The sequence below is a fragment of the Bubalus bubalis genome, chromosome 11 (genome assembly GCF_019923935.1).
Source record: "Bubalus bubalis isolate 160015118507 breed Murrah chromosome 11, NDDB_SH_1, whole genome shotgun sequence".
In the NCBI taxonomy this organism is placed as follows: Eukaryota; Metazoa; Chordata; class Mammalia; order Artiodactyla; family Bovidae; genus Bubalus; species Bubalus bubalis.
In genome coordinates this window covers 17175478-17288010 of record NC_059167.1, presented here as the reverse complement: position 1 = coordinate 17288010, position 112533 = coordinate 17175478, and the positions used below count along the sequence as shown (strand labels likewise).

The window sequence follows — 112533 nt, the reverse complement described above, 5'->3', positions numbered from 1 at the left end:
TAAGCCCCTGCGCCACAACTATTGAACCTGTGCTCTGGAGCCCAGGAACCACAACTACTGAGCCCTCGAGCCACAACCACTGAAGCCCACAGACCCGAGAGCCCAAGCTCAGCAACAAGAGAAGCCACCACAATGAGAAGCGCACATACAACTGGAGAGTAGACCCCTCTTGCTGCAAAGAGAGGACAGCCTGCACAGCAACAGAAATCCAGTACAGTAAAAACATAAATTATTGAAGCCTCACGTGTGATCAGAGGCTCATACTAGAAAGTAACATTTTTTTGAAAAGATCACTATGGGTTGAGCTATGCAACCTTGCTTTGCCTGGGTCCCACAGAACATCTGAACCAAATGATGGGAACACTAGGGTAAATGATAAATAAGCATTTGTTCTTTTAGCCACTGAGATTTGGGTTGGTTTTTTGTTTGTTGTTTTTTACTCCAGCATAACTTAGCCTACACCAACTGATAAAGCACATGTTGAAAAGTCTGGGGTAGAACAGTTGGAAAAGAAAAAGAAAGGCATTCAAATTGGAAAAGAAGAAGTAAAATTATCTCACTTTACACGACATGATCTTATTGGTAGAAAACCCTAAAGAAACCATTTGTAAAATGTGTTAACAACTAATTAATGATTTCAGCAAAGTTTCAGGATGCAAAATCAACATGGAAAAATCAGTTGCATTTCAGTACACTAGCAAAGACCAATCCAAAAAAAAAAGAAGAATCAAAGAAAGAATGAAACTAAGGAAACAATCCAATTTGCTATAACATCAAAAAGAATAAAATACCTAGGAGTAAACCTAACTAAGGGGGTGAAAGGCTTGTACACTGAAAATTACAAAATATTGCTAAAAGAAATCAGAGAAGATACAAAGGAATGGGAAGACTCAATAGCAATAAAATGTCCATACCACCCAGAGCAATTCAATGCAATCTTAAAAAAAATCCCAATGACATTTGTTGGCAGAAACAGAAAGGAAAAAAATGCTAAAACTGATATGGAATCTCAAGGGATCCCAAACCGCCAAAACAATCTTGGAAAAGGAGAACAAACTTGGAGGCCTCAGGCTTACTGATTTCAAAACATACTACAAAGCCAAGAAGTAATCAAGACAGTTTTGTACTGACATAAAGACAGATATATAGACCAATGGAGCAATAAAGAGCCCAGAAATAAACCCACACACATGCAGCCATCCCTCCATATTAGCAGGAGATTAGTTCCAGGACCCCTCAGACGCCCAAATCTGTGGATGCTCAAGTCCCTTATATAAACGGGTGATCTGTGTACAACCTACACACATCTTCCTGTATACTTCAGATCATCTCTAGATTACTTATAATACCTAATGCAACATAAATGCTATGTAAATAGTTGTCAGTTCAGTTCAGTCACTCAGTCGTATCTGACTCTGTGACTCCATGGACTGCAGCACATGAGGCTTCTCTGTTCACGGTTGTCAGTGCTTGGCAAATTCAAATTTTACTTACTGAAATTTTCTGGGACTTTTTTCTCCCAAATATTTTTATCCCCGATTATTTGAATCCATAGGTACAATACCTTCAGATGTGGAGGGCTGACCATATTGCCAGGTGATACTCCACAAGGGTACCAAGACCACACATGGGAAGAGGACAGTCTCTTCAACAGATGGTATTCAGAAAACTGAATAACCACATGGAAAAGAATGAATTTAGACTCTTACCTTATGCTCAACACAAAAATTAACTCAAAGTGGATTAAAGATCTACACTATAAAACTAGAAGACATAGGGAAAACACTTCAGAAAATTGGATTTAACAATGATTTATTGGATGTGACACCAAAAGTATAGACGGCAAAAGCAAAACTAGATAAATGGGGCTACATCAAACTTAAAAAAGTTTTTGTATATCGAAACGAAGAGAGTGAAAAGCAATCTATGGAAATGGATAAAATATGTGGAAATCATATATCTGATTAGGGATTAATACCCAGAATTTATAAGGAACTCCCATTACTCAACAACAATAAAAAACAACCTGATTTTTAAAATGGATAAAAGGCTTGAACAGACCATTCTCTGAAGATACACATATAGCCAACAAGCACATGAACAAGATGCTTGACGTCATTGATCATGAGAGAAATGCAAATCAAAACCACAAAGAGGTATTATATATCCCATTAGGATAGTCACTGTCAAAAGAACAGAAAGGGATCAAACTTTGGTGAGGACATGGCCAACATCTTATTAACTGGAACACTTTGCACTAGAAATGTAAAATGGTACAGCTGCTATGGGAAATAGTAGTTTTTCCAAAAAAAGTATAGAATTACTGTATGATTTGGTAGTCTTGCTTCCCTGGTGCCTCAGAGGTTAAAGCGCCTGCCTCCAATGCAGGAGACCTGGGTTTGATCCCTGGGTCGGGAAGATCCCCTGGAGAAGGAAATGGTAACCCACTCCAATATTCTTGCCTGGAGAATCCCATGGACAGAGAAGCCTGGTAGGCTACCGTCCACAGGGTCACAAAGAGTCGGACACGACTGAGCGACTTCACTTTCACTTTCACTTTGGCGATCTTACTTCTGTGTGTGTGCAATAGAATTCAAAGCAGAATCTCAGAGAGAGATGTGCACACCTATGTTCATTGCAGCATTATCACAATAACGAAGAAGTGGAAGCAACTGAAATATCCACTTAAAAATTATAAAGATGGCAAATGTAATGTGATACAACTTTTACTACAATAACAAAAAAATCATAAGATCAAAGCAATGCTCAGTGAGAAAAGAAAGTTTAATGATCAAATGAAGTCACATGCCCATTAAGAACTGTTTCTTTGTTTGCTACGGTCCTGTGGGACTCATGGACCCAAGCCCTGCTGGCTTTCAGAGCTAGGTGTTTTAGGGACCCATCCCAGGGAATTGTTTAAAAGTTGGCGTACTAGATGTGGATCCAAACCCTTCACTCCTCAGGCAGAAGCTGGGAGTTGGGGGTTCCTCTCAACTATATGGCACTGGGCTGAGAGTGAGATTTATGGTAGAGTGTATCCCAGCCTTTCCTACTCATTTTGAGGTATTATCTACTCAGTGTGCAGAAGTCACTGGGCTAGTTTCTGGATTTTTCTCAGAGGGAATTGCTCTGTGTGTGGTTGTACATTCTGTGTGTCCAAGGAAGGAAGGAAGTTCAGGAGCCTTCTATCACTCTCTTTGTCCCTCTTCATAATAAAGAAAATTTTTAATTATAGAAAAATGCAAGGAAATACTCAAAAACTAATGGGGACTTGCCAAAAGAAATAGGAACCAGCTTGAAAAGGCTCATGCTGGCCAAATTCAAGACAATTTAAGGATCAAAATAATGATAGTAGTGGATTATCATGACTATTTTTAATTTTATTGATATATATTTGATGTATAACCTTGTATAAATGTAAGGTGTATGATACATTGATTTTTAATAAGGAATCCACGTGTCCATAAGATACTAGAATAAATAAAGAAAATGGAAGAGATAGAGGAGTTTTTTTGAATAGGAATTTTACAACTAATAAATGTAGAAGGGATGATAGAAATATAAAATAATTTACAATCACCACTATTATAATTGATTCAGGCAAGAATCATCAGTGGATGCCAGAACCACTAGTGAAAAACTGTAGGGAACAAGGTATTTTCAGATCTTCAAAGTATTACCCCATAGATTATTATAGGAAACTTTACAATAGAGAAATTTGACAAACACTTCTTTACCCAAATGATCAAACTTGATATCATTACTGATGGGACAAATTGATATAATGTACATCATGATGTGAGGTACAGAAGGATACATTAATTATGTGTATTTCCACACCCAAGTTAAAAAAAGAAACCTAACTGTGAGGAAACTGTGAAACCCAAAATTGAGGTACATTCTGTCAAACAGTTGGCTTGGAGTCTTAAAAAATGTCAGTGTCATGAAAGAAAAAAAAAAAGGCTAGAGAACGGTTTTATATTAAAAGGACTAAGTAGGCATGACAACTAAATGCAGTGTGTGATCCTTGATTACAGTCTGAATTTAATAAGAAACTGTAAAGGATATTATTGGGACAATTAAGGAAATTTAAATAATGGGCTGATTGTTAGATAATGTAATTGCATTTGTGTTAAATTTCTTTAGCATGAATATTATGTTGGGGCTTCCCAGGTGGCACTAGTGGTAAAGAACCCGCCTGCCAGTGCAGGAGATGCAAGAGCTGTGGGTTTGCTCCCTGGGTCAGGAAGGTACCCTGGAGAAGGGAATAGCAACCCTCTCCAGTATTCTTGCCTGTAGAATTTCGTGAGTGCTTAGTCACTAAGTCGTGACTCTTTGCAACCCCATGAACTGTGGCCTGCCAAGTTCCTCTGTCCATGGAATTCTCCATGCAAGAATACTGGATTGGGTAGCCTATCCCTTCTCCATGTGATCCTCCCAATCCAAGGATCGAACACAGGTCCCTGCATTGCAGGTGGATTCTTTCCTGTCTGAGCCACCAGGGAAGCCCTGTGGTAATTGCATGTGAGGATAGCCTCCATCCTAGGAAATACACTGAACGTTTAGCTGTGAAGGGTCACAATATCTTCAAGTAACTGTTTAATGGTTTGGGGAAAAGCAGATAGATAGATGAAAGAGGGAGGGAGAGACAGAATGCAGTGAAACATCAACAAATGTTATGCCTAGATGAAGGGTATAGGGTGCTTTTTTTTTTTGGCTGTACCTTGAAGCTTGCAGGCTCTTAGTTCCCTGGCCATGGATCAAACTTGTGACCTCGTAGTGGAAGCGTGGAGTCCTAACCACTGGATTACCAGAGAGTTACCGTATTTACTTATTCTGACAAGTTTTCCACAGGGTTGGCATTTTTGAAAATAAAAAATTTGGTGAAAAAAATAAGTGAAAAATATAGTAGAGAGAAAAAGATAATTGACAAAGTAGGGTCAAGAGATGGGATCTAGAGCATAAAGGCCAGGATTAACTTGGGACAGAAGAGCCACTCTGAAACTAGAGGCTAGGAGGCAGGAAAAATTAGTGTGTGTGAGAAGAAGTAGGAGTTTGTGCCTACTGATCTCAACTTTCTCCACTATGTGATGTTGAAAACATCACGTTGATCATGTTGATCTCAACTCTGTGATGTTGAAAACATGGCCACTTATTGAGGGACAAAGCTTGGGGTAGTGGTGAAGGATTGAAATAGCCATGCGGTAAATGAGAGATGCCAATGACGCATAAATGGCAAAGTAATGTTGAATACCCAGGCAGAACTGCAGAACCTGGATTAGTAGTGGTGCCAACTGTGTGTTTTGTAGTTTCCACAGACGTATTTAACAAAATCCTTCTGGATGGGTGGAATGAACTACTACACTTGAGAGTTTACAGGGCAAGCATGACAGTAGAAAAAAGAGTTGAGGATGCATGCAAGAGAGGTTGAATGGATATAACACAGGTTCCAGAATTGACAGGGGGCTTCCCTGGGGGCTCAGTGGTAAAGAGTCTGCCTGCCAGTGAGGGAGACATGGGTTCGATCCCTGGTCAGGGAGGATCCCACATGCGGCTGAGCATCTAAGCCAGTGCACCACAACTGTTGAGCCTGTGCTCCAGAGCCCAGGAGTCACAGCTACTGAGCCCACATGCTGCAGCTACCGAAGCCTACACATCCTAGAGCCTGTGCCTGGCAACAAGAGAAGCCACTGCAGCGAGAGGCCTGAGCATCGCCACCAGAGAAGTAGCCCTCGCTCACTGCAACTAGGGAAGGCCCGTGCACAGCAGCGAAGACCCAGCACAGTCAAAGCTAAATAAATTTTAAAATTATTTTTAAAAAAGAATTAATAGGAAAGTGAAACTGTGAGAAGAGTGTTGATTGCGAAAAGGGGAATCAGCCAAGGGACAGGAGGCTCAAGACGGTTGGTGAACAGATATATTAAAAATTAGGAAATGAGAGGGCTATATAAATAAAAGATTGAGATAGGTAATTAGAATATAAGATAGTAGAAGTGGAACTATTCCAGCAAAGATAAGGACTAATCCTGTATTATGGGTACCGATTGTGATAAAGATTTTGAGACTGACATGGTAAAAGAACTTTGAGCCTAAATTGTTCAGTGGGTTATCCATCTGTGTATTGAACAGAAAGCTAGCATGAATAATAAACCTACAGAGCAATCACCTTCAATATTAATTGCCAGATTGGTACTTCATGATGGTGGAACTCTACACCAAGGTCACAGGTGTGGAGCCCTGTACCAAGGTCACACAATAAAAATCTCTGGAACAGACCAAGCCCCATAGCAACTATTGCCATGATCCTTTGGATCTAAACTAGCCCATTTCCTGATCCCATACTATGTAAAATACCCACCCTATTATCCACCTTATAGCATCCTAACTAATCACCTAATGCCACCATTCCAGTAGGAATTTTCTCTGTCTTGAGGCTATAAAAGTCGGCTGCTAGCCTGCAAGAGGGTTTGGCTCTCCCCCTCTAATAAACTTTATTCTCCTCTCACTCTGCCTGGTGTCTGGAAATTCTCTTCCAACCCACACATGGACCACGGCAATAATCAGCAAACTCAACTACTATTAATTGAGCCAAGGGTAGGGCATCTTACCCACAAACATCTAACATAGAGATTGGTGGTTAAGGAAACAGAGACTGTCTTTGGGGAACTTAGATCTCAAGACATGGAGAGTTGAACAGCTATGGCAAGATTAGAAATCGTACATAAACACAAGCAGGGATACACTTGCCACAAGAGTAGCAAGATGGCAAAGTCCTGGGATAAGAAGTGATCAAGAACTTACTAATGCTGAGGGAGTGACAGCTAGGTCTAAGTATCTCTTCTGGATTATGACCTTAAAAGGCAAGCTCCTTAAAGGTATGCACCCCTAACCCATTCTACCTCCCCATGGACTAGAGGCAGATTTGCTGGCAGGAGCCAGAGCAGCCACTTTGAACCCAGACATGGAAGCTTTATGCTGAAGATGACAACTATGGACTGCTTACCTCTGAATTGTTCTATGAGTGAAAATGAACTTTGGTTTAACCTACGGTACTTCAGTTTCTCATTGCTACAGGAGTTTAGACTACTTCTTAATTAATATATTAATATTATACATATTTAAAAATCATTCCTGGTTTACCCTTGCTCAGAAAGCCTGAGTTTATTCTCTCTGAAGATCTTTTTGGTGGTGTTCTTTTTGCATTTGATTGATAATGCTAATATCTTTTTTTTTTTGCCTGGACTTTGAGTCCATTTGCCTGAAAATGGAGGCCCTTCCCCCAGGGGAGTGGGTATTTCTTGCTTTTGTTTGCTCATATCCACTCCTCCTAACTGTACCTAGACTTTTTTTCTTGGGGTATTAACACTTTCCCAAATTGTGTGCAGTTGTATTAGGATTTATATCAGAAAGCCCAATCTTTTCACCATAGAGGCTGAAGAGAGAACTGGAGGCTCCTTCTTCCAGATCCTTCCTTTCACCACCCCCACAGATCTGAGCAGGCATTGAGTTGCTGAACGGGGAAAATAATAGAGTTTAACCTTGTTCTGTACAATATCCAGTGCTTTAATAGGTGGATAGCTCCTGGCTTGGCTTTTTGCTCCTAGGCCTAGTTGTAATGGCCTTCTTGTCTATTCTGTGCCTTCTACAATATCTTTCCAAACACATTTCTTTTAAAGTTTTAGCTGCTGTTATGGACAACATCCAAAGAACTGTAACAGATACAGGTAACAGGCTCTCCTAAACTGTGCAGATCTATTGGAAATGGAGGACTGACCACATGCAATTGAGACTATTTATGAACAGTTATGGGGCTTGCCAGGTGGCACTAGTGGTAAAGAACCTGCCTGTCAAGGTAGGAGACATAAGAGACAGGGGTTCGATCCCTGGGTTGGGAAGATCCCCTGGAGGAGGGCCTGGCAGCCCACTCCAGTATTCTTGCCTGGAGAATCCCACGGACAGAGGACCCTGGCAGGCAAAGAGTCAGACATGACTGAAGCACGCACACATGAACACCTATGGGGTTTTTTTTTAGAATAAAGTGAAAGCATAACATCATGGTTATAAGAAGGGGAAGAAGTACTCGTATTGTCAAGGTTATGTATGACCAGGTTAACCTGAGTATACACACTATCCTTCCCAAGTCTTAAGGGTGCATAGATCCAATAGCAGATAATTTGCTTTTAGATCCTGTTTAGAATAGTACAAACTGCTAAGAGGGTAGCAGGGATTTCTATTCCACAAAATAATATGCAAGTCACTAGCCAATCAGAATACAGCTTCAAACCACTAACCAATCAAATGTTATCTTCTCATCCCAGCCCTCACCCTAGTAACAGCAAGAATGAAACATAAGGAGAGAAGTGCAGCTGGATTATAAACCTAAGCCAGAGAAGACTCGTGTTGATTTTGACAGCCTTGGCAATTAACAGCTGACTTCCTCTAGAATCTCCCACACAGAACCTCCCATGTGATTTGTGCTTTAACTCATCCCTTACTTCATTTTGAATAAGATTATGGTTTTATGGCTCTTTTCAGTTCAGTTCAGTTCAGTCGCTCAGTCGTGTCTGACTCTTTGCGACCTCATGAACCGCTGCACACCAGGCCTCCCTGTTCCTTACCAACTCCCAGAGTCATCCAAACCCATGTCCATCGAGTCGGTGATGCCATTCAACCATCTCATCCTCTTTTCGTCCTCTTCTCCTCCTGCCCTCAATCTTTCCCAGCATCAGGGTCTTTTCCAATGAGTCAGCTCTTCGCATCAGGTGGCTGAAGTATTGCAGCTTCAGCTTCAACATCAGTCCTTACAACGAACACCCAGGACTGATCTCCTTTAGGATGGACTGGTTGGATCTCCTTGCAGTCCAAGGGACTCTCAAGAGTCTTCTCCAACACCACAGTGCAAAAGCATCAATTCTTTGGTGCTCAGCTTCCTTTATAGTCCAACTCTCACATCCATACATGACCACTGAAAAACTGTAGCCTTGACTAGACGGACCTTTGTTGGCAAAGTAATGTCTCTGCTTTTGAATATGCTGTCTAGGTTGGTCGTTAACTTTCCTTCCAAGGAGTAAGCGTCTTTTAATTGCATGGCTGCAGTCACCATCTGCAGTGACTTTGGAGCTCCAAAAAATCAAGTCTGTCACTATTTCCACTGTTTCCCCATCTATTTGCCATGAAGTGATGGGACCAGATGCCATGATCTTAGTTTTCTGAATGTTGAGCTTTAAGCCAACTTTTTCACTCTCCTCTTTCACTTTCATCAAGAGGCTCTTTAGTTCTTCTTCACTTTCTGCCATAAGGGTGGTGTCACCTGCATATCTGAGGTTACTGATATTTCTCCCAGCAATCTTGATTCCAGCTTGTGCTTCCTCCAGCCCAGTGTTTCTTATGATGTACTCTGCATATAAGCTAAATAAGCAGGGTGACAATATACAGCCTTGATGTACTCCTTTTCCTATTTGGAACCAGTCTGTTGTTCCATGTCCAGTTGTAACTGTTGCTTCCTGACCTGCATATAGGTTTCTCAAGAGGCAGGTCAGGTGGTCTGGTATTCCCATCTCTTTCAGAATTTTCCACAATTTATTTTGATCCACACAGTCAAAGGCTTTGGCATAGTCAATAAAGCAGAAATAGATGTTTTTCTGGAACTCTCTTGCTTTTTTCGATGATCCAGCAGATGTTGGCAATATGGGTCTTTAGGTTTTGTATGTAGATTAGAAAAATGAGTCTCTAAAAAACGGGCTTGGGGTTGGATTGCAGGAGGCTATGGGTCAATCTCTGGGTCAGGAAGATCCCCTGGAGAAGGAAATAGCAACCCACTCCAACATTCTTGCCTGAAAAATCCCCTGGACAGAGGAGCCTGGCGGGCTACAGCCCATGGGGTCATAAGAGTTGGACACGACCTAGCAACTAAACCACCACCACCACGTTTTTATTGTTCTTTACTCTTTGCATTCTAGATTAGTAAAACTAGTCTCTAAAAAATGGGCTTGAGGTAGGTCATATAATGTGAAATCAATGTTATTAAAACATCATGAGAAGAGTATCACACAAACAATGAGGCTTCCTTTAAAGAATTTTCTGGAGACAGGAGTTCTGTATAATGAAGATTGCTGTGACTTCTGAAAATTAATTGCGCAAGCTACAAGACTGGAATGGCCAACTGTATGTTAGTTCCCCCAGAGTAAGAATGTAGGGGATAAGATTTCCTTTAGCATCTAGAACAATGCTGAAATTTATCTCAAAACAATGAGGTTGAAATGTGGAAGGACCTGTTTTAAACATCAGTGCTGTTTCCCCTTGTGGAAGAGATGAAAGACCCCTGTTGAGGGAGGGGTTCTGGATAGATGGCCTGACCAAGAATCTACCATGCCAGGTAGGAAAGGAAAAGGCCAAGAGAAAGGTTTCCACCTTTCGCCATCTAATCTCATCTTTCTCAGTTTACCACTATCATCACTTTTCTTCTCCTTCCCACTCTTTTAAAAACTTAAAACTTGTGAGGTATAAAACACACAATCAGAAAGCGGCAAAGGATAAATTTACAGCTCAGTAAGTTTTAACAAGGAAATATTTGCATAATTACCACTTGGTTCAAGAATTAGAACATTGTTAGCCCTTTAAAGCCCTACCTATGGGACTTCCCTGGCAGTCCAGTGGTTACCTTCCAATGCTTCCAATGCAGGGGACGTGGGTTTGATCCCTGGTTGGGGAACAAGATCCCATAAGTCACCCTGCAACTGGAGAAGCCCACATACTGCAACAAAAAGATTCTGCATGCAGCAAGGAAGATCCCACCTGCTGACCCTAAAACCAGATACAGCCAAATAAATAAGTAAATATTAAATACAAAATAAAAAACCCTACTTGTGACCCATCCCAGTCACTAACATTATCCTTCTCCCCAAAGGCACTATCTTCACTTCAACATTACGATTTCATTTTGCCTATTTTTGAACAATCTGTAAAGTCAATTTTACAGTAAATATTCTTTGGAACTTCTGTCTTTCACAGTCTTCCTGGAGGTACATTATTGAATTATACAAACAGTGAAGTGTTCAAATAAAAAATAGTATAGATGAATTGCTCATAAACCCAGCCTAGATATGCAACCAGCACCCAGATGAAGAATCAGCATCAGCAAGTCCCTTTCTGCCCCCTTCAGTCACTGTCCCTCCACTGTCCTAAATTCCAACACTATATATCAGTTTTACCTATTTTTGAATGTATATATGTGCAAACATACAGTATATATTCTTTTCTGTCTAGCTGCTTTTGCTCAACATTGTGAGATTCATCTGAGTTTGTTTCATGTAGTTTTGGATCATTCTTTCTTTGGTGTTTTGTATTTCCTTGTAAAATATACAAATTTGATTATCTATTCTAGTGCAGGTGGACATTTGTGTTGCTCTCCAGTTTTCAGTCATTACAAGTAGTGTTTGCTGCATTTCTGTTGGTTATATGCTTTGTTGGAGTGGGATTCCCAGGTCATAGGCTCTGGGGCTGCTCAGCTTTACTAGATAGTGCCACAGTATTTCAGAGTGGTCATCCCAATTTACACTCCCACCGGCTGTGTTTGTTCCACCTGTTCCATCCCTTGGCTTGCAGCTGCATGACTCCATTTCTGCCTTCAGCATCACATGGCATTCTCTCTGTGTGCTGTCTTCAAATGGTCATCTTATAAGGAGACTAGTCACATTGGATAGGGGCCCATCCTACTCCTGTATGACCTCATCTTAACAAACAACACCTGGGACCACCCTATGTCCAAATGAAGTCACATTCTGAGGTGCTGGGGGTGAGGACCTAAAAATCTTTTAGGGGTGGCGGAGGAGGAACAAAATTCAACATCTGTTTTTGATCTCAGTGGGAAAACTTTCAATTTTTCAGTATTGTGATGTCTGCTGTAGTTTTCTTAGTAAGTACTCTGTGTATAAGATCAAGAAGGTTTCCTTTTATTTCTGACTTGCAAATCTTTTTAAAAATTAAAAGTGGATGGGACTTCCCTGGTGGTTCAGTGGCTAAGATACCGTGCTCCCCATGCAGGGGGCCTGCGTTCCATCTCTGATCAGGGAATTAGATCCCACATGCCACAACCAAAGATCCTGCACGCCGCACCTATTACCTGACGCAGCCAAATTTATTAATTAAGGAAGTAAACAATTAAAAAAAAATCATAAACGGAGAACTTCTCTGGTGGTTCAGTGGTTAAGAATCTTCCTGCCAATACAGGGGACACTGATTTGGTCCCTAGTCAGGGAAGATCCCACAGGCAGTGGGGCAACTAAGCCTGTGTGACACAACTGTGCAGACGTCTGCATGCCTAGAGTTCGGGCTCCACAACAAGAGAAGATGTCGCAAGGAGAAGCCTGTGCATGGCAACTAGAGTAGCCCCTGCTTGCAACTAGAGAAAGCCTGAACACAGTGGGCCCCAAGGCAGCCCCCACCTGCCAAAAAAAAATGGATACTGAAATTTATCACATTCTTTTTCTGCATCTAATGAGATGATTTTCTCATTAATCATAAAAATCTTTCTCCTTAAGCCCGTTCTATAGGAAATTACATTTATTTCTATAGTTTTCAAGGAGAATTTCAATTGAAAATATTAAAATTACAAGTAAGTGGGTTTCTGAGTTGGGTAATGTTCTGCCTCTTGATCTGAACACAAGAGTGATTGGTTTGTGAAAATTCACTTAGCTGTATGTATGATTTGCAATTTTAGGTATGCACTTTATATTTCAATAAAAATTAAAAGGCACACAACTAAATTTCTATTTGAGAATGAAAAACTCTTCTGAAGGATACTTAGTTGCCCCACTTTCTACTCACATTCCCCTCCTAAGAGAGGTGAAGATCTGGGTTGCTGGGATAGAAGCAATGTCAAATCTTTAAGTGATGCAGAACTGACACGTTGACACAGTTAACAAGTCTCATAGTTTTTTGTTTTGTTTTTCAGAATTCAGGGTGTATCAGTTTTGTTTTTCAGCGATTCATTCAAGCCAAAGGAGTTCCTGTTTAGTCTTACATGAGACTGGATTATTTTCTAAATCCAATCTAGTCCTCTCTGGACAGTCTTGTTATCTGGCATTTACTCTCTTCCCCTTGGCTGATATTCTCCAACGTAAATTTTTCTGCATTGAATTATTCTAAAGAATTCCCTTTCTCCGCTTTTACAATACCTGCAGGAATTGGTGAAGATTTACATTCCGTCTTCAAAATACATCTTCACAGATTTGTTCCCAATTGGATTTTTTTGTTAGAACTGACTGAAGCCTATTCACTTAATTTGAGAACTGACATCTTTATACTTTTTCTTCTTTTCATTCAGAACCATGGTAAACATCTCCATTATTTCAAGTCTAATTTTATTCCACTCGGATATGATTCGCTACGGTTCTGTAGTTTCCTTCACATAGATTCTACATATTTCTTTTTAGTGTTAGTCCTACCTGCTTCACAGGTTTTTTTTTTAATTGTTGTTGTTGCGATCGTTGCTATTGTGAATGGAACCTATTTTTTTTTTTTTTTCCTCCATTCAAAAATGAACCCGCAGAGCGATAGGATCTCTACCACCGTTTTCAGCGATGAGACTCTATGGTTCTACGGGAACCTTCTACTCGCCCCGACATTATCCTAACCGGAAGAAAGATGGCAACCGAGAGTCGCTGAGGACGGGGCCGCTCTATCTCGCCTTTGTTCTCCGATCTGTGGCCACTGCGCAGGCGTAGTCGCGCTCGTACGGTACCCCAACCTTCCCGGTCGCGGGCCCAGCTCGGTAGCGCCGGCGCACTGGCGCGCTCCGTTTACACGCTCCGGGGCCTGTAGGCGCCGCGAGTTCCGGCTGTCGCCGCCGCCGCCGCCGCAGCTCCTGGAGGGTCGGTTGCGACGAGTAACGGCGCCGGGACGAGCGCCGCGCCCTTCTTCTCCCGATATGTACCCGAATTGGGGCCGCTATGGCGGGAGCAGCCACTACCCGCCGCCGCCGCCGGTCCCGCCGCCGCCTCCGGTGGCGCTTCCTGAGGCCTCGCCGGGGCCCGGGTACTCGAGCTCGACGACTCCCGCCGCCCCCTCCTCCTCCGGCTTCATGAGCTTCCGCGAGCAGCACTTGGCTCAGCTCCAGCAGTTGCAGCAGATGCATCAGAAGCAGATGCAGTGTGTGCTGCAGCCCCATCACCTCCCGCCGCCCCCGCTGCCGCCCCCACCGGGGATGCCGGGGGGCGGCTACGGGGACTGGCAGCCGCCGCCGCCGCCGATGCCCCCGCCGCCAGGGCCGGCCCTCAGCTATCAGAAGCAGCAGCAGTACAAACATCAGATGCTCCACCACCAACGAGACGGGCCTCCTGGTTTGGTTCCCATGGAGCTGGATTCCCCCCCGGAGTCGCCCCCGGTGCCGCCGGGGTCCTACATGCCTCCGTCTCAGTCCTACCTGCCCCCGCCTCAGCCGCCGCCCTCGTACTACCCTCCGGCCTCATCTCAGCCCTACCTGCCCCCCGCCCAGCCGTCCCCTTCCCAGTCCCCACCGTCCCAGTCCTACCTGGCGCCCACCCCGTCCTACTCCTCCTCCTCGTCCTCCTCGCAGTCCTATATGAGCCATTCGCAGTCCTATCTGCCCTCTTCTCAGGCATCTCCTTCCCGCCCTTCCCAAGGCCATTCTAAACCCCAGCTGCTGGCTCCGCCACCACCGTCCGCCCCTCCTGGGAATAAGACAACTGTCCAGCAAGAACCTTTGGAGAGCGGGGCCAAGAACAAGAGCGCTGAACAGCAGCAAGCTGCCCCTGAGCCAGACCCATCTACGATGACTCCACAGGTAAGAAAGCTCCTGCCCAGAGCTGACTCTTACCTAGAGGGCCCTAAATGAGCTGGCCCTGAAGGCTCTACCTACTGCTTGACCTGATTCCCTCCCCCTCCCCCAACAATAACGAGCAAATTTACACTCCAAAGGATTTCACAAAAGTCAGGGATCTGACACCCCAGCTTTATAATCCGCTAAACGTGGATTATTAGAAGAACAGTGTTTGAGGATGTTTCTAGACACCAGAGTAGTTGGGTGGATCAAGAGTTAGTTCCCAGATAACATTCTTTGATTTCCTTTAACCAGCCTTTTAGGTTTTGTTGCTGTTGCAATGGGCCTTTCTTCCCCCTCCCCCCGCACCCACAATTGTAACTTAAAATTGTATTTGAGAGGCAGCGTAAAAAAAAAAAAAAGCTTCTCCTCAAAGGGCTGACACTTGAAATGAATATAAATCTTATGACCAGTTAGCTCCTTTAAAAGAAAGTTAAGGGCCACTAATAGCTGTCAATTTGCTGAGTTAATCTCAGCAAATGAAGGATGGAAATCTTGATCTAATCAGGAACGTCCTGTTTATAGATATATTTGCCATACCTAGGGAAGTCTACGTATATGACCTTTTTGGGAGTCTGTTGGTCATTTCAGGAATTGACCCCATACATCCCTTTTCTCACATCACTTAAAGGTAGTTTTAAGACATGACCAATTTGCTGCATTGCATTATTGTTACCATTTACTCCAGAGTAACAGCCTTGGAATTTGGCCAAGCTGTAAAAAAAAAAAAAAAAAAAAAAATTTCATGCCATCTCTCCATTCATGAGAGAGCCCTTCTCAACTTCTGTTTGAAGTGATGCTTCCATGTCAAAGATTGATAGAGTAGCAGTAATAAATGAATTCATTTCTTAGGAAAGAAGATGAAGTGGAAGAAATCATTTGTTTTGATTTCTTAAAATAGACACTTTTAGCAATTCCTAATCTACCTAGCTTCTCTAATGAAAAGAGAATCTTTTAATCTACAAACTCAGATTTGCATATTAAAAGATTTCCAAAAGATGGGAATGCAGTATTCTAATTTTACAGTGGTTTGGCATTAGAAATTAAGAAAAGAAATGAGTTGTTTTAAGTAAGTAATATGTTGTGCTTGGCTCATCATCAGGAGAAAACAGCTGAGATGCTGGGGTAAAACAGTAGAGTGAGGGATTCTGTTAGCTTACACCAAATTGGTACCAACACGGCAGCCTGGAGGGCTGCCGTCTGTGGGTTCGCACAGAGTCGGACGCGACTGAAGCGACTTAGCAGCAGCAGCATCATGTTATTTCCTCAGATTCCTCTATTGTAGACAGAACTTCTCCCCCTTTACCACCCCTCTCTGAAATTTCCAGGGTTTTTTTGTTGTTATTGTTGTTGCCAAACATTCTCAGAGTTAGTCCAAGCCAAAATATGACATTTATATTCTCATCTCTACTAGACTTTCTGGCCTTTTAAAGAGACAAATGAATTGGGGGTTTTTTGGTAGTGGTGGGGGCAGATCAAGCCAGTCCTTAATATAAACATGAACACTGCTTTTCTGCTTTTGTACCCTTGTCTATGGTGAACATCTTCAGTGCTTTGACTATTCAGTGCCTCAAATACTTTGATGACAGCCAGAAAGAAAGTGGTGGAAGATGAGACTTGAGAGGTGTGAATGGGTCAGAACAAGAAGGCCCTTGCTAAGCCTCTTAAGGTGTTTTTTTTTTTTTTCTTAAACTTCTGTCTAGAATTTGTCCCAACTTCCTCAACCCTCTGATATCAGGCTGTCTATGAAGCCATGCCTCAGCTTACCCATGTGCTTTGGTTCTGTTCTGTTTAGATTATAAGTCCCTTGCAGAAAGAAACTGTCTCACCTTTTTTTTTTTAATTTTTATTTTTGATTGAAGAATTGCTTTATAATGTTGTGTTGGTTTCTGCCATACAGTAATGTGAATCAGCCATAAGGATGCATATGTCCCCTCCCTCCTGAAATTCCCTCCCATCCCGCACCCCAACCCACCCTTTTAGGTTGTTACAGAGCACTGGGTTGAGCTTCCTGTGTTATACGGTAACTTACCACTAGCTATCTGTTTTACATATGATAATATGTATATGATAAAGAGTGCTACTCTCTCAATTCGTCCCACCCCCTCCTTCCCCCTCTGTGTCCAAAAGTCTCTTCTCTGTGTTCACCTTTTTATCCCCTGTAGCACCTAGGACAGTGCCTTGCAAACTGGCGGCTTTCCACAAAGATGTATTGAATAAGATACAAGAGTTGTCATGTTCTAGACTTAGGATACTTTGGTTTATTAGATAATACACATTTTCTTCATGACAGTGCCAATCCCTGACAATTAACCCTTCTTTGTTGATTCATATTTTGTTTTTGGAGTATGTCATTAAAATTTTTTTGATGATGAAATATTTTAAATATGCACAAAAATAGAGAAAATAGTATGATCCTCCCCCCGCATTACCCATCACTCAGATTCAACAAGTATCAAGATTTTGCCATGTATGCTTTACCTAGGCCTTTATTGTAGTTCTTGCTGAAATATTTTCACATGACCCTTAGATCTCACGTCATTTCATTCCTGCACTCTTAATTAATTGACGTCTTTTTTTTTAAAGGACTTTCTTCTAAGGTAAACATACATTATAACACCTGACAAAATTAACAGGTTTCTATGTATCATCTAATACTTGACCTATTTACATTTCCCCTATTGTCTCATCATACTAATCAAGATAATTCCTTGATGTTTTCCATGTTAAAATTCCCAGCTGGACTCAATAGTGTTTTGAGGGCTTGTTCAGATCGGGCTTCAGCTGAGGCGTTTTTGGGCAGGGTAATTTTGTTGTAGCGCTGTACTGTGTGTTGCGGGATGTTTAGCAGCCTCTCCCTGCTAGATGCCTTAACAGCACCTGGTTGTGAAAACCAAAAATAGTTCTAGACCTTGCCAAATGTCCTGGGGGCAAAATCACTCTCCCTTAAGAACACTTGATTTAGGTCAGTCTCTCTGATTCTTTTTCTGCTCCTGCCATTGATCTTGATGAAAAATCTATGTTTGTTGTCCTTGAGAACGTCCCACGTTGTGAATTTGTCTGTTGTCTGATGGTGGTGTTTGGTTTGTTCCTCTCTCCCATGTGTTTTGTAAACTAGACGTTAACCATGAAACCCTCTTAGGTTTAAGTTCACCTTTTGGCAAGGGGACTTTGTAACCTAGGGAGCGAGGTGTACTTCTTTGGCATCCCATCAGGAGGCACTCAGTACCCGATTATCCTGTAGTGGTGCCAAGATTGCTCAGGGGGTGACAGTCCGGTTCCTCCGCTGTAAAGCTTTCCATAAATACCGCATCTAATGTTTCATTTAGTGGTTCATCGATTGATGGTCTTTGAGTAAATCATTTCTTAGTTAGAGGTCACAATGTGGTGATTTTTTTCTGCCATTTCTTCTACATTTACCGTCAGGCATGTCATAAAGAAAAACTTTATCACTCATAAACTAGGGCTATTTGATTGGAAATGCAGTTAGCATATAAAGGATAAATGCTTGATAGTCTTCCATTTAATTTCTAGTTTTCATCGTAAAGTGTTGTTGATTTAATGGAATATGATTTTTGAAGAATTAACTTTTCTCTGAGTTTAAAGGACTGGCTAACTAAAATGCATACTGGTCTTTTATTTTTTCATGAACTGTAATTTATTTTTTTATTCTCAAAACTTAAGTAAAGTTGTTGACTTTGATTAGCGTTTTTAGTCATTATTTAATATTCAAATATTTGTTAACAACTGTGTACCAGGAACTGTGCTTAGTACTGGAGCGATGAGATGGTGATCAAAATAGGCAAGGTACCTGCTCTCATTGGATTTGTTCCAATGGGAAGAAAAGACATTTAAAAAGTAATTAAGAGAAGTGTAAAGCGCTATAAAATAGAAAATATCACTAGACTATGCCATAGGAATAGGAAAAGGTGAGCTTTTTTAAGTTCACCATTATAGTCACAGTGCCTTGCTCAGGATCTAACACATAGTAGATGAATAATAAATATTTTTCAAATGATTGAATATAGCCGGGAGCGCTAACCTCATTGAAGTGATCTCCCTTTGCAAGTAGTAGTTAAATGAAATCTGAAGAAGGGGTAGGAAATGACCAGATAGGAGTTCAAAGAATAAAGTTCAGTAAGGTTGACTGAAGGTTAAGGTGAGACTTCGTCTTAAGGGTAGTAGGAAGCCATTGAAGGGTTTTATATAGGCTGTTGTGCCAGATTGGCCTGTTGAATGTTCATTCTGCTTTGGGGAGAGTGGAGTCGAAAAGAGCAAGAGTGATCTAGAGAGTGATCCAGGCAGGAGTTAACAGTGGCTTGGACTTGGATGGTGATGGAGAAGATGAAAAGAAGTGGAAAGACTGGAGAAATATTTCGGTGCTAGAATCCAATTGGAGATTGAGTAGTAGTGGAGAGGGTGGCATCAGGGATGCTTCCTGGGTTTCTGAGATAGGAAACTGGGTGGATAATGGTTCCATATACTAATAGCCTACAGGAGAGGGAACAGCAGGTCTGGGGATGAAAGGAAAATGATGAGTTTAAGTTTTAGATTTACTGAGTTTAAGATCTTGAGATAAAAGATTCCAAATGGAGATGTCCAGTTGGAAGTAAGGTATGGGTTTGGATTCTAGAAGCCAGATCTGAGGGACATGATGGACTTGTGAGTCATCAGCATAAAAATGATATTTGAAGGCACAGAAATGGATGAGGTCTCCTGAGGAGTGTGTATAGAGTAAGAATCAAGTTTAAAGGACATTGAGCCTAGCCCTGCAGAACCACAGTATCTAAGGGAACGACTAGGAAGAGAGGCCAAATAAGTAGATGGAAAATCAGGACAGCGAAGTGCCACAGAAGTGCGAGGAAGACTGTTTCTAGGAGAGAGTGGTCAGCTGTGTCACTGCTGAGAGGTCAAGCAAGATGAAGACCGTGAGTTATCTTTTGCATTTACTGACATGTAGATTATTGTTAACCTTGGCAGGAGCAGTTTCATAGTGACTGAAGCCATATTGCATTGATTTGAGGAGTGATGGAAGGTGAGGAAATGGGGATGGTGAGTATAGACAACTCTTTCAAGAAGTTTGACTGAAGGAGAGAGAGAATGTGGGCAGGGGCTGGAGGAAGAGGAAAATAAAGGAGTTTTTGGTTTTTTCCTTAAAATGGGATGAAGATTATCTGGTGACCTTAATTCCTGGAATAGACTGTGAACTTTAAAAATACTGAAAATAAATATATTTTAAGTAAATTTTTTAAATGGAAATCCATTTCATCATTTTACCGAGTCTCCTTTCCCTAAACCACTTGCTTTAGGAGTTGGCATTGAATATTTAGTGTTACAGGCATTTATCCTAATCAACCTGGATAGGAAAGGCAACCTTTCAGAATTAATCTTTAAAGCATCACATATATATACACATATATTCGTTCATTCATTCTCTGTCTCTCTGTTCCTCCTTCTTTATATTTCCCTACTTGGAGAATCACTCAGTACCTAGTTCCTTACTATACTGGTAGCAAGTAGTCAGTAAGTATTTGCTGGATTAATTAGCATCTTTTTGGTAATGGTATTTGTGGTGAATACCTCCTTACTTTTTAACTCCATTCAGTCTCTTTTTGAATGTGACATGTACTGTGTTTGTCCTCTACAAATGACCTAACATCCTATATGAAATGGAGTTGTCTGATACAATGAGATATTCAGAAGAACTGGCTACTATTTCAGCTTCTATCAAGTCCAGGCACGTTTTTATTCATTTCTAAAATAGAGATAAAGCAGCCTTCTCTGAGATCACTGAGGACATTTCTGAATGATTTCATCATCATTCATTTGTAGAGCTTTAAAGATGTGCCAGAACCTCATCCTAGGATTGAATTAGAACTGGGTTCTGTTTATTGGGTTCATATTAAATGGAAATAGACCTGCAGTGCATGCTGTCTGTAAACCAACAAGTACTTGAGCTCCTAACAAGGTTCTTAACCTTAGACTAGGTCTAAGACAAAGATAGAAAGCATGAAAATAAGGTTGGTGCAGATTGATAAAGAATCTAGATCTGAAGAATCTTCTTATCTATAGCCACTGGCTTCTAGTTTTATGAAAGATGGTTTGCATCTTTGTGTCTTTTGATAATGCTTTCAAAACAACTTTGAAAAGGGAAACTTTTAACTTCTACTTGAAAGAGTTTATCAGTTTTTTAAAGCTAAAAGACAAGCCTGTTTTTCAGTATTTTCATAGAATAATGGAAGAGAGTTGAAAATGTTTTAATACCACATTATTGTTGACTGTCATGGCAGTGTTTTGTTTTGTTTTTTTTTCCGATGTTGGATAGTAAAAGTAATTACATTCCAGGAGCTGATGATTATGTGTATGATAATCAAAAAGAAAAAAATCTAGTTGTGACCCAGACTTCAAGATGGAGTTAGTGAGATGGCATTTATTCTTCCTAATGGATTGCAGCAAGTTTCAGGTCATAGAAATTAATAGCCTAGAAGAGAAGTCTTTAGCTGATCAGCAGTCACTTACTGACGTTCTACTGTGTGCTCCAGCAGTGTGCTTAAGCACCAGGTAGGATATGAGGAAAGCATGAGACGTATCTCTCTGAAGAAAATTACATTCTGTGAATGAAAAAACAGATAACAAAACAGTATGTTTAGTGAGAAAAGAATATAATGTATGTTTACATGTGGAAAATTAGAGAGGATATACAATAAAATAGTAACAATATAGGAAATTCTGGCTATCCAAAGATAATGAATCCCAGTGAATTCAAGTAAAATGAATCTGTTTAACACAGAACCAAAAGTTTATTGTAAAAAGGAAAAAAAAAGCCTTGATTTGGGACACAATCTTGAAAAATAAAGCTCAAAAATTGTAAAGAATAGCCGAGTCTTAGAGTTTATAAAGAACAAAGTTTAGATCAGGTTTCTGTACTATAATTTTTGTGACAAAATTGTATAACAACACTATACTGTCATCATTTATTTTGTTTTTGGCTATGTTGAAAAAATATTTTAGGGATTTATGCATTTTTCCAGGGACTGTTTTTCAGCCTTGGATATTCATGTCATCCTCTTTTGCAGTTCCTGTTATAAGAATTCTTTTTGGTTGTTAACTGGTAATGCTTTTGCTCCATCCTCCCCTATCGTTAATGAGGTCTGAAGTTCTCCAATATCACTTTCATAAACTCCTGCATCTTTATAATTGTAATAGAAATATATGCTGTTGTTAATTATAGAAGTATATAGGGCAGTTCATTAGTGAATATTTTAGTGTTATGACAGCTTTTTTTCCGCCTTATACAACCTTGTAACTATGGGGACTTATATAACACTGGGAAAATGAAGATCCTGTAGTTATTTCTGAGTGGTGAGTTTTTAAAGTTGATTTTGATTATTGTTTGTTTACTTATTTGTAGTTGAGTCTCTTTATATGAGGTATTTTATGTTTTATTAAGTTTTCAAGAATACTGAATTAGTGAAATCTGAACCATTGCTCCTAGTTGGGAAATATGGGGTTAGGTGTCTGTGGGCCTTTGGTCACTTTGGTTGATTGTATCAACCAGTCAGTACATAACTTTGTTTCATATGTGTTTCTGTTTAGACACCTTGTTTAATGGATACTGTTGATTCATGAACATTGAATAAACTGTTCAATAAGGGGTATGCTTTTTAAACAGAAAAATCCTCAACAAAAAGTACAGAAATATGAAAAATGTGGCTTTAAAGAGACCTTGAAAAGAACACTCATTCACAGTTTAAGAGCTAAACAAAAAGGCCAAGCATGGCCATTTTCTGCTTCGGTTGGGAACATGCAGTTCAGGTAACTCAAATTTTTTGCCCATCTCTGAGTGTCCACAAGTGACTATGAAAGTTCCCTGAGTGTTGATTTTGGAGTTAGAGATAAATTTTAGCAAATAGGCAAATTCACAAATACAGAATCCATGAATAATGAGGATAGACTGTATCTTCTAATTTTTTTCCACATTAAACTTATTATTGTGGTTTTTAGAAAGTGAAAGCACAAAATAAGCATACAGAAAATCAAATTACAGTAATATTTGGAAGACAGAGTGAAACTTTTAAAATATATAGAAAGCATTCTGAAACAGTATATTTTCATTTATGCATGTATCCCTTGGTATGGCAAGATTAATGATAACAGGGCTTCCCTGGTCGTTCAGTGGTAAAGAATCTGGCTGCCAGTGTAGGGGACACAACTTCAATCCCTGGTCTAGGTAGATCCCATGTGTCACGGAACAGCTAAGCCCATGTGCCACAGCTGTTGAGACTGTGCTCTAGAGCCCTGGAGCTGTAACTACTGAGCCTGTGTGCTTCAACTATAGGGCCTGTGCTCCACAACCAGAGAGGTCATCACAGAGAGAGGCCCATGCACTGCAACTAGAGAAAAGCCTGCTTAGCAACACAGACCCAGCATAGCCAAAAATAAATAAATACAATTAAAAGATTTATGATACAGCAGGGGTTTAAAAGAGGGAAGGACAATGCAAAAGAGAAGACCAAGAAAGGAGGTAGGACTATTTGGTTATATTCGTTAATTATGAGACCACTATGGATAAAACTGAACAAACTAAAAGGCAAGTTAAAAACAAGTAGCTGTGAATACTAGAAGGATTTACTCTGGTCATTTTTGAGAAAGACTGCTTTCACCTCCAAAAGCATGTTTTGTTTTGTTTTTTTCTTAATGACAGTAGAAAAGTATATTGAACTAATATGTATGAGTTAACTTCAGTTCAGTTGCTCAGTCGTGTCTGACTCTCTGTGACCCCCTGAACCACAGCACGCCAGGCCTCCCTGTCCATCACCAACTCCTGGAGTTTACCCAAACTCACGTCCATTGAGTCGGTGATGCCATCCAACCATCTCATCCTCTATCATCCCCTTCTCCTGGTTTAACTTAATTATATATATTTGGGGGGGGGGATGGAAAGATCTTGTTTATTTGCTTTTTTCAGTTCAGCTTTGCCTTTTATTATGTAGAAGTACGTGAACACAGACACAGATGTAGCTCTCTGTCAAAACCAAATTGCAGATATATAGGATTGTCAATTAAAATTCTTAAAAAAAAAATGGTTTCTGTTGTAGGAACAGCAGCAGTATTGGTATCGACAGCACCTGCTTAGTTTGCAGCAGAGGACAAAAGTGCATTTGCCGGGACACAAAAAGGGTCCTGTTGTAGCAAAGGATGCAGCTGAGCCAGTGAAAGAAGAAGTTACTGTACCTGCCACCAGCCAAGTACCAGAACCCTCTGCATCTGAGGAGCCCCCATTACCACCCACTAATGAAGATGCAGCACCTCCTCTCCCACCTGAGGAGCCCCAGGTAACCATGAAATTAATTACTTGGTATTTTTAAATTATTCAGCTTTTTTTCTGACTCATATATATATATATATATGTGTGTGTGTGTATATATATATATGTATATATATACCTTTGTTTTAAATGGATATATTTTTTCATTTTTAAGTGCATATAAAATTTCCTTTGTGGAATAATCAGATGTATGCCTCAAGGGATTTAGAAAAGAACCTTTTTTTCATGGTTTAAGTGAAGAATTAGACACTCTTCTGAATTGAGTATCTCTAAGCACTAAAGGGATGCCAGGGTGGATGTTTTCATGTTGATGGCACAGGGCAATAATTTAAGAGATTCAGCTTTATTGTCAAACTGCCTGGGCTGTAGTCCAGGCACTGGTACTTACTGGTGGTGACTCTGAGCAAGTTAGTTCACCATTCTATGCTTCAATATCCTCATCTAAAAAATGGGCATATTTAAATTGTAGCTTTCTTATAGAGCCATTGAAGCATTAAATGTGATAATCCTTGAAGCTTAACCTACTGGCTGGCACATGGAAAGTCCTCAGATTGGTCCAAAGGTCATTGTTCTCCCAAGAGCCTTATGTAGAAACATTAATGAAACATAATGATTACACTGTAGTCAGCTGGTGAAAAGTGACTTAACGGTGAAAAAGAGGTTTCTCATATAGTGGAAAGGACACTAACTGTGGATTACTTTCTGCTGGGGAAATGGTTATCCTATTGAGGAACAGTGAGGTGATTATTACAGCAAAGACTGTGGGATTTGTAAATTCCTTTGTGTTAGTATTCATGATCACAGGATAAGACATTAAGATTTTAACACAACTAAGTATTTTATCTAAAGATAGAATAGCTTTTCTCAGCCAGAGTTGCAGGGATTCTGGACTTGATGATACCATACTGCTGCTGCTGCTAAGTTGCTTCAGTCGTGTCCGACTCGGTCATAGACCGCAGCCCACCAGGCTCCCCCATCCCTGGGATTCTCCAGGCAAGAACACCGGAGTGGGTTGCCATTTCCTTCTCCAGTGCATGAAAGTGAAGTCGCTTAGTCGTGTCTGAGTCTTCAAGACCCCATGGACTGTAGCCTACCAGGCTCCTCCGTCCATGGGATTTTCCAGGCAAGAGTACTGGAGTGGGTTGCCATTGCCTTCTCCTGATACCATACTATTATAGCATAATACTTTATTGCATATTCATGTTTCTTGTTTATGACTTAGAATAAAGCTGTTTATGGTTAGAATAAAGCATACCCCCCTCCTTTCACCTTCAGTCTGAGGACCCGGAAGAAGATGCCAGGTTGAAGCAGTTGCAGGCTGCAGCCGCACACTGGCAGCAGCACCAGCAGCATCGAGTTGGCTTCCAGTACCAGGGAATAATGCAGAAGCACACTCAGCTCCAGCAGATCCTGCAGCAGTACCAACAGGTTATACAGCATCCGCCACACATCCAGGTGAGAGCTTCCCTCACGGACATGTGGAAAGTTGTCCCGGATGTTTAAGGGATTTGTTTCTCATGAAAGAGATTTAAATGTGATGAAGGAAAAGTATCAGATGTTCCCCCTGGAGTGCCCAAGTAGTTATTTGTCACATTTGTCACCTGTGGATTTTAAAAGATAACACACTACTGTCTGTAAAATAGGTAAACACTAAGGACTTAGTGTAGAGCACAGGAATTATATTCACTATCTCTTTTGAAAAAGAGTGTGTGTGTATGTGTGTGTATAGCCGAGCACCTGATATACAATATCATTAATTAACTATACTTCAGTTTAAAAAAACACAGGGAATTCCCTGGCGGTCCAGTGGTTAGGACTCTGAGCTTTCACTGCTGAGAGTGTAGATTCAATTCCTGGTCAGGTAACTAAGGTCCTGCAAGCTGTGCAGACTGCCTCCCCCCTCTCAAAAAAAGAGAAAAGAACCAGAACTTCCTATGTTGCTTCAAGTTAACCTGTGTTTTGCCTAAAAAATATGACAAGCAAAAATCTACTGACAAGATCAAGGCAACCACCCCAGAAAGCCTGTGCAAATACACCACAAAAGATGAAGTGACTTAGATCCTTGTATGTCTTGTATCTTTGAGGTATAAACTTACGTCTATAACAGATCATTTTCAGTAATAATATTAAAATGATCCATATGTAATATTAAAAACTGCTGAGATAGGTGTTTGCTTTAGTGATTAGTTGATTTTTTTTAAGCATATCCTTTTATTTTTTTTTAATTGATTTATTTTTGGCTGTGCCTGGTCTTTGTTGCTGCATAGGCTTTCTCTAGTTGCAGAGGACGGAGGCTGCTCTAGCTGCGATGCGTGGGCTTCTCACTGCGGTGGCTTCTCCTGTTGCAGAGCACAGGCTCTAGGCACATGGGTTTCAGTAGCTGTGGCACGTGGGCTTTGTTGTGGGCATGTGGGATCTTCCCCAACCAGGGATCAAGCTCGGGTCCCCTGCATTGTCAGGCAGATTTCTTACCCACTGCGCCACCAAGGATGTCCAGTTGATTTTTTTTTTTGACTCGGTGATAACTTACATAATTAAGTTAAGAGGAGAAAGGCAAATGGTCATTGTTGAAGGGATTTAACAAGCATATCCTTAGCCTTCCTTAGTCTTGTGGTCCAAGTTCCTAAGGCTTCAAATGCCCTTGACTCCTTGATATTTCAGCTTAAAATTACTTCCCTTCTGTGAATGTCTTAACAGTCATTTGCATGCCTCTGTTTGTAGACCATGTCCGTAGACGTGCAGCTGCGGCACTACGAGATGCAGCAGCAGCAGTTCCAACACCTCTACCAAGAATGGGAGCGGGAGTTTCAGCTGTGGGAGGAGCAGCTCCACTCCTACCCTCACAAAGATCAGCTCCAGGAGTATGAGAAGCAGTGGAAAACGTGGCAGGGACACATGAAAGCCACTCAGACCTATCTCCAGGACAAAGTCAGCGCCCTTCAGAACGTGAAGAACCAGTACATGGGGAACATGTCCATGCCACCCCCATTTGTCCCCTATTCTCAGATGCCTCCGCCCCCGCCAACGATGCCCCCACCGGTATTGCCACCGTCGCTGCCACCGCCGGTGATGCCCCCGGCCCTGCCGTCAGTCCCACCACCTGGCATGCCCCCACCCGTGATGCCACCGTCTCTGCCGAGCTCTGTGCCCCCGCCAGTGATGCCTCCGTCTCTCTCTTCCGCGGGGCCGCCGCCCGTCCTCCCCCCACCTTCCCTGTCCTCGGCAGGGCCGCCGCCCGTGCTTCCACCACCTTCTCTGGCTTCGACCGCCCCTCCCCCTGTCATGCCCCTCGCCCCACTCTCTTCGGCCACACCTCCTCCAGGCATCCCTCCCCCCGGAGTTCCCCAGGGGATGCCTCCTCCCTTGACAGCGGCCCCAGTTCCACCTGCCTCCAGCTCCCAGAACTCACAAGTTCCCGAGAAACCTCGACCAGCACTGCTGCCCACCCCTGTGTCTTTTGGTTCAGCCCCACCCTCGGTTTACCACCCTCCACTGCAGTCAGCCCTTGGCCCATCAGACCAAGTGAATTCCAAAGCTCCTCTGAGCAAGTCTACTCTGCCGTACAGTTCGTTCTCATCCGAGCAAGGACTTGGGGAGTCCTCAGCTGCTCCATCTCAGCCACTCGCCACAGTCAAGGATATGCCAGGGAGGTCAGGTGGACTGCTTCCAGATCCTCCTAGAAGCAGTTACTTGGAAGGTCCAAGAGGCCCAAGGTAGGTCTGCCTTTTTATTTGGGGAGGGGGTGGGAAGGGGTGGGGGGTGGATGGTGGCTGTTTTGCTGCTGTAGGTTGAGTAGGCTTTTACATTCCTTTTGTACTTTTATATATATTCCTGATTTACGATGCATAAATGTTAGTATTATTCACTCATTAGACATGGCATAATGAAATCTGGAAATGGCAACATACCCCCTTTCCTTGATGTCACTGCTTTTATCCTATGTGTAGAGATTTTATTCCAGGATGAATGTGGTGGTTTTAAAGTAATGCTTACCAATTTCTTTGTGACTTTGACTTTCAGCTTCAAAATCATTATTTATTTATTGATCTTTTTTACTCTTTGTTGATTTGACAAAAAACTGGATTGGTGACTTCTTTTTGTGAGATGATCTGCTAGCTGTTAGAGATAAAAATGAATAAGTATCTAGTGAAATAGGCAGTGAAATTTAAGGGTAAACAGGACTTTTATCCATTTGTTCAGCAAATATTTATTAAGTTTCTGCTCTGTGCTTCTAGCAGTGAATATAACATAACAGATAAAATCCCTGCCCCCATGGAACTTTTATCCTTTATATTTTCCTCTATTTAGGAGATGTTTTTCTCCTGTCTGAACCACATTTTTATTTAGAAAAGCACAAAAAATATTTACCAATAGTTTCTAAATTTTTTCTTTTACCTTTTAAAAGGGCTTAAATTTATTTTTCCGAATTTGTAGAAATATTTTTCCCTAAAGTTGGCCTAAATGATGATTTTCTTATAGAAAAACATTTTCAATCAGAATTTTTTCCAGTTGGAAATTGTACTGGAAATATATACTCCTTACACAAAATTTAGACAGAATAGGAAAGTATTGAAAAAAGTAAATGTCACCTAATTCTACCATCTGGAGATAATTTTTAAAACATATGTTATAAAAAATTGAATCATACTAAGTAATATTATTTTGTAACTTGATTTTTCACTTATCAGTATTGATTAGTTTTCCCATCTCAGTGTCGATGGATCTACATTACCAAAATTAAATATTTGAAAACAAAATATGTCTTTTATTTATTCCCCAAGTTTATATTCAGAAACCAAAACTCCATCCAAAAATGAAAGCTAATTAGAGGGAATTGACATGAGTACCAGAAGTCTTCTCAGAAGTGTTACATGTATTATCCCATGGAGTCTTCTTGATAGCTTGTGAACTTGACAGGTTTATCCCTACCTTTACGCTTTATAAACTAGGGGTGGAGAGGATTGGGTATCTTGCTCAGGATCATAAAGTGGGGGAGGTGAACCTGCATGCAACAGTGGGGGCTGAGATCAGAGGGTCCCAAGAGCAAGAGCGCTAGTTAAGCACTGTGTTTAATGCTGTGATTCAATGATGTTCATCCTGTCAGTAATTAGAAGTGCATTTGTAGTCTTGGCTTATTTGGCACGTGTTTCATCTTGATTTGAATTCCCGCTTAACTCCTGGATTGAGAGCATTACCTTTTAGATCTGGTAACTGACTTGCTGTGTGACATTCTTGTAACCTATGTTGTTCCTATACAACATAGGTTTCCTGCTCCCTTTCTTTCTGGCATAATAATGTTTTCTCTCTTCTGCCTACCAAAATCTTGATTTTGTAAATTTAGGACCTATTTTAAGTTTTTTCTTGCCTTAAGGTACGGTTAATAATTTCAGCGCTAGGAGGATCTTAGCAATTATCCAGTGCAGTTTGTTGCATTTTAGTTTGTCATCCTGGGTCTTGCACATGTTACCTAATTTGTTCTTCTCCGTCATCTTACGAAGTAAATGGGTAAAGGGAGCTGAGATTTGGAGAGGTTACAGATAAATTGCCCTGGATGTCATAGCAAATAAATGGTTGAGGTGGGGTTAGAATCCAAGGCTTTCTGATCCACTCTGAAGCCCTTTGCTCTTGCTGTGACAAGCAGTTGATGATGTTCAGCGTTGCCACTGCAATAAGCAGCACTGCCCTGTACAGTTTTCTAGAAACTGTATTTCTTACATTGAGTATCAATATGTTACCTTGACTTCTACATGTTGATTCTAGATCTGCCTGTGTGGTGCAGTACATAATGAATTATCCTGTTCTTCTTCAATGTGTACCTACCGTTGTTTAAAGACCATCCTCTTGTCTCCGTCCACCGGCCTTAACCGTTCTGCCCTGCCATCACATAAGCTGAAGTTCTGTTCTTTTCACACTAACATGGGTTCTAGCCTTCTGCTATAATGTTCATGGTGCCTAGCTTTCTCCTGCTTTATTGTTTATGGTCCTTTGAAGAGCTTTTGGTTTGTCAATCTGCTTCAGAATGAACACTTTGATGGAGCAGACCATAGGCCTGTTACTAACTTTGACATAAAGAATGTACTTATATAGCTGAACATACTGCTTTTTATCGGGGGGGGGGGGGGTGGCTTCAGTCAACATGGTGTTGACTCGTGTTGAGCGTAATATCAGTTTGGCCTCCTAGGTCTTTTTCATCTTACTGTTATTCTTACTATTTCATCTTTCTGTTATTAAACATCTTACTGTTTCATCTTACTGTTCTCTCTCACCCTGAACTTGTGCAGTTTTTTGTCTTTTTTTCTTTTTCTAAGACTTTATATTTTATCTAGTTAGGTTTGGGCCTGCATTCCAGTCTGCTCAAATCTTGGTGAATGGAGGTTACATTGCTTTTAGGTATGAGAACCCTTTCCCAGCTTTTTTCCACCTGCAGCTTTGATAAGAATGGCATTTTTTGTCCCTGAATTAGATGCTGCTCACATTTTTTACCTTAATCCTGCTCACAGTTTTCTGAAAAATCTGGATTTAGACTGCTTTCTAAAAACTGAAGGTTTACAAGAAGTCAAGTAACATAACTGCATTATATGTAAATAGCATACCACATTGTTGAGCATCTGAGGCAACTTTTTGAAACTGTATATATGTGTATGTATCACTGAATTCACCAAGTCTTGTAGAAGACTACCCCTGCTCCAGTAAACTGTCATGTTAGTGGATGTTGGTTTCCAAGAGTCTTTTAGTTTCAATAATAAAACTTTTTTATTGAAGAGTAACATACAGAGATATACACAATCATAAGTGTATACCTTAGTAAATTTTCATGAATAGCTAGGCCTATGTTGCTGCTGCTGCTGCTAAGTCGCTTCAGTCATGTCCGAGTCTGTGTGACCCCGTAGACGGCAGCCCACTAGGCTCCCCGGTCCCTGGGATTCTCCAGGCAAGAACACTGGAGCGGGTTGCCATTTCCTTCTCCAATGCATGAAAGTGAAAAGTGAAAGTGAAGTCGCTCAGTCGTGTCCGGCTCTGTGCGACCCCATAGACGGCAGCCCACTAGGCTCCTCCGTCCATGGGATTTTCCAGGCAAGAGTACTGGAGTGGGGTGCCATTGCCTTCTCTGAGGCCCATGTTATCACTACTCAAATTAAGAAATAGAAATTAATAGTGTCTGATGCAGTCTCAAAAACGACAGAATGATCTCTGTTCGTTTCCAAGGCAAATCATTCAATATCACAGTAATCCAAGTCTGCCTCAACCAGTAATGCTGAAGAAGCTGAAGTTGAATAGTTCTGTGAAGACCTACAAGACCTTCTAGAACTAACACCCAAAAAAGATGTCCTTTTCATTATAGGGGACTGGAATGCAAAAGTAGGAAGTCAAGAAACACCGGGAGTAACAGGCAAATTTGGCCTTGGAGTAAAGAATAAAGCAGGGCAAAGGCTAATAGAGTTTTGCCAAGAGAACGCACTGGTCATAGCAAACACTCCTTACAACAACACAAGAGAAGACTCTACACCTGGACATCACCAGATGGTCAATACCAAAATCAGATTGATTGTATTGTTTGCAGCCAAAGATGGAGAAGCTCTATACAGTCAGCAAAAACAAGAGCTGATTGTGATTCAGATCATGAACTCCTTATTGCCAAATTCAGACTGAAATTGAAGAAAGTAGGGAAAACCACTAGACTATTCAGGTATGACCTAAATCACATCCCTTACGATTATACAGTGGAGTGAGAAATAGATTCAAGGGATTAGATCTGATAGACAGAGTGCCTGAAGGACTATGGATTGAGGTCTGTGACATTGTACAGGAGACAGGGATCAAGACCAACCCCAGGAAAAAGAAATGCCCAAAAGCAAAATGGCTGTCTGAGGAGGCCTTACAAATAGCTGTGAAAAGAAGAGAAACAAAAAGCAAAGGAGAAAAGGAAAGCTATACCCCTTTGAATGCAAGTTCCAAAGAATAGCAAGGAGAGATAAGAAAGCCTTCCTCAGTGATCAGTGCAGAGAAATAGAGGAAAACAATAGAATGGGAAAGACTAGAGATCTCCTCAAGAAAATTCAAAAGACGAAGATCATGGCATCTGGTCCCATCACTTCATGGGAAATAGATGGAGAAACAGTGGAAACAGTGTCAGACTTTATTTTTGGGGGCTCCAAAATCACTGCAGATGGTGACTGCAGCCATGAAATTAAAAGACGCTTACTCCTTGGAAGAAAAGTTATGACCAACCTAGATAGCATATTGAAAAGCAGAGACATTACTTTACCAACAAAGGTCCGTCTAGTTAAGGCTATGGTTTTTCCAGTGGTCATGTATGGATGTGAGAGTTGGACTGTGAAGAAAGCTGAGCGCCGAAGAATTGATGCTTTTGAACTGTGGTGTTGGAGAAGACTCTTGAGAGTCCCTTGGACTGCAGGGAGATCCAACCAGTCCATTCTGAAGGAGATCAGCCCTGGGATTTCTTTGGAAGGAATGATGCTAAAGCTGAAACTCCAATACTTAGTCCACCTCATGCGAAGAGTTGACTCATTGGAAAAGACTCTGATGCTGGGAGGGATTAGGGGCAGGAGGAGAAGGGGACGACAGAGGATGAGATGGCTGGATGGCATCACTGACTCAATGGACGTGAGTCTGGGTGAACGGGAGTTGGTGATGGACAGGGAGGCCTGGTGTGCTGCAATTCATGGGCTCGCAAAGAATCAAACACGACTGAGCGACTCGACTGAACTGAACTGAAGGGAACTTTTCATGCAAAGATGGGCTCAATAGAAGACAGAAATGGTATGGACCTAACAAAAGCAGAAGATATTAAGAAGAGGTGGCGAGAATACTCAGAACTATACAAAAAAGATCTTCACAACCCAGATAATCACAATGGTATGATCACTCACCTAGAGCCAGACATCCTGGAATGCAAAGTCAAGTGGGTCTTAGGAAGCATCACTGCTAACAAAGCTAGTGGAGGTGATGGAATTCCAGGTGAGCTGTTTCAAATCCTAACAAATGATGCTGTGAAAGTGCTGCACTCAATATGCCAGCAAATTTGGTAAATTCAGCAGTGGCCACAGAACTGGAAAAGATCAGTTTTCATTCCAATCCCAAAGAAAGGCAATGCCAAAGAATGCTCAAACTACTGCACAATTGCACTCATCTCACACACTAGTAAAGCTGAAAATTCCCCAACCCAGGCTTTAACAGTATGTGAACCGTGAACTTCCAGATGTTCAAGCTGGTTTTAGAAAAGGCAGAGGAACCAGAGGTCAAATTGCCAACATCTGCTGGATCATGGAAAAAGCAAGAGAGTTCCAGAAAAACATCTATTTCTGCTTTATTGACTATGCCAAAGCCTTTGACTGTGTGGATCACAATAAACTGTGGAAAATTCTGAAAGAGATGGGAATACCAGACCACCTGACCTGCCTCTTGAGAAACCTGTATGCAGGTCAGGAAGCAACAGTTAGAACTGGACATGGAACAACAGACTGGTTCTAAATAGGAAAAGGAGTATGTCAAGGCTGTATATTGCCACCCTGCTTATTTAACTTATATGCAGAGTACATCATGAGAAACACTAGGCTGGATGAAGCGTAAGCTGGAATCAAGATTGCTGGGAGAAATATCAATAACCTCAGATATGCAGATGACACCACCCTTATGGCAGAAAGCAAAGAAGAACTAAAGAGCCTCTTGATGAAAATGAAAGAGGAGAGTGAAAAAGTTGGCTTAAAGCTCAACATTCAGAAACTAAGATCATGGCATCTGGTCCCATCACGTCATGGCAGATAGATGGGGAAACAGTGGAAACAGTGACAGACTTGATTTTTTGGAGCTCCAAAGTCACTGCAGATGGTGACTGCATCCATGAAATTAAAAGGTGCTTACTCCTTGGAAGAAAAATTATGACCCACCTAGATAGCATATTGAAAAGCAGAGACATTAGTTTGCCAACAAAGGTCCGTCTAGTCAAGGCTATGGTTTTTCCAGTGGTCATGTATGGATGTGAGAGTTGGGCTGTAAAGAAAGCTGAGCACTGAAGAATTGATGCTTTTGAACTGTGGTGTTGGAGAAGACTCTTGAGATTCCCTTCGACTGCAAGGAGGTCATACCAGTCTATCCTAAAGGAAATCAGTCCTGAATATTTATTGGAAGGACTGATGCTGAAGCTGAAACTCCAGTAGTTTGGCCACATGATGTGAAGTAACTCATTTGAAAAGACCCTGATGCAGGGAAAGATTGAAGGCAGGAGGAGAAGGGGACGACAGAGGATGAGATGGTTGGGTGGCATCACTGACTCAGTGGACATGAGTTTAAGTAAACTCCCAGGAGTTGTTGATGGACAGGGAAGCCTGGCGTGCTGCGTCCATGGGGTTGCAAAGAGTTGGACACGACTGAGCGTCTGAACTGAGCTGAGAAGTCTTGCTCATGCCCCTTCCCATTTTTCCTTATCCCAAGGTAACCACTATACCAACTTTTACGTGATAGGTTATTTTTGCCTATTTCTGAAATTTGTATTTTGGTAAATGGACTCATGCTATATGTACTCATTTAAGTCTGGCGTCTTTTACGTGACATTTTATTATTGTGAGATTCATTAGTGTTGTTCATTCTCATTCCTATACAGTATTTTATTGTATGAATATACCACAATCTGTTTATCCATTCCAATTTGATGGTCATTTAAGTTTTTTGGCATAACACTGCATTGTTTCTTTGGTGCTATATATGTCCCTTTAGATATGCACATGTGTATGTGTGCATGTGTGTTTGTACTTAATTTTGTTTAGATGTATACACCAAGGATTAGAATTGCTTTGTCATAGGAGTATGAATAATATTGTACTTTGATAAATATGGTCAGTTTTCCAAAGTGGTTGTGTCAGTTTATACTCTCATCATCAGTGTTTCTGTACTGCAATTTTTTTATCCCCTCATCAACACTTGGCATTAATGAACTTTTAAATTTTAGCAATCTTGGTGGGTGTTTAGTGATACTGTAATATGGATTTAATTTATATTTCCCTGATGACGAATGAAATTGACTTCTATTTGATTATCATTCAGTTGGATTTCCTCTTTTGTGAAATGCTGGTTCAAGTCTTTTTCCTGTTTTTCTGTTGGGTTATGTTTTTTTTCTTACTGGCTTGTAGGAGTTCTTAGTATAGACTAGATATCAGTTCTTTGTATATCCTGTGTCTAAATTGTCTTGACTATTTCTCACTCAGCAGCACTTTTTGCATTCTTATCCTTCAGGATACTAGAAAACTATTAGTCTTCACTATTCCATCTAGATGGTCCAGTGGAACTTTTTTATTTTTTTTAATTTAAAAATAACTTTATAAATAACATACAGAAGTACGAATAAAGGGATAAGTAAAACAACTTACTAGAAGTTTTAATGAAACTTTAAAAGAATAAAAATCTTTGCATCAAGTAAATTTTGGCACAGAAACATTATAGAAGATGAAATAATTGTGTCATGTATTCTTTGAGCAAAGCAAAATGGTCTAGGTTCTTGCCAAAGATACATGAGGAAGTCTTTCTGTTTAATAGCTGGATGACAATGTCATATTTCCTTTCTGTCCTTAGAAATATATTGTTCACATCCTCTCTCGAGTTTGAGAATATTTATCTAGAATATTGTCATCCAAGGACTCTTTAGAGATTCGCTTGTATGATTAATTTCACGTTTTTATTAGAACCTAGAGTATAGCTGCCTGCATTTATCTTTACTTCATCTAATAATTTTGACACAACTTTCTCTGACACTTTTCTTTGTCAGGATATGAAAATTTCTCAATTCTCAATTGTGCTCAATGAAGCCTAAAAGCAAACTGCATTATTTGGGCGATCCAGGAGGGGCAACAGCTCATGTCACAGTTCTGTCGTTTCTTTGCTGTCTTCATATTCTAACCTTTAGCGTAGTTGGGGGTAAGTGATATGTAATGATGAATAATAATGAATTCTAGGATAAGAAAATCACAAAATATTTCATTATATAGAAAAAAAAGTCACTGAAGATCCCATAATGTCTTAGATTTATGAAAGAATTCAATGAACCTATATGGTAATTGCAAGATAGTTCTGTTTTTCAAAAGGTGAATTTTGTCTCTTTTCTTAGGAAGGCCTGTAAAAGATAAAGTCATGAACTATCAGTCCTTAAAAACAACTGTTTAAAAAAAATTTAAAAACTAAAATTGGATCCAGTGAGCTGAAATGAACCCTAGGAGTTAATGATATCTTTTGATTAATAGATATTCTTGGTTTTTAAATTTAGTAGTCTAATTTACTGATCTTTTCTTTGTGATTTGTGCTTTTTCATGTCCTGTTTAAGAAATCTTTGCTTACTCCAAGGTCATAAATAATGTTATTGTATTTTGTCTTTTGTCTTTTATTGTTTTACCTTTTATTTTAAAATCAACAATCCATATAGAATTGGTTTGTTTTTTTTTTTTTTGGTTAACGTATGGTATGAGACAGGGTATAAAGTTCATTGTTTTCCATGTGGCTATCAAGTTGACTCCAGTACCATCTACTGAAAAAAAAAGCATCCTTTTCTTGCTACTTGGCAGTGTCTCCTTCATCATAAGTGAATATATGTGTGGATTTGTCTGTGGACTCTCTCTCTCTTGGGTTTGTTTGTCCTTCCACCAGTGTCGTATAGTTTTAATTTCTATAGCTTCATAATGAATCCTGCTATCTCTTAGTGTAAGTTCTCCAGTTCTGTGTTTCTAGATCAGGGGCGACCAAACTGTTTCTGTAAAGGGCTGGATGATAAATGTTTTTAGGTTCTGTGGGCCATATTTAGTGTCTTTCAAACATTTTTCTTTGCTCCTTTCTTTAGCCTATAAAATGTTTTTAAAATTACTGTTAACTGAGTTTGACCCATGGGCCGTAGCTTGCTGACCCCTGATCTAGATTATCTATTCTTGTTCCTTTCTATTTCCCCTATAATGTAAGCAGCTTGTCAGTTAAAAAAAAAAAAAAAAACTGGTGGAATTTTGATGAACATCGTATAGATTCTATTGATGATATTGAGGAAGAACTGACATTTTTATAATATCAAGGTTTCAGATCAGTTTTACCCACTTGTTAGTTTTAGGATTGGAATTATGACCTCTTCCATTCTGTAACTGTTAGCAAGGGGCTACTAATACCGTACTTCTTCTTAATTCTTCCGTTTTCATGGCTGTTTCTGTTTATAATGATTACTTCTCTTTGGAATTTTGATTTTAAGATCTTAGTTATACATATTAGAAAATGGCATTTGATGTGAAAACCAAAAGGGCAGGCATTTGATTCCAGAATTTAGCATTTTGTGATTACCATGATCTGATGTGAGTGTGTTTATATAAATATTGTGATAGTCAGACATTATTACCTTGTTTAAGGGTATTTATATTTCTATATCCCTCTTAAGTTTTTGTACCCAATTTGGATTATATTTTTTGTATCGTATTTTGATTTTGTTCCTAGTTCTAATGGTCTCATGCCTAGTTTTAGGATTTTCTTTAATGTTTACAGTAAATATTTAATGACATAGAGAGATACTTACAAATGAAGCTAAGAGGAAAAAAAACAGGATTAAATTTATCTTTTGGAAGTTTCTGAAATACCTAACTATACAAGCAAAACTTTTCAAAATGTTTAAGCACCAGATATTTGTCTGGTTTTCATTCCATCTGGCCAGTGCGCACTGCATGTGCTTTGTGTGATTGTATTGAGGGGATGTATGCCATGTTTGTACTTTATTTCCAGTACATTTTTATGTGTCAAAAAGGTCATAGTATTTCATTGTGTTGATGTGAAGATGGCTTATTTTTGTACATATGTTTAACATGAGTAACTTTTAATATATTTGTTCCAAGGGCCGAAAAGTTCTTTACTTTTATAAATCAAAAAGGTTTTGATAGTTTGACATTTTGTAACATCCTTGAACTTTGAAAAATTGGTTGCCATTTGTATGTGGTGTTGAAAGTATATTTCAGTTGGATTAACATATTTCTGACCGCCAAAATAAAAATCAAATGATGTTGCTTGGCTGCTGGTCAGCAATTTAATGTGAAAGCAAAACACCCTCCCCTTTCATGGACACTGTATTATATATGCAGGCGTGAGGTTTACACAAGTGATTTCATTACCTTTTACAGCTTTTCTGCCTTGTTCATTTCTTTATTTTCACACCTTTTAGTGCTTCCTGCTTCCTTTATCCTTTCCTCTGGCCTTTGCACATGCTCTGCTCTCTGTTCTTAATCCCTTTTATGTCATCTTTTGCTTTATCGATTCCTATTTTTCCTGCCCTGGGGATGGGACTTCTACAGTTAATGTGTTGAGAACCTTCAGTGAGTCAGACATTGGGAATACTTCGGTGAACAAGACCAGCGTGCCCCACATTTATCAAATTCTGTTCTGATTGCTGATTTACTTGTCTCATTCTTCTTACGGACTCTGAACTGCTTGCGGTTAGGTATCAATTTATTTACAGCAGTAACACAATACTTGAAAATTAGTAGGTGTTCAATAAATGTTGCATATGCCAAATATCTCAGTTATGGGTAAAATTCTCAGGGCATTCACAGTTTAGTTAGAAAATAGTTTATTCATTCTGAAGTTGATTATAATACTACCTAACATATTAAAGAATGTTCTTATACTGATTTGTGTATTGTGTATAGTCTTCTCTTACAACTGATAGGAGCTAATAATTCCTGAATTGAATACAGAACAGATGATTTTACACATCTTTAATGGCCTAACGTGTTATTCTAGGCACTTTAATAAATCGATGAATGTAACTTCAAGAAAAGGAACCAGATCATCACAAAGCCTGAAATGGCATACTTTTTTCCTTCATAAATATATGGTCTCTATCCTTAGCATTGAGACATACTGTTTTTTTGGCTGGGCCATGCAGCTTGAGGGATATTAGTTCCCCAACCAGGGAACAAAGTGGAAGCATGGCATCCTAACCTGGACTTCCTGTGGTGTACCTTTGATAAGCAGTTGGTCAGCTCCTTTCCCCTTTGTCCAGCAATAGCTGTGTCAAGCCTTCATTATTTTGCATAGACATTCTGTGCTAATGCTGCCTTCTCTGTGTCAGCAAACATTATTTCTCTTTGTATCCTTAATCTTTCTCCTTGCTCCAGAGAATCAAGGCTTTCAGGCCCAGTGAAATTTACTTCTCTGCCTTACCACTACTTAAGTTGCCATCCTCATAGTTCTTGTGGTCTCAGAAGAAGCCCTTTTCCTGGTTAAAGCTAACACTCTTTGTGTGTCTGTTAAATACATTGTTAATCAAAATGATACATACATATGATTTTTTTAAAAATCAAGAGAAACAACTGCCCACTGCTCCAAACCACTCTCAATGTGTTTCCTAAGGACAGCTTCTAATTCTTCAGCTGTTTCTTTTGGTAATTACCTTATAGTACTAAAGAATGTGCTGTTCCTTTTGTCATTTATATTTTATACATTTTAGATACTACTTATTTACTTCCTGTTCTGATAGGTAAAATTTAGTTCTTCTACTATTCTGTAACCCCATTTGCCCAATGATATTTATATCATTATTTTAAAATAAATCAGTAAGTAATGTTGTTCATAGTGATAAGCAGTATACTGTGATTACATTTTCTTTAGTGTAGTAACCTTTTTTTTTTTTAGAATTTCCAGTTGCTGTTCTTCTTGCAACATCTTTAAATAATCCTCTTAACTCCAGTGCCCAAAGCGACATCTTTTTCTCTTGAGCTCTCTCTCCCAAATTCATGCATCCTCTTGCTTTTACCTGGGTTGGTTGGCTGCTCTGAAGATCTGTCATATGGCTATTATTCTGTCATTTCCTTTGACTCTTATTCTAGATTGGATTCACAGTTTGTTGAGTCTCATGGCTTTCTGTTTGTGGTGTAGTGCCTCTTTTTCCTGGAGTGCTTGTTCAATTAACTAAAAAATTGTGGGTTGAAAGTAAGTTCCCTGAACTCTTGTATGCCTGAAAATGTTTGAATCTAACCTCACACTTGATTAATAATTTGAATATATAATTTGAGGTTGAATATATTTTATTATAATTTATTTAAACTAAAAAACAAAAGAAAATAAAAAGTTTACCCATTTCTCCCACCTCCCACACCCCACCTTTGGCAACTATCAATGTGTTCTCTGTATCTAAGAGCTTGGTTTTTTAATTAATTAAATTTTTTTCTAAGATTCCACGTCTAAGAGAGGTCATATGGTATGCCTTTCTCTGACTTATTTAACTTAGCATAATTCCCTGGTGGTCCATTTATATTGTCACAAATGGCAAGATTTCATTCTTGTAACATTCCATCTAATGTATATGCTACATCTTCTTTGTCCATTCATTCATCAGTGGACACATAAGTTGTTCCCATATCTCGGCTATTTTAAGTAATGCCACAGTGAACATGGCGGAGGGGCTGAGGGGCATGTGTCTTTTTGAATTAGTTTTTTCGTTTTCTTCTCCAGTAAATACCCAGAAATGGAATTGCTGGGTCATATGATAATTCTACTTTTAGTTTTTCAAAGAGCCTCCATACTGTTTACCATAGTAGCTACACCAGTTCACATTCCCACCAGTAGTCACAAGAGTTCCCTTTTCTCTGTATCCTTACCAATGCATGTTATTTCTAGTCTTTTTGACAATAGCCTTTCTAACAAGTGTGAAGTAGCATCTCATTGTGGTTTTGATTTGCATTTCCGTTATTGGTGTAGGGCATCTTTTCATGTATCTCTTGGCCATCTGTATGTCTGCTTTGGAAAAATGTCTGTTTAGATCTTCTGCTCATTTTAAAATCAGGTTGTTGCATATTTTGCTATTGAGTTATATGAGTTCTTTCTGTATTTTGGAATTAGCCCTTTATCAGATACATGAACTCACTCAGTCATGTCTGACTCTTCGTGATTCCATGAACTGTAGTCTGTCAGGCTCCTCTATCCATGGAATTTCCCAGGCAAGAATACTGGAGTGGGTTGTCATTTCCTTCTCTAGGGGATCTTCCGGACCAGGGGATCGAACCCAAATCTCCCACTTTGCAAGCCGACTCTTTACCAGCTGAGCCACCAGGGAAGCCCATCAGATACATGATTTGCAAATATTTTTTACCATTCAGTAGGCTGTCTTTTCATTTTAGTGATGTGCTTCACTGAGCAGAAGCTTTTTAGTTTGATGCAGTCCTACTTATTGATGTAGGCCTGCTTTCGTTTCTTTGCTTTTGATGTTTAGAATCAAAAAATCATTGCCAAGACCTGTGTCAAGGAGCCTACTGCCTTTTGTTTCTTCTAGAAGTTTCATGATTTCAGGTCTTACACTTTCATCCATTTTGAGTTAATTTTTGTGTATGATATACAGTAGTAGTCCAGTTTCATTCTTTTGCATGTGGCTGTCTGTTCTCAATAACATTTATTTAAGAGACTATCCTATCTCCATTGTATATTCTTGGCTCCTTTGTCATGAATTAGGTGACTGCATGCTCCTGGGTTTGTTTTTGGGTGCTCTCTTCTGTTCCATTGATATGTATGTTTGTTTTTGTACCAGTGCCATAGTATTTAATAGTTTCCAGTTCAGTTCAGTCGCTCAGTTGTGTCCGACTCTTTGTGACCCCATGGACTGCAGCACGCCAGGCCTCCCTGGCATCACCAACTCCTGGAGTTTACTTAAACTCTTGTCCATTGAAATTGAACATAATTTAGGATCAGTGTTTAGGGTCAGCAAGCATTCTCTTTTCTTCTGTTACCTAGTATAACTGTTGTGCTGTTCTGATTCATTTCCTTTTTAGATGGTTTCTCCCTACTACTAGAAAATTTTTATTTAATCTTCATTATTTTAATATTTTATAGTGGTTTGTATTTGTTCAGTATTATTTACTGGATACTTAGTGAACCAGGCCCTTTCCATCTGGAAATTAGAGTCTAACTCTGGGAAATTTCTTTGTCCTATTTCTTCATTTATTTCTTTATTTTTTCTCTTGTTTTCTGTTTTTCTTTTTCTGGAACCCCTGATTTGTAGGATTTTTGAACCTGCTATATTTCTTTCTGTTCTCTCTCATTTTGTTAAACTTTCTGAGATACTTCTGGTCCTTTTATTGCCTTTTTTATTTTGAGAATTAAATAATTTCTATAGTTCTGCTTCTGATCCTTTTTTATATATAGCAAATTGTTCTTGATTTACTGATACTATAAAGAATTCTCTCTGAGGATACTAACTTGAGAGTTGTTTATTTTTAAGTTCTCTTCTGCTTTTTTGCATTATTGCTCTTTCTTCCAGATCCATATTCTCTTCCTTTCATTTTGGAGGCATTCCTCAAATATATTGTGATCTTTAGTTGTCCATTTATACTTGAGAGGAAGACAGTGAAACTGATGGGGCGCTGTTTATGCGTGTGGAGGGGGGCTCATCAATTGTCCGACTTTGCTGTAGGAGGCCAGAGGATTGTCTGCTAATGCTAGGGGACCCTCAAATTCAGGCATTTAGAGACAGTTCAAGCCCAGGGAATGGCTGATCGATGATTTAGAATATGGATTTTAATTTACATCATTTTAGCCCCAGGTCTTACCTAGTCTTTTCCCCAGCATCCCTGGCATCTGAGAATCCTGACCTCCTCTGGGTTTCTGTGGACAAGCCAGACCCATTTTGATTGTATCCTCCTCTGCTCCCAGCAGTCTAAACTGCAGCTTCTTCTTGCTCCATGTGTTACCACTCATGTTTGTTCTTTGTCGTCTAGAGTTTAAAAACAAAATTCTCATCTGCTGGCTGCCCCTTCTCTTTGTTTATAGTGAGTTGATGCATTTTTAAATTCCTTGTGATGATTCTGTGTCAGCTTGACTGGGCTGAAGTACATTTCCCAGAGTTCTCTTGCTTCTGTGTTTCTGGTTAGGGTGGGTCACAGGGTGGGGGGGATTTTGTATCTAACAGGAAATATTTATCCCTGGACAACCAAAAACCTTCTAACCATTTTCCCAGAAAAGATTATAAAGTCTCTGTTTTTTTTTTTTTGTTTTGGGGGAAATCAACTTTGTTCTCCCTAGCTGGCTCACATCCCCTCTTTGATAGTCTGTGACTGAAATTCTGAGATATAAAGTTAGCTAGTACTAAAACATCTTATGTTAGATGATAAGGAAGAAGAATCAGTCAGAAATATCTGACTAATAAATATGTATATATTTAAACATTTCATAGCAAATGTTGAGGAAGAACTACTCTACACACCCATGATTTCTGCAACTGGTCATGTAATTTCAGTTGGTGTTTATAACTACCTTCTTTCTCTACTTAATCCATATTCTCTTTGCTCTCAGCGAGTACCTCAGCTTGTCCAGGTTCCTTGCCTGATGAAGTGTCCCAAACTTTCATTCTTGAAAGGTCTAAGGTATTCTCAGCCCTGCCTGGATTGAGTAATTGTAGTTTTGTCTTGACTTTAGTCATAGGACATGGAAGGCAGTAAGGAGTGTCCTGGAGGATCTCCTCCATTCCAGACATACCCTCACCCTCATTGTATAAAAAGTACCTAATTTCCCCTTGAAAGACAGTATTACTCACCCCAGCCAGTACAGTAATAACTCCCTTCTTTGCCTGTCGATTCAGAACCCAAAGTGGCCAGATGGCAGTCTGAACTGAAGTTTTAATAGAGTCCTTGTGTCGCCCGATGGAAGCATTCCTCCCTTTGAAACTGAGACTTCCAGATCAGCAAAGCCTAACGTCACAGGGATAGGAAGTAAATATTTTGCTGAAACTGAATTTATTACTCTCATTTATTTCCCTAACTAATGAAAGAAAAACCCTTCTATTTCTCTTTAGAGGCATGAAAGGCATCACTATCACCTCAGCCAGAAACCTTGGAACCATCCTAGTTCTTCCTTTTCCAGTATTTTAAATCGCACCTGTTAGAAAATTTATCAGCTTTACCTTCCTTCACATCTCTCACTTTTATCTCCTCCTTTTCCTCATTCAGTCACCGTCTTAGAACAGACTTCACTTTCACTTACTTAGACTGTAGAGACAGTGTACCATCAACTTTTCCCACTTATCCATCTGCTACTTTTCTGCTGGAGCAATCTTTTAAAAATAAGATACTTAGAGTCTCTGAGTGCTTAAGGTAATTTCTAACTCTTTGTGCAAGCTCAGTCACTTCAATCATGTCTGACTCTGCGACCCCATGGACACTACAGTCCACAGGAATTCTCCCATGGCAAGAATACTGGAGTGGATTGCCATGCTCTCCTCCAGGGGATCTTCCCGCGTGGCTCTTATGTCTCCTGCATTGGCAGGCAGCTTCTTTAGTACCCACGCCACCTGGGAAGCCCTCTAACTCCTTACCCAGCTGAATTAATTCATCTGTTACAACAGAGATCCAAAGTCACACGGTTTTAACAGGTTGGAGGTTTGTTCTCTTTTAGGACTTACGTGGTGACTCTACAGTGTCAAGAATCCAGATTCCTTCTCATTTGTTACTTGACCATCTCTTATTATGTGGTCCATATCTACATGGTTCAGGATGCCCCACCACCGTATCAGAGCCAGCATGAAAAAGAGAATATGAAGAGAAGAATGTGTTCTTCCCTTTAAGTTTACCACTCAGTTCAGTTCAGTCGCTCAGTCGTGTCCGACTCTTTGCGACCCCATGAATTGCAGCACGCCAGGCCTCCCTGTCCATCACCAGCTCCCGGAGTTCACTCAGACTCACATCCATCGAGTCAGTGATGCCATCCAGCCATCTCATCCTTTGTCGTCCCCTTCTCCTCCTGCCCCCAATCCCTCCCAGCATCAGAGTCTTTTCCAGTGAGTCAACTCTTTGCATGAGGTGGCCAAAGTACTAGAGTTTCAGCTTTAGCATCAGTCCTTCCAAAGAAATCCCAGGGCTGATCTCCTTTAGAAGGGACTGGTTGAATCTCCTTGCAGTCCAAGGGACTCTCAAGAGTCTTCTCCAACACCACAGTTCAAAAGCATCAATTCTTCGGTGCTCAGCCTTCTTCACAGTCCAACTCTCACATCCATACATGACCACTGGAAAAATCATTTTCATTGTCAGCTCATTGGGAGCTGCAAGTTCTCCCTGCAAGAGAGTTTGGGAAAGAGAGTCTTTAGTCTGGCTATCCTTATGTCTTGCTAAAAATGGAGAGGTTCAATTACAGTGAGAAAATGGAAATGTGTATTGGAGGAGCACCAGCAGTCTGTGGCGCCGAGGTATACAGGATCTGCTGGGAGTTGACCCTTGCCTGTCCCTTTACCTTGCCTCTCGCTGTGCTGCTATCCCACTCCTTCTTGCCCGGCCGTCCCAGACTTTGTCTCCTCTTTCCTTCAGCCATGCCAAACTGCGCTTCCAAGCATGCTATGCTGGTATGTGTTTCTCTGCTTTTCCTCATAATACTTCCTTAACCTGAGAAATCCTTGCCACCCACTTGCATCAGCTCCAGTATTCTCTGTTAACCTGGTCTCTGAGAATTTGTTTCTCAAGAGTTAACTAAAGCATTTTCTGTTATAGAAAGCCTTTATTGGACAACACCACCTTCACTGTCATAGAGTTGACCATTCTCTCCTCTGTTGTCCTTGTTATATGCAGATAGATGTTAGTCATTGCATCTTTTGGCAATTATTTACACTTAGATTCTTTCTCTTCTGTTGTAAGCCCTTTGAGGACAAAGAATTGTTCTTTGAGGGCAAAGAACATTTTATTCTTGTATCTCTTGGATTTAGCGTAGTACTCGACAGAGGATATATGCTAAATATTTATCAAATGTGCAAGTGGGTCCATAGCGGAATATCTTGGTCCAGATTTTTAAATGTTGGGGCATGCTCTTAAGACATAGCTGGCTGCTGTTTTTTAAACTTTTGTCGGTTAGTCAAGATGATAATGTTAGCTCCAACTATTTATACTCATCCTATGTTAACATTGCTAATTGTTTCATTTTTAGTTTTTAGTTATAATTTAACTCTAAAAATACTCTTAGAATTAGCTATGGGACTTTTTTCCCCCCTGTTTGACATGAATGGACTTTTCTGTCTTTATTAAGGCACAATATTAATCATTGCTTTTTAACAATTCAGTATATCAGTGACTTGCTGCAGGAGATTTGTCCTAAGACCTTCTGAGCTCTGCCACCTTAACATAATGGTTCTAAGATATTGGTATCTCAGGATTTGTTTAATGACTAACAGTCATTTTTGTAAAAAAAAAAAAAAAATTCTAAGGCAAGATTGCCTTAAATATTTTTACATGGAAAAAAATTTTTTTTCTGCTTTACTGTCTTGAGTAATATCTTTTGTTTTACTTGTAGATTTGATGGTCCTCGAAGATTTGAGGATTTAGGGTCAAGGTGTGAAGGACCGAGACCCAAAGGGCCTCGTTTTGAAGGAAATCGCCCTGATGGGCCAAGACCCAGATATGAAGGTCACCCAGCAGAGGGCACTAAAAGCAAATGGGGAATGATTCCCCGGGGGCCAGCATCTCAGTTCTATATTACCCCCAATACATCCCTCAGCCCTCGACAGAGTGGACCACAGTGGAAAGGCCCCAAACCAACTTTTGGACAGCAACATCAGCAGCAACCTAAGTCACAAGCAGAACCAGGAAACAAAGAACCATTAGCAGACACCAGTAGTAACCAGCAGAAGAATTTTAAAATGCAATCAGCTACATTTCCCATTGCTGCAGATGTAAAGGATGGCAAGGCGGCTCAGTCAAATGAGAATCTAAGCGACTCTCAGCAAGAGCCACCTAAAAGCGAAGTCTCGGAAGGGCCCATAGAGCCTTCTGATTGGGACCAGGATTCTCAAAGTATGGAGACTCAAATGGACAAATCCCAAGCTGTTACTCACCCTGTGCCCCTTGCAAATAAAGCTATACCTTCTCAATCTCCTTTTCCCTCAAAAACAGGGGGGATGGAGGGAGGAACAGCAGTAGCAACATCATCATCACTAACTGCAGATAATGATTTTAAACCTTTGGGTATTGGCCTGCCCCATTCAGAAAACAACCAAGATAAAGGGCTACCTCGGCCAGATAACAGAGACAATAGGTTAGAAGGCAATCAAGGCAGCAGCTCAACTTACAGAGGTCCTGGGCAAAGCAGAATGGAAGACACACGGGATAAAGGACTAGTCAGTAGAGATCGAGGCCAGGCAATCAGCCACGGCCCAGGGTTGGTCAAGCAAGAAGACTTTCGTGATAAAATGATGGGTAGAAGAGAAGACAGTCGAGAGAAGATGAGCAGGGGAGAAGGCAGCCGGGACAGAGGGCTGGTGAGGCCGGGAAGCAGTCGGGAGAAAGTGCCAGGTGGTCTGCAAGGCAGCCAGGACAGAGGTAGAGCTGGCAGCCGAGAAAGGGGACCACCCCGGAGGGCTGGCAGTCAGGAGAGAGGACCCCCTCGAAGACCTGGGAGTAGAGAGAGAGTGCCACCCCGGAGAGCTGGGAGCAGGGAGAGGGGACTGCCTCGAGGGCCTGGTGGTCGGGAGAGGGGACTGGGAAGACCAGAATTTGGTCGTGACAGAGGTCCATTTAGACCAGAACCAGGAGACGGTGGGGAAAAAATGTATCCGTATCACCGAGATGAGCCTCCTAGGGCTCCTTGGAACCATGGAGAAGAGAGAGGGCACGAAGAGTTCCCATTAGATGGTAGAAATGCTCCAATGGAACGAGAAAGACTTGATGATTGGGATAGAGAGAGATACTGGAGAGAATGTGAACATGACTATCAAGATGATACTCTAGATCCGTATAACAGAGAGGACAGGTTTTCAGCCCCATCTCGATCTCATGATGGAGATAGACGAGGCCCATGGTGGGATGACTGGGAGAGAGATCAGGATATGGACGAGGACTACAACAGGGAAATGGACAGGGACATGGACAGGGATGTGGACCGCATCGGAAGACCCGTGGATATGTATGATAGAAATTTGGATAATGAGTGGGACAGAGATTATGGGAGACCACTGGATGAACAAGAATCGCAGTTTCGTGAACGAGATATTCCGTCTCTTCCACCTTTACCACCCCTCCCACCTCTCCCACCTATGGATAGATACCGGGATGATAGATGGAGAGAAGAAAGAAACCGAGACCATGGGTATGATCAAGATTTCCGTGATAGGGGTGAGTTGAGGATCCGAGAGTATCCAGAAAGACGAGATATCTGGCGGGAAAAGCGAGATTATATTCCTGACAGAATGGACTGGGAAAGAGAACGATTGTCAGACAGATGGTACCCATCTGATGTGGATAGACATTCCCCCATGGCGGAACATATGCCTTCACATCATTCTTCTGAAATGATGGGGTCGGATGCAAACTTAGACTCTGACCAAGGCCTTGGAGGGGTAATGGTTCTCAGTCAGAGGCAGCATGAAATCATTCTGAAAGCTGCACAAGAACTGAAAATGCTTCGGTAAGTTGACTACTTAAGATCATTTCTTCTAGAACAAGCCACATGCATACTTCTCTTTTTAAAACGATGATGTGATATATTTGAATGGAATCATTTTAAGTTTTTACCACATAACTTTAATTTTAATTTCTAGTCATTGAGTGCTGTTTTAGGGTAGGATGGCTATTTAGGAACTGTGTTAATTATAAACTTATGTCCTGAAAAATGAAAATTTGGTAGCCATTCCTGACTTTTATAGATATGTTGCTGACACGTCATACCTGTGATTATGTCAAGTTCAGACTTCAACTTTCCAGTACTCTGGGTTTCACAGAGCTCATATGTAAAATCCTTTATTCCCCCCTCTTTGTTACTAGATCTGATAGACTTCATATTTACTAATCTTTGGTATAACTTTGGAAAGTGGTGGAAGGATTTATATTTTTCTCTTTTGAAGCTAAGAATGGTTTACCTGCAAGCAGCCTCAGATTTGTCTAACCATTGATTCTTCCTTTTGGGAATGTTTGATCTTTCATTATAACCAGAAGCAGCTATCTCTGCTTGAGGTTGTTACTTGTTTCTATATAATCAAATATTTTCTTTATGAAATGGAGAATAGAATTTAGATTTCTTGACTCACAATCACCTATGTATAGGTATCTACATAACAGTTCCCATTAGTAGCCGTAATAATAAAGGTTAACATTTATTGCACATTTGCTATATACCAGGGACTGTACTAAGTGCTTTGTATGTACTGATTTATGTAATCCTTATACCAACTATATCTTGAGAGAAGAATTTAGGAGTCACTGACAGATTACAATGAGAAATTACTTTTTGAATAATTTCTTATGAATTAGCAAATTTTTGTAAAAATAAATTAATGGTTCGCTTTTTATATATTCCAGTATATTGTTTCTTTCATTTTTCAATTCTGGTCAATATTTGTGGATTATGACAATTAAAATTATAGCTGAAGCTTTATAACTGGGAAAGTATGATGAGGAAAAATACATATAAAATGAAAGATCAGATGCCTCAGGCAACACAACAAATTTCTGTGGTCTACAGAAGATACACTTTTAAGGGATTTAACTTTTCCACATTGCTCATGAAGATGTAGAAAGCATGTTATGGAACACTTAGCTACTACTGTTTTCACTTTTAAATTATGGATATCTTTAACACCTACTCTGTGCTGGCACTGTGCTGATAATTTACTGTGTTATCGTCTCAATCCTCCTATTTCAAACCCTTATCTTAAAGGACTGCAAAGATAAGTAGTAGTATTCTCGTTTCACTAAGACTCGAGAGAGTACCACTTGGCTACTAGAATTGGTAAACCTAGAATTTGAAGTCTGTCCAACTCTAAAGTCTTTTTTGTTTAAGGAGAACACTAAGCTGATTGATGTTACTCAGCTGCCAAGGTTTCTTCCCTTTTTGAAATTTCCTTTTCATCCATTATTGCTTTGTATAGAAATGCTGGATAAAAGTTACTTCATCATTCCTTTTAAAAAGCTCTTTCTAGGCCACATAATTAAACAAAATATGTGAAATGATGGGTAATAATGGTCACAGTTGAATACAAGTCAGCCATATTGTGTCAGGAAAGTCATAATATGAGTTACATAAGGCAGAAAGTAATCTTTTTCTTACACTTGACCCTTTGTGTTCACTTGGGTCATTACACTTTGCAGAATGGTAGGAAGAAAATTGTAAAAGGTCTGAAGAGGTTGTGGTACATGTTGTTATGTGTTGATTGTGGATGTAAGACAAAGTGAAAGGAATTTGACCAGCCATTTAAAGAGAATCTTGAAGAGTTACATAATTACCCTTTAGGAACATGAAGTGTTGTTTTTAAAGGTATAGGCTAACCGTTGTTCTCACCATATACAAGAGGGGCCTTAAACTAAAATGCCCACAAGAACCAGACAGGTAACTAAAATGAGTGAAAGTGGGCCAGTATAACTCTACTGAGTGTGAGGATTGTAGCAAAGCTCTTCATCTAAGGCTGGCAGCCGCTGCTCCACTGAGTGATTGCTGGCATGTGGGAGTGTAGGCCCAGTGTTTCCAGATTGCAAGTTTGAATTTATATTGAAAAGTATGTATTTTTTTGCTTTGTAAATAGTGTCAACTAGCACAGATTTTTTAAATTGATAATGAACGCCAAATTGTAAAAAGCCTTTTTGTGTGTTCATATATATCCAAATACATTTGGCCCACGTGCCACCATTTTTCAACCGCTTATCTAAAGACTACTGAATGAAAAAAAAATCAGCAAGAGATTTTGGTTGGATGAATGAAAAACATGACAAGTAGGTGAGATACTAAAACAGACTAAAGAGGCAGGTTCTAGAATCGATCCTTTCTAGATCTTCAATAACTTATCATTATTTATAGGTTGTAGATGTCTGATAAGTTAGCTCGTAAAGACAAAAAAGTATTACCCTGGAGATGTTTTATGAGTACTCTATAGAGAGTTTGAAACAAGGTGTTTAGTTTCCTTTTTTGTTTTTCGATATTAATTATAGTTACTTAGGAACGGAGAACACATGCCTTAAATACAATGGCAATTTTATTTGTTTACAGAGAACAGAAAGAACAGCTTCAAAAGATGAAAGACTATGGGTCTGAGCCTCAAATGCCTGACCATCTGCCACCCCAGGATTCAAGATTACAGAATACACCTTCAAGACCTGGATTGTATCCGGTACGGGAAAATAATGTACTCAGAAAAATGAAATGGTTCTTTCTTTGTATGTTTGTATGTCGTTTGATTTTTTGTTGTTGTTGTTGTTTTGCAATAAGTATAATTTTCCTCTGTAAAAAATGAAAATTTTGGAAAAGTGAAAAATATTAATGGTAATGAACCTTTAAGAATCTTAGGAGTATGGTCGGAAGTGTGACAGAAATGCTTTCCCCTTACAGTTTAAGTACACCAAGCACATCAGAACTATGTATATGGCTCTGTGTTCAGAAAACTGTAAAATTTTCTTGGTAATCCTTTTCGTTCAGATAGTCCTGTTTTTCATCTGGACTATGCAAGGATTCCCTGTGAGCCCTGCTCATGTGAGCTTCCTAGCCTCCCTACCTGTTCAAACTCCTAGTCCTTAGCTAAGGAAAGGGATAGAACATCATGCCCCAATTCAGGCAGTGAAGTTATGTTAAAGAGTCACGTGATTAAGTTCTCTGCCAGAACCCTTATGGTCCTGTATTTTGATTGTCTGTTTTCTTGTCTGTCTTGCCTTCTGTCTTATTTTGCCTATTCTTCATAAGGATAGGAACTATGTCTTTTATCTTTGTATTTCTTAGCAAACAGTAGAAGCTCTAGATTATAAATCCACATTTCTGCTTTATTTACTTGATAAATCATAAACATTTTAATGTTTTGCTACATGCTTTATATTTTTGATGCATAACAGTTTATTAAAACTATTCTGTTTCTGTTAGACCTTTGTTTCTAATCTTTTACTCTTATTAACGTAATGTTAATGAATGTCTTTATATCAAATTCATAATAGTTTTAGTATTTTTTTATTGAAGTATAGTTGGTTTACAGTGTTGTGTTAATTTCTGCTGTATAGCAAAGTGATTCATATATCTATGTATATCTGTATGTGTATATATATGTGTACACATACATATGTGCATTTTAAGATGTTCTTCCATGCTGTGGTTTGTCTCAGGATATTGACTAGTATCCTCTGAGCTGTGCATTAGTGCCTTGTTGTTTGCCCATTCTGTATATAAGCTCACATCTGCATTCTTTTTTTCTACAAACCACAATGCATTATGCTTCAAATTCTTATTTTAGGTATCTTCTTAAAAGTACTTTTAAATTCCTAAAGTGGGTCCTTTTAATGACTAAAGAACAAGGACATTTTTAATGATTCCTGTAATGTAGTCAACAGCTCTCTGAAGCTGTGTTGTAGCCTTGGAAGCATCAGCTATTTAATATTTTTGGTAGATTGAATAGCTTAATAAAATGTTACAATATGTTTGGTAGTTTTGATAATTAGTGAACATGACTATTTTCCAGTATTTGTTAATTACATTTCTTGTAAAAAAAAAAAAAAATCCTATTTTTGTTATCTATTTGACTCTTCAGGTTTTTCTTATGAATTTATGGTATAGATATTAATCCTTTCTAATGTAAACACTGTAGGGGTGTTTTGCTTTTCACAAATGTATGTGTTGCTATCACTGGGTACTATGAAGAAAACACTTTTTACTTATAGTCCAAAGAGTTCCTAAGATATGCACAACATGTCTGGACAGCTGTGCTCCAGATACAGTAGCTTTGCCATACAAAGGCATTTTCTAACACAGTTTAAAGTGCCGTAATCTAAAATTTATCTTTAGGTAGTAGTCATTTGTCTTTAACTCTAGCCTGTATTGACCTCTTGTTAAATGATATTCCTAACATATTAGCCAAAATGTAATTTTGCTACTCAAAAAGTTTGGTTTTAAAGCCTAGCCTGTGTATGAGTAAATACGTAAGTAATATGCATTATTGACTTTCCAAGGCCTGAAGTAACCATCAGTGTGTTTGTCAATAGAACAAACAAGGCAGAAACATAGAAATAAATGGATTAAGAGTATTCAAATCAGAGATTACTTGCAAAGATTAAAATAAAATTTGACAATTGGGTTTCAGTATTAAGTAGATAGGACCTATCATCCCAGAGATTCTACTATTTCCGTAATACACATTTCAGTTGACATCCGGTGCTTGTCAGAGAGAATACTCAATGTCCGTTTGGTTTCTTTGTTTTGTCATTTCCCGTCACTGATGTCATGTGTTGCCACAGACAGCTATTGTCAACCAGATGAACTGGATAGAAGTGAGGGAGCTAGCTAGAATTTGTTTCTCTCACTGGAAGTTCAGTATTTTTGTGGAGGAGATAGGTCACTAGAGTGGAGAGAGAGTTTATAGCAGAGATTCTTAAACGAAGTGGTGAACATGAGATCGAGGCCAGGCAATCAGCCACGGCCCAGGGTTGGTTTAGCAGGAAGACTTTCATGATAAAATGATGGGTAGAAGAGAAGACAGTCTAGAAAAGATGAGCAGAGGAGAAGGCAGCCGGGACAGAGGGAGGGAGGAGGTGATAGTTTTGAGGGCAGTTTTTTTTGTCCCTTTTTTAAACCAACCTAATTGAGGTATAATTTGCATACATCTAATTTGTCCATTTTTAAGTGTGTAATTCAGTGATATTTAGTAAATTTACTAAGTTGTGCAGCCATCACCATAATCCAGTTGTGTAACATTTTCATCACCCCAGTAAGGTCCCTTGTGCTAGTTTGCAGTTAATCCTCATTCCTACCCCAGGTCCCAGGCGACAGCTAATCTACATTTTCCAAAGTGGCTGCACCATTTTACATTCTAACTGGAAGTCCTAAGTGTCTTCGTGTTTCTTTATATCCTCGCCATCATTTGTTATTGCTGGTTTTATCAATTATAGCCATTCTATTGGGTATGAAATGGTACTTTATTGTGGTTTTAATTTGCATTTCTCTAATGACTAATGATGTTAAGCGTATTTTCATGGGGGTATTGGCCATTCATACATCTTCTTTGGAAAAATATATGTAAATCTTATGGCCATATTTTTTGATTGTCTTTTAAAAGATTTTTATATTCTCAATATAAGTCCTTTATCAGATATGTGATTTGCATATATTCTCTCCCTGATGGTGTATTTTAAAGTACAGAAAGTTTTGAAGTTTGAATAAGTTCAATGGAGTGAGAACCAGGTTTCTACTGATACGTGAACATATGATGGTATGCTCATTCATTGAGCCATTTACCCTCTTCTCCAGCCTCCAGGGTCCTACAGACCACCGCCTCCTATGGGTAAGCCACCAGGATCAATTGTAAGACCGCCTGCCCCACCAGCAAGATCATCTGTTCCTGTGACCAGGCCACCTATCCCAATACCGCCACCGCCACCCCCTCCTCCTCCTCCACCACCGCCGCCTCCAGTGATAAAGCCACAAACTTCAGCTGTGGAACAAGAACGCTGGGATGAAGATTCTTTCTATGGCCTCTGGGATACAAATGATGAGCAGGGACTGAATTCGGAATTTAAATCTGAACCTGCAGCAATTCCATCTGCTCCAGTGTTACCACCCCCACCTGTCCACCCTTCCATCCCTCCTCCTGGCCCAGTGCCTGTGGGTGTGCCACCCATGTCCAGACCACCACCAGTGCAGCAGACTGTTGATTATGGCCATGGCCGAGGTAGGTAAAAATGGCAAACTTGTACTTAGGATTCGAGAGGAATTGTCAGCTTCAACTTTGGCTTCCTTAAGCTTCACTCTTACTGTGTCTTTATCCTTATTTTTGTTTACCAGACATATCCACTAATAAAGTTGAACAGATACCCTATGGAGAAAGAATAACTCTGCGTCCAGATCCACTACCTGAAAGATCAACTTTTGAAACAGGTAGAGGTCCCGGGGAGATCAGTATTTTTAAACCTTTTCGGACCTATTTATCATATGATTTTCCTTTTGGTAAGATTATCTGGGCCCCCCTTTAATATAGCTAAAGGATTCATAAGTTGAATTTAGGGCAGCAGTTTATACTAGTTCTAAATTTAGATTTGTATTTTTCTGCTTTTATTTCAGGAAAAAAGGGATGTAGTTCTTAACTTTAAATTAATTGTTTTTGCAGAGCATGCAGGCCAACGAGATCGTTATGATAGAGACAGAGATCGTGAGCCTTATTTTGATCGTCAAAGCAATGTCATGGCAGATCATCGAGATTTCAAAAGGGATCGGGAGACACACAGAGATCGAGACCGGGATCGTGGTGTTATTGACTATGACCGGGATCGATTTGACAGAGAACGCCGACCTAGAGATGATAGGTATGCCGTGAAAACTATCTTTGCTGGGTGTGCAAATTACCATATACTTAAGTTCAGCCAAAGTCAGTGTAGTTAAGGGAAATTTAGTAAATGATGTATTTTTCTCATGCATGTGTGTGTATAATTTGGAGAGGGAAGAGTACCAATTTTCAGGAGACTCAATTCTTGAGTTTTGCAAGCTTGAATTTCAGAGAGTTAAATGGGAGATGGAGAAAGGAAAGAGTATTGTCAACAGAGTTGTAATCATTGCTTAGTTAATAGGTAGACAATTAATTTTTGCTGTTTGTGAGCTCTGGATGTGTGCATGCAAGGCAGATCTAAATGGAAAAGCAAAATAAAAATATAAATATTGACTATGAATGGTAATTACCCATAGAGAAAATTGGGCATATAATGGTGTTGCATTATAAGAGACCGCCATATGTTTTTTATTTACCAAAGCACTTCCTGTTAAACTTTCTAGGACTCAGTCATATCGAGACAAAAAAGAGCATTCCTCATCCAGAAGAGGAGGGTTTGATAGGCCTTCCTATGATCGCAAGTCTGACCGACCAGCCTATGAAGGACCGTCCATGTTTGGAGGTAGATTAGTGCCTTACTAACTATAAAGATGCTGAGAATTGAAAACTACAGGAGATGCTTTTGATTGTAGCTGTGGGTTTAAACTTTCAGAGTGAAATACTCAGATTTCTCAGAGATGGCAACATTATCACCAAAAAGAGTCATATGAAATAAAATGTAAATCTCCTTTTTTACATTATTAAAGAAATTTTGGAAGACAGAAACAAAATCACTTACAATCCCACCACCTACCTACCATACCACAGCCATTGTAATTTTATATATTTCCTCTCATTCTCTCTTCACATACATATTAATGAAGCTGTAAACAAAGTCTGCATACAGTTTCTTTATTGTGCTTGTTCTCATTGATACTATACTGTATATAATTTTCTGTATGTAAATCTATTATATTAATGGCTCTATGATAGTTCATCAAGTGAATAAGATGTAAGACTCTTATTTTTGAACACTTAGATTGCTTTTAGTTTTTCACTGTTATAAATTAGACTTAAATAAACTAGCAATTCATACCTATTTATGTGAATAAGTTTTCCTAAGCTGGTGACTCATTCTCATATATATTAACATATATATATATTAGGAGGAGTGGAGAGCATTAAAATTTTAAATTATTACTATATAAATAGTAATCTTGTTCAACTGCTGGCATCCTAGGAGAACGAAGAAGTTACCCAGAGGAGCGAATGCCCCTGCCAGCTCCTTCAATAAGCCACCAGCCACCTCCAGCTCCACGGGTTGAGAAGAAACCTGAATCTAAGAATGTGGATGATATTTTGAAACCACCTGGCCGAGAGAGCAGACCTGAGAGAGTGAGTCCTGTGGGGTTGACTAGTTTTATTGCAAATCAGAAGCTGATAAGAGATCTTTTTAGTATCCTGAACAGAACTTCTGTACTTTTCTGTGACATGGTATTTTATTTTTAATTTTTAAAAACTTATTTTATTGTAGTATAGTTGATATGCAAGGTTGTGTTAATTTCTTCTGTATAGCAAAGTGATTCAGTTACATGTATAGATACATATTTTCATATGCTTTTCCATAGTTTAATCACAGGATATTGAACATAGTCCTCTGTGCTATACAATAGGACCTTATTGTTGTCTGCTGCTGCTGCTGCTAAGTCGCTTCAGTCGTGTCCGACTCTGTGCGACTCCATAGACAGCAGCCCACCAGGCTCCCCTGTCCCTGGGATTCTCCAGGCAAGAACACTGGAGTGGGTTGCCATTTCCTTCTCCAATGCATGAAAGTGAAAAGTGAAAGTGAAGCCGCTCAGTCGTGTCTGACTCCTAGCGACCCCATGGACTGCAGCCTACCAGGCTCCTCCGTCCATGGGATTTTCCAGGCAGGAGTACTGGAGTGGGGTGCCATTGCCTTCTCCTAGTCTGTATATAATAGTTTGCATCTGCTAATCCCAAACTTCAATCTGTCCTCCCCCATTCCCCACCTTGGCAACCACAGGTCTGTTCTCTATGTCTGTTTCTGTACTGTAGATAAATTCATTTGTGTCATATTTTTGATTCCACACATAAGTCATATAATGATGGTATTTGTGTCTTTCTCTTTCTGACTTACTTCACTTAGTAATAATCTCTAGGTCCATCCATGGCATTATTTCATGCTTTTTTATAGCTGAGTAGTGTTCCATTGTGTGTGTGTGTCTTCTTTATCCGTTCATCCATCAGTGAACATTTAGGTTGTCTCCATATGTGACATAGTATTAATATCAGATTCAGGGCATCTTGCCATCTCCAAATCATCATTTCTCATAAACTGCCTGTCCTGTAGAATCTAAGAAATTAGAGCTTAATTGTTGGCAAAAAGAAAGTGTTGATTATTCTCTAATTAAAAAAATTTTTTAAGTGTTAAATTATAGAAAATAATTAAGAAGAAATTAATTGCACTTTGAAGAAGGGGAAAGAGGATTTGGTCTTATGGTGTGTGGAATTTAAAGGAAGAATTAGGAGAACTTGATTAGTTTAGACTTACTTTCCTGGTGACCTCCATTTATATATAGAGAGAGATACATAGATATCTATCTGTCTGTCTATCTGTATATCTATATATATACACACACATTCTTACATTTAACCTGTATTGCAAAATAATTAGATTCCATTTAAATAAACTGATACTGGGATTTCTATCAGAGGTTTGACTCCATGTATGTATGTATGTCACTGTTTTAAAGTCTATTTCATCTATTATTGGTATAGTTACTCCAGCTTTCCTGTGGTTGCTGATACCTTTTTCCATCCTTTTAATTTCAATCTGTTTGTGTCTTTTCAGTCTGAGATATGTTCCTTCTAAACAGCATATAGTTTAGATCATGTTTTTTTGCTTCTTAATTGGACTGCTTAAATCCATTCGTGTGTAATGTTGTTACTGATGTAGATGGCTCAAGTGCCCGGTGGTTAGGATTCAATACTTTTGACTGCTGTGGCCCAGGTTCAGTCCCTGGTTGGGGAACTGAGGTCCTGCAAGCCACACAGCAGGGCCATCAAAAAAAAGAAAGATATGGATTGCTTAATTCCATTCCTGGCTTGCTCAGCTGTATTGAAGTACAGTTGGTTTTTGTATATTGATTGTATATTGCTCCACATTGCTGAACTCATTTATTGGTTCTAATAGATTTTTAGTGGATTCCTTGGAAGTTTTCCTGTATGTGAGATGATATAATCTTGCAGATGGAGATGGTTTTACTTCTTACTTTTCAGTCTGGATGCCTCTTTTCTTTTCTTGCGTAGTTGTTCAGTGTTGAATCGATGTGGTGAGAGTGGGCATCCTTGTTTTATTCCTGAACTTAGAAAACTTTCAGTCTTTCACCATTAAGTACTGTGCTAGCTGTCCATTTTCGTTTGATGTCCTTTATCGAGTCAAGGAGGTTCCCTTCCATTTCTAATTTGGTAAATGTTCTTATCATGAAAGGATGTTGGATTTTGTTAAACACTTTCCCTGCATTGGGAATTTTGGGGTTTTATTGTATTGATATATTATTACATTAACAGATTTTAGATATTAATTGGTATCTCTGGGATAAATCCTACTTGATTATGCTGTTTAATTCTTTTTATATGTTGCTGGATTCAATTTGGTAATATTTTGTTGTGAAGTTTTATATCCATATTCATAAGAGATATCAAATTTTCTTGTGACGTCTTTGTCTGGTTTTGGTATCAGACTATATGCTGGTTTGAAATACTGGCCTCATAAAATAAGTTGGAAATTGTTCTTTCTTATTCTATTTTTTTTTTTTTTTCCCTGAAAGTGTGAAGAGTTGGTATTTTTTTAAATGTTTGTTGGAATGCAGTGAGGAAGCCATCTGGGCCTGGGTGTTTCTTGTTGGCAGTTTTTTGACTACTGATTAGGTCTCTTCACTTGTCCTAAGTTTGTCCAGGTTATCTATTCTTCTTGAGACCATTTCAGTAGCTTGTGTCTCTCTTAAGAATTTGTCCATTTTGTCTGAGTTATCTAGTTTGTTGGTATTCGGTTTCATAGTAGTCCTTTATAACCCTTTTAAAATTTTTGTAAGGATGGCACTCATGTCCTCTCTTTTTTTCTGATTCTAGTAATTTGAATCCTATCTCTTTTTTCTTAGTTTAGCTAAAGGTTTGTCAATTTTGTTTTGCTCTTTTCAGAGAACTACCTTTCGGTTCCAGTGATGTTTCTTTAATTTTCTGTTCTCTATTTTAATAACCTCTGCTCTAATATTATTTCCTTCCTTCTTGCTTTATGTTTAGTTTAGTTTGTTTAGTTTGTTAGTACTAAACATTTGTTAGTTGGTTTAGTTTGTTCTTCCATTTTCTTATGTTGTGTCTTCATTTTTGTTAATCTCAAAGTATTTTCTGATTTTTGTTTTGATTTCTTCTTTGATCTATTGGTTATTTAAGAGTATGGTGTTTCATTTTTACATTTTCCCAAACTTTTAAATTTCTTTCCATTGTGGCCAGGGATATGCTTTGTATTATTCCTGTCCTCTCAAATGTGTTAAGGTTTATTTCATGGCCTATGGTATGGTCTCTCCTGGCGAATATTAGGTCATTGTTAACTCTAATATCAATTCATTGTGGAAAAAAAAACAACTAAGTGATTTTTTTTTTTATTTGTGTTTCAGATTGTTGTTATAATGAGAGGATTGCCAGGCAGTGGAAAGACACATGTTGCAAAACTTATTCGAGTGAGTATGGAAAAGTGAAAGCATCACTTGCTTTTGTTAGCCATTTGCCTTCTTAACAAGCAACATGATGTTGACACAGGTATTTCCTGTTTGATCCGCTCTAGTTGGCCCAGGTGGGTGCTGTCTCATTTTGATCTGCTTAGACAGATACTTTTGCCCCAGCTTGATTTGAAACCGCAAGAAGATTGTGTGGTATTTAACCATAAGAAAAAGCTTTGTGCACATTTATTAATTTATTCCATAAATTCTTTTTAACTTTCTTGAATATCTGATACTTAGGATAAGGAGGTAGAATTCGGAGGACCTGCACCCAGAGTTCTAAGCCTGGATGATTACTTCATCACTGAAGTAGAAAAAGAAGAAAAAGATCCAGATTCTGGAAAGAAAGTGAAAAAGAAGGTACACTATATTCCTCTCAGATTACATCCTAATTCATAAATAGTATTGAAAGCATGTTCAGAGAGAAATTATTGACTTTTTTGAACACAAACTTCAGTGCTCAGGTGTGAAGGAAAAGACTACACCTGAGAAAGAAGGAAAGTTGTCTTTATCCAAATGCTAACTAGGGAAGAGATGTAAGGTGATTCCTGCTTTTGCTAACTCTGTATCTCTTTTGTGGGGAATCTTAGGTAATGGAATATGAATATGAAGCTGAGATGGAAGAAACGTACCGTACCAGCATGTTCAAAACTTTCAAAAAGACTCTGGATGATGGCTTTTTCCCTTTCATCATCCTGGACGCCATCAATGACAGAGTTAGACATTTTGACCAGTTTTGGAGTGCAGCAAAAACCAAGGGATTTGAGGTATAGATTTAAAGAACTTTAGAGTATTTTGTGTTATCATGTAAGTCTTGCATTTGTTTGCTTAATCATTATTCATTTCTTCTTAGGTGTATTTGGCTGAAATGAGTGCAGATAACCAGACTTGTGGCAAGAGGAATATTCATGGACGAAAGCTTAAAGAAATAAATAAGGTGATCATTATTATTTTTTTTTTTTTTTAAGAAAACATAGAGGGCATGCATGGTCTCTTGGTCTTTCTTTGAGTAGCTTCCAGAGATAACTTGAGCTCCTGAATCTTCCAATTAGATGGCTGATCACTGGGAAGCTGCACCTCGTCATATGATGCGTCTGGACATTCGTTCTTTGTTGCAGGATGCCGCTATTGAAGAGGTGAGTGTCCTTTGGCTCGAAAGCAGTGCAGAAGCCACCTTTTTCTCCACCATTTTTACTTTGAAAAAATTTTTAATTACAGAAAAGCTGCATGATTAGTATAAGAATACCTGCATGACTTTTCATTGAGATTCACTGATTGTTAACATTTTGTCACATTTTTCTCTATTAGATTTCTTCTGTTTTTTCTTGTTGTTACTGTTACTACTATTCCTATTACTGTGAAACCATTTGAGAGTAAAAATGCAGACCTCATAAACCCTTTATCCCCTAAGTATTTCAGAAGACACCTCCCAAGAGCAAGGGCATTCTCTTACAGAAGTAGAAATCTCAGTTATCAAATTCAAGAAATTTAACATTTGATAAGATCCCATATTGGTGCTGCTGCTGCTAAGTCGCTTCAGTCGTGTCCAACTCTGTGCGACCCCATAGATGGCAGCCCACCAGGCTCCGCCGTCCCTGGGATTCTCCAGACAAGAACACTGGAGTGGGTTGCCATTTCCTTCTCCAGTGTATGAAAGTGAAAAGTGAAAGTGAAGTCGCTCAGTCGTGTCCGACTCTTAGCGACCCCATGGACTGCAGCCCACCAGGCTCCTCCATCCATGGGATTCTCCAGGCAAGAGTACTGGAGTGGGGTGCCATTGCCTTCTCCGAAGATCCCATATTAGGTAATATAAATCTCTTGAATTCTTTCATGTACAGTCCATAGTCATATTTCACCAGTTGTTTCTGTAATGTGCTTTATAGCAGTTTCTTAAAATCCAGGATCCAATCCTTTAATAGAAAAAATAGTTTCTCATCTATGTCACTGTCATGAAAGACAAAGAAATCTTGCAGCATATTGGTCAGTTAACTGTTCTGTTAGCTCCCATCATTGTGGGTTTGTCATGATTAGCTTTAGGTTAAACGTTAGCAGGAATGCTACATAAGTGACGTGTTCTTAGTGCATCATATCAGGAGTCATATGATGTCAACTTATTTTATTATTGTTGATTAAAATGTTGATCACTTGGTTTTGGTGATATCTTCAAAGTTTTCTACACTTTTCTCTTTGTAATAAGTGATCTGTAGGGAGATACTTTGGAACTGTTAATATCCTGTTCCCTGACAGATTTTCACAGATTGATAATTCTTATCTAAATCAATTATTTGTTTAGTAGAAATAAATCTTTATCATGGAAAAGGAGAGCTCTTTCTCTTTTAATCAGTTATATACCTCTGCTTTTTTGACTTCTTCCTGTGAATGAGAGTTATCGATACTCAGTGTTTCCACTGTATTTTTATGTGTTTTTGCCTCCCATGCCACTTGTCAACCCATTTCCTTCTGGCTTCTGTCCCAGCCATTCTCTAGAGACTCTCTCACCAGAGAGTTTCATGACAGTGAACAATTCTCACTTCTGTTGCATAATTTTGCTGCCACATGTGACTGTGTCCACCTTGAAAACATTTTTTCTCGGCTTCTGTGAGTCTGCCCTCTCCTGATTTTCTTCTTGCATCTCAGGTCATGATGCAAGTCTCCTTTCCTGGCTTCTCTTGCTATCCAGTCCTTAAATGTTGGAATTCTTTAGGGCTATATCCCAGGCTCTGCTTTCAGTCTGCACATTCTGTGTAGATAGTCTTTCTGGTACCTTGAATTGCCTCTTATATGCCCTTAATATTAAATTGTAAAGCTTGGAATGAATTTTATCACTATCTTAACAGTAATTATATCTGAGTGGAGAGGTTATGGGTGATTTTTACAATTCTACTATTATTTTTCAAATTTTGTACCAAAAGATATGTATTACTATTACCTTAAAATACCTCAAACCCAACCTATTCAATGTATAATTCATCCAAACCTGTTCCTCTTCTAATAATATCTTATTTAGTAACGAGACCCATCAATCACTAAGTTGCTGAAACCCTGACTCTTTTACTGTCCATTATTTTTGACTCCCTTTATACCGCTGTTTGACTCTCTCCCTCCATGTAGTCAGTCTATACAGTCTATAAATTTTGTCAGTTTTATCTTATAAATACTTCTGTAGTCTATCTACTCTCTATTTGCATTGCTGCTATTCTGGGCCAAGCTCTCATCCTGACTTCTTACTATACCCTTTCTTACATTTTGAGATTTGAATTATACGTGTTTTACGTGATTGAAAAAATACTTACTAAAGGTTTTCAAAAGAAATCCTAGTAATCTATAGCCATTCAAAACAGGTAACCATCAACTTAGATCATTATATTCAACTTCACAGGAAATTATAAAGATAGATATCCCAGGAAAATGAAAGGCAGGAATATCATCTTGTCTGTCAGTTCTGTTTCAAAGTTTAGGGTATTAGAAATTTCCTAGTATGTAACAGTGAGTCTGTGCATCTTGCTCTGGGCAACTGTGCTCATTTCAGATCTCAGTGAGGGACTCAACATTTTCCTGAATGTTAACTCAGCCTATTTTATGTGTGATTATTGTGGTGGTGTAGGTGGAGATGGAAGATTTTGATGCAAATATTGAAGAACAGAAGGATGAAAAGAAAGATACAGAGGAAGAGGAAAGCGAACTGGTAGGAGACAGAACAACCACTTTGAACAAAGTGTCTCTTTATTAAAATTCTTAAGGGTTTAAATTCATCTCTGTGGTCAGATTACTATTGTTGATATGCACCTTAATGGTAAAAGTTTCCAGAATCATCTTCATGGAGACTTTTGGATACTTTTTATTTTTACCCCGACCAAAGGAAAAGAACCCTCTACTGTGTTGTTAACAAGAAAATTTTAAGAATGCTAAGAAACGTACCCTTGTATTCAGTCAACTATTTGTGGGTGGCTCTAGGGGAATATACTTTTTAAGAAAATCAATTACATATGAAAGAGCATTTTTACATTCCAGCAAATACATGGTACAGCCTATCCAACTTATGCATAATTGTCTCTTCCTTGCTCTAAGAGCTCATAACTGAGTTTCTATAAACTGAGGCAGAAGAACTTATTGAATGAGGAGGCAGAGGGTTGCCACTGACTCCCGGATTTGTTCTTCCGCATTTTATCCTATTAAGTGATGGGGAAAATGATTTGACTGTGTAGGCAATGCATTTTGCTTAGGCTAATTAAAGGCTTACGTAAGTGTGAATTCAGAGTTCCCGTGTACCTACTGTAAATGCTTTTGATCACACCTCTGTTGTGATGTCTGCCTTACCCTGTCATTCAAGAGTATGTGACTTCCAGACTTATGTTATTTTCAGTGTTTGCTAATGCGGTACAGAGATTAGCAATGCCTTGAAATAGTGTTGCTTTTTTAATTCAAAATATTATTTGTTTTATTTAATACTTCAGCCCTTGCTAAAGTTGCTTTTCATATTCTTCTGAAAATGTACAAAGTGAGAACCCCGATTCCTCCCCCTAGAGAATACATGCTAAGAAGTGGTTTCATCACCCCATGTGTGTTATAGAGGACTCTGGATAGAAACTGTGTGTTTGCATAGAGATGGTGTCAACCTCTACATTCCTAGATTTCGTATGCGGATTAAAAAATAAGCTTTAAAGTTAATGGCATTTGAGTCTCAGTATGTTTTTTTTTCCTTTAAACAAAGTCTTTTTATTTAATTAGATTGTATTTTAACATACATGATCTAAGGTGTAGGTAGGAAATTCACTTAAAGGTCCACGCTGTCCTGGAATATGGCTAATGACAAGTTTAGTTACTTGCAGCGTGCATACTAGAAAGCCATCATATGAGAAGCCTATAATGTCAGCTCTCTGAAACTCTGTCTTCCTTTGTAGAGATTTCAGTTCAGGATATGGTTCATAACATCTGACTTGCTTAGGTGTAGGTCAAAACTTGGAACTTTTAATTGAATGTACTATTATTTTTCAAAGTGAAACACACTGTAATACAATATTTTTTCACCAGAAACATGGCATTGAAACTTGAGAGCTCTACCCTGCTGAACTCTCTCTTTTATTTCCAAGTAACCTAATGTTTCATAGAGTGAGAAGATGATTTTAAGTTTTAAGGAAGAAAAGGGTAGTTCCAGCAGGGAGAGCTTAACATACTCATTTTACTTAACCTTTATGTTATAAAACTTCTCTTAACCTTTTTTCAAAATGCAGAATCCAGATCTCCTATTGTTGGGTTCTATTCCAGGAGTAAAAGATTCTTGGAAAATTTTAATAAAAGGGTTAAGAGCAAGTCTCTTGTCATTCAGACCATTTTAATGGAATTTTCACTCAACTTTGCTTTCTACTCTGTACTGATTACTACAGCTGTGTGAAATCCATACTTTTCTTGGTCAAGAGACTCCTTTGGGGGGATCATTGGTATGATATTTTGTCTTTTTTAATGCCTCAGTGGACCTTGTAGATATGACTCAGAATTTTAAAATATATTATTCTAGTGACACTTAAGGTTTTTAGATGATTTTTGAGATATAACAGTACAGATTCCATCAGTACCAAACTTTTAGCACCATCATGTCAACCTTTGTCTTTTGTTTGTTATTGAAAATGTATTTGGAAAAGATAATATAATTTATAATCTGAAATACTACCTAATTAGTTGAAGTTGAATTGTTAGTCTGGCTTAAAGACTACAAATGTATAAAACCTGTTGATTTCCTGGAAGATTGATAATGCTCTAGTAAACTCTTACACAGAAGCTGTTGTCATGAACTGTTCAACATACTTTCCAGCTTTACCTGTGTGTCAGTCTATTCTGTGAACTTCAGCATTCCCAATAGTAGAAAGATTCTTAAAAGAAGATGCTGACACCTTTGATGAATCTGTCCTATATAATAAGTCCTAATATTAAAGTTCTGTATGTAAAGATCTAATAGAGAAGAACATAGTCCAAATGAAGTGAAACCTGTTTTACTTCAGTGAATTATATGGAAATTAATTATAAATCAGTGAATTATATGGAAAAGGCATACATTTGCTAGGCAAATAAACTGAAAGGCTTTACTGCATAGTTAAATAGGTACATTGGGAAATTTGCAAATCTTTATAGGACTTTGAAATAAACCACTCAGTTATTTTACAAAATAAGACATAAATTGCCTGTGGAGATTTCTGGTTTTTCATATAATAGAAAAAGTGTAATTTTTAAAAAATATCAGAAATAATCTAGCCTCCAATTGACGAAAAAGTAATACTCTGAAATAGATTCAGTAAAATTAGTCTTTGTAAGATCTAAGTGGTAAATGGATTGAATCATTTTAAAATGAGGTTGAATTTAATAATTGTGTATCTAAAATTACACTGGAATACAAAGTAACTGTCTTGAAGAATACTCCTTGGACCTCATGGCTACTATCACTTAATAATAGCAATTGTATTTAGAAACGACCTGGCTAGGATGATAAGCTCTCTGCTACTCTGAAGGGTAGTATTTAGCATAGTAACCACCATAGTAGTAGCATAGTAACCACCAGACATTCTTACTGTATTTGCTATACAGCTGTTTTTCAGACTACAGTTGTGTGTCCTGAACTGTAGTTGCCTCAAAGCGCCTTCATGATACTATGCTAAAGTGCCTGTCCTCAAATCTGGGTAGTGAAGTTCGTGAATTTGGTAATTCAGTTTCTTCAGAGATAATGAGACTGTTTTCCCTAAGGATATATTTATAAATAGTGAGTGGAAACTGAATCCATTCCCAGTTGTAATGCTTTTCCAATTCAAAAGTGATATGCATGTATGTGTCTCTTTCTAACCCTTCGAGCTTCTCTCTGTGTACGATTTAGGGTTACATTCCGAAAAGCAAATGGGAGATGGACACATCTGAGGCAAAGCTAGGTGGGTATTTCCTTTTTCCTGTTTTTATATGTGATACCTGATGGTAATGGTCATAGATCTTTCTGCTGTAAGAAGAACAAGTTCCCCCAAATCTCTGCTTAAACAAAAATTTTAGGCCTACCTTACTACATCCTCAGTCTGTTTTGCTGACTTTCATTTTATATATTGTGACAGAGTAAATGCAAATATGTGATAAATTTAGTAATAAAATATTGTCACTTCTAAAATCCATTCATTTATATTAATCAGAAATGTTGGTATAGATGAGATTTCTACCTTTATAAAAAAATATTTAACTGCAGTTCAAAATTGAGGTGGATTATGAATATTTTGGATAATAGTGATAGTAAAAATAATAAATATTGAAGTTTAAAAATTAATTAAAAAGCAGTTATTTTCTTTGTATAATAAAAGTTTGTAAGTGGGGGAGGTAGAGATATAATTTAGGTTTTTGAGGAGCCTGGTTTGTAAGTTTCCATTAAAATTTTCCTCCAGCTGGTCTTTAGTGCAGGTTACAAGGTAAACTGGTGAAAATTATTGTCTAAATAAAAAATTGGAGTTGCTTAATGTGAGGTTCTTTGTCAAGTAGAAAATCACATATATCCAATGGATTTTCCACCAGTATTTTATGGTAATATTACATAACTTTTTAAAAAATCTTGCCTAAAGAGAACCATTTAATATGTTGATTAAGATGTATTAGTAAATAATTTAAGCTGGTGATATAAGATTTTTTTATTTTATTTATTTTTTATTTTTTTATAAGATTTTTTAAAAAGCTGGACCATGCTACTGTATGAAGTATGACTGTTGGTCTCTGCATTTCTCTTCTGTAATTATGCTGTAACCCCCAGAGCTGAAGTAACCATAGAAACATACCTTAAATTTATAGAACAAATTTGAATAATTTAGCTGCTTCACTGTTTGGGATATACTATCTGTGTTTCTGACATCAGAGGGCTGCATTTTACACACAGTTGCATAGACTGTGCCTTTTATTGTGCCCAGTTGGTCATGTGAGCCATTGATGTTGACCAGATCTAATGTTAAAAGATAATTCTGTAAACAGTAGTATTACCATATTGTTGGGATAGATGCTTTGTTGCAAAGTCTAGAATTTTCTAGTGTACGGCATGTGAAAATTTTATGTGGTGGTTATTGACATATTCTTCCATTCGTCCTTCCTCTGTGGGAAATCCATTTTAATAATAACCAACTGTCTCCTTCCCTGAACTTTTAAAGCATTCGAAAGTGCTTACATGCAATTAAGTATGTAGGAAAATAATAACAACAAATTAGTTTTAAATAATAATGCTGTAAATATGTTTATTTTAACATTAGTTTAAATCTGAAGTTCTGTACTTATAGAATAACCTATAAGACTGTAAGATCATTTTCCTCTTTCCTGCTTTTCTAAGTAGTGATTATCTTTTGGGGCAAAGAGAAATGGTAATTAAAGAGATATGGGAATTATACAATATTTTAGCTAGGCATATAATCTTCAAGAGGCCTTTGTAATATATTATCTAGGATAATGCTTTTTTTAACTTGAGCCGGTCCACACTCTTACTTTCCTTTCTAATATCTAAAGAGAAAGGAAAATGTAATTTAGTTAACGATGATTATCCAAGATAATATGACATTAATCTTGATATCACTTTCCAGAAAAAATTCTGGCTGGTCTGCTATTTGCTTCTCAGAAAATACATTTAATGCAAATTCAGTCCATTTTAGGTTTTTTTTTTTTTTGGCTGTGAGGCTTGTGGGATCTTAGCCTCCTGACCAGGGATCAAATCTGCACCGCCTGTATTGGGAGGCCAAGTCTCAACCACTGGACTGCCAGAGAAGTCCCACAGATGCAGTCCATTTTAAAGACAATGCCAGAAATAGAGTTGTTAAATAAACCATTTCAGGTAAAGGCACTGAAGATCTAGTAATGAAGCTAGGAAATAAGTTCTTAAATGTTTGCAGTTGGGTTTTTGTTTGTGACAGTGATGTTCCATCTAATGACTCGCCTCTTACACCACCTTGTTATCTTGAGAGCTAAATCATCTGTCGAGGAAGGAGTGTGAGCCTTCCTGAAAGTACTCCTTTGATATTGGTCCATGGAGCCAATTGAGAAGAAGAGCCTAAAGCATGAGGCTCTGTTCTTTTTTGTCACCTTCCTTATCATAACAAATTCAATAGATTTGACTACCAGGTACAACTCTATTTTATCAACATTTCTTAAATATCTCTTGGTAACATGATTATGCTGGGTGGACACGTGGTGGCATGTATTGAGCTAGACAAGCTGAATCTGTAACTGAGAAATTTTGACTTACAGATGAATTGGCCAGTGAGAAAGTATTCACTTACTTGTAATCTTTCAAGCAACTGTTAAATCTTATTGTTGAGTCTTGATCTGTGTTCATTAAGTATAGTATTCAGTTCAGCCTGTGTGTGTGTGTGTGTGTGTGTGTGTGTGTGTGTGTGTGTTAAAGTAGAAGCAGTGTGATTTTAGGAAAATTCAGAACTAGCCTGAGTTGCATCTGGCTTGGCTGTCATGGAATTGTTGAGGACTATCTGTGACCCACTCTCAGGAGCACTTTGCTTCTTTTCCAGCTGGGACACAAGCACCCTAAGGCAAGGGTGGTTGATACATGCCACATCCCATGCTAGGATTCAGCATTCAAGCTGCTTAAATTCCACTGACATGATTTTGGTTTCTCAAACAGTGAAAAACCAAAAGTATACTTGAGACTGTTGTCATCCTAATTTAGGTTTCTTCATATAGCTTACTTTTGCTTTTCTCATCTGAGCGTCATTTGTCTCCGTTTATGAGTTACTGTGTACTGGCCTTCTACATGTCAGGCAGTTTCATCTCTTCCCAGTTGGAATGTAATTATTATTTTGTATAGGCACGTAACCCTTGTGTGTTCACCATGAGCAAATTTTCAGAAATATCATTTATGTTTAGAAAACATATAGATGTATCTAAAATTTTTTTTCTGTTTTGCTATATATAATATACTGTTTTGAAGATGTGGTAAAATTCTATGACATGCAGAGTTGGATATTTAAACTTTCATCTTCATCTTCAAACTTCATCTTTTGAAATTCAAACCTCTGAAAATCATTAGTATGAGTGTATTGGATACCAGTCGTCTTCTGTAACTAACAAATACCCCAGATTCCTTTTCCCTCACCTTATGCCATACATCTGTGTGTTTGAGTTTCCAGGATGCCATGTGGAGGAGGTATGAACCTTTCTTCAGCTCCAAGAAGGAAACTTTAAACTTGTTGTGTACAATAAAATTTCAAATTAAACATTACAAGCAAGGGTGTTCAGACTAGAAATACATACTCTTCTGAACTTCCGTGTTACAAATGTGAAACTCCTGGTGTGTAACTCCTGTCATACACCCAGTGTATGAGGAAGAGTTCTTGTAGTTTTCACACTGTCCTTCTGTAATTGCTGCCTGACCATGTTCTATTCTTGGAATTGAAATATGAAATTTTCCTTTGAAGTATGTAAATGTCGAAGTTGATCTTACTAAGTTTGGAAATCCTTTGACGTTTATTCAATAAGTGTGTTGGAGCGGCTGATACTTTACACTATTCAACTGAGAACAGTTTTACTGTTTGTGGGGCTTCGCTGGCTTTTCTAATACCATATTCTATGTCCCTGTGCAATCAAGGTGTCACCTGTAAGATCTTGTGTAATATGGCCTGTCCTGTACATGTAGGTTAGAGCCCCTTGGTACGGCATGTGATTTACAGAGGAGGTTAGCAGACTGTTTCTGTTGCGCTCATCCATGTTAAAAATTTGCCAAAGTGATATGATAAAAATTTCTTGAGTTTTGTAAAGTGTTGTAGTTTGCCTTGCTGATTTTTCAATAATATTGCTTTTATGGGGGTGGGGCTTAGGAAATAAAAGCTTTGACAAGTATGCAAAATCTTACTGGTTTTTGAGATCTGTATGGTATGCACAATTAGTTGTGTGTGTAACTTTTACATTTGAAGCATAAACTCACCTTGCCTCCTGCTTCCATTGTACTTTTCTTTCACGTTCTGTCTGCCTTGATGCCTAAAAGGTTTCTATTATATGTACTCTTCACCATTTATGGAGTTAAATGGAATGTGGTTATTGTATGTTTCTGAAGTGTGTAGGTTTTCCTTTATTGACCTACTTAATAATAGTATGTTTTTATAACTGTAGATGATCCAAAAGTTTAGTGCTTCAGTGTAGCTTATATATATATATGTACATATATATGTGTGTGTGTGTGTATATATATATATAACTCATAATATTTCACATGCAGAATTCAAGATCACAACTAACAACCAATAAAACAGACTATACACATTTCCATCGTGTGTTCTTGAAGACACCTAAACTCATATCTCATAAATTCTGAATCAGCACTTCCTGTTAATTTAATTGATTAAAGTTTGGGGCCTTTGGAAAGCCTCTCAGATTGAGGATTCAGAAAGAAAATTCAGATCCAGCTACTTTGGCTGACTAGCCCTCAGCCTCAGAATAGTCAGCAGCACTTTAAAGTATAACCAAAGACAGTGGTGATTTGTATGATCAACTTACCTGTAAACATTAACTTACAGCAAATCCTGTCACCAGTGGTCAAAATCCCAAGAAACTGTTCATCTAAAATTTTCCCAAACATTAGCTTGGCTCATTAAGTTCTTATACTACCTGTTTTATGTAACACAATATCACACATGATTGCAGATTGAATGGGTGGTGTTAAGGTTGTGTTAAAGAAACAAAAACAAAAAAGAATGGAAGAAGTTGCTTTTGGAAAAACTCAACGTTGCTTTTCATCAGAACATGAGAGCTGAAGTGTGATTTTAGGTGGGTGGGGAGGATAAGGAGGCCAGTAAACAAGTGTCTTCTCTGGCTCTGCCCATATTTGCTACTTAAACCAGCATAGTAATGTAAAGCTGCCAGTATGAACACCAGATAAAGAGTGGAAATTGCACAGAACTTGATATTATCTCAGCTAAGAAGAGAGTTTGGATCTGCAAGTGGTGCTGCTCTCAGAATTGTGGATGTGCCCTCCGACGGTGTTCCAGCCTTCTTTTCCCTTGTTTGTGTGTCGTGTGCAAACTCACACTCTTCCTTAATGCTGCGGCTCTGTGTTTGTCCCTCAGACAAGTTGGATGGCTTGAGAACTGGCACAAAAAGGAAACGTGACTGGGAGGCTATTGCCAGCAGAATGGAGGACTATCTTCAGCTCCCTGATGATTACGACACTCGTGCTTCTGAGCCTGGGAAGAAGAGGGTAAGAGACCATGAGTGATTACCAACAGCTAGAGGCCCGTGTAGACATCTGGTTTTAGAAAGTTAAAGTCGGATAAATACGAATGCTATTTTTTAGAGTGGTTTGGTTTATACTGCACCAGAGTTGGACACAACTGAAGTGACTTAGCAGCAGCAGCACCATATTACATATTTGCAAAAGAGACCTTACAAATTATTCGATCAAAATGTACAAATAACTTAAATAATGGAGAACAGAGCCTCAAGTGGTTAGCACGTTATCAACCTTAAAGGAGTTTGGAATGGCTGCTTGTGCCATTTTGTCATGGAGCAAAAGAGTCAGGTGTGAAGTAGAGTATTGAAGAGAATCTGTGGAACTTCTTAATGGATCAGATGTAGAGGGTCCAGGATGGATGGGCTCAATGGTGACGTTTCAGGATTCTGGCCATAAGCATTCCATGTATGTGGTGCCATTTACTGAATTAGTGTAAAGTAGGGGAGACATATAAGTTTGAGAGTGAAAACTCAGAAGTTCAGCGAGGTACCAGTGAAGTTAGAAGTGGTAATAGGACTCGGGACTCCAAAATTTAGAAGTTCAGATAGAGGTAACTGTTTTAAGAAGAAAAGAATAGTCCATTGTTAAATGATACAGAGAAGACAGATAAACTGAGAAAAGAGAACTCACCATTGAATTTGGCAACATGGTGATTGTTGATGTCTGGTCAAAAAAAAAAGTCAAGCTTTCTTAGGGAGTTGAGGGGAGAAGCCACTTTCGAGCAGATTTGAAGAATAGGAAATGAGGAAGTGCAGAACAGCAAATGTAGATAAGTTTCTGAAGAAGCTTAGCTATGATAGGGAGCAAAATAATGAAGCCAAGATGTTGAATAGGTCTTCCACACAGATGGCAAATTAAATAAAAGTGATATTTGTATGCATCCTTTAAAACACAATAAAGTAAGAGGTATAACATTGTACATGGTCCACATAAAGCTTTTCCAGCTAGTCTGTCTTGATCTTTCTTTTAAGTATATACAGACCTACCATTCTTTTTAATTTATTTTATTTTTGGCTGTACCGCACAGCAGTTTCCTGCCCAGGGATTGAAACCTGGGCCCTTGGCAGTGAAAGCGCCGAGTCCTAACTACTGGACTGCCAGGGAATTCCCTACCCTTCTTTTTAAATGGCTGCCTAGTGTACCATCATTTGGTTGAATAATCAGTTCTTTATCCATTTCCTTATCAGTGGATGCTTATGCTGTTTTCGTTTCATTGCTAATGTAATACTATAGTGTAAGTTGCATGCGTTTGTCTTGGCAACCTTTTGGCAGTGTATCTCTAGGGTGTATTTTTAGCCTTAAAGCTGCAAACTCATAGAATATGATGTATCATTCTGACAGCTATTATGAGATTGTTTTCCAAAAAGGTTGCGCCTATTTATACACCCACATGTAAGTAAATCCCTGTTTTTTTCACACTTGCACAAGCAGTGTTATTACTGAACTTTTTAACTTTTGACAGTCTGATAGGTGAAAAATGGTATCTCATTTTTCATTTCGCCAAGTAAGAATGAAGTTGTTTATCATTTCTTTATCTTTACACATCATTTCTTTTTTTATAAATTCCCTCAGTACTTTAATAGTAAAAGATGTTTATTGTAAGAGAATGAAAAATGCCACTTCATTACTGTGGATACCATTACAGGGGACTCAAGGTTTCAGATAGTTCAGACAATCCCTGGGCCTGCCCTTGTTTGTGTGTCTTGAGACCTGATTAGTGGCCTTCTATGTCTGGGTGGCCCAGCTGTACCCAGGGACTACATGTCTTAATACCTCTTATTCCAGTTTTAAGGCTGGGGCAACAGAAGCAGAAATAGCTCTTTCTTGGGAATAATAATTTGGTATAACAGTGAATAATCTCAAGTAAGAAATATTTTTCTCTAGTTCATTTTTAGTTAGGTAACTATTACTCTCTTCAGTAGGGAGTGTGTAATCATATATAGTTTACCCTGTAAGCTGAGTGGACAAAAGCATGAGCTGTACACATCCTAGTTCATTAAGTGGCTCCTCTTTTCACTCCTCTCCCTGCCTTCCTTCCTCATTTCAAATTGTTTTTAACATTCAAACCATTTTCCAAAATCAACTTCTTGAGCACAAGGAAATCCTGCAGGTAGCATGGAATGCAGAACTCATTACTCATTCCTTTCCTGGAGTTTCTTGATTTCTATAATCCAGATTTTATAAATATTGGGTAGATTCCTGGGAGTAATTTACACCGAAACACAAAGGTAGTTCTGTAGAATTGATCATACTAGAGTTTTACCAACATGGCTAGGATTTAAAATATAATTTAAAAAATTTTTTTCCACTTGCTTAGTTTTGTACAAAATGACTTTAATTTATGTTTCTTTGATAACTGTAGAAAAGTGAATATTTCCCTATTTTTGTTTGAAAACTCAAACGTTTTAGAGATATTTTTGGTGACAGTGGCTAAAATGTACACACACAAACTTCTGAGTATTGGTCAAGAGTTTTCTTTATTATACCTTTTTTTTTCCTTAACAGCTAAGGTAAATGACAGAAAATTGAGATTGTAAATGTCAATAAAAGTACCTCTCTAGGAAGGTTAGGAGGGACACTTGACATTTCCAAAGCCATTTCTAGTTGCAAGTCATTATTCTGCTCCTTACATTTTTTTGTAATTATTTCATTCCTTTTACAGAATTGTATGTCTGTATGTCAGGTCTGTGCAACTGCAGCCTCTTATATTTTCATTTCAGCTTTAAAATTTGGGGCATTTGTGCTGAAACATATTGCTTTTTTAAAAAATAACTACTTTTCTTCCTAATTCCATATTCTTTATTTTATCTGAGTTTTAAAGACTTAGAATTTAAACTTCAGATTTAAAGTAACTTAGTTTACGCAGGGCAAGATTGATTAGTGTATTTAAATCTGTGCTAAAGATGTACTATGGACTGTTTTCAGTCTGTTTCTTTGTTTGATGGCCACAATTCATCTGTCTGTCCATCCATCCATTCTTCATCCCCCTTAACCATAGTCATCTTTTGCTAAAATACATACCCTTGATCCCAAGGAGAACTGAAGAGAGGGTCCATAAATTTGTCAGAATAAATACATTAGCATTAATGGGCAGAAAGCCCAAAGATCTTGGTATTCAGAAACCCACATTATTTATTAGGCTTTTTATTAAGCCTCATGAAGGAATTTGAGCCATAGGTTTTCTGCCCACAAATAAATCTACCTTAAAAAGTGTCAAGTGTTATCAGTGTTCCCCCACAGCTGTTACTTGTGTGTATTATCTTTAGCCAAGTGGTTGATAAAAACAATTATCAGGGGAAGAAATAAAAAAGAATCCAGTCCTTTGATTACCATTCCTATAGACAGTAATAGGGAGGGTCATTTTACTTCTCAGAGCAGTTACACATTTCCAGGTACAGCGTGGATGAACGTGCTCTGGTTCCCTCTCCTTGTTATAGATCACAATCACAACAAATCACAAGCCATATTTAAAATACAGTCTCTGAAGACTTTGGTACTAGGCAGCTGCAAAGCACAGTTATAAGTATTTTATCTTTTACAGGTTAAATCTGCTTATATTTTTAAAATTATTACTATAATACATACAAATCCATATTTTTAAAATATCAGAATACCAATAGAAAATGTCCCCGATTCATATATTTATAGGGATAATCTTGCCATAAATGATATCAACTGAGTTTGTCTCTTGGTCTCTTTATCTCATCAGTAAAAGTAATGATACCAGGTCCCTGGTTTCTAAGAATAAATTTCAAAATCTTTTATTATGTGGAGATGAGACTCAGTCTTTGATTTAGGATGTTTATGGTCTGTTGGGGAAGGGAGATCTGTCAGTGGATAATTGCAATATAATGTGAAAGTTCAAAACTAGGCAGGTCAAATCTGGAAGTAACTCCAGGGAAGCAATGATTATTTGATTGGCAAAGGACAAGAGGGATAAAGCAGGGTTCATGCTAGGCAGATCAGGTTAGAGCAAAGACATTTTCAGGAAGAGAGTCTAGTTTATGTAGGGTTACAGAGGTGGGAATGACCCAGTGTGCTCTGAGAGCTGAAAGTACTTTTGTAACTGGTGAGCTACAGTCCATGGGGTTGCAAAGAGTCAGACACAGATAGCGACTGAACACACATCTGTTAAGCGTCATAGGTACTGCCCAGAGATGCTGCAGGAGGACAGGGCCAGATCCAGAGGGACCTGTGCACTTGGATTTTATTCTGTAGGTTGGGCGAGGATTTAAAGCTGTGGCAGAGTGGACCAGAGGAAGTGAGAATGAAAGTAGGAAGACTAGGCAGAAGTTAGTGCTTTATTTTTTACTTAAGGTAAAAAATGATGCTGGTGAACGGAAAAGGGGTGATAGGAGGTGGAGGGGACAGGGCTGACTTTTTCAGAAGCTGGTGTGGCTAGGACTTGTGATTGACTAAAGTTTTCTTTCTGTAACTTAAGATGTATGACTGTCTTCAGTTCTCCAGTTAACTTCTAATTTTTTAAACCCCTGGCCTCAAATTAGTTATCTTACCCGTTAAACTATTCAGAAAGCTAAGAGACTCTTTGCATATTTATTTTTTTCTAAAGCCCAGCCTAACACTGTGTTCTTTTTAGGTGAGATGGGCAGACCTGGAAGAAAAGAAGGATGCAGATAGGAAAAGGGCCATAGGTTTTGTGGTCGGACAGACTGATTGGGAGAAGATCACAGATGAAAGTGGTCACCTGGCTGAAAAAGCCCTCAATCGAACCAAATATATATGAAACTTAGTTTTTGAATGGAGTCATTACTCCTCTAAGGTAAGGGTACACGGTCATGTAAATAGCCTACTGTGTGTTGTTTTGAAGAGTCTGAGATAAAGAAGACAGCATGCTTTGCTAAAAATGCTTCTCTTCCTGTATTATTTTCTGGTTCTAAGAGTAAGTATGTGCCAGTTGCCAGCATTTATAGTACAGGGTATTAGAAAAGGAAGCAATTTTCCGCAACCTGGCTTACTTATAAAAATATAAGGCTTAAGATAAGCTTGACTTCTGTAGATGTGGGAAGGAGTGACATGATGAGAGACTGAGGTCTGCTGAGTTTTGTCTGTTCCTTCCTGCCGTGACAGCCTTTTCTTTTCTTTGCAGGTGGTTCGCTTTGAGGTGATCTGAAGCCACGGCCTCATGGAGCTTCGTTGTGTGTCCCCTTGCTTCCACGTTTCAGTTTTTGTTTTGTTTCTACTGCTTTAGTTTTTTAAAGTTCTCCAGTGTCCCCGAGAGGTATTAGAGTCTTGCTCGACTTGAACAAGACATTAATTTTTCTTTCTAACTGCTTTGGGGAGGGAGGGAGTGATAGCGTAACTGCGGAAGCCAGGTGGAGATGTGCTGGAGGGCTCCAACAGACAGAGTTCCCTCCACTGTACACTTGTCACAGACTATCTCTATCATCGTTGCTTTGTGGCTGTTTTTGTTTTTTACTGTATGTAACTGGTAGCTGATTGTACTAGGATTAAAAAAAATAAACTTTCATGATAAAGCCATGAGATTCATGGGCTATATAGCATGAGCCCCTTTCTCTTGTTTTCTTAATTTTATTTTTATTGCTTTTTTAATATGGTGTGTTCTGATTACATGCTAGTTGAACATCTTAAAAACCTCGTTCGCATCTATGATTCCATAACGCATGTTGTAAACACAAGGCTCAGCAATGTTCACAACACTTACCTTTGTTTTATAGCTGATTTCTTTTTCTGTCTTTGTGTCTTGAAGACTAATAGAGACAATTTCAAATATTTATCTGTTCCCTGGAGCACATCTGTTCTGTATCATGATGTTTTATTGTTGTTGTTGTTGTTTTGATCCTGTTTTGCTCTTCCCTATTTTCTTTTCCTTCCTCTTTTTACTTTCTCCCTTCATGTTCTCTAATGTTTTGATTTTTCTCTAATCTGACTTTGACTCCTGGGTGGACAAAACTGATGTACTCTATGAAGCTTTGGAGCTTGTTGCCTGACTGCTGAACTTGAATTGCTGGTTTTTTAAGTCAAGATTGCAGGGCAGGAATATGGCAATGCAGAGCGCTCTGGCAGGCAGCCTTTAAGTCTGTCAAGTTTTCAGGTTCTTGCCAGATTGCTCATTATTGGAAAGCATAGCCTTCTGCTTAAAATTTTATCTCTTGTGAATGGTACCAGGTGGAGCCTAGAAATTACATAGAGCTAAAACCCAAGTATCGTTCCTGTTTAAAAACAGAAAAGGAGCTCCTTTCCCTTTTTCCTTCTGCAAAGGAAAAAAAAAAGTTGTTTCCAGCATGACAGAAGACCGAGAAGAGACTTCTTTCTCAAGCATCATTTCCACTATGTAATCTAACTCAGTAAGCTGCAAATTTGTTTACAGAAGGCTTGAATATTTTGAAATGTTTACCTTTGTCTAAAAAACCAAAAAACATTTTAGTTTTATTACCTACGTTAAATGTTGTGTGAATAGAGATAATGTTGCTATTAACTATTAATACAAATATTAATAGTATTATTTTGGGTTCAAAAACTTCAAAGCACTGAAGACTAGTGGGAAATTCTGATGAATCTCTATACTTTTTAATCTTTCCTACAATTCTGAACGTTTAACGTAAGAGGCTTTATGTTATTAACAAGTCAATATTGAATGTATAATTTGCTACATTAAGTAACTTCTGGTGTTTGTAGTATTTGAGAAACTACTTCGGTTGCTTGCTGGCCGACAGTACGTTTCTATGTAGTGATCTTTCTCAGCCACCTTTATTATGTTGAGTGAAGGTATGTCATAAGATGGTCAACAGAACTATTGTTTATACAAAGACCAGCCTACTAATTATTGAATATACCAAATGTCTGTTTTTAACAAAAAAATTTCTAGAATGTGCTCTTTAGTTCAGGAGGTAGGTATATACATATTCTTATAGAAGATGCTTTCCTTCCATTTCTTAACCTTTTTATGTTCTGACAGCATTCAGAATGCCAGTGAAATGAGAAGTGGTCATACTCACGAATCACTTTCAGTCTGTCATGTTTTTGCCTTGCAGCCATGGCTTTGTGTCTGCGGTCTTACTCCAAGAGGTGGTAGGGAAAAGTGAACAGGGTCAGAAGTAGCTTCTGCTGATTTTCAAAAGATACTGATTAATATTGCTGTTAGGTGTTAAACAAAGAATGTTTCCTGCTTTAGGAAATTGGTATAATATAACCCAGTGAGTGGGATTAATAAGAGAAAGATCAGGCACCATAAAGCAAGTATTAGTCTGTTGACGTTTGCGGTTGCTAGTCTGATACGGAACTGGTAAGAAATTCTTAAATTTACTTTATCACTTGAAGCAGAATAGAAGAGAAAGATCAGGACTATGTTGGAGAAATTTGGTGTGAGCACAAGTTACCTTAGAACACAAATATTCTAAGTTTATTAAGAGATGCCCTTGGAATACAAAGGACTGAACTTTGGTTGCATTTATTTGCTAGCATTTTACAAACATGTTCAGAAAGCTGCTTGGTATTTTTTTTTAATTTTTTATTTTAAGCATATTAAGTTTATTTAAAATTGGTACTTGCCTTATACAAAATAGTCTGATGTTGGGAAAGTTCCAGTTATCTTTTAATGTTTCAGATCTTTTAAACTAAATGTAAAATCTCTTTCTGCAGTAGTTGAATTCTACCTGTAAACTCCCTGTGCAAGTAACGTGGATAAGATGCAGAAATCTTTCTGTTGGGGAATTGTTTATTTAGGGTTAAGCTGGCATGTTCAAAATATGTTGTGACTGATTACAGAAACCGAAAGCTGTTGGGTAGTCTGCTTGTTGACACTTATTTGATTCACATAATTTTCTAGAAGTTTGTATTTGGTTAAGATGTCAATGGTTAATTCAGAAGGTTTTTTTTTCTTTTGGATAAAGATAAAATCTTAAATTTACTGGCTGGATCTTAAATTTACTGACTGGGTTCATGTCCCTTGTGAAAATCCTGATTATTGATTGACCACATCAAAGTAAGCTCCGTTTCATTTGGAGACTAAGTATTACATTCTGAATTGGAGTGACTAAAAATTTATTTCTTTGAAGGCACCTCCACTTCTTTTGTAAAGTATTTATCTTCTAGCTACGCAAGGTGCAGATATTTTGGTAATAATAGACATCTGGAGTCAGCTTACTACTAGGACTGTAAAAGCAGCAGGTTGTCAGCTATAAAGAGACCATTCAGATGTTTCAGACTGGATTTTAGAATTCAGAGTGACCAAAACTGAGATGAATTCTACTAGACTAGAGAAAAATGATTCCTCATTTCTAGCCTTGACTGGTCCTAATATACATTCAGGTTCCTTTCTTGAAAGCTGTATGATCTTAAGTTATTAATCAAGTTAGAAAGTAAAAATCAACAAAACTCACTTATCAAAGGTCTCTGTGAGGAGCAAACTAGATAATGCGTATAAAACTGCTTGGCACAGCACCAGGCTCAAAAATTGGTAACTGGCCATCATCATTATTTTTTTGACTTGTTCTTTCATGTGTGCTTCTAAAATTAAAACTTTTCACTTGGCTTGAAGGTAATTGTCACCTTTTATAGTTAGCTACCATAACTGAGCCTAGGCCATATGAAATAGTGTGGTGAGTGTAGGTTGGAAGAGTAATAATTTAGAAGCATTTTCAGGTAGCCACTGAACTTGATCTTCAGAACCAGCATGGAGATTTGTTTAAAGGAATCACTGAGGTGCAAAGGCTAGTAAGTACCCAGGAGGAAAGTGAAAGTGTAAGTCACTCAGTTGTGTCCGACTCTCCACGACTCCATGGACCGTACAGTCCATGGAATTCTCCAGGCCAGAGTACTGGAGTGGGTAGCCTTTTCCTTCTCCAGGGGATCGTTCCAACCCAGGAAGGTATGAGTACTAATGGAAAGCTGTTGCCAGACCACACGTGTGAACAAAGGTGAAGGCGCTGAAGCATTGATTTGCCTTGTCACATATTCAAAAAGCAAATAGTAATTTTTATGAATAAGTAATACAATCATATGATATAAAATTCAGAAGGTTTAACATCTTCTTTCCATCCCCGTCCTCAGCCTCCCACTATCCTGTCTACAGAGACGACCAATGTTGACTTTCTTTTGTGTCCTTTCAGAAAAATTCTGTGGATAAGCAGTTAATTTCGCTTTACCCAAATGGCAGGGTGCTGCCCACGCTGCCATGCCGTTTCTGTTACAGTGTCCAGGAGGGCTTCTGGTCACACGGGAACAGTCCCATTCTCATTCGGCTCCTACTCTCCTCTCCCGCTTCTCCCTCTCTTCCCTTTCTCCTCCTCAATCTTCCAAAGGTACCTTCTAATTATAAGGAGCTTCACTGACAATTTTTAGAAATTTACCTGTATTTCTGTTCTCTACAGGTAAATGGCACAGAATATGTAATTATTGTATGGATCTGTCTCTATACATTTTTATCACGTGTAGGTTTTTATATCGACCCCTGTCTTTCTCTGACTCCTGCCGCCACCTCTGACCCTAGGCAACCACTAATCTGTTCTCCATTTCTATAATTTTATCATTTAAAGAATGTTCTATAAATGAAATCATATAGTAGGTAACCTTTGGGGATTGGTTTTTTTGGCCTTTCTCACTTGCTGTAATTCCCTTGACGTTTATCCAGGTTGTTATATGTGTTATCAGTAGTTTGTTCTGTTTATTGCTAGCATTCATAAATGCTATTAATGGGTGGAATCAATAGCATTCCATCCCATTCTCTTTTATAGCTGTAGAATGTTTTATGTCTTTATCGTGATGTAGCTCACCAGGTCTCTGTTGATGGATATTTAAGCTGTCTTTTGCTGTTATAAATTGTGACTTTTATATACTGTTACCATTAACCACTCCTGTACTTGCCTAATTTCTAGCAATGAAGGAGCACTAGTTACAGCATCATTTACATAGGCATCCTTGAGGGTGACAGGTGCTTAAGAGCCGGCACAGCACATCACAGTGATGAACTGTCAAGGGAACTGACAGTAACGAAATGAAAAAGGCAAATCCTGTTTCCTGGAAAATCCTACAGTATAGAATTCTGACAGAGTAAAGAACCCCAGTGGGTCTTTGAGGGCTTAGAGTGGCCAGAGACTGATGGGTTCCCGGTCCACACATAACAGAGTTTAGACCTTAGTTCACTCTCTTTTTACCTAGTTATTTATGCTTCTGCATCTCCATGGCTGATCTGAACTCAGTTCTTGGCTCTATTGCCTTCACATCAGACTGTAGTCAGGGAGCATCCTTAGGACTGAGTTACGGACAGCCCTTGATCTGCCAGCAGGAATTTGCACTTGTGATACTATGAAAATCCATAGACTTAATGGTTTACTTTGTAGTTGACGAGACTTGACTTTGACTCCTATACCCAAGTTTGAATTTTCTACCAGATATTCACATTCTTAGGTTTGACAGTACTGATGTAGATTATAGCTCCCTTTCCTATGATATTTAAAGAATTAAAATAATTTCTTCCACTATGACTTGAAATCCCACTCTCAGGTCTATTGTTTCTGACTGAGTTCCTACTTCTTGGCATGTCTAATTTTTTTTTTTTTTTTTTCTTTTACAGCATCTAGCTCAGTACATGGCTCATTTATCTGTAGAGTGAATAAATAGAGGGGATGTCTCCTATCTGTATGGCAGTGGTCACTCATTCAGAGTTGGACAGGTAACAGATGTGTGAGGCAGAGGGTGGAGATGGTGGCAAACTGGAGAACAAGGTAGGTCCTGTTACAGGGCACACAATACCTGCTCGGCACAGACTGGCCATCTGGGGATGTGGGTCTTGTGTTGCCAGATTTTTCTAGGATTTCCAGAGAAGTGAGAAAATGGGATTTTTGCGTGAGATCTTCAATATATTAGCACCAGAAAATTTTGTTTCTTGTGTGGTTTTTTGGTAAGCGCTTCAGCCCACACTGCCTACCTGTCATTTCATACTTGAAGGCTGCCAAGTTGAAATTGTTGATATTTAGATAAGAGGTTGAAGAGGCCTTAAAAGTTCATTCTTGTCAAGTTCCTTCATTTTACAGATGAGGTTTCTGAGGCTGAAAGAAGAGAAGTGACTTGCTCAGTTACTTGATGGCAAAAGAAGGCTAAATCTTAGTTTTCCTGGTCTGTTTCTTATAGGAGTAAGTATGTTTTCTCTACTTTATAATTGCTTACATAAGGCAACTAGCCTATTTGCTTTGGCTCCAATGACAAGTGTTATTCCTTCACTGAGAAGTTCCCTATTACCTGCCTTATTAAGGACAGATGCATTCAGCTTGGCAGTGAAGTCTGTCAGCAACATCGTCCAAACTACCTCTTCGGCTTCCTTTTCCACTTCTCTTGCCACATGCGCGCTAACGGCAGGTGCATTGTGTGGCTTACCTTCAACACTCTGTAAAATTTCTTGGTTTACTGTCTCCTTTTTATCTTATCTTTTAGAAATTGTACCTGTCTTAAGGCCCAGCACACATGCCGCCTTCTTCCTGAAGCTTTCCTGTCTTGCTCCCTCCAGCTCTCATAGGGCTTTGCTTCTTGATATTTGTTCTGTGATCTTCTCTTACTTTGCCTTTCTAGGAGAGTAACTTATATACCTCTCTATTCCATTTCCCCGATCCGTTCCCACTCCAAAATGCAAGCTCCTTGAGGGTAAGAGCTGTTTTATTCATCTTCATCCTTATAACACTGAATATGCAGTACCTGTTAGGTATAGTTGGTACTCAGCAAGCATATTTATTTATTTTTTCAGTTAGCATATTTAGAATTGATAGCATGATATATTTTAAATATGAAGTTAATTCAGTAAAAATATATGTAACTCACAAAACTCCAATTTTTGTTTGCTTCTTCACTGCTTCTCTATCTTTTGGTTGAAGACATATGCATAAGTATTATATAAATCAGACATCAGATATTTAAATGCCTACTATGGACAGGAAGATACCATAAGTGAGAGAATTGGCCAATAGTTTCATAACGGCATGCTAAGTTCTAGTCTTTCATCAGAAACACAGTGTTTTGTTATTGGACCTGTCAAAATATTCTTACAGAAAAATATCCTCTTTCCCATTTTTCTTGAAACATCGGACATTCTGTATCATAAGCTTTCCCACATTTGGTGGGAATGTAAGTACAAGTATTTTCTTCCTAACCCTGTTATGACAAAAACAGCAATGGAAGCAGAGTGATGTGGGCAGCTGACTCTCAGCCTTAGTATTGAAGAGGCAGTAGGGCATGGTGGGGCCTAGGATGTTGCAGAGTGCTTTCCCTGTCTCACTGCAATAGTTCTTCCCCAGCCATGGTTGCCATGAAGTAAGGTAGACCCAGTGTTGCCAGATGAAGGTGAAGTGGAAATCTGGATCCTTGTGTGAAGTAGTCTTTTCAAAGTACCATGAGGACAATACAGTAGATGTAAAACAAATCACATCTGGAAGTGACATACTTCAGCCATCATTTTGGGACATAGACCATAAGGGATGGTGAATCCTGGCACTAAAGAAGATATCTATAGGAAAGGAAACATCAAGTTATGTCACATAGATGGCATAAAAATATTTTGACAAACACCTTTTGACTGATATTTTGGAGTGAGCAGTTCTGTTTTCCTTGAGCCAGATGGTAACACATACATAATGTACTGATGCTGAATTTGCAGTGGGTTGATTTTTATCCATTTCTTGCTTTGACGTGGAAGCATGTGAATTGCCCCTCTCCTTGGCTAACATCCTTCCAATGACTCCATGTATCAAGATGCAGGTAAGCACCTTATGTGTGCACAGTTAAATAGTGGGCACACACTCCTGTCCCAGAGAAAGAAGACAGCAAGAATTCCCTTTGGTTAAGTGAAACAGCTAAGCAGCCATACTTGGATGCAAATTTGAACCAGAATGTTTTCTTAATTCTCCATTGCGTTCTATTATTTCCACTGAGGAAAGAGGATGCATGTCATTACAGCTTCTTTGGCACCTATCCATGTCAAGGTGGGTATACTTTTGATATATTTGATTTCTTAAGTATGTTTTGGGGCATTATCTTTTCCAAATTCTCTTCAGCCATAAAATACAAGCTCATTATTTTTAAAAGTGTATCAGAGATAATACTAAAACCCTCCATTGAGCAACAAACACCTTAAAGTCTTAGAAGTAGTTACTGTTAGCATTTTGGTATGTGGCTTTCCAAACCATTTTCTGTGCATCTTAATGACCCAGATAACCACGATGGTGTGGTCACTCACCTAGAACCAGACACCCTGGGATGTGAAGTCAACTGGGCCTTAAACTAGTGGAGGTGATGGAATTCTAGCTGAGTTATTTCAAGTCCTAAAGATGATGGTGTTAAAGTGCTGCTCTCAGTTTGTCAACAAATTTGGAAAATTCAGCAGTGGCCATAGGACTGGAAAAGGTCGGTTTTCATTCCAGTCCCAAAGAAGAGCAGTGCCAAAGAATGTTCAAACCACTGTACAATTGTGCTCATTTCACATGCTAGCAAGCTAATGCTCAAAATCCTTCAAACTAGGTTTCATCAGTATGTGAACTGAGACCTTCCAGATGTACAAGCTGGATTTAGAAAAGGCAGAGGAACCAGAGATCAAATTGCCAACACCTGTTGAATCATAGAAAAAGCAAAATAATTAAAAAAAAAAAAAGTCTACTTCTGCATCATTGACTATGCTAGTATTTGATGGTGTGGGTCACAACAAACTGGAAAATTCTTTAAAGAGATGGGAATACCAGATCCTTCCTTGTCTCCTGAAGAACCTGTATGGGTCAAGAAGCAAGAGTAAGAACCAGACATGGAACAATGGATTGGTTCCAAATTGGGAAAGGAGTACAACAAGGCTATATATGGTCACCCTGCTTATTTAACTTACATGCACAGTACGTTGTGAAATGCTGGGCTGGATGAATCACAAGCTGCAATCAAGACTGCTGGAAGAAATATCAACAACCTCAGATATGCAGATGATTCCACTCTAATGACAGAAAGTGAAGAGGAACTGAAGAGCTTGATGAGGGTGAAAGAGGAGAGTGAAAAGGCTGGCTTGAAATTCAACATTCAAAAAACTAAGATCATGGCATCCAGCCCCATCACTTCATGGCAGATAAAAGGGGCAAAAGTAGAAGCAGTGACAGATTTTATTTTCTTGGGTTCCAAAATCACTGTGGACAGTGATTGCAGCCATGAAGTTAAAAGACGCCTGCTTCTTGGAAGGAAAGCTATGACAAATCTAGACAGCGTATTAAAAGGCAAAGACATCACTTTACTGACAAAGGTCCATATCATCAAAGCTACAGTTTTTCCAGTAGTCCTGTACAAATGTGATAGTTGGGCCATAAAGAAGGCTGAGCACCAAAGAATTGATGCTTTCAAATTGTGGTGCTGGAGAAGACTCTTGAGAGTCCCTTGACATGCAAGGAGATCAAACCAGTCAAATCCTAAATGAAATCAAACCCTGAATATTCATCAGAAGGACTGATGCTGAAGCTGAAACTCCAATATTTGGCCATCTGATGTGAAGAGCCAACCCATCGGAAAAGACCCTGATGCTGGGAAAGATTGAAGGCAAAAAGAGAAGAGGCGGCAGAGGATGAGATGGTTAGATAGCATCACCAACTGATTGGACATGAATCTGAGCAAACTCCAGGAGATAGTGGAGGACAGAGGAACCTGGCTTGCTGCAGTCCATGGGGTTGCAAACAATCGGACATGAATTATTGACTGAACAACAACAAATATACGTGTATCTATAAGGATATATATATATTTTTTCAATGAGTGATATTCTTTACACATTGTTTTGCAGACCCACTGTGTCATATACATGTACACACTTTATGTATGTGTATATCCTATTACATGTATATAACAGATTATTGTATTTTCCCTTATTTGTGACAGTTTTTACTGTCATAACAATGTTGCATTGAACATCCTTGTAAATGCCCATTCCGGGGGTATAATTTCCTATTTTCCAGATAAAAAAGTAATTGAATTACTGGGCTACAAGGAAACAATCTCTTTTTTAATGTCCTCCTAATAATTATATATATGTGTGTGTTTTAGAGAAAGTCTTAACTTAATGTCCAGGATTTCAAAAGAAATGCTTTTGAGTATTTTAGAATTCTAGTTTTATATTACTACTCTCATTTGATGTCTGCCTTTTGAATCAATTTGAAATTGATACAGGTAAGCAAAATAGGCTCTAGTAGCCATGTTCAAAATTAGTAAGCTTTTGAGTGATGTGTTTCAATGGTGGGGAAGTGAAATTTTCAATTGAGAAAATAATCTCCCTTAATCATGAAGTTCTTTTTTCCAAATCTTTTTCTGCTCCCTTGGGAATTACAACAACTGGATCCATAGGAGGTGTGAAAATATTTTTTCACATCACACATTTTTAAAAATACTAGTTTGAATAATCCTGGAAAGTGTAGGTTTTTATACTGTGCCCTTACAAATCTTTTTAAAAGAATGTTCCTTAATACAAATTACTAATACCAGAAATGAAAGAGATTCAATGGACATTAAAAGGATAACAAAGGAATACTGTGAACAACCCTTTGCCCACAGGTTTGACATCTAGATGAAACAGATCAGTCACTTGAAAGGCACAATCAGGTAAAACTCACACAAGAAGGTATAAATCTGAATAGACCTGTGCAGTATCTATTGGTTTGTCCAAAAAGTTTGTTTGGGTTTTTCCACATGACTGTGCAGAAAAACCCAAAGGAACTTTTTGGCCAACCAGTATTCTAAAAATCAATAATTATTAGCCTTCCAAACCAGAAAGCACCGGGTTCAGATGAATTCACTGGGAATTTTGTCAAACACTTAAGAAAGAAATTACATCAATTCCTTATGATCTCTTCCAGATGATAGAAACAGAGGGAATGCTTCTTAACATTATGAAGCCAGTTATTCTAATATCAAAACCAAAAACATTACAAGAAAACTGCAAACTACAGCCCTCTCACATGAAATACAGAAATCCTCAACAAAACATTAGCAAATCCAACAATGTAGTAAAAGAATTATATACTATGACCAAGTGGGAAATATAGCAGCTATGCAAGGCTGGTTCAACACATATGAATAGATGTGGTAGAAGCATCTAACAGAATCCAACACCCATTTAAGATAAAACCCTCAGTTAACAAGGGATAGAGGGGATCTTCCTTAACTTTATAAAGAATGTGAAGACCCTACAAACTAACATGTTTCATCATACTTAATGATGAGAGACTTGAGGCTTTCCCACTAAGATCATGAGCAAGATAAGGATGTCCCCTCATACCAGCACTTTTCAACGTTGTATCTGATGTCCTAGTTAATGCAGTAAGGCAAGGAAACAAAATGTATATACATTGGGAAGAAAGAAAGAAAACTTTGTGTACAGAAGATGTGGTTATTTCTGTAGAAAATCTGAATCAACAAACTCCTGGAACTAAGAAGCAATTATAGCAAGGTTGCAGGGTACACAAGATTGATACATAAAAGTCCGTTGCTTTCCTGTGTACCAGCAATAAACAAGTAGAATTTGAAATTTAAAACAATACCCTTTACGTTAGCAACCTCCCCCCTGCCAAATGAAGTACGTGGTATAAATCTGACATGACATGTACAAGATCTATATGAAGAAAATGAACTCTGATAAATAAATGCTGATATTCCATGTTCATGGATAGGAAGACTCAATATTGTCAAGATGTCAATTCTTGGGCTTCCCTGTTGTCCAGTGGTTAAGAATCTGCCTATCAATCCTGGGGACACATATTTGATCCCTGATCTAGGAAGATTCCACATGTGGGGCAACTAAACGTGTGTCTCCGATACTGAGCTAGTGCTCCGGAGCCGGTAAGCCACAACCGCTGAGCCTGTGTACCCTCGAGCCAGTGCTCCGCGAGAAGAGAAGCCTCTGCACTGAGAAGCCTGTGTACCCTCGAGCCAGCGCTCCGCGAGAAGAGAAGCCTCTGCACTGAGAAGCTTGTGTACCTTAGAGCCAGTGCTCCACGAGAAGAGAAGCCTCTGCACTGAGAAGCCTGTGTACCCTCGAGCCAGCGCTCCGCGAGAAGAGAAGCCTTTGCACTGAGAAGCCTGTGTACCCTCGAGCCAGTGCTCCGCGAGAAGAGAAGCCTCTGCACTGAGAAGCCTGTGTACCACAGCTAGAGAGTAGCCCCTGCTGCCTGCAACTAGAGAAAAAAGCCTGCTCACAGCAGTGAAGACCTAGTATAGCCAAAAATGAAGAAAAAAAATTTTAACGGATGTCAGTTCTTTCCAAATTGATCTACAGATTCAATGCAATCCCAATCAAAATTCAGCAAATTCTTTTGTGGATGTCAACAAACTGATTCTAAAGTTTATATGGAGAGGCAAAAGATCTAGAATAGTTAACAGTATTGAACAAAAACTCAAGGACTAGTCCTACTTACTTGAAGCTGAACTTCAAGACAGTGTGGTATTTATGAAGGAACAGACAAAAATAAATAAATGGAACAGAATTGAGAGCCCTAAGTAGACCCACATGAATATATAACCAGCTGATCTTTGACAAAGGAGCAAAGGTGATGTAACGGAGCAAAGATGGTATTTTCAGCAGACAGTGCTGAAACAGTGTTGACATGCAAATAAGTAAATAGATACAGACTTAGACCCTTCACAAAAATGAACTCCAAATGGATCACAGACCTAATTGTAAAACACAAAACTATAATTCTTCTAGAAGTGAACATAGAAAAGGTAGATGGTCTTGGCTTTGGTGATGACTTTTTAGATGAAAGGCATAACCCACAAAAGAAAGAATCGATAAATTAGATTTCATTCAAATTAAAATTTCTGCGAAAGACATGGTCAAGGGAATAAAAAGGCCACAGACTCGGAGAAAATACTTGCAAACTGCATATATCTGATAAAGAACTATTACCCAAAATCAGAAAGAACTTAAAACTCAACAATAAGAAAACAACCCAATTTAAAAATGGACCAAAAACCTTGGCACCTCACCAAAGAAGAAAAACAGATGATAAGCATATGAAAAGATGTTTTACATCTTGTGTCTAGGGAATGCAGGTTAAAACAATGAGGTATGTGGGTCAAGAAATAAAAATTAGAACCAGACATGGGACAACTCTCTGGTTCCAAATTGGGAAAGGAGTACAAGGCTGTATATTGCCACCCTGCTTATTTAACTTACATGCAGAGTACATCATAGGAAAAGCCAGAATGAATGAATCACAAGCTGAAATCAGGATTGCCAGGAGAAATATCAACAATCTCAGATACACAGACGATACCACTCTAATGACAGAAAGTGAAGAACTAAAGAGCCTCTTGATGAGGGTGAAAGAGGAGATGAAAAAACTGGCTTGAAGATCATAGTATCTGGTCCCATCACTTCATGGCAAATAGGAGGGGGGAAAGTGGAGCAGTGACAGATGTCATTTTCTTGGGCTCCAGAATCACTGCAGACAGTGACTGCAGCCATGAAATTAAAAGGTGCCTGCTCCTTGAAAGGAAAGCTATGACAAACCTATAAAGAGTATTATTAATAAAAAGCAGAGACTTTGCTTTGCCAACATAGGTCCATATAGTCAAAGCTCTGGTTTTTCCATAATCCTATACAGATGTGAGAGTTGAACCATAAAGAAGGGTGAGCACCAAAGAACTGATGCTTTCAAGTCCTGGTGCTGGAGAGTCCCTTGACTGCAAGGAGATCAAACCAGTCAGTTCTAAAGCAATCAAACCCTGAATATTCATTTGAAGGACGGTTGCTGAAGCTGAAGCTCCAATACTTTGGCCACCTGATGCTAAGAGCCGACTCCCTGGGACAGACCCTGGGAAAGATTGAAGGCAAAAAGAGACTGGGTGCCAGAGGATGAGATGATTAGAAAGCATTGCTGATGCAATGCACATGAATTTGAGCAAGCTCCAGGAGATAGTGGGGGACAGAGGAACCTGGTGTTCTATAATACCTGGGGTCGCAAATAATCAGACATGTCTTAGTGACTGAAGAACAACAGCACAACTACACATCTATTAGAATGGCCAAAATTGAGAACATTGACAGTTGAGTGCTGGCAAAGACATGGAGCAACAGGAACTCTCATTCATTGCTGGTAGCAATGCAAAATGGTATAGCCACTTAGGAAGACCGTTTGGCAGTTTCTTACAAAAGTCAGCATGTTCTTAACCATACAGTCTAGCAATCATACTCCTCGGTATTTACCCAAAGGAGTTGAAAACTGTGACCACACAATAATCTTCACATGGTTGTTTATAGCAGTTCTGTTCTATAATTGTCAGAATTTGGGAGCAACCAGATAACTTTCTGTAGGTGAAGGGATAAATAAATTGTGGTACATCCAGACAATGGAACGTTGTTTAGCAGTAAAAAGAATTTATCAACCCATCAAAAGGTATGAAGGAAACTTAAATGCATATTGCTAATTGAAACAAGCCAGTCTAAAATGCCACACACTGTATTAGTCCAACTATAGGACATTCTCAAAAAGGTAAAATTATGGAGGTACTAAAGATTAATGTGATTGCTAGGGGTTAATGGGAAGGGACGGATTTTTAGGGTAGCAAGACTATTTTGTATGATACAGTAATGGTGGATACATGTCATTATATGCTTGTCCAAACCCATGAGATGTACAACACCAAGAGAACGCTTATTAGACTATAGTGCAGATACATCAGTATAGATTCATCATTTGTAACAAATGCACCACCCTGGTGGAAATGTTGATAATGGATATTGAAGCCTCTACTTACATGGAGGTAAGGGGTATATATGGAAAATCTCTGTACCTTCTGCTCTATTTTTCTGTGAGCTCAAAAATGGCTTGAAAAAATAAAGTATGTACATATATATAGAGTGAGGGATTTCCTAATTTTCACATGAGCCTTCTGCTCTCATTAGATATGGATCTGAGTGTGGTCAGTAGGGCCTCTAACAAGATCCGAAAGGCAGTCCCAAATTTTATTGTCAAGGAAGGGTAATGACAATGGAGGGCCTAACCCAAGAATTGGTATGGTTCAAGTTGAATAATTGATAATTGCTTATATTCCATGACCACTGAAGCATATGATTACTCTTTTCTTTATGCATGTTTGGAAGAATGATGAAATATGAGAAGTGTTCTGTGTGAAGAGTTGTGTGCTAAAAGCAGTAGTTATCAAACTGCATGTAAGAATTACCCTAGGATCTGTTAAAACTCTTGAAGTTCAGGCTAAAGTTCACCAGGTAGTTCCAGTGGGTAGCCCAGTTTGAGAACTGGTAGGCCAAAGGAGATTTTAAACTTTATCTCTGTCTGAAGATAGTTTTATTAATCACAATTCCGAAAGGCCCTAGTCATAACTTTGCAAGTGTGGAAGGATTTGGAGGTGTAGGAGTGCCATTTGTTAATAACAAACTCCTAAAGCGAAAAATAAAACCCACCTAGCCTGAAAGAGTTAATGTAGTTTCCAAAAGTGCTTGATACAGCCAAGGAACAGCTTAGGCACAGGAAGAATCTGGCTTATACTGGGAGCAAATAAAGCCAGTGTTTAAAATGAGTTTTAATCTAAAACACATATGTGCCCCTGGGCCTGAAAACAAGCCAAGATTTTCACAGTTGTGGTGAAGGTTCCTAACAACAGATAGAAATGAGTTGCTGTACAATGTTACTTAAACTTGAAAGTTTAGAGGGGAAATCTGATCTGTGGAGGGGTGTTGTAGACAGGGGCTTCCCAGGTGGCTCAGATGGTAAAGAATCTGCCTACAATGCAGGAGACCCGAGTAGAGGAGTGAGGTGGGCACGCAGGACAGGTTATTATTTTGTGACTTCTTTCTGATCCCAAAGAGAACAGAACTAGCTGATAGTTCTAATTATCTGTGTACTCAGAACAGAACAAAACCAAATAAACCCTAACAAAATGAAAATTGTGTCCTTTTAGAAGCACTCCAATCTGTGCTGGGTATGAACTTTTATATGTGTCTTCCTTAGAGTATATTACTTCTTCAATAGAACCCTTTCTTAAAGATTCTGATTCTATGTAGGTGTTTGTTTGTTTTTTTTTTTTTTTTAAGAATTATATAGATTCATAGGAAGTTAAAAAAAAAAAAAACAACGCACAGCGAAGCCCTCATCATCCTTTACCCAGTCTCCACTATGATAACATCTTACATAAGCAAAGTTTATGTGTCAGAACCAAGAAATCAGCGTTGATATCCTCCATGGAGGTTGTTCAGACTTCACCAGTTTTATAAGCACTCAAGTGTGTAGGTATGTGTAACTCTATGCAGTTTTTCATGTGTAGCTTTGTGTAACACTACCATAATCATGATATAATACTTCACAAGGGATTCTGAAGAACTGCTAAGGGCTATAGAACGAGTCACTTTGCTTGTAGTCCCATCCCCAACTTAAGTTCAGAACTTTGTATTGCTGGGGGCTGCCACATAGCTTTTGAAACCTCAAATGGCTTTTGGTGTTTTGTTTTTTGTTTTGTTTTGTTTTTTTTTTTCCCATGGGATCATCAGTACAGATGTGTGTCTCAGTTACTGTGCTTTGAGGAGGTAAATTGTGATCACTTTTATTTAAAGACAGTGAAATGATAAGTATACCCCAAAGCATAAAAATCTGCTATTGATCTTCATTTTGGGGGCAAATTCAACAATTCTGGCACAACAAAGGACTGAATGTTTGGAAGTTCTTTTCCTGCCAATTTTTAGAACATGTGAGATTTGCTCAATAAATAGTGTCTTTCTAATTCCTAAAACAGAAGACTGTCCACCTCCCAGAGAAATGCCCTGATATATTTGAAGTGAATAGGCATGATTCTATAACACGTGAAAACTGTCACTTAACAGCATATTCTGAGCATTGTCAAACATATTAAACTCTGCCTCACATTGTTTAGGTAATTACTGTCTCCAGAGCTGAATGATACATAATCATATTTACCATTTACATGGTATGGGAATTTTAATTATCTTTGCATCCAGTATGGCAAAACTAAGGTGTTTAGGAATGTAAGTCCAGTGTTAAGCTTTCTGTTCCCAGGATTTGCAGATAAATCTACAATCTAGCAAAAACTGTTTACATGTGTGCTCTGCACCCCATTGTCTTCCATAGAAACTCTTATTTCTGACACTCTTTTTGGCAAGAGTTCCATAGGAGAGAATAATTCTGGAGTTTGTTCTGGTTGGTTCAGTCAGTGAGCTCAGCCCTGATGAAGTAATGGGATGTATGATGAGGGATGAAGTATCTAAACACCAAGATAGTCATCTTGAATAAAAGCAGCTTTGGGGTATTTATAAAGAATATATTCTGCCCTATAAAAAATTGTGGGATATTTGTTAGGGATTTGATAGACTGTGAGTTCAGCAAAGCATCAAGTTGATAATCCTATTGTTACAGAGAAAGCAAGAGAATTCCAGAAAAATGCCTACTTTTGGTTCATTGACTACGCTAAAGCCTTTGACTGTGTGGATCACAATAAACTGGAAAATTCTTAAAAGAGATGGGAATATGAGACCCCTTTACCTGTCTCCTGAGAAACCTGTATGTAGGTCAAGAAGCAACAGTTAGAACCTTACATGGAATAACTGGTTCAAAATTGGGAAAGGAGTGCAGCAAGCCTGTATATTGTCACCCTGCTTGTTTAACTTAAATGCAGAGCACATCATGTGAAATGCTGGGCTGGATGAATCTGAAGCTGGAATTGATTGCTAGGAGAAATATCAACAAACTCAGATATGCAGATGATATCACTCTGATGGCAGAAAGTGAAGAGGAACTAAGGGACCTCTTGAAGACGGTAAAAGAGGAGAGTGAAAAAGCTGGCTAGAAACTCAACATTCAAGAAACTAAGATCATGGCATCCAGTCCCAGCACTTCATGGGCAGTAGATAGGGAGAGGGGGAAGCAATGGCAGATCTTTGGGGGGAAAGGAGGGCTCCAAAATCACTGTGGACAGTGACTGCAGTCATGAAATTAAAAGACACCTGCTTCTTGAAGGAAAACTATGACAAACCTAGACAGTGTATTAGAAAGCAAAGACATCACTTTGCAGACAAGGTCCATATAGTCAAAGGTGTGGTTTTTCTAGTCAAAGATGTGCGAGTTGGACCATAAAAATGGCTGAGCACTGAAGAATTGATGCTTTTGAATCCTGGTGCTGGAGAGGACTAGAGAGTCTCTTGGACTGTAAGGAGATCAAAGCAGTCAATCCTAAAGGAAATCAACCCTGAATAATCATTGGAAGGACTGATGCTGAAGCTGAAGTTCCAATACTTTGCCACCTGATGCAAAAGGCTGACTCTGGAAAAGACCCTGATTCTGGGAAAGATTGACAGCAAAAGGAGGAGATGGCAACAGAGGATGAGATGGTGAGCATCACCGACTCAATGGACGTGAACTTGAGCGAACTCCAGGAGATAGTGAAGGATGGAGAAGCCTGGTGTGCTACAGTTCATGGGGTCGCAAAGAGTTGAACACGACTTAGCGACTGAACGACAACAAATTCTCTCATAAAGCTTGATTTGAAAGTCAGTTTATTTAGAAACAGTAGGCAAAAAACATCTAGAGTCTTAAATATTCTGAAAAAAGTAAGCACCAACCCACATTCATAGAAGAGCAGAGGAAGAAAATAATAAAATTTAGTGACTAAAATGAAGAGATGCCGGGTTATTTTCGAGAAGAAAGCAAGCTTATCTTTGTGGAAATGTAGATTTTAAATATTGAGAGGAAATATTGAAGAAATATTAATTTCCTCTCAAATACTGAGAGGGAAGCTAGGGTTATGTCAGTAAATGCTCCCTGAACCCACCCACCCAATCAAGAAAGCAGTGCGACAGCCTCTTTAACAAGTGGAACAATTCAAAGATGTTTTGAATAACTGCACAGAAGTTAATTCATAAAATACTCAAGCCAAGAACTGTCCAGTGGACACTGATACAGCTTTTAAAAGCAGTTGCTAAAGACAGCGAGTAGGATAATTTTAGAAATGCTATCAGTACATCAGTCACAAAGTTTATGGTTAAAAGGATGTCAAAAAAACAATGTATTGGCCTATAAAAAAGAAAAGCTGGTTGATGTATTAGCAACCAACTAGCAAATGGCAATGATTGTGTCATATGTCTAGAAAGCACGTCAACATACAGTTTTTACAAAGAGCAAATGAGGATGCATATAAAGTTCATAGCACAAGGCTTTTTTTAAAGCTGGGTTTTGTTTACCTCTCAGGAGATACCACTTTATTTATTTATTTATTTATTTTTAATTTTATTTTATTTTTAAACTCTACATAACTGTATTAGATTTGCCAAATATTACCACTTTAAAGCTATGTTTTGTGCTGTCGTCCCCTAAATCAGTGCGTGTTACTGCATGGTTGTAGTGAAAAGAAAATTTAGAATATGTTTTGTATCAGTAATGTCACACATCAGGGCCATTCTTAAGAAATAATTATTTTTCACTAGTAGGAGTACAGATTCATGATTTTGCCAACAGTTTATGACTGCTGAGTAAGAACGTAGCTACTGAGTACCTACTGAACACTCGGAGTGTGCCGAGAATTTCATATGTATGACTTTACCTAAAACTCAGAACAGTTTTACTGAGGTAGTTACTTTTTTATTATCTCTGTTCTACACATGGGAAAGCTGAAGCCAAGGGAATAAACAGTTTGCAGAGATCATAGCTGGTAGGTGCTTGAGCCAGAAAGGAAAGACACTCTAGAACTCATGCCCCTAACCACAGTACTCTTCTTCGGAAAGGTGTTGGTTGAGGGGGAAAGTGAAGGTAGGGAGACTGCAGATCAGATCACTGAGAATAAAGTGGAGAAAAATGAGACATTCTGGCCTTAGACTGCTTTTCTAGCCTAAGGTACCCAGTGCTTGCTTACTTTTCAAACTTAGTTAAGGAGAAGCAGTGATCAAGGAGATAGGAGTCTGGGTGGAAGAAATATGAGGAGAACAATATGAGGGCACAGTAAAGGACAGAAATGGTATGGACCTAACAGAAGCAGAAGATACTAAGAAGAGGTAGCAGGAATACACAGAAGAACTGTACAAAAAAGATCTTCATGGCCCAGATAACCAAGATGGTGTGATCACTCCTCTAGAGTCAGACATCCTGGAATGCAAAGTCAAGTGGACCTTAGGAAGCATCACTATGAACAAAGCTGGTGGAGGTGTTGGAATTCCAGTTGAGCTATTTCAAATCCTTAAAGATGATGCTGCACTCAATATGCCAGCAAATTTGGAAAACTCAGCAGTGGCCACAGGACTGGAAAAGGTCAGTTTTCATTCCAATCCCAAAGAAAGGCAATGCCAAAGAATGCTCAAACTACCTCACAGTTGCACTCATCTCACATGATAGCAAAGTAAAGCTCAAAGTTCTCCAAGCCAGGTTTCAACAGTACATAAACCGTGAACTTCCAGATGGTCAAGCTGGTTTTAGAAAAGCGAGGAACCAGAGATCAAATTGCCAACATCCTTGGATCATCAAAAAAGCATGAGAATACCAGAAAAACAGCTATTTCTGCTTTATTGACTATGCCAAAGCCTTTGACTGTGTGGATCACAACAAACTGTGGAAAATTCTTAGAGAGATGGGAATACCAGACCACTTGACCTGCCACCTGAGAAATCTGTATGCAGGTCAAGAAGCAACAGTTAGAACTGAACATGGAACAACAGACTGATTCCAAATCAGTCAAGGCTGTATATTGTCACCCTGCTTATTTAACTTATATGCAGAGTACATCATGAGAAATGCTGGGCTGGATGAAGCACAAGCTGGAATCAAAATTACCAGGAGAAATATCAATAACCTCAGATATGCAGATGACACCACCCTTATGGCAGAAAGCAAAGAAGAACTAAAGAGCCTTTTGATGAAAGTGAAAGAGGAGAGTAAAAAAGTTGGCTTAAAGCTCAACATTCAGAAAACTAAGATCATGGCATCTGGTCCCATCACTTTATGGCAAATAGATGGGGAACAGTGGAAACAGTGTCAGACTTTATTTTTGGGGGGCTCCGAAATCACTGCAGATTGTGACTGCAGCCATGAAATTAAAAGACGCTTATTCCTTGGAAGAAAAACTATGACCAACCTAGACAGCATATTAAAAAGCAGAAGACACTACTTTGCTAACAAAGGTTCATCTTGTTAAAGCTATGGTTTTTCCAGTAGTCATGTAAGGATGTGAGAGTTGGACTATAAAGAAAGCTGAGCCCGAAGAATTGATCCACCACAGCTTTGGAACTGTGGTGTTGGAGAAGACTCTTGAGAGTCCCTTGGACAGCAAGGAGATCCAACCAGTCCATCCTAAAGGAAATCAATCCTGAATAGTCATTGGAAGGACTGATGTTGAAGCTGAAACTCCAATAGTTTGGCCACCTGATGCGAAGAAGTGACTCATTTGAAAAGACCCTGATGCTGGGAAAGATTGAAGGCAGGAAGAGAAGGGGACAAGAGAGGATGACATGGTTGGATGGCATCATCAACTTGATGGACATGAGTTTGAGTAAGCTCCAGGAGTTGGTGATAGGTAGGCCTGGCGTGCTGCAGTTCATGGGGTCGCAAAGAGTTGGACATGACTGAGCGACTGAACTGAAGGGAAGACTAGGATCTGACGTTTAAGGGGTGAGTCTGGAGAATTCCAGAGTGGCAAAGCAAGAGTTTATGAGTATGAAGGATAAGATTGTGGGAAACAACCCCAGGGGACTTGGTGAAAGTGAAGACAGATTCCTCAGGGAATGTATGAACATGTGAATCTGGTGGAGTTTGGAGGTGGGTGGGTGGGTGTTCCTGTACTGTTTTCATTATCTGTACCTGTCCTCAACGTTTCATCAGACAATCCCTTCCTTCTCTGGGGCCTCACATCTGATTTTCTAAAACAACATGATTGAGCATCAACTCCTGGGTACTTGGTTGTACTATTTAAGTTTATATAATCTGAAAGAGCTCCTTCTGGTCTGTAGGAATTGTCTACCCTTTAAAAACGCCTTTTTCATGAATTATCTTATTCTACAACTGAGCACTTAGTACATCTTTTTAAGTATAGGTACCATGATCGACCTCAGAGATACGGCATGTGTTATCAATAATCAATCTCAAATAGGTAACCAGAGCTCATTCCTTACAGTGTGTGTTGTATATCCTTAAATCTGACCAGGAGTAATTTGCTGTACACCAGAAACTAACAAACATCAACTATATTTCACTTTTAAAAAGAGATTATGAACAATTTAGAATACACTTCATCCGGGAAACTGGTCACCAAAATTTCAGCAAATTTTTTAAGGATTTGACTTAAAAAGATGTATTTTCTTAAAGGTACATGTAAAATTATGGAAGCCTTATTTTAAATTATTAATTTCTCTTAAGATTCTACATTATTGAAAACAAAGACACATTTTAAAAAGTAGACCTATGCACCTCCATGGGTCTGGGGTATGCAACTTTATTAAAGAGTGGTGTGCTATCTCTGCCAGTGTGCACTTTCTCTGATGGAAAGAAAAGGGTTCAGGTGCCCCTTATATACCTAGGAGATGCCCTTGGCCTCTTTACTGTATGAATCTGGTTTGGAGCTGTGTATACTAAATGCAACCATGTTTGAAATAAAGGGTCCTAATGAATCTCTTTCTGCATGGAATGCCAATTAAGTGCCTGCTTTTAATTGATAATTGGACATTAATCCCTAAGTAGTGCCATCATCTTAAACCTTAGTCCAGCCCCTACTGTCCATCAATGAAGGATTGGACAGTTATGCAGTATTTGACTAGACCCTGGGCATGTTTACTTTGGAAAAGAATAGTACCCATGTGCACCTTAATGGGAAGAAAAAGGTGAATAAACAGTTGACCTTTGGCAATATTATGACTGCTAAAAGAACACAATAACCAGCTCAGCTTACAGTCCGAATGTGTTCCCTCCATTCTTGGTAGAAACAGAAAAATATAATAAAACAGAAAATTCTTCTGTTGGCAGAGACTATGTATTTATACATTCTTGTGTGTTTAGCTCAGTGGTTAGAGAACACTTCCTGGAAAGATTGCAGTACACAAGTGTTTTCAATTTGAACTTGTACATTTCAAGGTTCACTGCCCTGGAGGTGGCTTGGCTCAGTGTTTAAAACACACACTAATGAATTTCAGGTTTGGGACAGAAAGTGGCTGTTCCACATTGGACAATCATGTGAACTTGGAATTGCTTTCCATGAATGTCTTAAATAACTGTAATGTCACTCTGGACAGCAGGTTCTCCTGTCTCCAAACACAGATAACTGATTGCCTTTGCTCAGGATACTCAGTGCTTGCTTACTTTTAAAACTTAGATTTGGCAGTCTTTCATTTTTGTAAAGGGAACATTGTAGGAGAAAATAGGGCAAAGATCATCTGAGTACAGTTGGATGTACTGAAGGACACTTACAAATAACCTTGAAACAACCCCAAAAGACTGGTTCGGGCTGAATATTTTTCTTTTTCTTTCTCTCTCTTTTTTTTTCATTTTGTTTTTCCTCTTGGCTGTTTGGAGTAAGAGAAAATTCAAAAGAAGGTCACCTTTCCTACCATTTTGTGTTGATACATCTAGCAATAATTTAGGAACTTCATCCTATCTGATCCAGCTGACCTGAAAAGTCAAGGAAGTAGGCTAGTTGGTATAGTAATTTCTGTAGAGGAGAAAGCAGTAAGCTACTGAAATCACAGACACCCCTTAGTCAGAATGAGCTCTGAGTGATGCCCGCCCTGGCCTGCGCACTTATGGCATGCTTTCAAAGACTTGATTTTCTGACTAGCTGGGATGCTGCAATTACCCAGCATTCCAGAGATCTTGCTTATATGCTCAGAGCAAGTCACCATTTGTGTTGAACCAGCAGGGGGAAAAGAAAAAAAAGTAGATTTCCTGAATTCCTTTATCTGTGAAAGATTGACCATGGGCGGTAAGGTCCTTATGGAGCAGGGGAGTTTCCATTTCTGTGTGATGCCGTATTTGTCTCAGTTATGCCATTCATCATCTGGGAGGCTGTGCACAAACCTCCCGTCTGAGTTGCAGTTTCCTCCTTCCTCATTTAAGCAAGCTGGGCCAGATGAGCCCCTCAGGCCCTTTCTAGCTTTCATGCCCTGAAGTTCAGTTTCTTCGGCACATAGGAGCTTGGGGCATTCATTACATTGGTCGACTAGAGACAGTTTGGGTTATTTAACTGCTGATAAACTTCCAGCAGATAACTGTGAATGTATAACAACACTCAAATCCTGCAGAAAGTTTGTATTGGCTTTGCTGAAAGGATCGGTGGACATCCGGGTAACAAAGCACTCCTAAGTGCCAGGCAGGGGTTGTCAGAAGACAGTGCCCATCAGTGCTGGGTGCTCACCGGGGACAGTGGCCTGTTTGAGAGCATGGGTGGCAACACAAGGTGGTCCCTGTGCAGCCTGGCATCAGAAGGTCATGGGTGCCTCCATGCTCCTGACCACCCCTCCCAACCCAAATGCCCTGGCCTTGTAGCCTTTGGCGACTTACCTCACAGTTCTAAGATTCTGTGTGGTTATTTTTAAAATGAAGATAATATCTACTTTTCAGGATAAATAGCTTAAAGGTAATGTATTTGAAAGTGTCTTGCAAATCAGTAAAACTTGATAAATAGATAACTAAAAACAGCAATTTGTAAAAAAGACTCCCAATAAGATAACTTTATCTGAAAGCTGAAGGGGAGAAAAAAAGAACATTTGTGTAGTGAGTAATAAACATTTCACAGAGTACTCTCAGACGTATCTCTATATCCTTACAACCTCGTTTTACAGATGCAGGGATACCTGCAGGTTCCCAGGGTCATGATACCTGAAAACAGTGGAGTGGAGATTCTTCTGGTTCCAAACCGTTGTGTTCCTTTTACAGTATTTTATAGTTAATGTTAAACCTCTGGTAATTCTGGACAAGGAAATAAATGATCAAAAAGTGGTCATAGTACCTATTTGAGGGATTTCTCCTTACCCTCGTTATATGGCTACAGCTGTACTGATTGCCACTTGAGAACCAAACCCAGGGGAGCCAGACCCGTCACTCCTCCCTTTGTGGGATCTTAATTCCCAAACAGTTCCTGGGGATAGCTGGAAGATTTGAATATCTCTGGGATGTCACTGTCCAGTTTTGAAATAATTTTATAAATGGGTTTCTTCCAGGAAGGATCTGTGTCTTTGCCTGCGGAGACAGCCCTGAAGAACTCCTGTAAAGTCAAGCTGGCGATTTCCAAGAAGCAGTCTGGGACCTGCATTCCCAAAGAGACCCACGAGAAAGAAAAAACGTGAGGCGGTGAAGCCTGGCGCCATCCAGACCTCACTGCCTGACGCTGCCATTTCCTTGGGTTGCAGGCTGACCGGAGCACCCCTACTCTACTGGCCCCTGACTTTTGAAGCCCCAGGAATCTCTTGCTCCCTCATCAAATACGGACCTTAAAATGATGATCCTGATGAGACAGCCTTGGGAAAAAACGGATTAGGGACACTTCCTCTGTAGGAGTAGTTGATTCCATTAATGGGTGACATTTTCAGCAAGTGGGAAATTCTGACTGGTTGAAATGAAATCTGTGGTTCAAAAGAGGTTTTTGGTATTCTTTTCCTTAGTGCCTCACGTGGAAGGAACCACCCCAAGCTTATGACTGTCGTACCTCATTCCACCTTTTTTGGGGACTAAATTCAAAGGACTTGGAATCACTCCTGCTTCCAAAGCCAACCATTTGGCTTGGGGGTGGAGAGGGCTCAAGACTATGTTCCAGGACCTCACCCAGACTGGCAGCATTAATGATGGGACATCCCGCAGGGCCTCCAGATCCAGCCTGGCTGGGGGCTTGCCCCCACTGCCTGCCAGATGACCACCTCCACGTGGAAAGATGCAGTGCTGCCCCCCACCCACATGCCTGGACCCCCACGAGCCTCTCAAAGGAGGCATGGTCCGTTTTCCCCACAGGTAGGCTTAGGTTTCTAAGCATATTCCGATGGGGCATCTGAACAGCGGATGCCAGCAGTTCTCTGCTTTCTTGGAGGGGTCCATACACTGCTCCTCGTGACCGCACAGTCAAGTGAGAAATGTGAGAAGAGCTCGTGACCAGACACACCGGGCACCTGCAGAACAAGATGCCAGCCGAACAGAGCTGTTGGCTGTTGCAAGCTCTCACCGATGACACTTGGGCCAGTTGCTCACCCTTCACCGATGCTTTACCTCTAAGGTGCCACCAGTGTGCCTTCACAGGGATCCCCAAAGGACTGAGCAGCTTAAGTATTGTGTATTACTTCCAGAAAGGATTTGAGATGACTTGCCATGGAAGGCCCACAGATAAAACTGTTCAAGGGAGAATAAAGGTAAGAACCAAATGATAAACAGCAACTGGTGTAAAGAAACCTTGGCCAAGAACTAGTGCTGCAGCTAGAGCCCGGCATTTATCCTGGGCCTCCTGGTGCAAAGGCGAGAAGCCTTTCAGGGTGTACAACCCGGTCATTAGAGTATTGTCTAAAATGGCCTAATACCTGACCTCTGCCCGTGTTTCTGAATAAAGACTGGCTGGAGATTCAGTTTGGTATCTACCTGTTGCCTACTAGAAGATGCGGAGGCCGTCATCTTTGTGGATGGTACAGAGATGGGTCCCAGGCTGCCCTGCTCTCAGTGACGTAAGGACAGACATGGAAGGGGATCTTTTCTAAAACTCCAATCACAAAGGGAAGGCGCTCATCAGACTTCCTGGGCCCCGAGTGCATGGTCTTACCTCAAAGTCGTTTCCCTTGTTATAGTGCATATTGAGAGCTCGAAAAAGTTCTGAGTCGCGGAGAACCACCAGCATTTTGGGATTTGTGACACCATCTGAAATCGCTTGCCGAGCAAATTTCTCCATCTGTATGTAATAAAACTCACGGAAGTTGCTGAACCACTTGATCATCTGGGAGGTGATGCAGCGGTTGAACTGTGCAAACAACAGGATCCATGAAGTCAGACGTTTGCCACGAGGTGCTCAGAGTCAGAACTGCCAGCTTCCAATTCAACACAGGGCTTAGCAAGAGTGGCTTCAATTCACACTAAACAGGGCTTTCTTTAAAAAAGAAGTCACAGCTATTTTCTAAGCCTATACAGTTATACATAGAAAAATCTGAATTAGCTGTAATACCCAGTAGAAAACAAATGTATTTTATAGCCTAGACTTATAAAAGTTTTTCACTCCTTAAGTGTGACTTTGGGAGGGCCCAAGGTCAAGATCAGTGTGGTCCCAGTGTCTGCAGCACCCACGTAGATTACATCACAGCCCCAGTGCCCTCTGCCAGGTAGAGCCAAGGGAAGGGGTAATGGTATAGATCAGAGGACTAGGTATTGGCAACTCAGAGTTGCAGAATGAATCAAAAATGAGAACTTGGATCAGGGAAGAAGCAAGCGACTGGGTATGAGGGAAATAGCTCAAAAAAAAAAAAAAAACCATAGGATGATTGAGATACAAAGGATACAAAGTATTAACAGCCCCTAACCCAACACCCAGGGTAAAGGAGACCCTCTGAAACCATGGAAACATCCAAGGCCTGGTTCCAACCATCAGAGCTTGATTTTTCTCATTGTCACATTGATTTGTATGGTCCTTCACTCAGTTTTGAAACAAAAAAGTTCAAAGGTAAATTTAACAGCCACAGTGTGCAACTCTTGATATATTCTTTCTTTTTTATAGTGTCCCCAGCAAAGACAGAACACTAGGCTAAAGGTGCTGTTTACTCTTGGTTCTGTAAGCCCGCCTCCTTCCCCAAGTGTTTCTGGGTCTTAGCTATAGCTCAGAAGCTTACGTTCAGAGACCCGACCTTCCTTCCCCCAAAGTTACCCCTGTTTGTTCAGTCTCTCAGCCCAGGACAAAAATCCCACGACAAGAAGAGGAGCTGAAGTGCACAGATGATGACCTAGGATTTGACTCCACGTGGGAAACACCTCTGGCCCTGGGGAGTTTTGCAGAGACTGAAACTCAGTTGAAGGACTTTACCTGAACATCAGGGAAATAAGCCTTCAGGAGGCTGGAGCTGGGGTAGCGTGTGAAGAAAAACATTAGTTTGGCCTTCTTCAAGTGACCAGGATTGAGGCCCTCCTGGATTTGGCCCAGGGTCAAGGAAAACTAAGACCAGTTTATCAAATGATTTTGTCAAATTATCCACATGGTAAATTGCCCTGTTCCTTATGGTTTCTATTTAATTTTTTTCCGGTTGAATGATGTATTTGCTTCATTTTTCTGTCTCTAGCAAGTATGATCAGATAAACTTCTTTCTTTCCAGATGCTGAATACCATCTATGTACAGTAAAGTTGCAGAGTTTAAAAAACATTTTGATGTGTTAAAGATCTATTGCATATGTGATAGCAAATACAATTTGTTGTACTCAGTGTGAGTGTGTGCGCTTTCACAATAGGGTGGGAAGAGATGGCAGCTGTCCCCCAGATAAACTATGTTAAAACCCCAAGTAGAGACTTGCTTCTCTCTGTCTCAGTTTCCTTGTCTGTAAAATGAGAGGAGTCAACTAGATGGTCCCCTTTCTGGCCCTCATCGTTGTGTTTGTGGTGTTGATGCCAGTGAGCACCTAACCTGACTGAGTACCAGATCATGGTACTCAGTGATCTGGCTTTGGCTCAAGAAGCTTGAATTGCCAGGCTGCACTTCTTTCTGTTTGCCTGGCAGAAGTTCCCCCTCACCCTCCCCACCTCAACTCAGATGCCCCCTCTGCTGTGAAACGCTTCCTTGCCGAGGTAGGCCTTCCTTACCCTGGGCTACCAGCGTTCTTTGTGTAAGCTGTTTTTTTAAGAATGATGTGATTGGGATCTTTAGTGCATGTTTGTCTCCCCATTTAGACTGTGAGCTCCTTGAGAGCAAGGGCCTTACCCTTTCATCTTTGTATTCCACGTGCCTAGCCTGGTGCTAGGAGCAGAGTAGGTGCTCAATAAATGTTTGGTGAATGAAGGAATGAGTGAGTGAATTGTCAACTTTAATCCACGATTAACTATGGCGATTCTATTCCAACCCATGCCTCTCACTCTGGGAACAGATCCCTTCCCCTTTAATAAGAGCAGGGGGTTGTGGCCTGAAAACCTAGCACCAGGGTGGTAGGGAAATAAAGAGTCTTATGCTAGAACACTTAGCTTCCCAGGAACAATCCTAGGGCTGAGTGGGAGACGTACAGGGTAACCTTGGAGCTGAGGCTGAGAGCTGTAGCTTTAGGACAATGAAGGCTTCTCAGTAGGACAGGTCCGTTTACCCGAAGGAAACCAGACAACTATAGCTGGCCCAGGCACCCAGGCCGCTGTCCAGGAGGCCCCCGCCCCTTGCCTCATTAGCCCTACTTCTTATCTTATTCTTCATAAGTGCTGTGGAAAGAATCCTGGATTGGGAGTTCAAAGACCCAGCTTCAGATAATAGATTTTGCCACCTAGTCCCTGTGTGACCCTGGGCAAGCTGCTTACCTTCTCTGGGCCCCATTTCTAAATTGTGGAGTGTAGTGGTTGAAACTTGTGCTTGGAAGTCAGATGCTGGCTTTGAATCCTGGCTCTGCATGTGTTTGTCTTTGAGCAAGTTAGTCTGCTTCTCTGTCCCTCTCAGATACTGATCTAGAGTAGATACTTGAGGGTGGTGAGGTAACTTGGGCTCACAACCCCTTATCTGAAACAGTGGGCCAAATGGACGCCAGGTTTCAGAATTTATTTTATCAAGGCAATATGGTGCGTGTATGATGTGTTAGTTACTGCCCACAGCAGGGTCTGTGGCAGCTGTCTAATCAGATAAAGTTGCAACAGCAAAATCAATGACTAATTGTGCTAAGTGAGATAGTCTGTAAGAGGCCTCCTATCAGCACAGGGAGGGCTTCCCAGATGCCGCTGGTGGTAAAGAACCTGCCTGCCAATGCAGGAGACACAGGAGATGTGGGTTCCATCCCTGGGTCAGGAAGATCCCCTGGAGGAGGGCATTGCAACTCACTCTAGTATTCTTGCCCGGAGAGTCCCCATGGACACAGGAACCTGGCGGGCTATAGTCCATGGGGTTGCAAGGAGTCGGACATGACTGAAGCGACTTAGCACACAGCACAGGTCAGGTTTTGCAACCAAGAGAATTTCCCAGCGACCTTAGGAGAAAGAAATCATAGAGGTTTTCAGAGCGTTTTGAGTTTCAGAACTGTGTCTAGGTGGCAGTGCACAGGGGCACTGTCAGTCCCAATGCCCACCACCCAGGAGGTGTGTGGTCACTCATCATTGTCTCGTCATCATAGCCGCTCCACCTGTGCACAGGGGTGTCATGTGAATGGAAAGTTCATTTATACTTAAGCATCTTGCTCTTCTGGGCTTTCAAGGCCCAGAAGAACAAATTTATAATTCTAGAATGAGGGAATAATTGGGGCCAAGATGCTGCCTGGGGGCCCCAAATCGTTCCAAAGGTAGCCAACTGCATGACCGGGGCAGCCAGGCCCTGTGGGTGGCCGCTGAAAACCTCCTGAAGTTCTCGGAGCCCAAGCTTCATTTCACGAGGCAGGGCCAGGCATACAGGAGGTGCTTTTCTGAAACAGCAGAATACCCTTCCCAGGGGAAGATCAGTGGAGAATCTTTGGGGACTGAGTTCTTGAGGTTCTTCCACAATCTGACAGGGAGACTTAACCAGTGGCCTCTTATCAAAGACCGGACAGATAGCTTCTCTAACAGAGGGCTTTCATCTGACAAGAAAATCTGTCTATGGTGATATCTCCGTGTCTACTGCCTGAAAGATGTACTGGTGGCCTTCGAGATGCTCTCAGCATTGGGTTTGTTTGTAGCTGTTGCTCCCTGCCTGCCAGGAAAAGAACCCAGGGGTGGCCAAGCTTGGGCAGTGTTGCCAACACTTGTGACCAGCAGGTGGCGCTCATAGCATTTAGGACGCAAGAGCCAGCCTGGTGCGGCCCTGAGCTGGTCCACCCCATCCTGCCGCCTTCACCACAGCCTGCCAGGTAGAAGGGGCATGAGTATTCACCCCTGCTTGTGTGACTCCACAGAACCCAGGAGATGCAGTTTAAGGCTGTCCCTGAGAAGCAGCAGCGTGAGCTTGGCTCACTAAAAAAGCCACATCCAAAATATGTTCTCAGGAGCTTTAATCTCACAAGATGCTGGTTGAAAGAGGGTTCTTTGGTTTTATGTGTGTGGAACCGCATACATTCTCCTCTTAGTGTTTTTCATCGGACTTCATGTTAAAAAGGCTCTGAGAAGTCCCACAGAAATGGAATTAACCCAGTGTTTACCCAAGCAACTTCTTCTCTTGCTTCAACAACTTTTACATTCCTGAGGGAGGGTTACTCTGGAGAAATGCCTGTTTCTGAGTGGGATCTCCCTACGGCTTGCAGAGGTGATGCAGTAAGATTCAGACCCCCTGCAGACCAGCCTGGGCCCCACAGCCTGCTCGGCGGGGGCCCCCCACCCTGCTCCACACACACACAGCACCCAGCTCTCTCCTCAGCTGCAGCCTAGACGCTAGTCCTTCAACTGAAGTCTTCTTACCCCTTTCACCTGGCCTCAGGTCTTGTCCCTGAAGAAAATCTCCCCTTTTCCCATTGGCCCCACAAGTTTCTGGCCCCTCATGTATTGCCCATGAGTTATCTAGTCGGTGCAGGTAAAGGGACATGACTATTCACCCCTGCTAGTGTGACTCCACAGACACGAGGAGATGCAATTTAATGAGATGTCTCAATGAAGCAGATGTCTCTTTTTGCCTGAAGAGACAAGAGGTTCCGGGAGCCATGCCTCAGGTAAGGGCATTCCTTTGACCTGTTCTGCCGAGGTGTCTGAGCAGCTGACGTCTCAGTGATGGGGTTCTTCCTTCCACAGGGTGTTTTTGTCATATTTTGGGAGCCCATTTGGGTTTAAAAATAAACAAAACCCTTCCAGACCCAAAGGACTAAGTCAGTAGTGATAGAATCTATGTTACAGAAGAAGGTAAGGGAACTCTCCCAGACCCTTAGATCTCAGAACGTGGTCACCACTTTCTCAGGAACCTACTAGCTATGAGCCACAGGGGAAGGAAGCCCCAGAACGAACATTAAGAAGACCCGCTCTCCTCTGGAAGGGCAGAGCAGTTCCCTGTGCCAAGCAGTTATTTGTCCCCTAACCTCCCCTCAGCGTCCAGAGTTCCTGTCTCTCTGGGCTGGGACAAACGAGAACCCCAATTGCCCAAAAAGGATATGTGGGCCGCAGAGAAAGGAAGCGTGTCCATGATGGCCTGCCGGCCACCCGGCTCCATTTTCACCGGGGAGACGAGGGGCAGTCTTTCCAAACAGGTGGACGTGAAGGGCCAGGGGCACTGCTGCTGGCCCAAGGGCAGAGGTCGCGGTTTGGCAGCTCCCCAAGGTCGCAGGGCCACCTTGGAAGAGGGCTGGCTCAGGGCAGATGGGTCCTGAGGAAGATCGCCCCTCCAGCGGCCACCGGGCCCATGGCCTAGTAGCTGGCCGAGAATCCACTCCTCCTGGATGTGGGCAGGTACAACTGCCAAGGGACAGTCTGCTGGGGGAGCCTGATAGGGTTTAGGGATCATTCTCGGAGAGACGGGGTACCTGGGAGAATCTAGAGGCTTGGCCAGCGATAAGCTTCCCAGTGGAGCCTCCCCTGGTGGCTGGGCCCGCCTGGGCAAGGCCACCAGAGGAAGCGGATCTTTACGGGCACTGCCCTCGGGAGGCAAGGGCTCACTTCTCCCGTCTGGCACTGGCCCCTGGAATCTCCCGCCCAGCTGAGTCAGGTGCCCCGATGGATCCACCAGTACCTTTTGTAACACCGAGTCCACAGCCTGGGATATGGCCCCCGTCAGTTCTTTCTTCAGACTCTCCAGCAAGGCCCGTGCTCCAGTGGGAAGAAACCTGGGCCCCTCAGACAGGTACTGGACCTCAGACACTCTGTGTTTCTCCACCCTGGAGAGGTCCCCGATGGACCCTTGGCTGTGGTCGCTGTCCGCCCCCCAGGGCCCAGACCTAGAGCCATTCCTTTGGTCTGCCGTTGGAGGGCCCTGAGCTGCAGCCCTGGGCTCCACGGCCTGCAGGATGCGCTCCTGCAGGTGTCTCATCTGCTGCCTCAGCAGGTGAAGCTGTCCTCTCACCCGAGGACCCCCCTTCCTGCCGCCGCCGCCCCGGTTCCCCGCGGGGCCTGCCTCCAGGGGGTCTTGCTGCATTGGAAGGCTCTGCTTCCTCTTCCGCCCCTGGGCCTTCTCTGGGCCGCTAGGGCTGTCCCCGGCGGGGGCCCTGCTTGGCCCCAGAGAGGTTGGGGAGAGGAACATGCCTTGGACGATGGTCTCTACTCTGGCCCTCTTTGCCTGGATGTGCTCATCCCCAAAGCAGTCAGGGTCGAAGAGGCTGGAGCTGGGGACCTGACTCCAGGCAAAGGGGGAGCATCTGCTCTGCTCTCTGGGGGACAGGCTTCTTCCACCTTCCATACAAGGTTCTGTTGGATGCTGGGCTGGTCCCAAAAGCAAGCTGGAGTTTGGATCCATCTCTTGGCTCCACAGATGCCGTAGTCAGGGTTCCGCAAGACAGTTCCTCCTCTGGAGGCTCTCAGCTGGAATGCACCTCCAGGGAGCTGGGGATTTCTCCTCTCCACTTAGAGGAAGGATTCAGACTCTGGGATTCCAGGCGCTCACCCACCACCTGGGCACTCTGAAAATAGAGACGAGAGAAAACAGGACCTGTGACTTTGAGTGGTTCCTTTCAAACTTGACCAGCAGACGAATCAGCCTGAATCTTGTTAAAATGTAGATTCTCAGTCAGCAGGTCTGGTGTGGGGCAACGATTGAATCTGTATCCCCAGCCAGCTCCCAGGTGATGCCGCTGGTCCCGACCACAGTTTGAAGACATTCCCAAGAACAGGCCTCCCAAGAGAAAGTTCTTGTCCTGCCAGGACATAACAATAAAATAATCCATAATAATGATTGTGGCAGTCAGTTGCATAATCAGCATTGTGCCAATAACTTTACACCCATTACCTGATTTAATTCTCTTAACAGCTCTGTGGGGATGCTGGCAGTCCTATTTTACAGATAAAGGAAACAGGCTCAGAGGAATTAAGAAGTTACCTCCCTAAGGTCATATAGTTAGTGTCAGGCTGGAGTCAGAATAAGATTTATCTTGATTTAGAATGACTTTCTGCAATAGAATCACCCTGGGCACTTGTTAAAAATAGCAGATCCAGTAGGTCCGCCAGTCCTGCTTAACCAGAAGTCCTTGGTGCTGAGTTAGGGCACCTGCCTTTGAAACAAGCAAACTGAAGTCTGAGAACGTGCTGTTTGACCACTATGCAGTCCTGCTCCCAGAAGAGTTGGATCATGATCTTTCAACATTCTCACCACTGCTTTTTAAGCATCTACTGTACATCAAGACTTCTTCTGGATGCTTGGAGAGTCTGTGGTGAATAAAACAGCATAGTCTTGCTCTCATAGAGCAGGACATATAGCAGGGGAAGAGAGAATAAATAAGTACATTTTCAGGTCATGATAACTTCTATGAAGAAAAAAGACAATACGGGACTGGGATGAAGGTATGGGAGAATGAGGGAGCAATGTTAGAAAAGGCTGCATAAAGCTGTTTTATTCCCATGAATATCAAAGTACACTGCATTTGAACCAGGAGGTAATTCAGGTAGCAGGTATAAGGCACTTCGAGTTTATGAAACATTCATATGTGTAGTCATTACGTCTCGCACCAACCTTGACAGTTGGTGTAATTCTCCCATTTTGTAGATGAGGAAACTAAGGCTCATCAAGGTTAAGAATGGCTCTCAGTTACTAAGATTCCAGTCTTCTAATGCAAACACACTTCAGGTCCTTCCTCAAAGAAGACCTGCATAAGAGACTGACTTCTCTTCCTGTTAAGCAGATTCATCCTTTCTTAGAAAATTTAAATGAATTTCTTTTTTCTCTACAGATTTCCACTCTTGATTGCTTCTCTAGTACAAATGCTGGTGGGAGAGACTTTGCTTTCTTCCCGTTTTCCTCTTGAAGCTTGCTTGGAATTCTCTGCTTCAGGAAATCCCAGATCTTCTGCAGCTAATGGATTCTAGTTGGAGACTTGACCACAGCCTCCCCCTGGAGCTGGCTGGCAGCTGGCAGACACACAACACAAGCTCTCTGAAGGCAACTTC

At 39.9% G+C, this 112533-nt stretch overlaps 2 protein-coding genes and 1 long non-coding RNA gene across 4 annotated transcripts; 2 read left to right on the top strand and 1 right to left on the bottom strand.

Annotated features, from left to right (window-relative positions):
• The first annotated feature begins 13732 nt into the window (after window positions 1-13732).
• YLPM1 (YLP motif containing 1) lies at window positions 13733-77966 on the top strand. 2 transcript variants are annotated; one of them, XM_006053874.4, is made up of 21 exons: window positions 13733-14803; window positions 23938-24174; window positions 25443-25622; window positions 26889-27880; window positions 46452-48560; window positions 51132-51252; window positions 54363-54783; window positions 54897-54989; window positions 55219-55414; window positions 55878-55996; window positions 56654-56808; window positions 60111-60173; window positions 60453-60572; window positions 60803-60979; window positions 61066-61149; window positions 61265-61348; window positions 63817-63897; window positions 67072-67123; window positions 72278-72408; window positions 77039-77221; window positions 77549-77966. In XM_006053874.4, exons 1-20 carry the CDS (start codon window positions 13928-13930, stop codon window positions 77183-77185), a joined length of 6438 nt encoding a protein of 2145 aa, XP_006053936.4. In that variant the 5' UTR covers window positions 13733-13927; the 3' UTR covers window positions 77186-77221; window positions 77549-77966. The 2 variants fall into 2 exon arrangements, 1 of the variants encoding a protein (XP_006053936.4); XR_006542630.2 differs by lacking the exons at window positions 67072-67123; window positions 77549-77966 and having other exon boundaries at window positions 77039-77079.
• Window positions 77967-98894: 20928 nt separating this feature from the next.
• Window positions 98895-106363, top strand: LOC112587787. Its single transcript, XR_003112229.3, has 2 exons — window positions 98895-99041; window positions 102578-106363. It is a non-coding gene; the product is annotated as an uncharacterized LOC112587787 (long non-coding RNA).
• Window positions 102478-111247, bottom strand: PROX2 (prospero homeobox 2). Its single transcript, XM_025295193.3, has 4 exons — window positions 109598-111247; window positions 105400-105507; window positions 104155-104349; window positions 102478-102663 (listed from the first exon to the last, which is right to left on the bottom strand). Exons 1-4 carry the CDS (start codon window positions 110888-110890, stop codon window positions 102478-102480), a joined length of 1782 nt encoding a protein of 593 aa, XP_025150978.3. The 5' UTR covers window positions 110891-111247.
• Window positions 111248-112533: the final 1286 nt, after the last annotated feature.

Excerpts from the sequence above, each read along its gene's own strand:
- PROX2 (XM_025295193.3), bottom strand. The coding sequence starts at position 110,890 with ATGGATCCAAACTCCAGCTTGCTTTTGGGACCAGCCCAGCATCCAACA. Across the intron at positions 104,350-105,399 it reads CTTATTTCCCTGATGTTCAG|TTCAACCGCTGCATCACCTC; the intron begins GTAAAGTCCTTC and ends TTGTTTGCACAG. Across the intron at positions 102,664-104,154 it reads ACAAGGGAAACGACTTTGAG|GTCCCAGACTGCTTCTTGGA; the intron begins GTAAGACCATGC and ends TTGGGAATGCAG.
- YLPM1 (XM_006053874.4), top strand. The coding sequence starts at position 13,928 with ATGTACCCGAATTGGGGCCGCTATGGCGGGAGCAGCCACTACCCGCCG. Across the intron at positions 54,990-55,218 it reads AAGATCAACTTTTGAAACAG|AGCATGCAGGCCAACGAGAT; the intron begins GTAGAGGTCCCG and ends TTGTTTTTGCAG. Across the intron at positions 60,573-60,802 it reads GAAAGAAAGTGAAAAAGAAG|GTAATGGAATATGAATATGA; the intron begins GTACACTATATT and ends GGGGAATCTTAG.